Source organism: Apteryx mantelli, chromosome 1 (genome assembly GCF_036417845.1).
Source record: "Apteryx mantelli isolate bAptMan1 chromosome 1, bAptMan1.hap1, whole genome shotgun sequence".
In the NCBI taxonomy this organism is placed as follows: Eukaryota; Metazoa; Chordata; class Aves; order Apterygiformes; family Apterygidae; genus Apteryx; species Apteryx mantelli.
Window position 1 is genome coordinate 143045790 of NC_089978.1, and position 144179 is coordinate 143189968.

Sequence of the window (144179 nt, forward strand, 5' to 3'; positions counted from 1 at the left end):
GCACCCAGTTGGCTATGTTGTTGCCAAGATCTTCAAGATAACGTGGGGGATAATATTTGCAGGCAAATGCACGTGGAAACAAATGGGGAGGGAATCACCCCCTCTATACTTTGCCCTCAGTTTTACTCAGATAAACAGTTGGAAGTTAGTTTGTATTTACTGGGTAGTTGTGCCACATGGACTCTGACTGGACTATTCATCTTGCAACTACTCTATATCTTAACTTTTGAATATCTCTCCTCAAAATGTCCAAATGGACAAAGTATTTAAGACATTAAGGGTTGAAAGTATGCATGTTCTTTCTGCATTTGGTTACCTGCTCTTTTCCTTTTTTTACACAAGAACTGAAAACTGGTCATATGGCACTACACCAAGGGTCCATCTAGCCCAGTCTCCTGTCTTCAGCAATGATCATAAGTGGTCTCCAAAGGAACAGTAAGAACAAGGAAAGCATATATAATATTTCTCCCATCTATTCTCCCAGCCTCCAGCTACTTTCAGTTGGGACATTTCCTCAGGGGGATGTGGTTTCTGTGCATTTAGTAGCCCCCAGGGAATTTCTATTTCAGGTATTTATCCAGTCTCCCCATGAGATCTTGTAAACCTTCATTATCCACAATATGGCAACAGGTTTCGTGGTTCTACCAGTGACTGTGTGAAGGGCCATTTCCTTTGGTTCCCTTTGAACCTGGCTACATCTGCCTACGTATGAGGACTCCTAATTCTACTGTAGGAAGAGACATCAAAGAACTGACCCCTATCCACACTCTTAATACCATTATCATGTTCTACCAAAGTCATCCTTTTTCCACTGCTGTTTCCTTTTCGAGATTTTTTGTTGCTTTTTTTTTGGGGGGGGGCAGGCGGGGGGTAGAGCCAGTTAGGAAAGGGGAGGAAGGGTGGAGGTTTAATTTTACTCGGGGGTCTTTTTTGCCTCCTTTCACATACACACACACATCTGTCTTTCTGCCTCATCTTTAAATGGCCTCAGTTTCAAGGATCTTGTCAGTTACAGTGGGACCTTGCAGAGTTTCACTAAAACCTCCAAGCTACAGTTTTCACATATCAGACAGCTGCAGGAGGCAACTAGCAAAGATCACACCTTGTCTACAGTTTATACCAGCTTAACTAAACTGGTGCAATCCCCTCTATAGAAACCTTGGATTCAGTTCAATAGTGGCTTATTTCACTTTACTTTAAACCCACTCCTAATTGATTAAAGGTGAATAGAAAGAAGTGCACCAGTTTGACTAAATCAGTGTAAAGTCACACATAATAGCTTGTCCACACATGAAGTTACCCTGATTAACACCATGTGTGGACATTCTTATTCCAGAGTAAGAATTCCTTGTCCCCGTTTAGTTTGCCACCACAAGCTGTTTACCAGAAATGAGGCAAATTCAAGTAACAGTTTAAGAAATATTTCTAGAAACCAACATAGCTATGGTCATCTGGAGATTAGATAATAGTTTTTTCCTTTTTATTTTTTGCATAATATTAATATGCTTTTTCAGTATAAATTGGCACTCTCCCCTACAATCAGATTTCAGTGGCCTCGAATCCATGTGATTCTAATTACTGACCCCAAGCTTTGTAGTGAGCTAAGCCATGCACTTAGGGCTCAATTCAAAGCTCATGAAAGTCAATGGAAAGTAGGGGCTTACGAGCAGGAACATTTTTTCTTACATCTGTTTGCAAAGGCCCTGTAATCCTTTGTGTAGCTTTTAAAACAAACAAATTCTTTAATGAGGGTTTTATTTTTATTTCAGAAGAATAAAAATCGTTTGCAGAAGCTCAGATTAATGAGTAATGACAGCGTAACAAATCATTGCACAAGTCATTTCCAAGGGTCTTGTTCAGAGTAGATGCACGCAAGGAGATTGACAAAGAATTTAGAATTACTCTAACAAATCCATTACCATCTATGGCAGCAGGTTCACATTTGTCATTTGACTGCTCAGTTTCATGGAAAAAGGAATTCTTGAAATGGCCTGAATAAGTCTATATAGGGACATTAACCTCTGCCGCAACCAAAGTGGCCCCATAGTCCCAGCTGTTATACCTCCCAGCTTCTCTGTTTTAATGCAGCTCCCAAATCCTGCTTTCTTTTTTTTTCCTGCCACCCATCTGTTCCAGACATTGAGCAAAACAGCAGGAAAGGAAATTGCTGTAAATTCCCTGTTTTCAGGTAGAATGTTGCAAGGACAAAAACAGATTGACCCAGAAATGAATTCTATCCACAGTTACTGAAGGGAAACTCCTTGACCCCTATGGCAAAAAAATGAAGCTATGTATTGGCTGCTGTTAAAGAAATATGTCACACTAAAGATGCATAGAAAGAACTCTTTCTTTTCCCTTCTTAATAAGAAGAATGCTCCACTCACTGCTAGGGACACACAAGAAAGCCCATGCAGATCTTACCATCTCCTACCATAAAAATAAGACCCCAAAGTCTACAGTATGCAAATCCATAGCTTTTGGAGTACAGATGATTCACCCAGCTTAGCTCCAAACCTTAGTATGAACAAACTACAATTGGCCTTCAGCTTTTTTCCTGGAGAAAACACTACTTGAATCCTTTCTACATTTTTTAAAAATGAAGAATTATAATTAAAACCTTATCTTTCCAAAAGCCAGGCAGCAACAATAGTGTCACATAATCATTTTAATATTGGAAATTTTGGACATTTTTAGTATTTAGCATTATAAATAGATTTTTAAGGTTTACAGGCACCATTCTGATTATCTAGCCTGACCTTCTGAATAATATGGGCTCTTCTGATTGAACTAGAGCATGCCTTTTACAAAAAATCCATGCTTAACTTCAGAGTTTTCAGAGATGAAGGATGCAACACAATCCTTAGTCATTATTTCAAATGGCAAATGGCATAACATGACAACGTGCTCCTTTATTTTGAGTTTAAATCAATCTGATTTATTTTTTTACAGATCTCTGGGCTTGTGTTACTGTCACTGTGTAGTCAGTGCTTTATACACCATCAGTGAACATCGAAGTACCTCAGGTTAATGTACCTCATGGACACTTCATGTGCACCTAGCATGTCTTTGTTAGGGATTACCATGCAATAAAATCTCCCCTCAGATAAATCAGTTTGTACCCCAAGCCCTGGTTCATCCTTGTTCTCAAGTCCAAAACTACAGACTGTCCACACCAAATTGATGCCAGCTTGAATCGTGCCAGGGCCAACATTAGTGAGAGAAGGTGGGGGGACTGCAATCCTGCTCTGTTCCTTAGTGTATACCAAACCGTGCCTCTGAGACCACTCAGAAAGGTTGACCTGGTCACCACCTTGGATCCTCTCTAGTTTATGATGGCAGCCTGTAGCTAATGTCAGGCAGAGAGGTTGGCTCAGGACTTTCTAGAAGAACTACAATGTGTCAGATAAAATTTATAACCATCCTAAATTTGGACTGCTGTTTATATAACCATATATATACATATATATGTAATTAATATGTATACATGTACATGTATACATGTATATTAATATATATAATAATGCAGATGCCAACAACCCAAGCCTCCTGTACCATATGAGTAGCAATACAGATGCTTGTACAAATCCAAACCAGGGAATATACTTGGGCTTTATGACTCAGATACCTAAAGACTGCTAGAAGAGGCTCAGCTTACTTTATAGAGCTTTCCTTGCATTTACAAATACCTTCTCTGCTAGACTGATCTTTTCTTCTTTGCATGGATCGGTCTATAAATACTAAAGCAGAATTTAACACTTTTTTGTTGAATATTCCGGATTGGGACCCATAACCGTGAGCCCTTTTCAACATCACTGCTTCTAAGGGATTTCAGTTTTAACCCGTTTTTCAGTTCGTGCCCTTTGTGTAAGTGTTGCCTACATTCTCTTTTCTTTGCTGTCTGATTAAGAAAAAATATATCTATTTTGGAAACTCAAAACAGGCAATGGTTTTCCATTAATATGTATAGAGTCTGCTTCTAAGACAAGGAGGAGTTTATGGGGGATAAAGGAATGCTTTGATGATCCATGTCACTTCCATTGTGGCACTATTTGTAGAATTCAGGGATAACTCAGCCTGACATTCATGGGGTATTTCCTGCCTCTCCTTCTAGAAATGCATCCTAGCAGTCTCTCAGATCTCCCCCTTCCCATAAATTTCCTCTCTCCTTCTAGACTCTCTCATGTCACAGCAGGCAGAGCTAGTTTTATGTGTGAATAGTCAAGGCATTTGCCAGGACCTGAGGCCTTGGAAGGCTGGGCTCCATTTGGGTAGGCTGGATAGCAGGGTGAGTCATGCACATATGGCTTGGAGGGGATGATGGCATATGCCTTACACTCTGCTTGGGGCCCCCACAAATCTAACAACAGCAGGGATCAGTCAGTCTTTTAGTTGCAGTCTCTCTGAGGGTCTCTTAAATTTGTCCATCAGCATCTGTGCCAATGGTTATTTTCACCATTCAAACAAAAATAAAATCTCATTATAAAGGGTGGGGAATCATCAATAAAGTAAATGGCTATTCTGGCAAAAGGCCATTTTCTTTCCTGACATCCCTGATAAATTCAAGCTCCATCCACGTCAAACAAAACTAATATTCAAGTATGTGACCAAATGATCTTTGTGAAAGAGAAAATATACAAGTGAATATAAGACATTTCAGGTTTGCATAAATAAAATTCCAAAGTCTGTTGTATCTAACAGCTCAAAATCAGGAGCACACAGTCTTCTGTAACATTTTCTAATGGTCACTTAAAATCTTCTTCATTCAGTGTTATTTCATTATCATATTATGATTTTGCCATATTATTTACAAATGGTTTTACATAAGTCTAATAAGGAAAGAAGCCATCCTATCCATCTGCAGACAGCCCTAGCTCCACCAGAAAATTCTTACCAGTAGAAAATGAGATTTAAACTCATTATAATGTAAGGAGCTAGTCAGCAGGAAAAAGTATTAACACTGATAAAACTACAGTGAATTCATGTATACTGGATTCCCTCTTTTTTCCTCACTCTTCATAGACAGTTTCTTTAACAGAGGTTCCCAAACATTATTTACTCATAGTACCACCTCTTCTAGACTTTACAGCCCTTGGCTGTAATATCTTCCTCCCAGGAACCCAAATCATTTTTGGTGGCCTGATGCTAAAAACACGTGTTAATAATATTACACACAAGGAGTGGGGCTTGCATTTACACAATGCTTACACAATTCTGAGTGGTGGCTATGGGAGGGCACCTTAATAAGTTTAAGTTTTTGTAGTTTAGCAAACTGTTTGGAAGGAAAAAATATATAAATTTACCATATTTTCTGGCATGCTTCTACACAAACCAGCTGACATCTGGGATATGCAAAGTTACTGGACACTGCCTCTTAATTGGAAGGCTGAACTGATCAGAATTTCTTTGGATGGCTGCAAAAGGAAAATAAATAGATTACCCCTATTAAATGAACCCTAATGGGTTAAACTGTTCCCATGCTACATGCACCCTGTGGCTCCCAGGGCTCAGAACAGACATTTTCATTTGTCACTACATCATTAGCCACAACCGATGTAGATAAGGAGACTGGCTCAGAGTCTTTGGAAGAGAGCTGTAGTATACTTTTAGTTTTACATAAAAATCGAGTTTTCTGTCTGTCAGGGGACTACTCTGAGGCTCCCTTATTAAATCCTGGCAGAGCTCTGGAAGCAGAGCTAGCAATAGGAATTTAGGTTCCATCTAAAAAAGTCCCAACCAACTAGCCCTGTACTACCGATCTTATTCCAACAACCCCTTTTCTCCCATTTTTCTCCTTATTTCTTTTGACTGCGATCTCACAACTGTTGTCAGACCTAGTCACAGAGGTTTGAACTGGCTCAGTGAGATATTCCTGCTGAAAGGGAAGAACAATCCTATCATTAAACCCGATTTACTTTGTATAAAAAGAGAATGTGACATAGAGACAAATAGCAGCAACTTATACTAAAAGGGAGGTAGAACAAAAATCCTCAATCTACTTTCAAAAAATGTACCCCCCTGTAAAGTCCCAACCATTCAGGAATTAATTATCCAGGAGAAATGAGGCCTACTAAACAGCAAGTTTGAGCAGACTTTAACAGAGGTTCTGTTTCCAGCTCTGCGTCTGACTTATGAGATAGCTTTTGGCAAGATATTTTACCTCTCTGTACCTCATTTTCTCTATGTATACAAATAATGTAATTTGTAAAATGTTTTGAGATCCATCAAATAAAACAAACTGCATAAGAGTTAGCGGTTATTAACTAGCAACCCTGAGCCATTAACTTCCCATTAACATGGTACGAAGTAATTCAGGCCAATTTTAGCTTAACTTCTATTTCTCCTATTTAAAAGCAGCATCCTGTATAGTCAACTATGTTAGAATAATGTTAGAGTTCAGAATAGGTCTCATATTCCTTTTTCTAAACTTAGAAATGTACAGACATCCACATTTTCTTCTGAATGCCAGATATGTACATTTGCTTTGATAGTTATTCCACAATTTTTACTTTACTTCTGAAATGTTCTGCAAGCATACAGTCAGTCAGTAAGAGGATCTAACTTGTGCATGTAAGTAATAACTTCAATGCAAGTCACAAAACAGGATTCATGTAAGATTTTAGATTTCCCATTAAAAGGGTTTCTCTCTCTCTCTGTATCCAGGAGTAAAATAAATTGTCTCTTAAATCTTATAAAACAGATACCTAGTAAGAAAAGCACTTTCAGAATTATTAAAATTAATCCAGAAAAAAGAAGGGTTTTTATGTGTAGCTTTGACTTTTTCCCTCAGTTTATGCAATACGCTATTTAATAGCTCTTCTAAAGACGAGTGAAATCTTGGCTCTGTGGAAATCATTGGCAAAATTCCTGCTGACTTCAGTGGGGCCAATACTGCTGTTAACTCTTCCCTACAAAGAAAATCAAGATTGCCTAAGAAACTGACCCACCTCTGTCAAGACTTAGACCGTCTACAAGTTAAAGTGATCTTGTACAAATACTGTTATTCCTGAGAATTTGCCAAATCCTTAAGACAAAACTAGTATCATAAATTATCCCCAAGCTTTTACCCTAGATTAAAACATATCTTCACATTTTATAAATCAAAGCATCTCTAACTATGCAGACTTGTATCTTCAAATGTTTTCTCTGACAGTTCTGCTTTTATACAAATTCTAAAGTTTATTTTCAGTTTTAGGAAAAAAAAAACAAGCTTCTCAATGAACACTCATGAAATATTTTGTCCTTGGGTCTGACTTTTCACTGTAAATGCAGTAAAACATACAAAATTCAGTGACACATTAGTGTATTATTTTGGATCTTCTGAAGTTCTTCAGAATTAAGGATGATTTAAATATGCATTTATAGCATGGCGTTCATTACTGTGCTTGGTAATTTTCAACTTGTTTGTTCCCATCCAAAAATAAAGATGATTTAGTGATCTGAATAGAAAAACCACTTAAAGGACATCCACACTCAGAGTAAGGAGACAGACAGATAACACTTCCACACCTTCCATCAAACACTCAGCAATCTACTTCTCTGAAGTTTCTACACTCATTTAGTCATTTCCCACAATGTGCCTTGCTCCTCAGATCTTTTCCAGCTAGCAGCAGCAATACCAAGAGTCCACACTATTTTGTTTATTTCAATTACTGAAGCCAGGGCATTAAGATGAAGCTTAACTTAGCCTTATACTGCATGTTCTACTACTTAGCTTTACATTGCAATCATGACTGGTTTGGTGGAGTTACTTTCTATGAGGCATCATGTGCAACTTAATTCTGCCCCTTCCCTGATCACTTCACAAGGATTGAAAGTCAGGTGCTGAATTGCCACCCCCGCATTCCACATGTAACAGAAAATTCATCAGCAGCATCAAATATTTCAACAAAACCCCTAAAATTCCATTATGGAGAGTTCTCTATAATGATAAACTGAGGATCTTCCATATTTAAATGGCTTTCTAAACACACTGAATTCAGATACATTCGTGGTCTTTGGATAAATCTCTATGCCCCCTTGATAAGATTCTCTAGCCACTTTCAAGGATTTTTCTTTTGAACTCTGGGAAGCTTTCCAAAAGACATTAAAGTACTGTTGTTCTCCTCCTAGGTCAAAGAAATTTGACTGTTTGCCCTGAACCAGCGAAGCTAAGAATAGTTTTAAGTCTGCAAGTAACTGCCACTGAAGCAAACTGTAATATTCCTGTTCAAGTACTGTAAGACTTGATCCCATGAGACAGCATGTAGTCTGATTCCAATATAGCAAAACACTTCATCATTTTTTTTAATAGTCTTATTAACTTCAGTGGGATTACTCACACACCTTAATTTATATACGCCCTTAAATTCTTTACTGAAATGGGTTATATAAAGTGTCCTCAACAGAAAAGCTCACCCATGCTTTTCATTTTCTAAAGTATATGTTGGGGAACCTTAGTCTTTCACTACTATTTCTCAAGTGCTATTTAAAAGTTAACATTTGCCAGACTCCACCATGGGACTAAAGAATCTTTTTCATATACATGGCACCCATGCCTCCTTCTGTATTTTCTGGCAGCCCACACAATTTGAGGTCCTTTTGACTTCATTTGTTGTTACAGCAATCTATTTCCTTTTATGGAAATGCCATTCTTACTAGAAACATCTATGTATAGCCTTTCCTGTTTTGCTATTCTGTTTCTAGTAAGAAAATTCTTGCTGAAGCTCCTAATGTTTTCACTGCTGCACTTCTATTCAACTCCAATATTGAAGAAGAGGACATAATAATGTCAGCATTGCTGTCTAAAACCGACCATAGATTTTGAAAAGATGTCAACCGACCTGTCTGTTTCCCTGATCTTCTGAGTTTGATTCCACTGTGAAGGAGGCAATCAATGTTTTCCTTTTTAAAGAGTCAGCTAGCTTGTCATTGAGCTTTTCTTCAGAAATGTCTTTGTCTTAGAGGTCAAGGATGTGCTCACTTAGACACAAGAGTATGTGTTTGTATCTCAGGAAAGTATATCCCATATTAACTTTAATCTACGTAGCAGAGCTAACAACAGGAGTGAAGATATAGCAGCATGGAGTTTCATGCTTTCATGTGGGCTACAGAAGCCCACTGGGCATGACAGGCAAATACGCAGGTTGCTAGCTTTTACTTAAGTCCATGCTGTCACATCATCATGACTATTGTTCATTGCATTAGCTAAATTTTAGCATGCTTATGCACAGCAAAATCACTCCCTTATTTGATTACACAGACATTAGTTGTATTTTTGTATACTGCTAGGGTAACGTGCATTGTGGGATCCCATTTGTGAGACAGGCCTCTAGACATTGTCTTGCTATAAATAGTAACTAATAATAATAACGGTATATTTACTTGCAATAAATATTAAGGGAAAAAACATTTTGATGGCAGCCTAAAGAATTCCTTTCATCTCTTCTCTCTCCTTACATTCCATGCTCCTCCTTGTACAATGTGCTTAATATCCACCTTAGGTGCTAGTTAAAATAGTGGAGCTTTAAACTGTCAAAGCAGCTTAAAGCTTCGCATCAGATGATTGGGAGTTTCTGAGATGGAATATTAACTAGAGTTCTTTCTTGTTGGAAGGTGATGACTGCTCTTAAGAGCTCAGCCAGGATGGACATGAGGCTTACTGTGTAAGTGACCGTATATTGTCCTTACTATTCATGCTGGCAGGTTAGCTAGGCCAAAAAAGTACTTATCGGAATGATTCTAGCAACTGTTATACTGCTTTCAGCATGGGCTCTTTTGAGCTTATAGCAAGTATTCACAGTATATTCCAAATGTTCTCCTAAGATCTTAGGTCCTGTATGGCCCTTAGGTCCAGACATTTAATGGCATGAGAATCTCAAAATACTTTTCACTAGTGTAGGTCCCAGAGAAAATTTCTCTCATATCTGTGAACAACCATCTATATAGCTTTCATTTAAGAATACGGCCAAAGAACAAGTCTTTTGTACTTTTGCTCCCTCTCAGGTTGTTGCTGTTTTAAACATTTCTTACCTAGTATTCTTTGTTTTTTTGTTGTTTTTTTCCTTTGCAGCCATGTGGCTGACTTTGGCTGTCACAGGGCCACTGTATTCCATGCTTACTCTCTACTTCTGTGACATGCTCACTGATAAATTAATTTTAAAGTTCCTCTGTTCTGTCCAGAGTAATGTAAAAGGGTTTTGTTTACCATTTCTCTCTGATTAACAGTCACAGCTGACCAACCTATACAGCAGTCTGGAGCAGCAATAAGTTGTACATTATTATTGCAAAGGCCTTACACAGCTTGAGAACCAGAGGACGCATAATTACTTCTGTCTGCCCATCTCTGGCTGTCCCATGTAACACTGTTCCAAATTCATACCTTTTTAGAATATGAGAAAATAAATAGTCAGTATGAGTTTGCCTGGCCCATATTTTCCTCAGTTTGTCCTACTTTGGGTTTTGGCATTGCCATTGACCACCCAGGTTGTGTTTTCTCTGGAGGCATTCTCGTGGTGCTCGTCTCTATCATTTCAGAGGATTCAAATGAAAATAAAATGAATAGTTGTTTTCCATTGTACATGGGACAGTGGATTGATATTTCCTATGCAATGGGGGGTTTGCTGCTGTCACTATAGCATGTATAATTACATCTATACAGCTAATTATTTAAGTGCTGTTAGTTACCACAAGAACAATGTATGTATTTTCTGGACCTCCTCCTCTCCCTCCCCCAAAAAATCATTTACATAAAATTTACTTAAATTACCCCCTTCTCTTTCAACCCTAATACACACAAAAAGCACATGTAATTATTTGTGAAACATCACAAAAATGCTAAGTTTGAGCATATATTTATTTGTGTGTTTGTTTGTTAGCTTGTATATTTATGTGTGTGCATATGTTTATATATATATAATATGTATTTTTATATTGGCCTGGTTTATGATTCAACACATCCACAATTCCAGTTGAAATGCATGGGAGGTTAATGTTCAGTTTTTCTCAAAATGAACAATTCTTGTTTAAAAAAATCATTTGTACATTTCGGTGAGTTTTTGATGTTTTTGCCTTAGGACTTCTGCACTCCAGCCATAATTTCAGGGAAAGTCTGAACAGCTACCTAGTCTAAAAAGCCATCCATGGCATGAAGAAAAACAGAAGTGATATCATAACCAAAATTGCAAAGGCAGTATAAATATATATGTCAAGATTCCCAGCTGTGTAAATCCACATGGCTCCACTGATTTCAGCTAAACTATGCCAATTTACAATAGATGAGGATTTCCAGCTATTGGAAAAAAGGAGGTGTAGTATCCTACATATGTCTATATTTCTATATGTAGGATAGGAAGTTTACTAGTGTTTCTTCAAAGATAGTCCAGTTCATCTCTTTTTGTTTAAAAAAAAAGAAAAGGCTTTTTAGAAATCCTAGCCAAAGTTTTGAAACTTAGACTTGGAAGAATACCAATCACCATAAAATCAGACCTTTAACACATCATGGTATAAAGCACTACACTTAGCTGTAATACTTAAAAATATTCTGACACTGCTTGTAAAATCAAATATAGAACTTGGATTTAAAGTTCTTTCTGTTATTACATTTCCCTTTTTTATGTCTTTTTTTCAGAGTCAAAATTTCTTAAAGCCTCTGCTTTAAATGAAAGAAAATCTGGTCCCAGATGTCATTAATTGGGAACAGATTAGTGGACAGATTTAAACAGAGATGCCTGAAGTTACAATTCATCGTGTGGGATCTGACAACAGCCTATTTCACTAGGCTTTTTCATTTAGTTTGTACAATAATAAGCTTTAAGTAGTACCATGAAAAACACAGAGGATACATTTAAGTAAGAAAATTACATTAATATAGGTCTTTCTAAATACTGTTAGTGTTTGCAATAGACTATATACTGCTTTAACATATCCTTTTTATCCATAGGTTTGGCATATGCACAGACGGAAAATGAAATCCATTAATCAAAGTATTTTGTTTCTCATATCAAACACCCTGTTTCTTAACTCTTGACATTTAAATAATAATTTTAAATTGAAGGAGTTAAACATCTTTCAGTAGATCATTAGCTAAAGAAAATTTCTTAAATGCATTTTCTGTAATAAACAAGATATTTGGAGAGGGAAGGAGGAGCAGAGGGAGTTGTGGTTAGTTATGATGTAGACTTGGTTTTGCTGCTGGAATCAGCAGGAATTTTGCCCTTAATTTCAATGGTAGAAGGATCAAGATAACTACATTACAGCTAAATGAAACAAATCAGCACAAATACTTACTGCCCACAGGGTTAAAAAAGGCCATACACTATTTGAAATCCAGTTTTTCAAAAAAATAAAAACAGGTAATTGCAAATAATCAAGACATTTTTGTACATATATATGCAAGAATCCAAAGTCCACTGACATCAAGTGAAAACTCTCATGGATTTCAGCAAAGTTTGTATCAGGCTTACTGTCTGCTAATTCTGTAATTGAGTAAGATGCTAGCACTGGTGCCCAATTAAAAATGTTAAATTAGTATTTATAAGGCTTCTTTCTACATTACAATGTAGTGATGTAATTGAATATATAATTTCCGGCATACTCCAAATTACTGTATTTTGTAAGCCTTATTAATTGTCCTGCATTTTATGTTAGTCATTAATGCTCGTACTAATTGCAAGTAAGGCAAAATACCGGTGGTTTTTTTTTTTTTTCATTTTCTTTGCCTTGTCTCAAATGACTGTGCAAGTGTCTGGGCAAGAGTTATGTCTAGTGAAGTCTATGGCAAAATTCTCCTTGACTTCACTGGAAATAGGATCCAGTCCAAGTTACATGAAACATTTTATGTTGCAGAGATCAGCAACTCTGTCCTCCAAAGAAAATGAAAATTAGCAGGTATTTGGCATGTACACATATATTAATCAATTGTGTATTTGTTATTCCCAGATACCATTATTAATGTGTAAAAGCTCTTTACTCTTAATTTCATTGTCTTATGAATATTAAAATGTGTATTTGCATACTGCACTTGAGATACACAGGTTCTAAAAGAAAGGTTTTAAATAATGAGATTCAGTTTTCTTCTTCGAGATTGTTTTTTATTGCTAGATCCTTTGCTAATTCTAATTATTTTGATATGCAATACTAGAAAGTCTAACTTTCTTTCCCATGTCTTTCCCCTACAGTCTTTGCTCTTGCTGACATACTCTGATGTATTCTGGGAGTCAGATAGTCATGCTTTAGGACGGTGTAATTCCTTGGGGACCCTCAGCCTCAGAAGAAGGGGAGCTGGAACTTAAAATTGAATTTTGACAAAAATTGAGGTTCCGTTTAAAGCAATGGTGATGGAAAATTTTCACTTAGCTTTATTAGCAACTGGCAGCTGCACCTGAATTCAAACATGGAGTCCCTTCCTGTCATTTTAAAAGGGTTCTTTATTCTTTCTGTTCATTTAATCCCTGGCTTATTTAATGGGTTTTTATAAAGGCTCAGAATAGATGAGCTCAGCAGGTTTAATAATGTAGACGAAGTGGAGAGAAACAGACTGCCTTCTTTTTATCACCATTTTTTGAAAGGGACAAGAAAGGTCACAAGCACATTTTCACCAATTTGTCTCATTGGATATTTCAAAACCTTGAAGGAAGTTTTCAAAGTACCTCGAGCTCAGAATGTCATGTCTTCAGCATTTAGAAAAGGAAGATGATAGGAATTCCCATTTCTACCTTTTATTACATTATGTAACCATACAACCCCCCACACACATCATACTGGGACAGAAGCAGGCACATAGATGTTCTTAGTACATGCTGCAAACTGGCAAGATGACTTGTAGCAGATCTCGTACCCAGGACTCCTCACATTACAAAATACCCAAGTGGCAACATCACTACAAACTCAGGGCAGCATTTTTTTTCCTGATGAACTGGAGCAGACAAGGACCCACATAAAGCTACTCCACTCACATCAGACTGTAGATATATACACGCAATGTGACCAAACACTGGAAATACATGAAGTAGCGCTATTGGAAGGGATACCCAGACATCTCCAGCATAACCAATGGCCAGTGTATTACAGTTAGTAATGCAATACAGTAAGCATTGCTATTCAGTGCAATAAGAGCAACTGATCAAAGCACTTCTCTTGTACTACAACTCATGGGCTTCCCTTCCAGCTCTGTGACTGTTTGTATGACGTCTGTAAGGATCTAACAGGTCCTCACTTGAGGAGCTAGGAGAAGCAGTACACAATTTTATCATGGAATTAAGAGGGGTCAGAATGAAAAATTATAGCTGGAAGCAAAAAGGTACAAATGTTAGTTCTGATTTTATGGTGCCCATCATGTGCTCAAAGCATTTAACAGTAGTTATGATTTGTACATTAAATTTATTGTGGAAATTAAATGCAAACAGTGAAATCATTGTGAGAATGAAAATCCACCACATGGCATTTCTGCAGTTCTCTATTGTTTGGAAGACCTAAGAAGCAAAAGACTATAACATCCCATAGTAATTTAAACGCGATGACTTTGTTTTTGCATACTGGGTCTCCTTTCACACAGCCAGTTTGGCTTTCCAGTGAGGAAGAGGAAAAATAAACCTCCTATGCTGATCAGAAATGTAATTTTCAGACTACATTTGGTTCATAACAAAAGACATCCACACAGATGCAGGTCTCAAATCTGTCCTACAGGGCTAAAGAAAACAAGATAATGCAAATTCTGCTGTAGACTTTAAAATTTGCATTGCTCAAAAACTAGCCATTTGTGACTGCTTTAGAATATGAATTTAAAACAGACTTGCCTATGCTAGGCACTTTGATTTACTAAGAGCAATTTTACAATGATACCAGAAGACAATATATCAGAGCCTTTTAGCTATTTGCCTTGATCCAAACACATATCCTCTGTTAGTAAAATAAATATTGTTTGGTTATGTTGCAAGTGGCGTACATTCCTTTAAGAACTAAATTTCCCAATGGAGCAAGGCATTTAAACATGAGCATATCTTTCAAGTACCTGAATAATACTCTTAATTCAACAAGACAATTCGTGTTTAAAGTGAAAAACTAGATTAAACATCTTTCTGAATAAAAGCCCAAATATATAGAAACTGATGCACTATGTCTTAGGAATTGAGTAATATGTTAAATTTTTTTAAATGCTAAATGCCATCAAGAAAACTAAAAGAATTATTTTTTAGAGCCAGAGAAAGAGAAAAAAATCAAAATAATAAAATAGTGATCTATACTCCTTGTATTGGTAGACTGGACTCTTGAACCCACTGAAGTTAGTAGCAAAATTCTTACTGACTTTCCCTCACTAATTTCTGCTTTCTCAAAATTGTACATATTTCAAAACTTCAGAAATACCCCTCTCTCATTCCAACTCAAAAATTGTGAATTTTTGCACTTTATTATTTACTAGATGTGCAGACCAAGAGACAGGCTGTTGTCTACCACTTGATTTTGTTCGTGGAATCTGACATGCCACCAAACAATAAGATGTGTCACACTTACAGAAGATTATGATCATGGAAGATGAATATACACTGTAAGCAACAAATAATATAAGGAAATACCTTGATATGGTAAACAAATTTCTAATTTTATCAGCAATCTTGTGCTAGTTACATATATATTTATATACTTCTTTTTTCTAATTAGTCAGCAGCAGCCTTCTTCAGGTGAAACTCAGAGTCCTAGTGTGCTAACTAGAAGACGTACTTAACCATGAATTGAGTAGGCATATTAATGATGGATAGCATGGTAGCATCTGGATAGACCATGAATTGGTGCTTTTTTCTTGACTCACTACTCATCCCTTCATTACTACAATTTTATACTAATATAACAATGTTATTTTCAAAGGCCCTAAACTTGCATAAATCTCATGAAGTTGAACAAACAAAGGATTAATTGCTATAACAGCCTAAAGCTGAAGCTCATAAAGTAAAATATACTCTCCTGAAACCCCTGGAATTCATTAAAGAAAATGTTATGCACTGTAGCTGTGGTGGACTGAATGTTAATCTAATGCATATGCTTTTGGGAATGTCCACTCGTACATAAATTCTCAGATGAAATATTTGAAAGCATTAATATAATCTTGGACAGCAATATTCTTTTAGATCTTAAATTGTTTAGTTTGAAGTTTTAAGAAACACATGCATTAGGGAACCATATAAATTTTTGTTGAGTCTTAGCTAAAACAAACAGTTGAGTCTTCAAAAAAGACATTCTAAAGGGTTACACATTCTAAAGTGTTACATGAGCCTCAGTGAATCAGCAAATGCAGAGAGCACTATTCTATTTAAATGAACAACAGAGTACATTTATGGAAAAGTCATGTTTCCTGGAAAATCATGATTAACATCAGCTTGGTTTTGAACTCTTTGCTTTTTCTCCTTTTAGGCTTTGGGGATGAAAATTTAAAGCAGAAACATGAGTTTGTAGTCACCCTGTGTTGAAAGTACATACGATAGCTTAATAGTCTAATTGAATAAAAAAAGAGATGAATCCCTAATTAAAGTGCAAATGTCACCACATTTTTAACTGGAATCATAACTAGGCTTATTATTATTATTATTATTATTATTATTATTATCTTATGCCCCAGTTTTCAAGGACACCAAATACAATGAAGCATCTAAACCTGACTGCCATTCAGTCAGCTCTGGAAGCCAAGCTCCCTTCACGTTTTATAAAAATACCTGCTCTAAATTCTTAGATATCTAAATAGCCTAATAACACAAAATGCAACATTTCTAACAATTCCTAATTAGGTTACTTTGGTCTTGATTGTTTTTTTAATAAGGAAACACATTCTTCAAACTTCTCATATTTCCAGCATGCAATGCTCAGCATTTGGAGCTGAGCAGAAGGAATAAGATTTATGTAAGATCAGAAATGCATTTACAGATTCAAACCAAGGGTCCACTTAACCCAGCACTTTTTTTCCCCCAGTAGCTGTAAGTGGATGCTCAGAAAAGAGCAAGCACAGAGCAAACAGACATGACTTTCCATCTGGTAGTCCCTCAGCCTCCTGAAGGCGGGTCAGGTGCCAGGTCAGGCCATTTCCTGAGCTTAATGCAGTTTTTTTTTTAGTAACCTTCAATGGATTTCTCTTGTAAGTGTTTGTCTACTCTTCCCTAAAATACCCATAAATCTTGAACAGCTACAACATCCTTTGGCAAGCAGTTCTGTTTGTCTACTACCCATTGCATAAAGAACTACCATATTTTATTTGTTTTGAACTTGGCTTAGCCAGCTTCATTTGATGGTCCTTAGTTCTTGTAAAAGAAGAGACAGTGAACAGCAGATGCCTGTCTGCCCTCTCCATGAAACTCAGGATTCTGCAGATCTCTGTCATCAGCCCTTTACATGACCCCTTCTCCAAGCTAAAAGAAACCTAGTCTACCATTCCTTCTGTGAAAACTACTCTATACCTTCATCATCCTTTTTGCCTTCTCTGAACATTTCTTCAGTTTTAACATATTCCTTTCTTCAGATTAAGAGATCAGAACTTGCACAGTATTCAAATCATGGTTAAACAACAGATGCACGTAATGGCATAATGATGTTCTCTGTTTTGTTTAATATTGTTTGTCCAATATTTGATTTGGGTTTTTTTCTGGACTGTCACTGAGCAGTGAATGTTTTCATGAAACTAGAGATCATATCCTCAAGATCTTGCTCTTGAATGGTAACAGCTGGTTCAGAGCCTATAATTTTACATATGATTCTAGAGCTATTTTCACCATGTGTATCACTTCACATCTATCTACACTGAATTTCAACTGCCATTTTACTGTCAAGTCACTCAGTCTTATAAGTTCTTTCTGCATTTTTTCAGTCCTCTCCTTTCTATCTTGAATAACCTAGTATCCTCCATAAACTTCTTCACCTCTCTGTTCATCTCCATTTCCAGGGTATGTTTGAGTATGCTGAATAGAACTGGTCCTAGCACAGACCTCTGCTGAACTCCACCAGTGACCACTGCCCATTGCAAGAATTAACTGTTTACTCTTGCCCTCTTTATGCTGTATTTTAGCCAACCACTTAGCTACGCAAGGACCTTCCCTTTTGTCCTATGGCTGATCAATTTCCTTAAAAGCTTTCCGTGAGGGACTTCATTAAATGCCTTTTTCGATATCTACATAGACTATATCACCTGGATCAACACTGTTCACAAAAGTGTTGATCCTGTGAAAGATCACCCAGAGGTTTGTAAGGCAGCACTTTCCTTTATAGAAGCCCTATTGAGTAGATCATATTAAGCTGGGTTTCCACTATTTTCAATCTTTATAATGAATTTGTAACAGAACTCTGCATGGAACTCAAAGCACATTATAAACATTAATGAAGTAATATTTTCAAACCCCACCAGGTAACGTTTTAAAAAATGTGGGGACAATAAGGCAAAGAAAGAAAGGTAGTGACTTCATGAGAGTCAGACGATGTGCATCCTTGTCATAGCTCTGCTGGCCCAAGTTATAAACGAAGGGATTATTACCTTATTATCCCGCTAAAATGTTGGGGAAAGAATTATCGTTCAGAAAATCGGAAATTTCTTCCTCCTATTTTGGCACTTTGGAGGGATACAAATTGACTTATGGTCTGCACTAGCTGTAAATTGGCACTGTCATGTGCCAACATAGCTGAGCTCTGCTAGTAGCTCACCAAAGCTACACCTAATCCTCCTCATCTATTTTCTGGCTACTTTATCTGGAAGGTGAGAAAATGAGTATGTTACACCTTTTACTTTTGCATGTCAGATCTCAAAGTTGAGACAGAAGTAAAATCGTTTTACTGCCCTTGACATTTTTGCATAGGTGTGCAGTTCAATTGTCATCTTCCATTCAGGTACGAGAAAACATGGAAGAGATCTGCTTATTCAATGAGTGAGCTTCTCAAAGCAGAACCTGCTGTTGTGTGCCTCTGAAACCCACATAAACTGCTAAACAGAAGACAATAAAGTCTTCCAGGGTGGAGAAATGGCTGTACCAATCTCCACTCTGTACTAGGGGTTTTGTTATAGCTTTAGCAATGGACATATTGATGCTATTTATACAGTCTTTAAGCAGCTAAAATATTTGATTCCTTTATTATGCAAAAACGGCAGCTAATGTAACTATTCTGGTTTATATCAATGATAAATTAGTATCCCAGTATGGTACCCTCCCTGTGGGAAGATTGCTCTTTTTTACTTTCATCGGAACGTACCATGCTGTGAGCCAAAATCACAAGTTTTATAAAATTTTTGAAGTCAGATGACTCATTCTGATTTTTTTTTTTTAATTCATGAGAAGGGAAAGAAATAAACAATTAGTTGTGAAAACCCAGAAGCCTGAAAGCTAAAGCTGACTAGGAAGCAAGCTTCTATATTTATTATTTGAACCCCTTAGCCAAAGGAAAGGTTAGTTAAAATCCATAGGAAAATCCTCAAAAAAAAAAATTCAGCATTGAAGTGTAAATCTTCCTTTCTCTGATGGCATTTGATTTAAAAATAACTGTGTTAGCTAAATTTACTTTTTAAAAGTGATGCCCACAACCAGTGCTCCCTCTATACTATCCTCTACCCTCTTTATGCCAGATTGGCTCATAATCACTATAAAACACAATTTAAACAGGAATATTTTCCTTTACCAAAATCTGGAGGAAGACTAACCTCCCAGGCCCATCCATTAAAACTCCCTATATTGTAAAGTTAGAGTTAGACAGAAAAAATTTTGTCCCCCTCATGGCATTCCCAGTGTAGTGGTTGCATTTATAATTGGTATTTATATTAAGGGCTACATTTGTAAAGATATTTGTAAAGGAATTTAATTCTCTCTGAATTCAACAAGAATTAGCACCTAAATATACTTAAAACTCCACCCTGTAGGCCAAAATGGGAAACAGAATTCTATTGTTAGATGCCAAACAACAACCACACATGTGCCAAAAAATTCCTGATCCAAATTTAGGACAAAAATCCATAGTGAGATGAACATGCAAAGGACAAGAACAGGCTAACAGAAAGATGGCTGTATTTGCATAAATTAGTTGTCTTGTTTATCACAATAGCTCAGCTGCTTAGCACCTTTCTAATGAGTATTTTTAGCTTTTTTTCTTTAATCCATAGTAAGTCATTCAACAAAAGTGAATTCAAGAGGTGAACAAAGACAACTAGTGCTAGCAGAGCCACAGATTAGTGTCCTGGGTGTGGGCAGCAGTTTTACATTTACAGAGCAACTGATTTCAGTTTATTCTGTCTTAAGGAAGTCTAGTTCATTACATATCTTTTTCAAAAAATGCACTGCTACAAAAGACAAGGAGTAAAGAATGTGAGCTTCTGAAGATGTGTTGTTCACATCTGTTGGTAATAGCCAGAGTCTGGTCAGAACTGAAGTGTGGTAACCATATGGTACACTTCACAAACACTCTGAAAATACTGCTGTGAAAACTACTTAAGACAGCAGGAAGCATGTTGCAATTACAGCATTCTTACCATATGCTTCATCAGCATGGAAGAAAGAGGTAGCTATGGCAACAAGATGAAAATCAGAGTATTTTAGGGGAAATTCTGAGGGTCTTTGGCAATAGAAGCTGTGCATGTGAGTGAAGAACTTTGTGCTCTTTGTTAGTTGTAGCAGTAATAGCTGCTACAATTAAACACAATTGCATCAAAAAAGTGGGCTTTTTGTAAAACTTACAATATACTGTTACCATTGTGAATAAATTACGGGTTTGATTTGTTTGCAAAGCATCTCAGACAAAAACCACCTTTAGCAGAAATTCTTTTTTTTCTTTTTTTGTCTATAATAGCAGCAAAACTCAGCATCCATTCAACTTCATTCAAAGAATTCAAATAGCAAGGCCAGTGTCTGTTCCCCACCCAATCTGCTGTAAAGCAAGTAGACATGCAGCATCCCTTAGCTTTTCGTATCCACTATAAGTACTGGGTGGTGGGAAAGAAAGGACATCTTATGCTTTTAATGACCCTGCATGAGCACAAAGCCTAAGCTGCAGTTCCGCTCCTATAGTTACACTTATAGCTAGACTAATCTGTCAGTAACGCTTAGCTGTCCTGATAAGGGAGGCTCATCTCCAATGTAAGTTTGAAATATAATTTACTTGCCTCTTCAGTGCGCCATGTAACATGAGACACAAGAATTTTCCAAAACAGACGAATCTTCTCAAAAGTGAAGAATCCCATTGGAAATCCCTCCTTTCTCTAGCCAAACACTGTAACTCCAAGTACAAATAGTGCACCTCAGCATCACTAAAGACTATTCTTTAGACAATAGAAAACTCAGCTATAAAAGCCTAACCCACGTGTAAATGATAGGTGTCTCACTAAATAATGACACACACTTTCCACCTTGAACTGCTGCTTACCTCTGTACACTTAGGTTGTGTTACATCTTACAGAGCGACTGAAAGCAGACAATGTATCAGACTGGTGTATTCAGCCCACTGGCAAATTCGCAAAACAAATTTTACCTCGGCACGTTACAATTTCCTGCTTGCAGCTTATCCTTGCTCCATGTTACTCCAACTGCTCTACTGCAATTTCCTTTTGCATTTAACCTTCCTGCTTGGTATCTAGTTGAGCTGGTAAAATCTTTGTAGAAAAAAGATATTCTAGGGCAAACATGAAAAGCTAAAAATAGAAATGGAGACAAAAAAGGTTAGATTGTCTAAAGTACTGTTTAAAATCTAAATTAAATTGCTCTTTTGTTTTCCTAGTGTGGTCACACTTTTGTCTCTGTACATTCCCCAATTAATTTTGAAGCCTGGCTCAAATTTCACAGAGAAATAAATGTCCAAAAGATTAAACTGTAAATTATAATAAATGTCCAAAAGATTAAATTCCAGTAAGGTTTGTGACAACAGGTGTTTGGACAGAGAAAGACCTTATCTGACCCCAGTTTAGTACTTAATTAGATGTCAGAGAATTCTTACATGAGAGGTAGCAGATGGGAAAGAAAGAGAGAGAGAGAGAGAGAGAGAGAGAAAATACAAATTTCTCACATACAAATTTCTCACCCTTGGGCAAAGCTAAATTGGGAGCTAGAACTTCTTAGACTCCACAGTTGAGACAAATATATGCGAAACTAGCATCATTAGTTCTCTTATTTTGTACATAATTTTACAAAAAATGTTAGTGATCAAGTTAGTAAACAGCACAGCAAGCTGCAAAATGATCATATACAGAGTTGCCACCAAGATTCTCAGAAACAGAAAATGTAATCCAGACATATTGCATCATTTTAGTTTTTTACCAGGCAGACTGAATTTCACCTGGATGTTTAGTTAATTCTGGCAACTCTAGTGATAAAGAGATTTTGCATCATGTTGAAGGAAAACTTATTACTTCCTAAACACTGGGAATGGGTCTATGAACTAGATAGGGACATAAGCAAATACGCTTTATTGTATGTAATAAGACTAACATATTGCTTATTAGTAGAACTACTAAAAATAAGCAACAAGATCTTGGATTCTATCATGAAGTCAGAATAAGCCAGGTCATTTGGAAAGATGGAATTTTCTTTCACAATTAACCATGACATGTCTCGTAGCTTCTATACAACTCCATGGCTGCCTCAAACTGTGACAGTGAAATACTTTCCATATTCTTGCTAAGGAGGGAATCCACTGAGTCTTAGACTTGCTTTTCATATTCCACAAAAAGCCTGCAATGTGTTATCTGAACTGGGAGAGAGCACTGTCTCACAGCAGCAGAGGATGAAGAACCACCTTCCCTGTCTCCCAAACAATGGTACCTCTCCTTCCCTGTTCCCCAGGACTGCTTCACTTCCAGTCTATTGGTACTATTTATGCTGCTGGAAGTGCTTTTTCCTATTTAAATGACAGAAAAGTATTTGTTCTGCTTGCCCTGCCACTACCAAAATTGTACAATTTGTGAGTCTTCAGAAAATTTCCACTTCATATATATATGTTCCTCAGGGTGGATTCATTATGGAGATGGAATGATTAACTCTGTCCACAAAAACACCACTGAATAAATTTTGAAGTTTTGAAACCCTAAGCTCTCTTCCCAGAAGAGATTAAAACTTCCAGGTTTTGCATAGAATTTTAGTCCATCAGTTTTTTGTTCTCACTGGATAGCTGTTATTTTTGTTACAGTATTAATTTTACAGTATTAATATAACCATTTTTTCCCTTTTCTTTTTTCCTTCATTTTGCTCCAGGTTTTTTCTCCTCCTCTTCTCTTCTTTTACCTTTTTTCCTTCATCTTTCTCCTTCCTAGACCTTTTGATACTTTAGTAACATAGAACAAATGAAGGCAATGGCAAACCAACTTATGGAAACTAACATTCTGTCTTTTCTTGCATATTATTTCAGAAATAGCTTATGATGTCTTACTTTTCTTGATAATTATCCAGTCATCCAAATGGTCTGGAGGTCATGCTTTAAACAGTATTGTTTTTAGCTGACATACAGTTGTTCCTTCTTTCTTCCAGTGAATGTCACAATGATATTTAGATGAAAAGATGTTTAGATAATGTAAATTTTCTAACTGAAAAAAATCTATTTCATAGGGAATGATATATGCACCATTTCTTTTGTTTTGAGATTTCTCTTTTATCACAGTCAACTCTTTTCTGCTCCAATCTTCCACTTCCTTTCTTCATTTTCTTCTCATAATTTTTCCTGGGCACTAGGTAAATATTGAGACAAGCCACTCCGCAATATCAAAACTAACACAGTTCCTTATGGGTTTTATCTTGTCATTAATTGAAGCAGATGTTTAAAAAGATACAAACACTAGTTGAAGTGCTTTTTGTGGCTAAAAAAATTAAAGGGAAAGAAATTAAAGAAATTAAATTCTCCCATGTATTTTTTTGGTGATGAATACAGCTGCAGACTTTTCCTCAACTAGACCTCTAGAAGAGTCCCTCTCCATTACCTGTATTCAGACTATGGGAACGTATCACTGAGACCTTTCCCTGTCTGTCAAAAGTGATCGAAACTGGCTAAGGAATATAAACTTACTAGGGAAGCCATCCAGATAAAATGATGGCACAAATTAGTCATATATACTTTTCCCTGCCATAAGGAAATCTATAAATTCCTTTCCTGAATCTTCTTATTCTAACTTGCTGACTCTTTGCATGGCTAGAATATCATATGGTCTATTTGGTTGCACCTGCCACTTAGGGGGAGTAAGGCCTTCCTCTTATTCTTAGCCCTTATGCTCTAATCCCAACTACAGACACACTGAGTACAGTATCTATTTGCCTCCTCTCCCCTGACAAATAATAGGGAGACAGATTGAAGGGTGAAAAATAAAGAGCCATACTAACTTTTCCTCACTGAAAACTTACAAAGTTTTTTTTTACTCTGACATGCTGATATCTTCACAAAGATAGTTCTGAATGCTACTGTAAACAGAATTCTTCAGCTAAGCACCAACACATGTATATAATTTCCTTTTTTTAGAGGCAAGAAAGGAAATCCTCATGCGAATGACTTCCATTCCAAGTACAGAAGGATAGTTCCATGCCAATAATGGTACTATATGATTTTATAATAAATTATTAATGTTTATGTGAAAACATAGAAGCTAAAACTGAAAATTCATGTTGAGGGTCAAACAAAGTGTCACAAGAATACCCTGTTCATTCATAAGAGACAGTATTCTCAACTGAAGAGTTTCATTCCTCATTTGTTCTCTGCAAAATGTTTATGAAGTCTCATTCTGTATATTTACACTCAGTACCATCATCTCTTTTGACAGAATTACAAGCACTTATCAGAAAATAGAGGACACCAAGCACCAACTGAGATCCCACTATTGACTTTAACAAGTGTTGGATCAGGTCACCAACCACTTTGGTCTAAGATTCATGATGTCTGTTCAATGTATCACTACTTTAGGATTCCAAAAGAGAAAGAAAAAAAAAAGAAAGTTTAATTGGTCAATAAACTGATATATTGATACTGCATCATATTATTACACATATTATACATATCTTTTCTCTAGATATTCAGAAAATACAACTCACATTTAGAAACACAACTATATTTTCCATGGAGAGTAAGAATAGAAAAACTTCTGTGATAGGTAGTTTGTTCACAACTTCTTCAGTGTCTGAAACATCATCATTCAAATCTCTTTCTTTTGCACATAGTACTGATTCAGATCACAGTATGATGGTAACATGAAGCAAAAATGATCAGAATTTGATTATTCTCTGCATCAAGGACCTCACATTTTAACATATTAAAACTATTAACATGGCTCCATTCTAAAGATAAATAAGAGTTTCTAGACACAACAACAGCATTTTGTTTGCATAAATGCTTTTTACTGAATCTGAACAGCATTTGAAAACCATATATTCTTTGTTTAATGTTACTTGCCAAGAATGAGAAAACCATTTGGGCTACAAGCTTAGTTACATCATTACTTAAGAATGAAATGATTTTCCCATCTACTTAAAAAAACCTGGATGCTATATAATGTTTGAAAAAGGTAATCTTCATTGTCTGTTTCAGCATGTACATTTTATTTTTAATAACTTACATTTCCTAATGGACACTTTTGGAGAGATCAGACAGATTCATATAGAAGAAAGTGTTCATAATTCTTTTTTTCCTCTGTGCACAGCAGAAGAAAAAAGAAACAAGCTTTCCAAAATTGCTAGTTACAGGAAAAGATAAAAACATATGCACTATATACTGGATCAGACCAGTGGTCCATGTACAGCAAGATCCTGCCTTTGACAGTAACTTATATTATCTGTTTCAGGGGAAAGTATGAGAAAGACATGATAGACACCTTTGAAAGAAGCTGCCCATAGTTGTATTATCTTTCTACCATTGAACTATTAGCTCCTGAGCCAGCAAAGCATTTAAGTGCATACCAGCTTTAAGCATGAATAGTTCCATTGCTTTGAATTAGAACATGCCCGGTTTCATGTGCTTTAGTGATTGCCAGATTGTGGTCTTAATTGGCTTAAACCCTGAAACATGACTGTTTACATAATTTTCACACCATACACAAAGTAGTACCACAGATTCTCTTTAATCATATAAGCAAATTATTTTATCTTATTAAACTGTCTCAATGATTCTTTGTATTTCCTCAGGTTATGTGCTGCTTTAACATATTTCCTTCTGCTATTTTTAAGTGCTTTGCCTTCCAGTTTCATTAATTATCTTTGGTCTTATATTATCTGAGAATAAATAAGGTGGCCCATTCACTTTCTCTATATTCTCAGCTATATTATCTGTGGAAAGTTTGAGTTTACCAGAGGCACCAGAGCTAATCCAAAGCAGGGCTAATTTAGACTGGACTCAGCTGCAATGCTGCATGAATGTGACTACTCTACTTTCAAGCCCAGGTGTATTTCAGAAACAGTAGCTGTTATCACATTGCATAGAGGGCAAGCAAGCAAGATCTTGCAAAGCTTAAGTAGATGTCCACACAGAACTATAGAACTGAAACAACTGAGTAACATGCGACCTGTGATGGCCTGATGTGTGCGTGTGTTTATTTATTAAGATATCCTAGTCATCAGCTGCCTGATACAACTTGAAATGCATTGTACCTATCAATTTATCTCCTGTATTTTTGCATCCTTCTAAGGTGACATAAAATCTTTTATATATTTATCTTGTTCTCTTCAGTTCTTCTGGTTTAGCTGTCTTTATAATTTGATGCAATTATTAATTCTTATGTTTTGACAGTAGTGTTGTGAAATAGTTACTCTTTTCAAATTTCAAGGGAGCACAAAGTAGGAGTAGGCCTGTCTTCATATTTATTTACATTATTCTCTATTATTCTCATTTTGCAAACTTGAAATTAAAGTGGAGAAAGCTTACAGAATGTTCTTGTGGTCTGACAGGAAATCTGTGGCAGACCAAAGATATGTAATCACCATCTCTAGGGTTCTAAACTATTGCACAGACTATTTTTTATAAAAGTTTTTTCTTTTTCCTTTCTCATCTCCAAAATCGCTCTCTATATATTTCTTCAGATTTTTTTTTTTAATAGTGGGTGGTCAGAACCAAGGATTATGTATTGGATCATATATTACTGAGTTATATAATGACATTTTAACTTCCTCGCTCTTTTTAATATGTTAACCTATTGTTTGTTTTGGGGCAGTGTCAAACAATGGGTAGAAACTTTCTCTACTTATATAGGCTCTTTTGTTTGAGTGGCTACAATTTCTAATCAATAGGTTTCATTGTTCCTTATAGGATGCATTGCCTTTCATTAGATTTATCTATTATCATTCTACTTATTGATGCTAGTAATAATGCATTCTATGTAGTTACTATTATATGTAAGCATTTCCTAATGTGTCTTATATTTTCATTATTCAACCTAACCAGCAGAGATCTGGGCTGCAGAAGTATGGCGTTTATGCTATGTTCATAGCTCAATGTGACTTGCTTGGTTTTCTATGGCAATCAGACTTGCACAATCACATTGCCCAGATTGCCCGTCTCACTTCCGTGCTTTCTCTCCCCAATAACACATTGAGTCTTTTGCCAGTTTCAACCAAAATAATGGAGGGCAAAGTTCTTAAATACAAATTCCTCTCCATTTTGCAAGTTTGGCTGGGAGAAGGAAGAAAAAAACAAAAGGTAATGAGCCCAATTAGGGAAAGGATGCAGCAGAAGCTCAACAGTTCTGTTTGATGTGGCCTGCAGCTAGCCAGTCAGCAAACTTTTAGCTCTGGACAAACCGCAGTCAGTGGCCAGGTGACACAGGAGAAAAATGGGAAATTCTATTGCAAAATTGATTTATCTTACGATAAGTTTAAATACCATTATTTCATTTATCAGTGAAGTCTATTCTGTAACCATATCTTAGTATCTGAATAAATTAACTATTTCTAATAAGCTGATCTTTTGTATTGAAACAGAGCAATAAAACCACAGCATTGATGAAAGAGATTAAGGCTTTTTTTCCCCCTCCAAGTCTTTGATATTTTGAGCTATAGACTAGGTTTATTTAGCAGAAATGCAAAATATACTTTCTTTAGCATAAGTCACATTCCTGGAAGAGAAAAATCCGTACTATTTCTTTAATAACCTCTTGAGCCTTACTGATGTCTAATGCAGGCTTTTTTCTCCTCCAGTCTGATGCATTTCCCCATAAGCTGCGTTATTTCACAGTTCTGTAGCACATTTATAGAAAGACCAAATTTAAAACTAATGCTCCCCTCCAGATTTAATATGACAAAAATTTTTGTCCCCAGTGAGGATGTAAAACCCCTTGCTTCCTCAAGGTACACAAATCAAATACATCAAAACTAGACTTTTATCAGCAAGTTTTGGAAAAAAATTGCAAAACAGCAGAATATTGCTGAGAGTTCCTCATTCTTCTATACTAAAATACTTAATTACTTGTTGTGTTCAGCTTATTCTAACATAGAATGCAACTTGAAATACATGCCCATTTGATAGCCTGTGATTCTTCCATCTTGTACACAAGCTGGATTTGGATACAGGCAGGCAGGCAGAAGCCAGATTTATTTACTCTCTCAAAAAAGCGTACAGAGTGTAAGAAATGTCTCCCGGGTATCCTTTTGTGTTAATTAAGCTTGAGCAGAACATGTAATTTCATGTTGGACTGGTGGGTATAAATAACTAAACCAAGAAGAATCAGCGGGTGTGGGACTAAACCATGATGCATTTGCAGAAAACCAGTGCATCAATGCACCTTGTAAACGATTCAGTCAGAATTACAGGGACAGACTTTTTTCAGAATGAAAGAGAAGTTACAGAAATTGTAGCTTTCCATTATCACTCGCAGGCTTGGTACATGCTTTTTCTCATGTTCTGGGAGAATGGTCATCTAGCTGTACATCATCTCACTTTCACATCATGGCTGCAGCCAACTCTGTCCACAATCATTACCCAAACATCAGTGAACTCTGCTCTGTTTTGTTCATATGTTATCTCTTAGGAAGCTCAAAGTGCAAAAATTAGAAGTATTAAACATTGCTTTTTTATCTGATCGTGGGTTTTTTCTCCATCATTTGATCTGGACAATCTAATCAAGAACATTCTACAAATATCTTTTCCCTTTAGTTTATATTAAAAAATTACTTAAAAGCAAAAGGGGACTATTAGTTTTGGAGCCTAACATAAGTATTTTTTTGCTGTGTTAACTGCAATTGTGCAATTTTTACTATGACATCTAGTGACTTGTTTATTTTCTATGGTTTCTTCTACAGACAAGATTTTTGACATTTCTTCTGTGAAGAATTCGGAGTGCTAATAAGCAGCCACAGGAATTAGATTTCTCAAGGTCAAAGTTCACTATAATTCTGCTAAGCAGCACTATTATTGAATTACAGCATCCATGGCAAGAGTAATTCTAGTAATAATGTCCTCCTTTCCTAAGCAGTAAATATCTTAGGCAAATACTTACTCTCTACACATCAGTAAAGTAACTAATGCATGTTTCTAGAACTGGAACAAATATTTATTCACATGGCATTCACTTTTCATGACTAGTCTCTTGTATACATTTTAATCAGTTCCCCTGGCTAGTAGTTAGTCAAGAACCACGGCGTTAAACTGCAGTAAGATTCTTCTGAAGCTGACTACAAAAAAAAACCAGGTAGTACATAAAAATCATTAAGGTTTCTGCCTGTGCAGTGCAGTCCCATCCAATAATTCTTGTAATAAATCTAGAAGAGAAGAGGACAGTGTCTTTGGAGAAATATTTAAAATCAACAAAAAAGTACTGTTAAATCCTAACAAACGATTCAAAGACTCACTTGAAGAACAGCCACAAAACATATGTCTGCAGCAATGGAAGCTTACAGAACAGTAGTGATAATGTAGCTAATATAAACATGGCTAATGAAGTTATTGTAACTAAAATCCAGAAACCTAAAACAGCCTTTAAGTGTTGAATAAATCCAATTTAGATAAAACTCTGCTTCCAAAAAACCAAAGATTGATTTTAAGTATTTCTCCAAAGACACTGTCCTCTTCTCTTCTAGATTTATCACAAAAATTAAGCAACAAGGTAAAGAAAACTTTTTCAATGATGCTTTCATACCTCCAACAGTCAATGTCAGAAGCAGTAGAGAAGAACAAACTCTGGCAAGCTACATGTAAAAATGAACAAAGATTTTTGTAGCAAAAGCATGAAAATTTGTAACAAATTAATTTCTGAATACCTCAGTAGTAGGCAACCTGAAAGAGAAGCCTGTAGGAGATTTATAAGAAATTTATAAGAGTAGTAGTCAGAAGAAATAAGGTGACTGCAAACAAATTTAAATGTTTTTTTGTGTGTGTGTTCACAATGGAAGAGAGTAGGGATGTTTCCACTTTAGAATCCTTTCTTATGTGGGACATACCAGAAGATGTCTTAAACCAATACATTGATTAAAGAGAGTACAGAACAGTGGACAGTAATGCTGTGAAGAAAGAAAGGTCTGCTTTGAAGGGAAAAAACTAATGAAGACCCACATGCACTTGTGGTAGGGCCAATGCTTTTCAACATATTACCATATTTTCAGCATATCACATATTACTTTCCAAAGTATTACTTAGAAGGGAGGTAAATACTGCGATTGTAGACTTCACTGATGATATTTACCTACCTGTGTAATAGAAACAAAGATGGAGAGAAGACTTGCACAAGGACTTTATGATGCAGAGTGAAGGGGAGACAAAAGGGAAGGTGAAGTTTGATACAGAAAAATATGAAGTGAGTTACAGTATAGATAGAGTTCTATGAAAAAGCCATCTCAGTGCTCAACAATGGCCCAGGAAGCAAAACAAATGTTAGGAATTACTAGGGAAAATAGGAGATAAAACAGAAAATATCATTATGACACAATCTACATACTTAAACATACTACATGTACAATCTACATACTTCTGACCCCTTCATCTCAAAAAGGATATCGCAAAATTAGAAAAGGTACAGAAATGGGTAACAAGGGCCAAGAAAGCCATGGGACAGCTTTTTGATGAGGAATAACTAAACCAAGGATTCTTCAGCCTAGAAAAAAGGAAGATGAAACTGTGATATGACATAAGTCTAAAAAACTGAATAATACAGGGAATGGCTATTCATCTTTCTAAATAAATAAATAATGAAAAAATTAACATGCAGCAAATGAAGCTAGAAGATGAGAGATTCAAAAATAAGCCAAAAAATGTTCTGCTTCAAACAATGCATAGCCAAGTTCTGGAGTCTGCCACAAGATATCCTGAATGCTAAATTTATATGGATTCAAGATGTTCAACTTTTCTATGACAATTATTAAATGCAATGACATCACCTACGGCTCAAAGAGTTCCTGAAACACTTTTCTGGAAGATGACAGACGCACTCCTGCTGTCAAGGAGAGACTATTGCCTCTGTTGGATCATTAGTCTCTCCCATTTCTTAGTCTCTCTTCTGGGAAAGGAAATGGAAGAAATGTAAGCACCACACCAACAACTATCATTTCAAAGGCTTTGAAATTATATAATATACCATAGTATCATAATAATATATTATACATGATATTACGCACTTTGAACTATGTCATAAATATCTAGATACACTGATAAACACACTTCATTTATACATTAGCCAGCTCATGTTCCAATGAAACATAGAACTGATTTACACCAATCCAATCTAAAAATATTATTAAAAGGCAAACAGATCATTAAAGAAATGGGTCTTTGTGCAGTGCTTGTACTGCTTTAACTATACTGATTTCAAATCAGCATCATTAAAAGTTTCACGACAGGAGAGCCATAAAGGGACATTAATACTGAGACAGCATAAACTTGTCTTTTTAAACAAATAAACTACAAGGCACTGTTATTATACCGTAATTGTATCTACACTATGGGCTGTTCCAACCAAACTATTCTGGTAAAAAACTGAAATACTTAAATCACCATAACACATTAGACAGTAGACGTTGAAGAGCTAAGAGCAGACCCAAAATTACTGATTGCCAGAAGAATTTTTATACTTTCCTTGGGTCAGATCTCTGCTCCAGATTTAGGATGAAGAACTTCCCCACAGCAGGGAGCAAATTCACTTAACATACATCGATAGCTTCTACAAGGGCCATAGCAATTTTGTTTTTTCTTTTCCTGAAAGTACAACCACCATTATCTTGCTCCACAGCATCATGGACATGAAATGTGCTAATGTGCATGTGTATCCTATCAACAGCACTTTCATTCTTCACTCCTTTACCTGCCCATTTATGTTCATTTATAGATCCAATCTTCTTTTTTGCTACATGAATCTTGTCTACAACAAAACTAAAAGCAAATACAATAATATGAGTGAAATTACTTTAAAAGGTATAGATAGTGACCTGCAGATGGAAGTTAACACCTGCCTTTGCAGCATGGAAATAACTGTTGACATTTAACATATAGTGAGATTTCTGCTGTGCTTATTTAAGTCTAAAATGTGATCACAGGTCTGTTTGATAAAACTATGGTGAGCAGTACACAACATTATTCCATAAACACCAAAAAAAAGTCTTGGCAAATCACACAGAACCAGAGCTATAGGTTAGATTTATAACCTTTGAAAATTGAAAGTAAGTAGATATCATTGAAAGGATATCACAGATGTAACTCAGGAAACATACAACAACATTAGATTAAAGGAGAAAACAAGTAAACAAAGCAGAGAATACTCATTAGCCTTGAGAGTCAGATAACTTCTGCTTTCATTAACATGCCTGCATTTAATACTTTTAGAACCCTCTGTTTTTTTCTGTCTTTATAAAAAGACCAAACTCATGCTTGCTTCCCTTTAAAGGAGAAAATCCAGCTATAACATAATATGGATATTCAAATAAGTAGAAAATTTAATATGAAAATGCCTCTAATATGAAGCTACTTACTCTTCCATGGTCCATGGTCCTTCCAGGAACAAGTGAAAAAACTTTTCATAACATACAACACACACTGTTTTAAATTTATAAAAATATGAGCACAAATAATCTCAAGAAAAAAATAGAATACTGGACTCCAATTCAATCACTTTAACTTCTTTTTTAATATATACATTTTCCAAGATCATTAATCCAAAGTAAGTATCAGTAGTGCAGAAAACTGATACAAGCAAAATTTGAAACATAAACATGATAGGCACTGATTGCCATTTTCCTCCCTTAAATCAGATCCTAGAACCTACACCTTACCCTAATGACTTTGATAGACTCCATGAAGACCATCTAAACATGTGGACAACTTTGTAGTACCAGCACCTAAATAATTAGGTTAGTTGTAAAAACAGTAGTAGGAACTGGCAACACTGAAGAGTGTGAGGAACTTCTTATGCAGTACTCATCATGGAGGCAGAGGGGTGCAGAGGGGGAAAAAAAAATCTTCAAAAAGCATCTCCAATCAGTTAACATTCTTTGAATACATCTCACCTACTTCTTACAATATTCAGCAGTAAAGATTATGAGAATGACATATTTCAAAAGCACTCGAAGGAACTTTAGGTAACAGCTGAAAAGAACAGTCAACATTTTGTTTGTTATACAGCCATACAGGTTTAGTGCAATTAGTCCACCTCACCACCACTTTGCTATTCTACTCAGGTGAGACAGACAACTGACAATATGGCTTTTTTCAGTGCAAAATAAAATAAATTTGCATAAAACATTAGCAGTAATTAAATCAGACCTTTTTTTACTTTGCATTAAGCATGTTTAATACAACTTGATTGTGCTTTATTTTTAACATCTAAAATCATTTTCAGTTTTTGTAACCTGAAACAACAGGTAGAATGCAGTATAGTTCTTGCAAACTGTTCTTGCAAATATGACTGATGACATCAAAATCTTCTGGGGAATTTCATAATGCCTAATCCTTCCCAGCTATGGAACTGTCAAATTCCTCATATTTGAATTTCTATCTAAAGTTTATTCATGTGTAGCTGTTTCCTCTTTGGGTCTTCATATGTATATAAAAGTTGATATGAAATTGAATAACTAAGTACAAAAGGATTTGATCTTATAGCCCTCCCTTGAGGAAGCTCAAATGTCACCTGAGTAGCTCCAGCATATTTTAAACTGTACACCTTTCACAAGTGTCCGCAAACACCTACTCATGAGTTGCATGAATGAAGACAAGGCAATGAAGTTTTCAACACTTTTTCTTTATTTACTTTTCTGTCAGGTAACTAACTTAAGGGGGAAAAAAAGTCAGTCTGACATATCAAATACAGATCAAGAACATAAAATTAAGTTAAACCGCCCTAATAATATCTATCTTGAGAACCATATATATTATTCATTATTTTTACAAAGATCATAATAATTCACTAAAGTTTACCTCAGCCTCAGTTTCTTTAAATGTTTTTCCTAGTTAGCTTTGTGGAGTCATCTTCAACCATGTCAGCAGAATTTGAAGTTATCACTTATCCTGACACCAAGGACAATTAATGGATTCCATGCCAATATCATTATCATGTTTTTACTCCAACTTTACACCCCAGATTCTAGCAAACTACAAGTACTTATTTCTGGATCTACTCTCATGAATGGCCTATCCATTCTTAACTAAGGGTTCACAATCTCTTAGAGGTCTTAGGTATTTATGTGACTGTCTGGTCATCTCTTTCACTTTCTTCTGTTTTAGATCATTAAGTCTTCTATCCCTTTCCCAGTCTTCTGTATGTTCTCTCTTTCCCTCTGGGATTTAATTTTCTGGATATCCCCATCATCCATTTCTCTGCTACAGAGTTAATTTCTTACCTTGCTTCTCCATATTTTACTTTCACATCTGTTTCACTTCCCCATTTCACAAATGCCACTGACTGATGCTTCCATTGGTAAGTCTCTTCTGTAGCCATGATGGAAAGCAAAGCACTTCTGCAAATTACGCTGCATGCACCGAGATCTTCCTCTGTCATCTTGTTTGGCATGTACCTGCTCTTTTCTTTCTTCCATCGTGTCTTAAATTCTCTCTAAACTCTCCTCTAGAAGCATACTGTCCTCAAATTTTCTCCATTATTTCTAATGGATGATGGTATACACACGAATACGTTCCCCCCACGTATGCACTTACTGCAACACACATTCCATTTTTGCATCATGCCTCAATGCTATCATTGCCTCAGTAATTATCCACATCTTCTCTTCTTGTTCCTACTTTTCGGGGAAAAAAAATGAATGCATCCGGCCAGCTTGTCCATTTCCTCCTCTTTGCTTGCTTTTATTGCTGGCTGCTTATTTTTTAACCTTCTGCCTAGGTCATCTTTCTTCCCTCACATAGGTGACAGAACCTTGTGGCTTCTATGACCTATGCCAGGTAGCATTCCCTCTGGCCAAGGTGCATCAAGCAACATTATATTTTAAAATTTAATTTCTTTCCAGAAATTGATTTCTAAAGGCATGTATAATATAAATACTGCACTTAAGCCTGAGACACAATGGCCAAACAACCTACTATCTACCAGTACTTTTTGGTAAAAGCTGTCATGTTTAAAAATGATTCCGACATTTTTGTCTTAGCATAAACATGCTCTAACAGACCATTATCTAGTTTCAGTGCACTGTTTGAACAGGATGGGGAACAAAAAAAAACAAAAAAAAAAAAACAAAAAAAAACCCAACCCCCCCCCACACACTGGGTTGCTAAATTAAGAATTTTAATTTTTCTACATACTTGCATGTATTTCAGAGTGATGTATCTAGAATGTCATCGGCTGGTTGTATTAAATTGTGCATAATACTGGGCTGTTGGAAAATTTGAATATGCTTCTTCTTTAAGATACATGTTCCTAGCAATAAATGAAAAATGCAGTTAGTAAGCATTTTAATTTTTTCATTATAATAAAGTTTACTTGAGAAACCTAAAGAAGATGTAATGCATAAACACTTGTAAACATTCAGAATTGTTAGAACTGGAATGAAATATAATGATATCTCCAAAACGTATGCCATGTCTCAATATAGCATAGTAATTCTTTTTCTCTTCCTAAAATAGCCTTCCCGAATCTCACAAAGAAAAACTGAAGTAGCACAATTCAGAACTTTTGCTTTTAGAATAGGAAAGCATCAGGTATTGGAAATTCTTTTGCAAAATGTAGGGGGATGCATGGGGGGTGAGGGGGGGGGGGGAAAAAAAAAAATCAAAGATTGGATGGCTGGAACACTGAATCACTTGGTTTGATTCCCCTACCCCACCCCACCCTTTAACACTTTATCTTTCCCCTTTCTCATCAGGGCAGACGCAAGACCTATCCACCAAGACCCATCCAGTGGTGAGCTAAAGAACCATCTAGTTTTGTCATACACTATGGAAAAGCTCTGCTTCTGCCATTAGCTTAACCCTGAGCCATTAGATACTAGAAGTTATACTGAGGTCAGTAGATACCCATCCTTTTTTGTTCCATAAAACTAAGATAAAACACACAAACGTGTACTGTTTTACAGCTGGTAATATAGTTTTCTGTGCGTTTAATAGTGTTTATTCTCTATCTACATAAACTTAATTGTCTGTTCTCAATAGAGTATATTTAAGTAGTTTGGCTACTATTCCCTATCTGTAAGTCAAGAAAAATCATAACCTACTCTATGAAGACAGATCTTTTTAATAGTACTGAAACACACACTTAGGCCAAATTGTTGCTTTTTAAAAAAGCTTAAACTTGTAATAAGTTTATTAAAAAATAACAAAGTTATTACAAGTAAGTTCTCTGAAAGTTGAACTACTGTGTCAATGGCCAAGAGTTTCAAAAAGAAGAAAGTTCCCTTTCTGTACTTACTTTGATTTCTGCTCCTGGGATAGCACTGCATTTATGCTATCTAGAGCTCGGCGGCATTCTTGATTCTGTCGTTGCTGATGTCGCTCTAAAAGCAACTGTGCTCTGGCAGCCTGTATATGTTGCCTGTCCCATTCGGCATTTCTTTGGTGTTCTTCCTCTTTTAGTCTCTATAGTAATTAAAGAAATGCTTCATCTTCTCTTTGTTCAAAGACAAAACAGTCAAAAAGTCTTACTGGTAAATTCATCCACACCACCCGCTTACCTTTACTGAACACTAGGGGTAGCATTTGAAATAGGGAGAAAAAGTATACATTTTCAAACCAGTCAGGAGCCCATGCATTAGGCAGAAGCGAGATGCTACAGATTAGGAAGCTATCCTTTACCTGGAAGCAAGACAGACTCCTACCTTTGCACAAAGTAAGAAATTTAGGATCAGCTACCTGGCAGAAGTAAGGTACTGTCAGAGAGTTAATCAAAAGATTACTCTCTCTCTCAGACATAACAGTTCTCACTAATAACCCAGATGGGCAAGATGGATTTTTTTAGAACTTGGTAGCAAGATTTGAAACTTCTGGAGTTCAGAAGTTAGCAGGAGCATTTGTTCCTCACCAGCGTGGCTTACAATATGGCCAAGTCAGTGTAACAACTAAGCCACCAATGTCAGATGAGCGAATGAGATAAGCAGCTTCCTATTTCACAATGCCTAAGCCTGTACACTCATGACAGCACACGAAGAGCAGAGTTCTTCACTTCTACTGCCTGCCTCTAACCACCTTTAGAGCAGCAATTACTGACAATGTTTATTTTTTCCATCCCAAAACATATTTCATAGTTGTGCGGGATGGCAGAAAGGAAATTTCATTGCATTCAGGAACGTTCAAGAGCATGAAATATGCAGTATGAGTAGTATTTTTAGAGACTGCTAAATACTAAGCAACTGAAATCCCTCATCAGCATTAACAACTTGCCCTATCCAAACGGATTTTTGCAAAAAAGGCAAAGGCATATGCCTGACATGAAGCTCACCACTAAATATCATGTTTGCTCTTCAAAACACACTGGTGGTACAAGGAGGAAAAGGAATGAAAAGGAACGGCGACAACTTCTTTGAGAAATACGAACATTGTGAAAGAACAGTCCTTCCACCTCTTCTTAGTCTTGGAGATATCTGAACTGTTATTACTGAAATTTTATGTCAAGGCCTAGAATGCACTCCTTGCTCTCCAGGGGGTTTGGCTGCCTGAGCTCTGGGCCCATTTTAATAGTGCTGCTATCAGGTCTTAAAAAATACATATTCAAGAGCCTCACCTGGAGATTGCTTTCCTTTGTTCTGCGGCTGTTTTTAAGTTGAGCCTCTTGCCCTTGGTCTCTACCTAAGCTATGTCGCAGTCATGCCTATGTTTGACCATGTACCCCATTGATCCAGACCCTGACCCTTGCAGGCTTGACTTCCCGACTTGACCTCAAACCTGCCTCATCATTATGGACTTCTCTGCCCATTCAGACTCTTAGCTGAACCTAGTCAGCATCACTGGACACTGTACTGTAGGTGTGCCCCCTCATCTGTGAGGGCACTGCCCCAGCCTGCCTTGCTGTCACCCTCAGCTCCTGACTCCCCTTACCCTATGGGGCAGCCCACTCCTGTTCCTCTCTCACAGGTAGCTCATGGCATCTCAAGCCAAGCCAAGCACTATGAAACCTGGCCCTTGGGCTGTGCAAGACCCTGCTCCCTGGCTCCCTGGAGCTGAGTGACCACAGGCCATGCCCCAAGACTCCCCTGGGCCCTGGTCCTCTTGGTCCTGGGCTTCAGGGCAACCCCCCTACCAGTCCAACCTCAGGGCTCCTGCTGCTCCCTGACATTTCCCGTCTCTTGTAGACACACTGCTTTAAGTCCAAATGATTAAAGTCTGAGCGAAGTTAAGAACAATGGAAAACAGTTTTAAAATGGAATATGCAGGACAATCTTAAAAATATGTCCTTCTACAAACATGCCTATAATACTATTAAAACCAGGAGTACAAAACATGCACATAAGCTTAAATACCAGTTTCTCCAGAATTTGTTGCTGTTGAGAGTAATGGATTGCCATCAGCTGATCGCGATTCATTCCCTTCCATCGATCTGTCATCACACGATGTCTACCAAAGGAACTCGCTGCTTGTTCTGGGTTTTCAGAGAGTAAGTCTCCTTGAAGGAGGCTGCAAATTTCAGCCATGTCATCTTTCATTGTTTGACACTTTTCTAGCTTTTTTCTCTCAGCTAGTTCAGCAGCCTAAAAGTTGGTGAAAGGAGAGAACTGACAGTGTGTCTAAGAGAAAATAATAACTAAAAAAATGCAAGAAAAGTTAGCACATCATAATACATTTCTTTCCAACTTGCATACAGCTGTCAACAGCATCACATATGATTACTATGGTCATGGTCTTGTGGTTTAAGAAGGTTGAAAAATGTAACAGGATTTATTTCTTTGATGTTGTCATACCATAGAGAGACAGTAATTTGGGGAAATAACTTTATTTTGTAAGAAAAAACAGAGTTACATAAAAATTAATTTCACCTGAACATACAACATTAAATCCATTCCCTCTGCCCATGCATAATGCAACCTTGAATAAAATTGTTATTTCTAATACTACAGATACATTCACATAATATGCATTTCCTATGCAAATCACTGTTCCTAATGCTCACAATAAGATCATAATTCCTTATTCAAAGGAAGTTTTCTTCTTACTAAACTCCAGACTGGAAATATGATTTTACTTTAAAGGAATTACCTTCCATAGAAGAATTGGACTAAGTAAACTAATCCAAGTAGAATGGCAATGTTAAGCATCATCCACTCCTAATCCTGCCCAGTTCTCCTGTAATGCGTAAACAAAACCATACAGAACAATGCACAATGCTGGGTTCCATTTGAATGGTGGTCAGGTAATCTCTTTCTTGCTATGGTGCAGAGAGGTTGCCAGACCTGTCTTTTTACAATTGTATTTCAATTGCAGCAGACTAGTGAATTTCTGCCTCTGCAGCTTCTCCAAGACTGTCTCATACTCTAATTAAAATCATTAGCTTCCAAAGTGAATATTCTCAAGCCAAGTAGAATAGCTCTGTAGTTTTCTTGCTGATTAGTAGTACACTAGTTGGCCTGCACACATTTAAAAGGTGGAGGAGGACAAATAAAATTCGAAGGGTTATGCATAAAGTCATAGAAGGTGAAAGAATCTTCTGTGGCATACAGAGTTAAGTGGAAAATGAATAGGCAGAATAATTAGAAAACATAAGCAACTGTGAGAATGACAGACTATCTAGACAGAAGTACAGGAACTTGTTGCTTTGCAAATGTTATCCAGATGAAAAATCCTACCTCAGCAAGCACAGCAATCACAGAATCACAGAATCGCTGAGGTTGGAAGGGACCTCTGGAGATCATCTAGTCCAACTCCCCTGCTCAAGCAGGGTCACCTAGAGCACGTTGCACAGGATCGCATCCAGGCAGGTTTTGAATATCTCCAGAGAAGGAGACTCCACAACCTCTCTGGGAAACCTGTTCCAGTGCTCTGTCACCCTCACAGTGAAAAAGTATTTCCTCATGTTCAGATGGAAGTGTCTGTGTTTCAGTTTGTGCCCGTTGCCTCGCGTCCTGTCACTGGGCACCACTGAAAAGAGTCTGGTCCCATCCTCTTGACACCCTCCCTTCAGATACTTGTACACGTTGATAAGATCTCCTCTCAGCCTTCTCTTCTCCAGGCTAAACAGGCCAAGCTCTCTCAGCCTTTCCTCATAAGAGAGATGCTCCAGTCCCCTCATCATCTTTGTGGCCCTTCGCTGGACTCACTCCAGTAGTGCCACATCCCTCTTGTACTGGGGAGCCCAGAACTGGACACAGGACTCCAGATGTGGCCTCACCAGGGCTGAGTAGAGGGGGAGGATCACCTGCCTCGACCTGCTGGCAACACTCTTCCTGATGCACCCCAGGAGACCATTGGCCTTCTTGGCCACAAGGGCACATTGCTGCCTCATGCTTAACTTGGTGTCCACCAGCACTCGCAGGTCCTTCTCGGCAGAGCTGCTTTCCAGCAGAAAATCCATATCACCAGAGGAGACTGCACACTTGGGTTCATCTCTAGGTTTGTATTTATGGATTTTGAATTTGAATGATTACAGGCTTGATGCTTGGGAGAACTGCTAACTATCAAAAAGTGACATTTATTTTCTTTGGTCAAACAGGGACAATGACCTATCAGAGGTCTGAGAGAAGAAGAAGAAATAACAAATAATACTAAGTACCATATCCTAGATTAATAAACTCCACAGCTGAAAACAGCTTAGCCATGGTGGTTTCTATCAAAATAACACGAGTGGTTGGAATGCAAACAAACTAATAAAAATAAATATATCAAGAACTCATTTTTTGAGTTTGAGTGATAAACAGCCTGAACTACAGTTAAACTTAGATGATGAAAAAACTCTCCATTTTACAAATACTTATCAGCTGTTTAATAAGACTGTACACTCTACTGTGGAATAAGAAAAGCAATCTCTGCTTTTAGAGAAATTAAAATAAATCAAGCAAATTAAAAGTGGCAAAATATCAACTTCAGATCTAGCAGTTATCAGCCCTGCTATCATCACATGGAATAATCCTTTGAAAACAAAAGGTAACCTTCTAATCTCACTAAAGGCAATGAGTCAGTTTTTACCAGAAATTTAAAGCTTTTTTTTTTGCCCAAAATGCATTTCCCTGAAGCTTTCTTTTTCTCTAGAAAAGTTGATAATAATTTATTAGAGGAACTAAGAGATTACAATGGTGGGGGGGGAGGGAGGGGAAGACAACATGGACACCCAAAACCCCAGAGATTTTCAATCTTGTGATCTTTTCAGACAATGAACCAGAGTATCTGGATGTGTACTTTTAGCTTAGCTATTTATTGAGCAAGTATTTTAGTTCCGGAAATGCCCTAAAGTAAATTATATTTTACAGAAAGTCATTTTGGATGAACCTTAGATTTTATAAATAATTACCAGACTATGAGGAAGAATTATTGAAGCTTAAAATGTGTACTTTTTATTTTAAAGGTCACTTTACAGTGATCTAGCAACAGATCCACAATAGATATTTAGAGTTTGTAGTTCTACTGTTCTCAGTAAGAAGATGAGCCTAAAGTTTTCTGAGCTGTTTAGGAACCTTACTTGAGGAAACCCCCAGCTCTGTGCATAGCCATGTACATAGCCCTCTTAAATAATGATTAGTGACTATACAAAAAGAAAGACATTAAACACAGACTAGATCTGATGCACTTTCCAAACCAAATCCCTAAAAAAAAAAATTAAAAAAAAAAAATTCAGTGTAGCATGGAAAAAGCAGAAGTACAAATACGTTCTCCTGCATTTGTTTTAATCTACATTGATTTTGATCTTCCCTAGCACTAAATGTTTCCTTTTGCTATTGATTCACAAGTCATAAAGCAAAAGAAGAAAGCAGGTAGCAATATTACAAGGCCAGAACTCCACATGCTGACAATAATGCCAAGTTCTGAATGTGCGAGGAACTAACTACTGCCAATACAGAGCTAAAGGAATGCACCACAGCTTCTGAAGGCAGTGTGACTAAGCTACAAGGCTCACAAATGACCAGACTGACCTGCCTAAGCTCATAGAAACTTTTGAAAGAAATGTTATTCATCTGCACAATCAATACAATTCCATGGGCTATATTATGCAGATACTCCAACACACTCAAGCTGAAAACTTTTGGTTAACAAACTCTGTTAAAGACCAGTTTGTGCACTGAATTTCCTCATGCCTGAAATGTGGTAAAAATGTTGAAATACTGATGATTCTAGATGCTGAATATCAGGAATATGATGCAAGTGATGAAAAAGACATTTGCGCAACACACTTTGAAGAACAATAACAATAGACAGTTACCATTCTTCTTCTATATTTAGGTGAAAAAGCACTCCACAGTTAAGACAAATTCATGATTTACTCAAAGGCTGAAAAAAATATTTCTCTGAAGTAGCTAATGATCTGGATGTGTTAACGATGGCATAATGTTAAGGGAGTAACACCATCCTACCCTGCAAATGCCTGCGATAACATTCTCAGGAAAGCTATCAAGCTCCTGTAGTATGTTTGGGAATAAGTTCTGATTATGTGAGGTCTGCAAGATTGTAGGAAGTCTATAAACATGAGCTGATTAAATTAGAAATCCTCAGTAATCACATCCTCTCATTTCCTCAGCATAGTCTCCAAAACGTCTTGGAAAGGATTCACGTCCTGTACTACATAAAGCAAGACGACTCTGTTTTTCTGATTTCAGAAACAAAAATTGGTGTATCTATCACTTTAATGCTAAATTGGAGATTCCCAAGTGTTACTATCCTTAGAAAGGAATCTGTATCTGCAACAGTAAGATTCTGCTACAGAATCACAACTGTATATCAAAAAGAAGTAAAAACTCTAGTCAGCACTCAGGGTACCTTTCATTTCTGTTACCTGGCTTTCCAAATTGAAAACATTACTGCTCATTTAGGAAAGAATGATGTCGGTAGAAATAACTGGTAGTTTAAGCTAGTAGTCAAAATCTTCTGTTATAACAAGGACAAAAGCAATACTTCTCTTCCTGGCTAACACATCCTTGGATGAGAGAATATCTGAGAGGAGACAGCATTAATTTTCCAACCCCCATACACACTTAAAATCCTTCACTACTGGGAAAGACAGCATCAAACATATCAGTTCATTGTCATGCTCATTAATTCCAGAAGAGCAAGGAGAACCATTAGGAATAAGCTTGTCAGCAATAAAATTACTGGCAATGGTATTATTACAACTGGAGGGAGTCAAACCACTGTCACAGGGGGTGGCAACATAAAATCCTCTAATGAAGGCAGGCTGTGCTGAACGGAGATACATTTTCAGTCAGTTGCTAGGATTCACTACTTATGGATATTCAGTACTTTTTTTTTTTTTTTTAAATCCCCTAAAGATATTGGCAAACTTAAGGACCATAGATGATGGCCATGGAGACAATGGCTGATCCAAAGCCAACTTCTAGGGATTTTCTTTCTCTCTCAGGATGCATTCTCATAGTATACTTGATACAAAATTTACTCAAACTGAGTAAACTGAGGTTTGCCTTTGAAAGGATGATTTTGCTTTCTTCCTCCCTTTACTGCCACCTCGGACTGTGCCTTCTCTCCGTTGAGTCAGATCTAGCAGTCGTTCATTCCATAGACCTGAGTAAATTTTTCGTTGGATATGAAAAATAATCAAACGCATCCTAAAGGCTCGTGATCATTAGATTCAATGCAAGAGAGACAGCAGAAACAAATGAAATTAGAGAACAGAAAAAGAACTTCATCTTTTGGCAATCGCCAACAGGTAGATATTAAATGCAACGTGACACTGCACCCTCAAGAGCTTAAGGTGTTCAAAGTGGCTACTAAAAACACTGAAACTGCTGGAGTCTCCTGTTCTAAATACTCAAGGTCAGATACAGAGATTTCTTCTGTGAAGTTCATTTCCAGGCTGAATGCCCTACTTTTGTCCCTTGAGAAAGAGGTCTATGTACAGAAAATCCCTCTGTAACATAGCCTTCTTTTAAACAAAGCATCACAGAGGCCTGGCAGCCTGGAACTCTGGCTTCCATGTGTAATAAAGAAAAGCAACAACCATGCTAGCACGTCATTTCAGAGAAAAAGAGGAGAATTTCTCAAGCATTCAGCAATAAAAGTCAACACTGAAAATGGTATCATGGTCTAACAACTCAGTAAACTAACTACCTGAGAATGAACGAAAAGAAGAGCTGCGAGATGCAACTCCAACCTTTAGAGCATAGCAATGGACAGTAGGGGTTAACTAAAAGGAAATCGGGGCAACAGTCTCCACTATTATGTCCTTATGTCAGGAAAAACAAAGAAAAAAAAGGGTTTTGTGTGTATTTAATATGCACACAACTGAAGTAGAATGTATATGCCCAAGCATTAAACAAAACAAAAAAACTGCCACAAAGTTAGGAACTTTTGCCTGGCATCAACTGGTATAACAATAATTGGGATACTACTGTTTTCCTAAGTGCACCACCCACTTTGGTTACTTTGGTAGATATTCACATAAAACACTGTTCAGTAGCCATGGCTTCAAGCAGTAAAACCCTTTTCAATTAGCTTGGGCTAGCCATAGGCAAAATTACATACCTGATGTGCCTCTAAGGGCTTGAGCAACATTTACATAAAGGCTTGCACCTATATATTTAAACCAAAAGATACCGTATTTTATGTAGGCAATTTAAGTTTGGCTTATTTTGATGTGACTGAATAAACTTAAAGCTAATTCAAGCCATATAGTTTAACCAAACTAAAGGGGTCCACACAGCCCTTGTAACTTCTCCTGTACTCCAGCTGAAGAAGATATTCTTTAACAAGTGTAAGCTTGCATGTTGACAATTCCTTAGAGGCTCTCAACCAGCATAATTCCACTTGAAGAACCTAGTGAGAGCCATTTTAGTTTTCACCTTAGTTACTGAAGAAAAATATTCTGCAAATATAGACCAATGCTAAATAACGAAAGAGTAAGCTGAACCAGAGAGGGAAAATAAAATAAAATAAAATAAAAAGTACCATAGCAGTAAGACAAAGTACTGGAGTCTGTCAGATAACAATACTAAGGCAAATACTAAAACATGACATGAGCCTATTCTTTAAGTTCCGAAGCATGTTCGATAAGCAATGAAAACAAATACCAAGGAAGCAGTCAAAATGCCCAAAATGGTGGTGTTGGGGCATTAAGATAAGCAATAAAGACAAAGTTACTGATAGTAGTATTTCCACACAAGCAAAGAGATAAGCAAGCAGACACAGAGTACTAAGTTCATCAGATGATAGATATAAAACCAGAAAGAAGCTTGGGCGGCTTCTGCTCTACCCGAATTTACAGACCAGAAGTCTTTGAGAGCTTGGGGAGTTCTGACTGCCTTTTAGTTAGCAAGCTAAGGTCTAGGACTGAGAATTCTGGCAGAGGATAACTAGATCCTGGTAGAAAATAAAGAAGTGAATGAATCGTATTTTTTGATTACTGAAACAAGCTTAGAACTCAGCTGCTAAAAAACCTTTCCCACAATATCGTTATTCATTGAACAGTTACTCATTGTTTTTTATTCTTTTTAAAAAGAAAAAAAAACACAGAAGGAAAATAAGATGAACAATGTGAATTTACCTGGGCTCTATTAAAATCTTTAGTAACTGCACAAACAGCACGTCTCATTTCTTCATCTGTTCTTTGTAGTTCCATGGCCTTTCGGTCAAGTTCAATCCTATTCTTGTCATAGAGATCATCTAAATTAGATTAAAATGAAATTTAGTTATTATTCATGGATGTGACATGCTGTATGTACATGCCACTATAAAAAAAAAAAGTTACTGACTGAGAAGCTACAAATATACTAAACTGAATTACATAACTATTCCCATATCCTACCACTGAAGATGAATGAATTTCAGATGACTCAAGAAATCAGTTTATTATGTAACCCATCTTGTTTTAACACTTAGACAAAAGAGAAAAATGTATGTTAAGTATTGTAGAAAAATACTTTTTCATGATAGAAACTTAAAAAAAAAATCAGAATTATTTTGTCTGCTCTAGAATACTAGAAATTGGACAACTTGGCCTACTGAAGTAAACCCTCTAACACGCAAAATATAGATGTTTATTCAAAATGTCCTGACTCTTCATTTGAGCTGTATAACAAAAACGAAGTGCAGGTAATAATACAGTCACCACATGTTATTAAATACAGATAACTTAACTGAGATATTGAATACATTAAAGGCTATAATGTAAAAACCGTTGCAGCATTTCTAAAAGCTGCAATACTGAATATACTAAAATATTCCTATGCCAGAATCTGATGTATTAGACTATACCATAGTTTTGTCAGATACACCAGAATTTCGAAACAGCAGATAAAAAAAAAATCCTTTTGTCTTCTTTTGTTACCTGAAAATTTTTTATCAGCTAATGCATTCTTCCAGTCCCTCTGTTGCTGAAGAGACCATTCTCTTAATTGCTCCTTTTGAAATATCATCCTCTGAGCATAGTTTAAATCTTCACCCATAAACTTCTGCAAGCCAGATACAGCACATCGAGGATCACTGTCTGATAGTCGAGCAGGAGCATCCTTCTTTAGGGCTTGGGGATGGGAAAGGTCAAATTCATGTCTTGTTTCTGGCTTCTGAAAATTCTTCCGAAATTCACCGATAGCCTTATTTATATTTCTGATATCTTTTTTTTGTCGTTCTTCTAACATACACATGACCTTGTCATTTTGCTTCATTTCACTGGCTAGAGAAAAAATTATGGACAGAGTGAAACTACAGGTCTCAGAAGTGCACCTGTATCATGTAAGATGGAAAAAAAAAAATCAAAATTTAAGAGAAGTAAATAGAATATAAATCTTCAAACTTTTAGACTTTAGGAAAATATTTGATCTATAAGAACGAATCTGATAAACACTTTAATGTTAGTTATATTCAACTATAAAATTCTTTCTTTTTTTTTTGGAATCAATTATCTTGTTACAATACAATGAAAGTGAGCATGTGAAACAGAGACAGTGAATACAAATTTCTAGAATTATGAGGTTTCATTAAAAACAACAACAACAAAAAAACAAAAACACCCTGCTGGAACACATGAACACTACGTACTGTATAGTAGTTCTTCACATCTACTCCTGACCTGAAGTCATGACTGAAATGCATTAAGTTGTCTATTAAGAAACAAAAATATAGGGCTCTCAAATGGAAGGGATATAGGTAATTGTTTCATAGTTTCAATCATTTTCTTCCCCTCACTAAAAATAAAAATTAGTTAACACTAACAGTTTTTGAAAGAGCTTAGCTCTTCCCCATTTAATCAAAATGTTGTAATTGATTTAGTAAAGAAAGTATATAATCTAACCATTTAAATATAATTTACAAGAAATTTTGTTTTCTCTGCCAGATTACACATTGCTTCTGGCAGTTTCCTAAGAGTCAGATTCTGGCAGGTATTCTGCCAAGGTATCTGCCAGGAAAATCACAACCAGCAGCAGGAGCTCGACATGGAAGTTGGCAGCTACATTTGAGTCATCTTGAAACCCAGAGAGGTTAGTCTGTGGGCCCTTTACAAATGATTCCACAGAAATGTTCCAACCACAGGGGGCCTCATGGGGTTTCAAGGTCAGGGACGTGGTTGAAATATTTGTATGGGTATGTGCTCTGACTCAGCAACAGCTCCTACTCACAGCCCTGCTGTACATGACTCATGGTTCTAGCAAAAATAATCTATAGAGAAGACCTCACTGAGGAACAGCCAGACAGAACACAGCCTAATTCAGCAAGAAAGCAATTAAACAATTTTGCTACTATTCTGAAGAGAACAGTATTAATTAATTCAGTTTTTTAAAAAACATCCGTATCTTCAGGTCTCTAAAACAAGGCTATTTATCAGCATTTATTAAAAGACAACACCGTGAAAACCTGGCCTTTCTGTTAGGAAACGTCTACCACTTTAATCATGGCAGTATAAATTCAGTGATGTGAGCCCGTACCTCAGACACAGTCAGATGAAAACAGATACTGGCCATCAATGCAAATATGTTAACATAAGTAGGACGAAATATAATAGGATTCAGCTTGTATGTCCCAATTTAGAGAAAAGCCTACAATTGTGCTATTATATTTGGCAAGATTCGAGGAGATAAGCTCCGTTTGGAAATAAATATGGCAGTTTGAAGGATATCAAGGGGTGGGGGGAAGAAAGAAACAGATGGTAAAACTGTTTCTATATAGCTGTAAATAGAAATATAACATTGTTTATGAAAATACCAAGTTTTTCATTTTGTGCTTTTTCAGTTGCTTCTTGAATTTTTCTTTCCTTGATCTGGATATCCAAAGCATCTCTATCAACCTATTAAAATGAAAAAAGAAGCTTTGTAAGAGATACTATGTTTGAAGTATTAAAAACAGGCATTGCCAAATTATATTGATTTATAGTTTTGTGAGATAGATATAAAGCCACTACCAACAGAGTGCATACACATCACTGTTTAATGTAAATAACATATAGGGATAAAAATCCAAAGAGGCAGTATTTTTGTTTGTTTGCCTCAATTTAATTATGACTGGTATATTTTTGTGCAAAATCAGAACAAGATACATTTACATGATATATAGAGCTATAGTATATATATTTTAAGTTGCATTACACAGAATACATTTTCCCCATTATATCTGGCATTTCTGCCTAGTTTCTTGTTTTTCTGCTTCCATTTATCAAGCAGTTTAGGTTTTAGACCATCAAAATTACAGTAAGTTATAATAGTGCACAACTGAAAAAAAAATTAGTTGGTTCACTAAATGTACATGGAAAAAATAAGGCAGTATAGAAGGAAATTTTCCAGCCTTATCTCTGAAAGACAGAGAGAGCTTGATTCAGTTGCCAAAACACAGCGTTGGGTGCCATTTAAGATGCATGCAGATATCTGCAACGAGCTGGCAGATATGGTACAGCATATTCACATCCTTGGAGTGGCAGTTCAGAAAGGCAGAATACCCTAAGGCATATCAAATGATATTATACCCCTACATTTATGCAGAAGACTTGAGCCCTGTGTTTGTTAACAGAAGGAGGCAAACAAACGTGCAGAAATCAGGATTTTATTTTATTTTATTTTTAACTGGCCAAGTCACTTAACCTCTTCAAAAAAAAATTACCCAAAAAAATGATAATTCTTCAACAACTTGATAAAATATTTTGATAGTCCTTGGCTAAAAATGGTTATTCCCTGTTCAGATCAAGAGAGAATGACCTAAACATATCATGCTGTTAATGCTGTAATGGACTACTGACTATACCAATCAGGTCAAGAGGTAAATCTGTAAACTCTAGGCAAGGGTAAAACCATGAAAAATCCTACAGTACACGTTTGTACTGCATAAAGTCCAAAACCAATGCTATAGTAGACATTAAATATCAACTCATTTAGAGGTCTCATTTGAGAAACTAAGCTCTCAATGGAATTATGGGAAATGGTATTAAGAGAAATTTTTTTTAGTCTCCATTAGTATATTCTGGGAATAATACAGGCAAGTAAATACACTGACTAGTGTGTACAAATTCAGAGTTACATTATCAGCTCTCTCCTATTCTCTCCATCCTAGCTTTCAGTAGATGGGAATGCATCCATAAAAGGACCATTTCTAGCCACACAAAGCTACAGATTTAACTTGAGCATTCGACCATACCTTCCCTAAGAATAGCTGAAACATTGGTGATTTTAAGACAGAATGGGAGATGCTAACGACATTAAAATAATGAATTCCTTACTATGAACACTTAAAGCAGCTGACTAATTACTAATCTACTTGCCTTTATGTATAATAATTCATATATAAATGGAGAGTCATTTTTCATTTTCATTTGGACTACCCAGCTGAACTCTTTTGGGAAATTACTGATTTAGTGAGAATAAATTCTTAAATCTGTAAATGAAAAGAGCTAAGTCTTAGATTATTTTTCCATTTCTCAGATGAGGAAACAGATATGGTAGTCAAGGTAAGCAGTTAAGAAAAGAATAAAGCCTCTAGGTTCCCAATCTGCTTTCCAGGCAGTATACTATCTCTGTGTTTTTAAACTACTCAGTCTCTGCTGAAGAATCTGTGGTGCTTTTCTAACACATGATTTTTGAATTGTGTCAGTGACAAGCACTCAGCTAAACTGGAAACAAAAAAATGAAACCAAAAGCAACCTCCCTCCCCCAACAAAAAAAAGAGAAGGCAGACTCTAAAAGCACATCTGAAATACAGATATACTATATCTCTGTATTGATTTGTTGACTCTCCATGCTTTGGACTTGGCTTAATTTCAAAGCACAAGATAGCCCCTTGTGTCAGCAGTCACTGCTCAGCTGAAGAATACAGTATATTTAATGTTTTTAATCAAAACATTTATAAAATTTCTCCAATGGACTCTCCTTCTTTTTAGACGTTTGTCTCATGTGAATGGATCCATCAAAACCTGTCTGATAAGCTACTTCGACAAAAGTATTTGGGAATGATTTGCTGATGGTGTAAATCAGTATTGCTCGATAAAGTACAGAATCTATATTTTACATTTAATTTTTAAGGCTCTAGGAAAGGTATCTTATAGAGAAACTGTGTGTTTCCTGATGATAAAATTGAACTGCCTTACTATATCCATCCCATACTCATTAAAAGAGGTTATTAGCTCCTTCCGTTTAAGTGTACTCTTAGCTATCACATGTGTCAGGATGCTGTATGAGGTAGATAATGTGTCCAGTTCATTAAGCAGGAACTGCTACTTTGCTATGCAACTAAGATGACTGTTGCAAAAGCCACAGTAATAAATCCAAGGCTCTGTTGCACATGAGATAAAGATATCCTTCCACTGACATATTGAGTTTTGTTGCAATACCCACTACCAGATGGATCAAACTGACATCTGCTGCAATCCTACCAGGCCAATGAAGTCAACAGATTGGACTTATTTTCACAAATTCTAAATTTGGTCCTACTTGGTAACTGTTCATGCATACACTAACGCTAATTAATACCACATTTATACATGATGTGTACATCAGCATAGAGCACTCAAAACACTTTACAAACAAAATTTAAACTTACTTCACGTCACAGCCCTCCCCATTCCTAACTTGGGTCTTAGGACACCTTATAGGAAAATTAATTGAACTGTTTTAAATCCTTACACAGACTTTTGCTTTCAGAATTTAAATAGCTGTAATGCAACTTAGCTCCCCAACATTCAGGTTACGAATGCATAGATGACTGAAGACAGTAACCACCGAACTGAAGTTACTGGCCCCACAGACCTTTGCAGACTGAATGACATTCACACTCTCACATCCACTCCAGGCAAAGTCAGACACATTAGTTCTATATTCATAAAAGTGACCTGAATGAATGTCAGATTTTGCCTGATACAAAATTAGAGCAGTTGCAGGACCCCTTCCAGGAACAGGTCTCTCACAGCAGTGATCCTACCTTCTAGTGAGAATCAAACAGCTGAGAGATGTTTCAGCACAGCAGAGTGGTAAAAATCATTTATTGTTTTATTCCTCATTGTGTTTGCTGACTCTGCAGGCTTCTGGCTTACCCCAAAGTAAAATATGCTCCATGAAGTTAACTCCTACACATATGCCGAAACACAGAGCTTGATGTTTTTCTCCTTTTAAGGAGAAATCAAATCTTGCCCTTGAGCCCTACAGCAGTAAGCCAGCCCAAATCCCCCTTACACACACAAAGCCGCACACGCGTGATAACCGCCAAAAAAAATAACTCTTGATGACGCCTAGAGAATATCGACACGCTTTCACCAGCGACCTTTTAAAAGTGCACCACTCCTCTCAAAAGCGCGCCGGGGGGTTTCTTCGCGTCTCCCCCCCTCAGCCTGGCGATACGCCTGCCAGCAGGCACCGAAGCGGCGCCGAGGGGCCGCCTGCCGGCCGCGGGGCCCATCCTCCCCCAGGGGCCGGGCCCAGCCGCCCCGGCCCCCAGGCGCTGCTCAGGGCGGCCCCCGCTTTGGACTGGTCTCCTCGGGGCACGTCGGAGCAGGGCGGCAGCGGCACCACCGCCGCTGCCGCCTCCTCGCTCCACCGCGGCCCAGACGGGGGCTCTGACGGCGCCCTCACCCCAGTGGTCCGGCCGCGGACGTTGAAGATGCGGCTCTGCCGCTGCAGCTCCCGCTGCCGCCGCCGCTCCAGGGCGGCCGCCTCCTGCAGGTCTCGCTGCAGCCCCAGCTTGCGCATGGCGCCGAGAGGGGCCGCGCGGGCAACGGCCGGAGCAGAGCGCGAGCGCTAACAGCAGCCCGAGCACACCACAACACACGGGTCGCCATGGGAACGGCAGCCCCCGCCCCCTTCCTCCGCGCGCGCGCTTCCACTGGCCAATCGCGTGAGGCCGCGTGGCTCCAGGCACGAGGCGGGCGGCTGTTGACGGCGGGCTGTTGGTGGGGTCTTGCGTCGCCTCCAGAAAGGAGAGGCTGTGGTGGCGGGCAGTGGTAGTGCGGCCTACGGCTGTGTTCGCCCCAATTACCCACACGCGCTCCGTGAGATTTTTTCCTTCTTCTGCTCCGCAAGGAAAATCAGTAAAAAATATGCGTTGAGTGTTTAAATCTCGTGCAGGGCGGGAAGTTCAAAGGCTAACGGTTTCGGCTTCCCCTCCCCCACCGCCGCAGGGATGGGTTACCTGAAACTGCTGGAGATGAAGGATTTCAAATCATGGCGGGGGCTGCAGGTTATCGGCCCCTTCATGAGATTCAACTGCATCATTGGGCCCAACGGATCAGGTAGCAGGCTGAGGAGGTGGGTGGGAGGGATCAGTGAGCAGCTGCAGGTGCTGCTTCTCTTCTGTGGCTGCTGGGATTGAAGTTTCTGGTGCCCTGCCACCCCCTGTCTCAGTTTTGGGGTCTGCCAGGTCTTTTCTGTGAAAACCGCTGATCTGACAAGGAGGAAGCACTAGCTGCTCTGACGCAGCCACCCAGGTTCAGACCCGTGAAAGGGGGGAGGGGAGGGCTATCGTGGCTGTTCTGAATGGGCTGAGGATGGAGACAGCTTTTCTGTTGAGTCGCAGAGCTTGACTGAGGGAAGCTAAAGACTCTTATGGGCCTGGTTAAAATCAGTTCATAGACACCTGAGGGGATGACAGCACAAGCAAAGTTTTAGATGCTCCTGATCTGTCATTGCTTCTTTAACTGAAGGTATTGATTTTCTAGCACAGAAGGCTGAAGTGGTGTGGCTGAAGAAATTTCTATTCCTAATTGTTCCCTTTATTTTCCTGCCCTTGTAGAATGAGCAGTTTGAAAACAGCCCACCACTTTTTGGCTACCCCAATTTGTAGCTCAGCTTGTTAAGGTTACATAAAGATGGTTTCACTTTAATATACTTGGCTGTAAACTGTAGCAGTGGAAAGCTGCTTCTTGAGTGAATTTGTAGTCCTTGCCTTAAAAGTAAAAGCCTGTGGAGGTAAGATGAAGCAGCCTTGGAATGATAACTACTTTGGATATTGTAGTTTAGGCCACAAGAGCCTTTACTTGTAGATGTGACTCAGCATTGCCATGCTCTGGGTGCTGGAACTTTTATTAAAAAATGATTCACTTCTGATGAAAGTTTTGTTCAGCAAATGTGATTTTTCTTTTAGTTGCCAGAGAACACTGGGATAGGAGTTGGGGGCTGTCCCAAGGAAGAGCTTCAAGGATGACCTTAGTGTTTGGGCTTAGTTACACAATCTGTTAATGATTTAGATCCTGTTGTTTCTTCACTTCTCTAATCTAATGAGATCCATGAATGGAAGTAGCTAGCTACTGTCAGTTAGCATTATTGTCATACTGTGTATCATCCTTTTTCATCCCCACTGCTCCATATTGGGAAGTCTCAGAATTATGGATATTTCTCCAGGTACTTCTCCAATTAAATTGAATAAATTATATAGATGTGTCAGAAAGAAAATTGTGTGACTATTGTGTAATCTCTGAATTAGGATCTTTTCTGCCCTAGTAGTCTTCCCTTTCTGATACTTTGGAGAATGAGACAAAATATTGCAAAAGTAGCAAGGCTGAACACAAATTAATTAAGCTGTCATCAGAAATGCCAAAGATGAAAAGAGGAAAAAGAATAAAGGGTTCAATAGAGAGAACTTATATATAACAGCATTATTAGAAAACTTTATTTCTGTGGTGTATGGATCTGGGAAAGTACTTGTGTTCTTCAGAACACAAGAATTCTGGTGGAAAAGTTCTAAGGATGTGATGTTTATGCAGCAAATCTCACTCACTACATTACACAAAGGAAACTATCAAGTGAGGATTATGATGTTGTCAGTTCAGTTTATAATCTCTAGAGATGCCTATGTGAAATCCAATCTACCATGCTGAGTTTGAGATTTAATAACAAATCAGTTTTGTGATCATTTTTATTATAGTTAAGCTGGTTATCTGCTTACATTATATTTTAGAAATATATTTCTTTATGGTATGAAATATTTTTTCCTGAATGGCGTATGTAATGTATAAATGGAATTTTAAAGACTCTCCCAGTTACATGTATGTTCTTTTAATTGTTAATCAAATTCCTTGTTTAATTTCTGCCATGACAAAACTCTTTTTTTTTTTTTTTTAGGCAAATCTAACATAATGGATGCTGTTAGTTTTGTGTTGTGTGAAAAGATATCTAACTTGCGAGTTAAAAATGTTCGAGAACTTATTCATGGAGCACATGTTGGAAAACCAGTTTCCTCTACAGCAAGTGTAAAATTAGTGTATTGTGAAGAAAATGGGGAAGAAAAAACATTTTCAAGAGTTATCCGTGGTAGGTAGTAGATTCTGTCGCACATGTTTCTGTGATCTGATGTACAAAAAATGGAGATCAAGAATATTTAACTTTCAGTTTCAAATGCATAATATTTGTTGGTATTAGATGGGTTAAGCCTGTGAGTCTTAAAACAGTTTTTATAGTCCTTAAGCAGTATTATGGTAGCCAAGTGTTATAATTCAAAAATAAAGCATACTACAGGCAAAGTAAAAAGTTAACTAAATGATTAATATGTGTTTTTGCTCTATAGATTTTCACTGTTGAAATGTGTGGATAGTGTAGGCTCTGGAGACTGGAGTGTTCCATTCTGAAACTTTGTTGCAGGCACAAGCACTTAAGTAGCTGTTGATATCTTTTGGAAATATGCAGCTAGAATTTTAATGCAGCAAGATGAAACTACTGAAATGATCAAGGAAATAATAATAATAATAATTTTTTTTTTTGAGGGAGTTGCTTTGTTGGGAGCAGAACTAGTGACTTCTTTCCCATGGATTTTGTGTTATAGCTATGCATTATCTACATGCCCTCTAACACCTTCCCACAGACTACAGGGTCAGACCTGCTTCCTCTCATGTCCTTGTACAGACCATCATCATATGATGTGCATTGTTCTGAATTATGTGTATGCTGCCTGACTAGCCAGCATGCCAAACTAAAAGGATAATTGTGGAGTTTATACTGAAAGCTTACACAGTGGGGACACTAATTGGCATCTCTCTCTACTACCAACTGCATATTTTCACAGAAGTTGCAGAACATAATTATTTTTAGATTTTTTTGTCAAATTTATTAGAAGTACATCAGTTGGGTTCAAAAGTCACTGGAAAAGGAAAGAATGGATGGACCAGCAGTGCAATCTTGTGATCTAAGAAGTATATTTAAAATGCATTTATACAGTCATTTGAAAAACACTTGATTTTTTCTTAAGTAATGTTGATCATTTACTTAGTACATTTTTTCCATTTTATAGTAATTACTTCTTTCCTTCTTTAGGTAGTTGTACAGAATTTATTTTTAATGATAAAACTGTCAGCCGATCTGTCTACATATCTGAGCTTGAAAAAATAGGTGTACTTGTCAAAGCCAGGAATTGTCTTATTTTTCAGGTGAGCATTGAAGGTACTTGGTAAAAAACATTAAAAACTTCTGAGATTATTTCATAGAAATGGACAGTTAGTTATCTACTTGACTGACAAGGGAATACCCTTAGTGAGTTTCAAGCTACCAAGTGAAGTTTTATCCTGACCTTGGCTAAGAACTACAGACTCTGAAATGGAATTAAAAGATTTTGTGTGTGAGCACAAGTGCACTGGTAAGGAAGAAGCTAATCAGAAGAAATTAAATTGTTTCTGTTCTTCAGTTTATAAGATGATGTGGTTCTTTATTTTTAAATGTTTTGTGTATTAATTTCTCTGGGCATTAAAAGTGGAAAAAGATGGTAGTTTCATTTCAAAACGCCCTTATTAGTCAAGATGCATAAAAATTTATCAAAAAAATTGTTAAAGAGCAGAGTTAGCGATTGAAATTTCTATTAGGCTATTATTTCAGAAGTATTTAATGATATAGGTCAAAAATGTCAATTACTTACAATGAAGATATTTCACAGTATCACCTTCTTTATATTCACAGAGCAATAAGCTTAAAATTCCCAAGGAAAAACTACTTTATCCCTTCTATAGTAACCCTATTTATGGATTCTTGTTGGGATAATAGTTTTTATGATGAGGGCATTGGCGACTAGAAAAACAGAGTAGAATCACAAAACTTATTTCCTGCAGTCTATTGAAAACGCTAATTCCTTCAGGTCAGTCAAGGTTTGAGCAGGTAATGCATGGACAAAAATTGTACTCCCATTAACTGTTGTGTTGTGGAATCTTCTAGTCCATTGATTTCAGCAGATTCAGCAGATACACTCTTGAAATACTGATTTTTGTTAGTTTTATTTGCATTGAAAGTGAGTTTTAGTTCCTTTAAAGAGGCTAATAAGATTTAATTTTGTCATTCTGATACTGCTCACTGACCTTTTTAGATAGATTTCTGAGTTTGAAGATGTTCTCTATAGTCAGTATCTGAAATTTTAAATTGACTTAAAATTATTTTAAAGTGATGTCAGATCATTAATTAGATGTAGTGGATAGCTGGTATTCCTTTAGTTGCTGAAATTTTCCTTGGGCTTGAACCTGTTAACTTTCAATTATGTTAACTATAAAAATATCAGGAAATAACTCTGTTGTATGCACTTGAGAAGAAATTCATCATTACACAACACGACAATCTACAGTGTTGCATTTTGGCAATTTTGTTTTAGGGAACGGTAGAGTCAATTGCAATGAAGAAACCAAGGGAAAGAACTCAACTTTTTGAACAAATCAGTAATTCATGGGAATATGCTGAAGAATATGAGAGAAAAAAGAAAAAAACGCAGCAAGCAGAAGAAGATGCACAATTTAATTATAACAAGAAAAAAAGTGTTGCAGCAGAACGCAAGCAAGCAAAGATAGAGAAAGAGGAGGTAATTCCAGAGTTACTACTTTCTTTGTATGTTGAGATCTTGGATTTTGCATCTTTTATGAATTTTTAGATAAGGGGCTTCTAACAAATTGCTTCTGCTTTCTTCATCTAATATTTTTCTATATGGTATAATCTATAACTTTTTAGAAGGATAGAGGAATAAATATAATAAAATGTAAATAAATGACAGCATAGATTTCCAATTAAGTTAATGTAAGGGTTGACCTGCATGTCTGAGTTTTATGATTAGTGTGTGTTACCGGAATTATAGATGCCAGTACATCAGATTATGTCACTTTGGACTTGAAATTAGATTGCTAGTCATTAAAACCCCTTTTTTTAAACTACAAATAAAATTTGAATGTTGGTAGGCAGACCATTACCAGATGCTTCTCAAGGAACTGAATGAAAACAGGATACAGCTGCAACTTTTCCAGCTTTATCACAATGAAAAAAAAATCGACTTTCTGAAAAAAAGTTTGGATGAAAAGAATAGGGAGGCAAGTCTCAAGAAAGACTCCCTATCTAAAGCTGAAGATGCATTCAGAGCCAAGAAGAAAGCACTTGGCATACTAAACAGAGACCAACAACACATAGAAAGAGAAGCGAAGTAAGTTTTCCAATAAGGTTCTCTGATAGCTGAGTTAAAACATAGTCTGCGTTGGGAACTACTTGCTAAGGGTGTATTTCCCGATGAAGCAAGTGGGTGAAATCCCAACACTATGGAAGTAAACTTTTAGCAATTAACATAAGTCATATCTAGACACTGATTTTTCTTTTCCAGAGGTTTCAGTAATTTCATTCTGTAAGTACTTTTTAAACTTCTTTATTATAAGATTTTCCAGTGTTTTCCTTCTATTTTTAGTTATTTAAAAAAATAAATCACCTGTGGGTATGTAACCTTGCAGAAATGTGCTGAATTGACAACTGTTTGTTTGTTTCTTTCTTTTTTTGATTTTTTTTTTTTTTAAGGACTCTAGAAGCATCTCTGATTCAGCAGAAGCCCCTCTATATAAAAGCAAAGGAAAACACTTCCTACCAAATTAAGAAAGTAGAAATGTCTAAAAAATCTTTAAGGGATAAGGAGAAGTACTGTGATAAGGAAAAGCAAAACATAAAAGAACTGGAGATAGAATTGTCCAATATTGAGAAGGCATGGAGAGCATTTGAGAAGAAAACTGAAGAGGAGATGTTGCTGAGAGCAGCAGCTGTTGAGCTGGAAGAAAGTCAGGTGAATCTGGAGGCCAAAAAACAAAGTATTGTTTATTAGTGAAGTCTGTGAAATGTCCACTGATGACAAAGGAACCATTATTTCACTAGTAATCTGTAATATCTAGTGTTTTCTTTACAGTTTAGTTCATACAAAAACAAATTTGTAACTTTTATTTAGAGACTGTTTGTTTAATGGGATGAAGAGAAGTGGTGATGCAGCCTTTGAGGGGGCGGGTTGTCCCCTTTCTAGGAGAGGGAAAAAGTCTTAATCTGCCAGAAGTTCAAAATGTGGAACAGTTCTAGGAAATAAATTTAAGTCACATAGAGATTTGGAAATTTACTATTGTGAGATTGGAAATGTAAGCCATCTCTTTTAGGATGAGAAGTGCATCTTTTTTCTAAGCAATATGAGAAGATGTTTTATTAGAGGAAGCAATGAATTTCTAGTATAAAAGAAGTTAAGAATTTCATGGAAACTTGAAAAGGGACATACATAAAAATTGTGCACGCCACCATATAGGGGCTTTTGGTACTCTGTGGACTAGTGTCACAGCTACATGTAAACATTCGTGATTAGGTTGTTCTTTCTCCTCTTTTTTCTTTTTCATTGGCGTTTAGATGATACGATATAGGAAGTAGGATAGCAAAAATCCAGTAGGGTGTTGGGTGATTTTGGAGGGTTCATTTTTGAGAAGTGGCTTGTGGGCTGAGGTAAAGAAATAAGTCTTCACCTAATTAAAAAAAAAAAAAAAAAAAAGTCAACAAAGGTGCAGACAAGACTTCATTTTGTACATCCCATCTCTTGTGGGTCAAAATTTAAAACTGAGATGGCCCAGTGATATTCTTGATCATTTTACAGTAAGTTCACAACTGAAAAAACTGTCTTTGCTTTGCGCAGAAACAATTATATAACCAAGTGCTAGCATCTTTTTTCCGCTGTTTCCCTTAAAATACTTTTTGATCAATTAATGGAGAACCTGCAGGGCCTTTCTACTTCCTATTGCTCATTTAGTATGACTCTTAATACTCTACACTTCAGAGGCATCGTTAAATTAGCATAAATTTGTAGGATTGTTTAAAATGCTGTTTTATGTGTTCACATTAAAATTTTCTTTGATAATGCAGGGATGCTGTACTAAAATAAGAACACTGTAATTATAAATACCCAAACTTGCACTGTTTTGGAGTTATGCAGGGAGTAAGTGTTAACCTTAATGTTTACTGTAAAATATTGTAAATTGTAAAGCTTCCTCAAAAATAAAAGTCATTAGAAGTGTGAAACAAGACTGCGGACAGGAAGTCTTAAGAATAAGTTTTGAGTTGAATCATCCTTTAATAAGATGTAATGGCTAATAGATTTAGTAGCTAGATAGGTCTTGTGGGTAGTTGGGTGGTTTTCATAATCTTGATTTTTATAAGGAAGGTAGTTACTAGTTGAAGACATAACACCATGAGTCTTCCTATTTTCAGTGGAGTGTGTTGTACAGTTTTTTTTCATACTATTTGTCCAGCTGGAGCGCTACAAAGAGCTAAAGGAATTAGCAAGAAAGAAAGTAGCTACGCTGACCCAGCAGTTAGATAAACTTCGTTGGGAGCAAAAAGCAGATCAAGAAAGGATGACACTTCATCAGAGGAAGAAAAAAGAAATTGAGGTATTTGTATCAAGCTAGAATTATGTTTTAAGGAGAAAAATGTTCTTTTTCTCTATCCTACCTTTGGTATAAATGCCTATATAAATGTATTAAATGCTTTGATGTAAACAAAACACAGGAGTTGCGTTGCAGTGCTTGTGCAAGTGTCATATAGCAACAGGTTTAGCAAAAGGACTTCTAAGTTTGTTCAGAAAATGGTTGTGTGTGCCCACGTTGAGGATTTGTTTATGAAAGCTTGGCATCTAATATTTTGCAGTTACTTGGAATGTATGCCTCTGATCAATTCTGTTTCCATAACTGTAGTTTTTCTGTCCGAAGTTTCCTACCCCTGTGGCATATCTATATGCCTTGTATCCCCCTTTAATGTTCATTTTGGTCATAGCTGCCTTTTTGCTGAGATGTTTTTTAGGTTGATTCTGTGTATGTGTGTGTTGTAGCTTGAATAACTTCTTGGTGTCCTGTCTACTATTGCATGTCAGAGTGAATATATTTTGTTTGTTCTGAATACAGCTCATTGTTATCTTTTTTTTTTTTTTTTTTTTCTGGTTCCTTTTATCATTTCAGATCCAAACTTGTTATGTAACAATAAAATATCTACTTTTTTCACTGTGACTGGGTCACCAAGCCTGGTGTTCTCTCTCAGAAAAAGTGTTTCCCAATTCATTGTTCAACTTTGCATGATGCTTCTGACAAAAGCAGAAAGGAGAAAAAACAGAAAAGCCCAACAGAAGATTTTACTAGCCTTTTTCTAGAAACCTTGATATATTAGAAGTTCATGTATTTTCCAAACTATGCTAATCTTGCATTGTTATCACCTACTAAGAAGTTATAGGGAGATGATATGTGTTTCTTTACCATTTAGAAATGGAGTCAAGGTTTGGAGGAGACTGTATTCAGAAAGTTTAAAAATCATCAGATGAGGTGTTACCAGTTCTAGAGGTGCTAGCAGCTCATTCTTCTAAATATAAAGCTGCTTTTATGGAAAAATCTATTTTTTACTTGATAGCTATGAAGATGCAAAGTGATTCTTGGCATCATATTTAATTTAGTATTTGTACATCCATTTGCTATTGATATGATACTCCTTTTTCTTTTTGGAGGACTAGTTACCAGAAGAATGTATTTAGTATCCAGAAATGAAATATGTTATGTTTCTCTTCCATTACTTGTGTTTCTAAAACTCTGCAAATCCTGTATTAGTGTTGAGAAGGAAAAAAGGGTTGTTGAGAGTTCATAAAACACACATGTTGTCTGACTCCATTATTCATGTAATACTGTTGAGGGAGAAGAGACATCTAGTGATTACTCCTCTCAATTCAGCTTTCATGTGGCCACATCTAGTGTACTCTGGCCAGTTTTGAGCTCCTCAGTACAAAAAAGGTACTGACATACTGGAGTGAGACCACCAGGCTGGGTGGGGCTGGAGCACATGGCTGGTGAAGAGAGGCTGAGAGAGCTGGGTCTGCTCAGCCTGGAGAAGTAAAGACGAAGGGGAAGCCTTATTGCTGTTTGCAACTACCTAATGGGAAGGTACGAAGAAGATAGATCCAGACCCTTTCTGGAGGTGCACAGTGGCAGGATGGGAGACAACAGATGCAATTCGAAATCCAGGAAATTCTGAGCAGATACTAGAAAAGCTTTTTACCTTAAGGGTAATCAGTACATTGAAGCAGGTGCACAAGGAAGTTGGTGACTTTCCATCCCTGGAGCTGTTGAGAACTTGACAGGACAAGGCCATTAACAATCTGATCTAGTTGGCCCTCCTTTGCATGGGCTGGTGGAATAGATGAGCTCTAGAGGTCCTTTATAACCTATATTATTCTGTAATTCAGTAACAGTTTAGAGTTTTAAGTATATGAAATTCCAGTTTCAGTAAAATGGAACTTAGTTAGAAGCACATTCATTCTATGTATTTTTATGTTTTATCTAACAGTCCTCTTACCTCCTTTAAATATAGACATCAAAGCATCATTAGTGTGCATTGCTAGAAAAAGTTACAGATCTTCAAAAGAAAAAAAGGCAGAAAGAGAATAAAAGATTTAAAATTTCCTTTATATAACAAATATTTTGAAATGTAATAGGTCCAAGGATTTCAAAAGTTAAATTAAGGCTTAATAAAATGTGTAAGTAACATATTTTTTCCTTCACCTGTTGTAGTTTATGTATTTTTATTCAGTTTGGGTAATTAAAAATACTTGCTTCATTGCTGGTTTGTGTTTGCTAGTACAATGCTTTTGTGTCAGTTTGTAAACTCCATGCCAACTTTTTCATGTGTCCCTCTACTTAGGAAGATCCTTCAAATAATCTTACAAAGAAAAACACCTTCTTTGTTTTAATACCCATAATTTACTAACACTGTTTGAAGATATCTCAGTTGATGATGTCATGATTCTTTATGCTGAAGAGGCTTTTTCTGAACTGTTGCTGAATATGAAAAATATAGTAGTGTCCTTGGTAAGGCAAAATTATTTTATTCATGGTGCAATTTGTTATCCACTAATGGAAAAGAGATGCTGTTGCTTCAGCATGAGATAGTTACAAAGAAGAAAAGATGCATCTCAGTACCCATTATGAATTAGGAGTTGAAAATTGTAATTTTATAGCTCTGTATACATCTGTTGGTTTTTAATGCATTCTATTTGTGATTGTATAGGAAAGTATAAAGCACATTATGGAACAGATAGAAGAGCATAAGAAACGAGCAGAGAAGTTGGAAGAGTATACCAAAACATGCACGTATGTTTAAAAAATTAAAAGCTAATTGGATTCCTTGTGTATCATATATTTTTAAATTAATGTAGCTGTTTTATAATTCTTTTGCTTTGATTTTAATATTTCGTCTACTTTAGCTGTCAAAATATAAAATGAAGATATATGACGACTCATTCATATGTTTGAAAGTTTTATAATTGCTTCTCATTTGTAGTGTGCAAATATAAGGATTATATCACTACAAACTAGGGGTTTGGGCTATTAATGTACAAATTCTGAGTCAGAGAATACAGTAGTTTTGTAGTTGTGCTGCTCTAGAAGCCAATTAATATCTACATTGTGTATTAGCAGCATAGCTCAATTCTTGCTCCTTGTCTCTTGTCCTCTGCCTGATTTTCACTTGTCGTGAAATAGGCTGCATGAGCCCTTGTTGAGCAACCTGATCTAACTTTGACGTTAGCCCTTTTTTGAGCAGGAAGTTGGAGAAGATGATTTCCAGACATCTCTTTCAACCTGTGTTTTTCTTTGCATCTGTAATATGTGCTTTGGCTTAGCAGTGCTGTCTGTGTGCAGAACAAAGCTGTGCCCTGGACAGGGAGCAGGAGGCCAATTGTGACTGCTCTGATGCAAAATGATTTTAGTTGTTTTTAGTAGAGCATGGGAGAGCCTTAGTGACTTGGAGAAGTGTGTAAAGTAAGGCATATTTTTGCATGAGGATTCTCAATCCTTCTTAGCTTTATGACAGCAGACCTTTTGTTGATGAAGGATAAAGTAGTACTGTTCAGTATTACATGCAGCCCTAAGCTGTTACTTGAACTCAATTTTAAAACTTAAAAAGTAGCGTATGCTAGATAGAATACAACTCAATAAGTAACTTGCTATAGATACAAAAAAGCTTTAATGGCTTTTTCATGATCTGTGACCATTGCATTACTTTAATTTTGTAAACCAAAAACTTGTATAAATAAAATAATCGCTTTCCTATTTTTGCTTTGTTTTGAAGTGAATTGTTAGCAGAGAAAAAACAGCAAGAGGAAATGCTGACTAAGGAAATTGAAGATTCAACAATACGAATGGCTGAAGTGAATGAAGAATTGAACAAAATAGTTGGTGAACTCCAGAATGCCAAAATTGATTACCATGAAGGAAGGCGTCAGCAAATGAAAGCAGAGATCCTGGAAAGTCTCAAAAGACTGTATCCGGATTCTGTGGTAATTGAATAGCCTCACTTATATGCCTTATTTTAAAATTAAAATTTGAGAGTTCTGCTTTAGATTTAGTAAACAGGTAGAGTAAATTGAACAGTCTTGAATGTATTTTAAACTTTAGGCCTGCTTTAGTGTACTCGCGAAAAGGAAATTGAGATGCTGCTTGTGCATTACAGGCATCTCTTCTGACGTGTAAACAAAAATTAATATTAAATTTCAAAAACTAAATTTTTTCATCTTTGCTGTTGATATTCTTTGTAATTGTAAGGGGGATCGGATTTGATTGCAGAGAACTTAGTTTTTGTAAACTATTATATTGATAAATCATACATAGACTCATGATACTTGCATACGTGCACATTGCTGATGAAGGTTTGAGTTCCATTTTTATTTTACGCGAAAGATTTCGGAATGGCCAGTCAGAATTCACAGGGAATCCCTTCTCCCCCCCTAAGAAATGGGTCTTAAGTAAAATGTGACAATTGTAAAGCATATTTTTCATTAGGCTCAGTTTGACTTACGGTGAGATTTCATTCCTGTTTCAGTGGCCTTCCTTATGTGTGTTGTGGAGGAGGGCAGGCCAAATGTTGTTCATGGAGTTTGGCCTCTGACTGAGCAGGCATCTTGCCTTTCCTTCAGCGTGAGTTCATTTACAGAACTCATTGCAGATTTACAAGGAAAAAAATTGTGTGTCAGTGTCTTCAGTTGCAAGGAAAATCATTTTGTATAGCGTCATCACATGAGGAAAAATGCAGATTTCTGGGAAAATACCTTAAAAAATATTGACAGAGACTGGTTAGTTTTTTTGCTTTTCCAGAATACACAGCCTCACTCAAAACAACTATGTGGTTGTCATTCTCCTCCTCCCAAGAGGAAAGTTGACAGATATTAGGTGTCTTTAGGTATCTTAAGTGGGATTTCTTCGTTTGTTTTCTGGCTGTTGGACACTGGACATGTGAATAATATGGAATATCTTAAGAGTTGTGCGATAATACTGGATTAATTTGTTTAATGCCTGTTGTTTATTCTGTCATTTTTTTCTAGGAGAGCATAAGAAGAATAGTAGCATATGCTATCATTATTTTTCAGTTTCCAGAAATAGGCACAGTACTGCTTGCCTCACAAAAATAATTTTGATCTGTTCTGTGCTTTTGTGGAGTTTGATATTTTTGGTTTTGTTTTCTTCTTTCTGTTGTCAAAACATATTCTTGACTTGTATATTTTGAACAAATGAATGGGAAGGTTAGCTGTAAGACCGTTTTCTTCCTGAAAAAATATGTCTTGCAAAGGATGATTTCACTTAAATGCTTGAGATATTTTTATGTTCCTAAATGGTCTGTCTTTGCATACCACTTACCACATTTTACTTAGATTTACTCTTCAGTAATTTCATTAACTTTACTGTGTATTGATTCTGAATTGTCAACAGATGTCAAGATATTCACCAAGATTCATATGTTGATTGTTTTATGAGAGGCATATTTGTACCTTTTTATAGACACTTTAAAATATTTCTTCCAATATTGGAAACCACTCCAAACAAGAACTTCTTAATAAATCTAATCAATGGAATAGTTGGTCTCTGAGTATGTCTGAGTATACATGATCTTTTATGATACATATACTCACTTAAGGTATACAAGCTGGGAATCTTATTTTGAAAAAATGTTTAAAAGGTGACATATCTCTGCTTCCTAGTGCTGCCATAAGAACATGAAAAATAAAATTTGTTCAATTGTCCTTTGCTTCTTTCTCTCTGTTTTGGCAGAATCTCATCAGAAACTAGCAAGTGTCTGATCCTGTTGTTTATCTTGAGAGATTCTGAAATTTGTGTTTTTCAGCTGTGCCTCAGAGTTTTTATATCTGTGTTCACAAGATGTTCCCAAAATCAAAAAGATAATTGGTATATCTCTCTTTGCTCAGCCTGTGTATCATATCCCTCTTTGACAAGAATTGAACCATGCTGGTGATACCTTGCTGGCCCTGGGGAGAGACATTTTTCAGGGTGTTCTGTGTCCTTTTCTTTCAAGAACTGCATGTGCAGGAGTACTCATTGATGGGATGGCTTTTATCACATAAAACATAGATAAGTTGAAATAGATTATTTAAACTATAGAGGTCTTAACATTATCTGCTTGTTACCTTTGTTCCTGCAATAGTTTTCCCAATGTCAGCATGTGAGGCAACAGAGCTGCTCCTTATACTCCGGTTGCTAATCCTGAAATAAAATTGAAATTGAACACAGCCCAAATTAAAAGAAAATATCATTGAAGTGATATGAATCATTTCATCTTCTGGTAGTCCACTAAGTCCTCAGTCAGAATTCGAGCAGGCAAGGAAGTTGTGGTGGCAGTCTTTTGGATTTCCTATGCAAAAAATGGCTTAGTGTGTCTACATGCTTAGTTCTTACATCCATTTTAAAGTTTCTGTTCTGTTGAAAGATTCTTGTAACAGATTCCTAACTATCAGTGAACATTAATACTGGAATAGCCATGCAGTGATGCGAGTCCTGCAGTGTGAGTGACATGCCTGTCTTTTCATGGATTTGTCTGATTAACAGTAAATTTTGCAGCTGATCACAGTTTTTGCAGCTTAATTTTCAAAACTTTATTCTGACATTGTTAGTTTTAATTGGCAAGATAACTCTTGATACAGATTCAGCTGGGCTGCCAATATTTGTATACACCTGAAATTAATTAGGGAATCTCACATAACTCAAACACGTACAGTAAGTCTGCAGGCTTGTTCACAAGTAAGTTGGAATGATTTGACTGAATTTTTTTTCAAACAAAAATGCTTGCTTAAAATTACTTCATTTTTCTTAAATTGCTACAAATCACTAAATACTTAAATAGTGAAGCTTATTATTAAACTGAATTGAGATGCCAGCAATTTGCTGTTCACAGCAATTTAATTAAATCCATTTGAAAATGTTTTTCAATTTTTAACTTGAGTGCTATTTTGTGTGTTGTGAAGTAGTAAGCAGTTATCAATGCAGCAATTAACTTTCAGGGTTTTTTGCAAAACAAAATTTGTCTATGACTGGTGTTAATATATGGTAAAATAGTCTTGATTATTTGTACTATGCTATGCAAAGACAAGCAGTGTTGACTCTTTTCATGCTACTATTATGAGCAGATGCCTGTTTTTTGGTGTGAAACTGGAATTGGCAGCAGTGCCTTTCTTGATGCTGTTTTCCAGTTAACTGTTTCTATTTACTTAAGACCTTATATTTGTTCAAAGACTTTATTTTATTATGTGGTAGATGCTTTCTTTCTCAGCAGAAAAGATACTCAGTCAATCTTAGTATTGTCACTCTGTTGTACTTCTAAAAGTGTATGCAAAGATTGTGGGTAAGAAATTGTTACAAAGCATGCAACTAATTTTAGGGAAAATTTATATCTCTTCAGATTTTGAAAGTGTACTTTGCTACTTGGACTGATCACTGCTCCAGTTTCTATTTTTCTAACCTACAGCCATTGTAAGAGAGTGGAACTGATAGACATGCAACACATTTTACTTCTGCTACTTCAGTATCTTGTTATTATTTGATATCTAAAATAAGATTTTATTATTTCTTTGTATTTTTGTCTTCAGTTTGGAAGACTGCTCGACCTGTGCCATCCTATTCATAAAAAATATCAGCTTGCTGTTACCAAAGTGTTCGGCAAATACATGACTGCTATTGTTGTTGCCACTGAAAAAACAGCAAGAGATTGCATTCGGTTCTTAAAACAAGAAAGAGCTGAACCTGAAACTTTCCTTGCTTTGGATTACCTTGATGTAAGTACACTTTTCTTTTTCCTGTTATCAGCAAGTTAATACAGTTGTAAATCTTGATATTGGCTAATATAAGCTTAATTAAAATAGAAGTGAAGTGTTAAGGCACAATTAGCATGATTTGAGAACCATTGTATAGCTCAAAAGATTTCATACTATTGTTAAAACTCAGATCCTTCTTCTGCCCCTATATGTAGGTGATCAAATTACTTTGTGCCTCTTTATTTGGAAATAGTAGAATAAGTTATACATATTTCAGCACTACAGTGTACACAGAATATGGAAAACAGATCTGTTTCTAGTTTTGTAGCAATTGAGAGAGCCGTTCTGTAGATTCATACATCCTGCTGCCCAGGCTACTCAGAATTGTACATGCTTTGTTGTTATGGCATGGTATTTTACTCAGATGATTTAATTTCTGAAAGAGCTAGAACGCAAAGATCAGTTTTATCTTAAGAGAACATGTGTGATTGCTAAAGTTTATGACCAGAATTTTAGATACCACATTCAGCCTGTTGAAAACTGTATTACAGATTACTATGCAATACTTCTTGGTAGTATAGATAACGCTGGTGTCTTTTTCAGACTTGAAAGACTGTATGTTCTAAGGAATTTGGAATAATCTGATCACATTAGAGAGTACTTACATTAGTTTGTGCTAGAATATTACAGGACAGATTTATGATTTTTGGTGCTACTTAACCAGGTGCTGTTCTGATGTGAAGGAGACTTACCTGTGCATCTTAGGTTACTTGTACGTACTTCTATACAGTACATGATAAGAGAGTGCTATGCCTCTGCGTAGCCCCTTAGAGAGTGGAACACCATTCACCCCCTGTGCTACACTACTGAGTTACTGGAGTCTCATGGTTCCAGCTGATTCTAAACACTGCACATTTGTTTTACAGGTTAAACCAATCAATGAAAAGTTGAGAGAGATAAAAGGAGCAAAAATGATGGTAGATGTTGTACAAACTCCATTTCCTGCACTGAAGAAAGTGATTCAGTTTGTGAGTGGGAATGGTCTGGTCTGTGAAACAGTTAAAGAAGCAAGACAAATAGCATTTGAGGGACCAGTGAGGTTGAAAGTAAGAAGCTGAATTTTGTTGCATATGTTTTTCAGTTTTCCAGTTACATATTTGATGCTATTTAAATAATTCTTCCATGAATATTCTACCAAATAGGGCAGATAAACACAGAATGGTACTGTGCTGTCCAGTCTACTCCCACATAAATAAATCCCTGGATATTTTACATGCTTATGTTTTGCTGTTTATGGTACATTTAAATGATTTCCTGGGAAAAGAAGGTAAATTAGAAAAGATTGTTAAAGTTGCAGTGTCCAAACATGTTCCCTGACATGGCCCTCTACTGATGATAGGAAGGAGGAGGAAAGAGGAATAATTCTGTTTTTAAAACTGCATGGTTTAAAAATACAAATGTTATCTTCCTAGCTTTTCTATGAAGAAACGCTTCCAAAAATTCTTCAAATATCTAAAAGAATCTGGGCAGTTGTAGATGTACTCTGCTTTGAGAACTCTCTTTCTGCAGTTCTTTCTGCTAAGGCTTATCTCTGTTGCTGTCATAGCTCATAATGTCCTTTCATGCACTTACTAAACCTTTTAAAATCTTGATTAAAACAGCTGTAAGTTGAAAATGTTTAAGTTGAAAGTATGTTTTGCTTGGAATCCAGTTAACTCACAAAAATAAACATATTCTTTACTAAAATTTATACTTTCTGTTTACAAATGAGCTGTTCACTTCTCCAGCTCTGTAGTTTTTCTTCACTCCATTAGCACCTTGATTGATTTACTCTACTCAGCCAGCCATAACCTTCTAAATTGCCAATATACACTCAAATGTCTCATAATAATTTTCTAAATACAGGGAAATAGTATAATTTCATTTCCTATTCTGATCTGTTATAATAATGCTAAAAAGTGATTTGCACCAAGAAATGAAGGACTTCCTTGTGGCTTGTTTAGTGTATCTCATGTTAGCAAGTTTGGAAAGGGAAAATAAATGGAGTCCAACTAAAATGTGGTTGTTGTTTGTTTAACTAGCATATCTTGGTGCCCTAGTTCTGGGATATTTTGGATGTCCAATTTCTGCTGCTTTGTGGTGTTTTAGATTTTGTTTGTTTGTTTCAGACAGTGGCCCTTGATGGAACTTTATTTTTGAAATCTGGAGTGATTTCTGGAGGATCAAGTGATTTAAGATTTAAAGCTAGATGTTGGGATGATAAAGAAATGAATAAAATGAAAGAAAGAAGAGATAGATTGATTAATGAGTTAAAGGTAGGTCTGTTAAAAGCACTTAACTACTAAAGGCAAAAAGGAATGAAAATTGCATGTAGGAAGACGGTGAGGAAATATGGTTTTGGTTAAATTCTTTCATTTTTTTATATTTAATTCAGCTGTGGGGAAGATCAGGATGGTTTTCAAAACTTCTAAAAGAAGCAGGGAGGACATAGTAGCTATTTATCCTCTCTTAGTTAATGGTAACACACTGTGGGTCTCTGTCCTTATCTGGTGGGTTGCTTCAGATATCACAGAAGCAGAGAACGACGCCAGCATTGTTAATATAAGTTACATTAAACAAAAAGAGATCCGGTTCTGAATACCTGAAGGCTTTTAGCAAAAAAGATATATTCTGTAAACGTGAAAATATCTGCGCAGACAAAAACCTGTCAGTGTAAAACGATTTGCCACACCTCTAGTTATTTGTGGGGAGGAGTAGAGAAGGAGTTTGCAAGTGTATGCTTTCTTGATTGATAAATCTGTTTAAAACTGTTGTTGAATATGAACAGTGCCATCAACACTTACTCTGATCATAGCTTCTGTCAGTGAGGCTAACCTTATATAGTGCGTGAATCTAAAAAAATGATTAATTTCCAAATAAGTCAACTTCTGTTTAAAATACTTTTTGTCTTTTCCCATTTTAATATTTTCTAGGACTTAATGAAGATCAAACGTAAGGAGACTGATTTGAAGCAGCTGCAAGCTCAATGCCAGGGAATTCAGACACGACTTAAATATTCACAGAATGAATTAGAGCTTATTAGAAAGAAACACCTTGCTAATTTCTACAAGGTATAGTGTTAAGCCTTTATAATTTTCATGCTTAATCATTGTATTTGTTGACCTAAGCTATAATTACAAGTGAAGTAATTATGACTTTCTTATGTGATTTTTAAATTCAGTGTAGGTTTTACATACAGTGGTTATGACTGAAGAATGAATAAAATATAAAAAACAAAATAATAAAATAATTTAAAGTAATGAGGCTTTTTGTATTTTATTCTTTAAATTAACTATAATTTCCAGTAAGCTTGGTCTACCATTTAGTAACCTTCAAAAGTCTGTAAGTAAAAATGTACTTTAAATGATACTTATAATGCAGTTTGCCTTTCCACTCATTAAAATTGTAACTGTTGCATGAAAATCAGCAATAAATGTGGATAAGTGGCATTTGAAAAGAAAAAAATTAACATTTTAAATCAGAAAATACAGATAATCTGGACCAGAACTGTCTAGTAATGCCTAGAAAGTTGTCCATCTTGTTTAGAAAAATGACCTTCTTTTTCCGTTCTTTTCTATCTAGGAAAAATCTAAACTGGAAAGTGAACTGATAAATATTGAATCTCAACATGATATGCTGAAAGAAGGAGTATTACAAAGAAAAGAAAAAATAGAAGAATTTCAGAAAAAAATTAATGAGGTAGTCCTTTCTCTCGTAATCATGACAGCTTATGTTGTTATGTCTTATAGAAACATCTTTCTGTTTCTAGCAGCTTTGAGAGCTTGGATAACTTTTAACTTAGTAAGCTACTTTGTAGACAAGGGTCATAAATTACTCCAGCAATCTTCCCACATTCTGTACCTTTCTCACCATCAAGGTAATGGTGAACAAAAATACACTCACATATATACTAACATCCAAATGTAAAGGTTTGCAAATCAAATTCCTTAAGATCAAAATGTTGTGACTTTTGTGTGCCAAGCATAAACCCAACTAACCAAATGCATTTATTTTTTAAATTTTTAATTTTAGATGAAATTTTGCCTAATGTATATACTATAGTTTCATTTGAAATAGGAGAAAATTTTTGAGTTTGGGGAAGAGGGATTGTTTGCTTCTCTTCCTCCTGCTAATAAAGATGATTGCTAGTATTGAACAGGGATAATCCATGGAAGTTTACAGCTTTAGAGATCCTGGTGCAAACTTTGGCTATGGATCAAATCCCAGAAGAACATTCTCCAGCTCTTTCATGGCATGAGGGTAAAATTTCAAAGTCTCAGCTTATTCTTTCTCAGTCCCTAGTGTCTAAGTTTTCTGTAAGAAACTGTAGTCACAGTGTCTTTTCTCTTTTTGGAAAGATAGTTACACTGTGTGACTAGACCTTCTCCTTTTTTTTTGTCATGAAGTCTTCCTGTCTCAGGTGAGTCTGCAACAGCATGTACATACATGAAGCCCAGTATTAAGCTCTATATATACCTGCAAGATTTGCAAATCTCTCAGTAATCAATGCAGCCTCCAGGCAGACACTGTGTGGTTAACTGTCCTCCTGAAAACCATTCTCTTTGCAGTCACGGCAGGACCCGTTCAATATCTACACTGAAATACTCCATCAGTGACCCCTCCCTCCCCCCCCCACCCAACCAGTTGTGACAGATCCACCACTTCTGGAACCCACAGACCAAATAGGTCAGGCATGCTCACGTACAGAGCTCTGTGTCAGTTTTCTACACCTGAGAACAATGCACAACAATTTTGAAGTGCTTTTGTCCTGAACTCCACAGATGTCATGTCTAGGTGATAACATGTTACACTGCTATATACAATAGAAAAGTAGATAAAGAGCAGCACAGTGTGAAGGCTCAAAACTTTCTCTTTTTGGGACAAAGCTAGTTCCTGTCAGTGATATATTTTGCGTGCACTGTGATTATTGTGGGAGAATGGTTGAGCTATCTCACTTTGCTGAACCGTAAATAGGTGATCACCTCTAGAATGTTATACATCCTTCAGACCTGGGAACATCTCAAGGTCTTTTTTTCTTTTGGCCATCAGGAGGGAATGATGACAGTTGGTCATGTTGCTCATGAGCTGCCTGGTGATTGTCAGCAAATTCCTCATTCCACTGTAAAAAAACAAAGACTGTTGAATGCCTCTATTCTTGTGGATTCTGATTTGTGTAAGACTGAATGAGAGCCTTGATGTATGTTGTGGTATGGCTGATTCATCTTTGCTACCCCTCACTCTGGAGGGGTAGCTAATGTAGAGCTTTGGGACCTTGTGCTATCCAAACCACCTAAATTCATTACCTGTTACGGGTACTAGACAGCTTTTGTAATTAGAGCCTGCTCCTTTCCTGTTTTTTATCATCACCAGGAAAAGTTCTGTAAAATGTTATGTGATCCAATGGGTTAGGTTCCTGGGCTGTTTTTTTCTGTAGACTGTTCTGCCAACTCATGCCTCAGTTCCCTGCTATTCTCTACTCTTCAGGTGGTCACCAGAACAGTTCATATAGATAGCTGATAAATCCAAAGTAATGGTTATCACAAGGTGACTGAAGGCACTTCAGTGAAGTGGATAGTATTAAAGCCTAATCTGATAGCAGAAGGGTGTTCTACTAGAGTTCAGACAACATCACTGGCCTCTCCAAGAAATAAATCTCATTCTCAGCTTCTGCCTGGAAGCCACCTTTATCCCTACTCTTGCCAAACTTTAACAAACCTGGTACAGACCTTGGAAGGGTGGTGCTGCAGTTTGTCTGGAAAATTCAGAGGTCTGCACCTAGATGCTTGTGTAAATGTAGATTCTTAGAGAAAGACAGATTACTTACCACTACCTGGAATGTACAGTATATAAATACGTAATTTAGTTCCTGGCCTCTTTTCCCTTCTCATCAGTCTTTCTGGAGTTTTAAGCTATGACTGGAATTCTGCATGTGAAGAGAAACCAAAACTGCTGCATGTTTTCTGTCTTACCTGCTTGTGGTACAAGCATGAGGAAGTGCAAATGTTTGTCTTCTGCAAATACTGCAGAAGTCATTAGTGTTTGGGCCATAAGAATTCCAGTTACAGTTAACTTTCCTTTTGCTTGTACTGCAAAAAAAGTTGTGGAAGCTAGTCATCAATTTCCTACGTATAGTATAACTCTATTTGATATGCTATTTCATATCTGGTTAAACAAGCCTGCATTAAAAAATATTACAAACAGTACTGATTTTTGGCCCTGTAAAGTTCTCCAAAATTTTGTTTAGTGTGTTGGGTTTTCTTTTAAATGCTGTAGGCTATTGCTGTTTCTTTGTTCAGTCTTTCCATGTACACCGTAGCTATTATTTATTTAGTTAATTTTTTTGTTAGAATTTTAGGACTTAAGTTTTTTGCTGAAACTTTTGTTAGTATATACTATATAATTAGGAAATGGAGGATTCTGTACTGTTTTTGTTTTGATTTGGTGCTGTTATAAATGGGACATCGCAATTATTATTTATGGGTCACATGAAAGGATTAAAATGAGGAACTGAGCTACACTTAAAAACCTGGCAGTGGGCGGGTTAGTCTTGTATGCTATTCAGCCTTCTTTCCCCATGTGAATGGGAGCCACAGATAAAACCAGGGAAGCTGGTTGCACTGTAATGCCTGTAATTGTCTTTGGAATGACCAGGTGCTGTCAAGAAGGGATTAGATGGGAGTTACCTTCTTTTGCAGATCATATGCCTGGAATCTGGTATTTGTACTGGAGGTGTAATTTGAAAATGTCAAGTCCTGATCCTTTCTCAGGAGTTGAATCACAGAATGGCTGAGGTTGGAAGGGGCCTTTGGAGATCATCTAGTCCAACCCCCCTGCTCAAACAGGGTTACCTAGAGCACGTTGCACAGGATTGTGTCCAGATGGCTTTTGAATATCTCCAAGGAAGGAGACTCCACAACCTTTCCGGGCAACCTGTTCCAGTGCTCAGTCACCCTCACGTGAAGAAGTTTTTCCTCATGTTCAGATGGAACTTCCTGTGTTTCAGTTTGTGTCCATTGCCTCTTGAAGTTTGTTGTTTCTCTGAAATAACTTGAACTTCTAGCCTGTAGCATGAAATAATTGTCTAAATGTTTGATTTTGTGAATTGCAAAACAGTATAAACATTTTCGTTTGTCTTCTCTTTACTCCAAGGCTGAAGATGCTGTTTTCCAGGAATTCTGTGAAGAGATTGGTATAGAAAATATTCGTGTGTATGAACAAGAACGTGTGAGGCAACAAGAGGAGATTGATAGGAAAAGGTGGTATTTATAATTTAAAAGTAAAAAAGTGGTATGGATTGTATTAGACTGGGCACACTGGTAAATGAATAACTTTTTCACAGGAAATACCACAAAAACCTAAATGACTATAAAAGGTTATGTTAGCATTGCAAAAATTAGGTTAACAGCTAGCAGTTGCAGTACTGTTGTTTGGATTTATATACAGTCATCACATGTCCACAGTGGCATTTTGCAACAAACTTGATAGGATAAAATGTGTTATTTTTGTAGTACTATTGTAGAAAAATAAAATGGCAAAGAAGAACAGTTTTCTAAAATCTGCACTGAGGAATGGCTCTGTCGCAAATTGAGGATGACATGAATGAAGATGACTCATGGGCATGAGTCTTAAAGGAGAAGTGAATGTAAGATACAGTGATTTGGTATAGGAAGACACTGTTAAAGGAAGTGGAATCTTAGTTTTCTCACAGGTAACCTCCAACTAGTATTCTACTCAGACAGATGTCACAGGACCATGAATTTATATCTTAAAGAACAAGAACATTAAAATGAACTGTCTTGTGTAGTACAGGAGTTTTCAGGCAGATGACAGTTCATGGATTTCCTGGCATTCTTTACAGAAAATACAGTTTTTCTACATGACCAGTATGATTCCTAGCACTGAACTCCATTTTCTTTTCAGCAGTCCCTTCAGCTACAAAGCGACTCCCTGACTGTGTTTCAGAAACTTGGGCAAATGTATGTGCTGGCTAGGGCTGCAATGAAATAGTAGTACAGTGCATTCAGTTGAAGTTTAAGCACATGCTGGCAGAAGTGGTTTGATCATTTATTTATGTTGTCAAGAACTGGAGTTCGGTGAGGTAGAAAAATGAGTAATAAAAGAATGAGAGGAGTAGCATTTTGCACGTGTAGATGCTACGTTGCACATGTGGCCTGGGATTGTGGTTGTTGGCCCTAACTTGCCAACATGACATTAGTCCTGTAAGCCTGTGCTGCGGTGTCTTCTTGCCCAGGTCTAAAGAGCTTGGAGCTGGTGCGGTGCCAGCCATTTTGCGTGGACAACAGCTCAGATGCAGAACTCACTAATGGTAAATCATCCAGGAGCTCCAAGCTGAGAGGCAGAAAGCAGCAGCTGTGAGGAAACCTTTCTGTAAACAGCCCCTGAGTTTTACTTCATTCTATTCTCACAGTAAAGTGTGACGTAGCTTCTGCCATTGTACTGTTCTAAACAAATACAGCTTTCAGGTGAGAGATGGTGAGCAAAGCTGAATGTGGCTAAAAAAGCTCTAGTCTCTTGCTTGTTAATTGCCACCTCCCAGCTGAGATTCCTCACAGTTCTCAGATAAATATATATGTCAGCTGATTAGGAGGCTTACTGAGGCAGCATAGGGGTCCCAGGCATGTAATAAATATACAGCATCAGTGTAGTCTTTTACCAGCTCCTATCTGCATCACTTACAAATACATCCTATATACTGAGAAACTTGAAACTTTTGTGTTCCTTTTCTTACTGGATGTGACTATATTATGTGTTTACATGGTATTTGTTGAATTGATTATCGTTGTATTTTCTTCTAATTTCCAGTATATCTGCAAGGTGCTATGTAGTGGAATCAATGATCCAAATGTATACAAATTCTTGTATTTAAGTAAAAGATATTTTTGTTTATATAAATATATGTATATTTTATATAGTATATATATTTATATACACTAAATAGTAAAAGTGAAAATGTTTCTTTTAATACCTACTAGTACTAGCCTGTAAGTGTTGGTTTGAAATACTGTACTTTGACTAGACTGGAGTTTGAAAGCCAGAAGACACGACTAACCATTCAGCTTGAATATAGTCATGATCATCTACAAAAATTAACAAACGCAGTCAGTACGTTGAGGGAGACCATCCATAAAGATGAAGCTGAGATTGCTAGGCTGCAGAAGGTAACCAGAATACACGTGCGCACACACACACACACACACACACACATGCATATATATATACGTGTGTGTGTGTGTGTATATATATATATATATATATAGTTCTAGTCTTAAATGACTGTTAAAAAATTCAGTTGCATTTTGTTGTTTTAACCTTGAAATAACCTCTACAGTCATACTAAATTTTTTTTAATGAAAAACTGTACAGAAATCAGGAAATTTGAGATTACCGTATATACAGTATTATGTTGCTTTTAGTTTATATCAAAAGGCAGCATATGACTACAGATAAAACTAATAGCATGTGGTTGAGATTTTTTTAGAAGGCTTTATGAGTAATAGTAAACAACTATAGTGCTTTTCATCTTCAAGGTGTTCACAAATATTAATAGGCTTAAAATAATTGACTATGAATGCTAATTTAGATTTTTAATTGAAGTAACACATATGCATTTCTCCTTCATAGTGTGTTTTTTCTTAAATTACTTCCATGAGATCATGTTGACTATATGTAATAAAAATATATATTCATAATTAATTTTGATTATATTAATGTTGCTTGTTAAGTAAACTGTGCTTGTGATGCACTGGAAAGTGAAGGAGAAAAGATGTGTAACAGTGCTTTGAATAAAAAAAATAGAAGTGAAATGTAGAACTGCTCCAAAGCAGGGAAAAAAAACACATGCATCACTTGAACTCTGCTATTGTATGTTAAAAGCATTTAAATAAACAAATATATATTTAATACATAAGAAGATATGTTTTTCTGATACTGAGCAAAAAAAATGGCCCTGATTCACTGATGCATAAAAACATGTGTCTGACTTGATGCATGTGTGTATAATTCTATTGAAATAAGACTTTGAGCAAGATCAGAAATTTTGCCCTGGAGAAGGATTATGTGATTCTAATTCTAAAGGTGCTTCATTCTGATGCTGCAACAGCAATAAGTCCTGATTAGTTTGTTATAATATTTGTTTCTAAGCACCATGTCTTTATGCACATACCAGAGTTACTACTATATTCTAACAACTAATTTCTAGCAATTTAGCAATGGTGTGGAATATATATATGTGTGTGTGTGTGTGTATATATGTGTGTGTGTGTGTGTGTATACACATGTACATAGGTATGTATATGTATGTGCATACATACCTGTATGTATATATAAATATAAAAAATATATATAAATAAATGAAATGTATATATATAAATGAAATATGTATGTGGGAAGACTTTTCTAGAGTATCTGTGCAGTTTATTTGTTCTTTGCAGATTACCTGTAGATTTATTTCTAAGGAACAATAATTTTTAAAGGATTTCACTTTTTAAAGGTGTTCCTAAATATGTTGTAGAAGTACAGCAGATGGGATCCTTCCTGCAGTGCTAAGGGAATAACTGAGGAAAAAGGAGTAGTCTACAGACTGTAATAGTCCTGGTATCCCTGCCTTTAGAATTTAGATGGTACAGTTACAAATCTGGAGCTGGCCATGCTATGTATACAAAACATCTGGATCTTCCTATGTGTATTTTAGATTTTGTGCTGTAACACTTTAATGTACTATAAGAGGTTAAAACTTTAATCCTCTTTTCTGTTTAACAGAGGTTTCATATTAAGCTTTTTGGTAAAAGATTAAAAATGTAAATATTTCTATGCAGGATGAGGAAAAGCTTCTAAAAAGGGTGAATGAAATTGTGGAGGAGCAGCAACATCTTAAGGATAGATTAAATGCTCATAAATCTGAGGTTATAAAAACCCAAAATGAAGTTGAAGAGTTCAGAAGGACATTGTTAACTCTTAATAGGTAATTACTAATTGTATGCATGGGAAAAATGATCAATGTAATAATTTTTAGATTTTTAATGATCACATGCTTGAATTTCTGTTGTTCTGCTTTCCTGTGAAAGGTTCATTAGAGACATAGTAACAGAATTACAATATGCATTAGTTTAAAGGTGTTCCTAGTTCAGTATGTGGTTCTCAAAAGTAAAGAGAAACAGACTATTTCATGAAAGCATCCCATAATAAGGTAGGTTACTCTGTATATAGCTAGTGTTAGCATGCATTGTAATTTCTGATCAATATCTCTTGATTCCTGATAAGTACATATTAGCTTATCTTTTTTTGGGGGGGGGGCTATATTAAAATGACCAAAAGTATACATTAGGTTTGCTGATAGTTTCATATTTTCATTTGAGCTGTATAGCTTATTTCAATTCATAAGAATTCTTTTTTTCTGATTTCAGTGTTCTCATTTTCTCCAGGCCTTTCAAGTGTTGTGTATCTTAAAGCACTTCATGTTAATTTTAGGTCACTATTTTGTCATAAACTCTGCCTTTAAATCAACTGCTGTGGGGATATTTCATACTTCAGTTTTCTAGTGCTTACTGGTATGTTCCTGTGTTGCCTCTTAATCAGAAGTTTTCTTTAAAATTTAACTGTCTTTAAAAAAAATGGTATATTGGCACAGTATGGCTAAGCAAATTTATAGAATTTTATATAAAATCATGAATTGGATACTTTATAACTCATTTTATAGTTCATTTATAGTGCATAATTTTAACAACACAAGAGACTGTTTCATCTCTGCCTTATGCAGCCACTACCAAAGAAATTTGTTGAAAAGAATCAAGTGTATTTCGATTAATGGGAAAAGATAATTGATTACAATTTAAAAAGGATCAAATCTCCATGCATAGAGGCAGACCTGAACAGAACAGAGCTTATCACTGTTGTATTTAGGAGGGTTGGATATTTGAACTTGCAATGTATTGAAATTATGTCCATGCTGCTAACGCTTACCTTGTGGTAAAGTTAAGAGCTTAGAGTAGCAGGCTGTATTTTGCATGCTAGAATAGTAAATGGTTTCCATCTCTCTCTGAGTATTTTGGGGAATGAAGAGGATGGAAGAATTTAAATACCAGTTTCCTTCATTTTTGATAGGGAGTACAGAGGAAAAAGCCCTCCTTGTGCTTTGGTAAATGTTTTTCATACTGTAGGGCTATGGATGCTGTTGGTAGTGATGATGCTATTTTAATAGTTTTCTGCCTTTTGTGTAGGGAAGCTAGCAAATTACAAAAGGAAGCTACAGCAATAGAAACATCCCTGGAAGAGAAAAGATTAAGAAGACATAATTTGCTCCTTGAATGCAAGGTGCAGGACTTGAAAATAAATCTTCTCTTTGGATCACTGGATGACATCAGCGAAGTAGAGGTACTTAAAATGTTTATGGAAGAGAGATATGAAGGAGAAATTATTCAGTCTTGGATTTAAAGATTTTTTCCTTCGAGGGCTGATTGTCATGTAAAATAATGTTAATGTCACTGTTTTGGTGTAATTAGGCCTTATCCATTCAGTCAAAGGATTTTTGTTTAGTAGACAAAAACGTTTGCAGGTGTTTCTGTCACACTTGAAATATATTTCTGCAAAATAAATAAATTTCTGGAAATCTCAAGGAAATTGGTATGGAGTGTTCCAGACAGACACATATAAGAAGACACTCAGCGATCAAGTCAGAACTGTAAATAAGGCATGTATATGGGTTGGAAGAAGATTTGGTTAATCATCCATTCATAACATAAATGCTGTCTAAAGCCATCTTTCTCCCTTTATTAGATGTAGAAATAGATATTCACAGAAATTAGAGATAGGCTAGAATAGAAATATTCCTGCTGGTAGAGGATTAGTTTTTCCTAGTTCTCCCTATTCTTCCAGCATGTCTTTAGTGAAGAGAGATACTTTCTCCACTGTTACAAAACTAAAGAGCTGTTTGATTTTGAAGGGCCTGTGATGGGGCTGCAAATTTGGAATGAATCTTGTTGAACCCATTCCTTAGGAAAATGACCTTCGTTGGAGCATGGGTGTAAATGGGTGGGTCAGAAGGAAAATAAAGGCAGTGAGGTAGGCAGTCTTTGAAGGGAAAGATGAACTGATAATCATCAGAGTATGTTGTTACCTCAGCTATATCATGGTTAATGAATACAGGAGAGATGAAACCAAGGAGGAGGCAGTAGCATTAAAAATTTCATTCCTAATTAATATCACTGAGAAGACAGTAAGATAATGGTTCTGAGAAAGAAACTTGGTAGGAAAGGGGCTGATAATGATATGCATTAGGTGTTTCATTCAAGAGTGAATAGTTGTTTGGAATCCAAGCTTACAATGGCCAGAAGATACTCTGCTTATGAAAAGGAATTGAAGCCAGTCATTTCTTTTGAGGCCAGCTGAGTGGAAGAAATGCCCTGATTTACACGTCGGAGCCTTTCCTTGAATGAATTGTCAGGAGAAAGGGAATTCTTTCCACTCGAGAAAATGGTATATTTACAATATGTTCATTGTTCTAAATGTATTAAAAATAAATTACTGCTGGTTTCATCTTAACTTCAAACTGAAATAGGCAGATGTTTTAATCTTCATATAAAAGGTGCATTTTCTGTTAGAATCACAGAGTGTTAATTAATTAGGAACTCCATTTTGGTGGGGGGGGAGGGGACAATCAATGGGAAAAGTACTGTTTCTCTGCTATCCTGTTACCACTATCTCCTTTTCTTACATCCTCTTAATGTATTGTTTTAAGAGTTAGAAGTTCACTGTTTCATATTTCTACACTGGAATGTCCTTTGTATCTGTAGCTAAGAACTGAAATAGAAGACACTCAGATTACATCAAGTATCTATGAAAGAGAAGAGGCAATTCAGATAGACTACAGCAGCCTACCAGAAGACCTGAAGGTAATTTTTTTTTATTATTAATCTAATTATTGTATTTAATAGGTAACTAATTTTAAATTAACACAGATTGAAATGTTTTATTTTTATTTATTTTATTTATTGAAATTATTTACTTATTTTTCATCCTAGCCTTTAAATAGAACTTACTTAAAAAAACAGTAATCCTAAGAGTGTGTGTGTGTGTTCTGTTTGCCATCATACATAGCACTAATATAATACATGGGATTTTTGGATAGGTCCCATATACGTAATATAAAAATTTATCTCAGCTATAGAAATAAAATGGAGAAACAGTAAATACAATTTGATTTTTCTCTCCTATTTTATCTTCTGCCTTTAAGTTTCAACAAACAGTATGGGTTATGAAACAAAATTCTGGAAATTAGTGATTGGCTGCCAAAGGGTTTGTACCACTTCATTGTTGGAGAATGGCACTTAAAATACTGTCCTCTGTAATGGTCCAGCAGGTCATGTTTTCTCAGAAGTTTTTGTCTCTCTTTTCTTTTTAATCATCATAGGTAAAATAATTGATGAAGGTTAGGTACAGAGCAAGGTAGAAATCTGTCATCATTTGAACTTGGCTTGAAGAACTTTTCAAGAACCTGTCTTGAAAGGTTTTCTCCACAAATCGAGTAATGCAGCCAGCTAATCCTCCTTCTATGGTGTATTTTAACCCAGACTTCTAGGCTCAAGGGAACTCCCTGTCTGTTTTTAAAGGTCTTGTGGAACAATGCTTAAGACTTAGTAAATTGATTCTGAGAACTAAGAGCCCTTGGTGGAGCTTCTTGTTTTGTTGTCTTTCCAAATAAAGCTGATTGAGGAGTGGGGTACTTCCCCCAGAAGCCATGACCATTTGTTGTATATGTTGAAATATCTTGGCCTAAAAGCAAATTGTATGACTTCAGTATTTTTCTTTAGGAGCTAGAGACTGATAAGGAGATTGAGATTCATCTAAACCAGCTTCAGCAGGAAATAAAAGCTAAAGAAAATACTTTAATGAAGACAGCTGCCCCAAACCTAAGAGCAGTAGAGAAATTGCAGATTGTTCGGGACAAGTTCCAAGAATCAATAGATGGTAACACTGAATCTTTCTTACTAATCTTTTTTGTGACTGTGCGAGTTCTCACCCTAATTTAAAATCCTTCTGGGGTTGGCACTGCTATTCTTCCTCCTTTCATGTATTAAGGTATTTTTTGTGCCTAAGTCCTTTTCCTCAGTCATCTTTTAATAACATGCAAACAAGGTTATTAATAAATACTTTGCAATATTTTCTTGAAGTACAATTTCAGCTATAACATAGCTTATCTTTAGCAAAGATGCTTTCTTGATCAAATGACATCATAAAGGGTTTTTACTTATTTTCAAAAAACTACTGCTGACTTTAATTATAAAAATGTTTATTTTTTCTTAATTGAAGAAACATGTACATGTTGTCAATAACTCGGACATAAGCAATTACTGCAGAATTATTGGGTGTCCTCAAGAGCATTTTAGATGTTAACATACTACCAAAAAGAGGGAGTTCTGAAGCTATAGCAACAGATAAATGTTGGTGCTGTTTAAAGACACCCAGCTTATAGAAATGACTAGAAGGAACAATTTTTTTCATTGCGCCAGATTGATGTGGCATTGAGGAGACTGAATACATGCTAACTTCATGCTTTTGGGGCCCCCCAGTTGAAATCTAGAAGGAAACTCATTGGTATGCTGTTTGTATGTGCATTAGAGCCTTTTCCTGTAATAAATATTTTCCTTGATGCTTGTTATGGTACACAATACATATTTGTTCTGTGTATTTGCTTAGAGGCTTATTATGGAGTAATTTCAGTAATTTTTTTCATAGCTTTTGAGACCAGCAGAAAGGAGGCCAGAATATGCAAGCAAGAATTTGAACAGGTGAAAAAAAGGAGATACGAGCTTTTTAGCCAGTGTTTTGAGCATGCCTCCATAGCTATTGATCAGATCTACAAGAAACTTTGCAGAAACAGTAGTGCTCAGGTGTGTCATATTCTCAGGTACTTGGCTTAAAAAGCCTAATCCAAGCTTTGTTATCTAGGATAAGAAAAACTTAGTAATATTTTTAGTTTCCAGAGACTGTTTCAATCCTGAAGAAGAAATTTACACAAATAATAGAGACTAAAGAATTTTAGAAGAGTCAGATGATGAATAGATAATATGCCAGACCATGTTTGACATGAGACAGAGTAATGCCATCTAAAGTATTAACCAAATGGGAGACCTGATAGTTGGTTTAGTTTTGCTTTTCATATTTAGTAGACGTGCAAATTATCATTACAGACGTGTGAAATATATTCAAGTACTTCATTTAAAAACAACAGTGGTTTACAGATCTAGTGATAGCAATAGCAAGTAATAAAAAATACTTAATCGATATAAATAAATCTAAAAATCATAATGAAATTATTATTTCAGTATTTCAGTGCTAGTTTATATGAGGTTTTAAAGGTTCTTATAGCTCTGTTAAATAAATAAAAACAATGACTTAATGTGTCAGTAACTTCATTGTGTCACAATGGTACTAATCTCTGCTAGTCTTTCAGTGTTAATGCCTAAAATAAAAAGAGAACTCCCAAACACTTTGGTCACGTCAAATTCAGTAGATACTGAATTAAAGAGTTCAGGCTTGAACTCTCATCCTTTTAATCTTTAAATTTTGTGTTTTACCTCAGAATCAGATATTCAATGAACACCTTAAATATCTTTAAATGTGTATTTTAGGCTTCTAGGTTGGACTGGATAATAAAGCATTTCTGTCTTCAAAATTACTGGGTACATACCTTCTCCCCTGGACTAAACATTAGGCAGATCTTGACTTTGCATCACTCAAGAAGCTGATCAGTATTTTCCAGATGCATTTCAAAAAATGAGTAGTTTAGTACTTTCTTTCTGAGGTCTGTGATACAATGCCTTGACTTCAGCCATAGTGGTAACCTGGCTGAGAGACTAGCCTGAAATTAGCTGAGAGGATAAAACTAATAGGTACTAATACAGTAACTGAAGGAAACCGGTCTGACTGCATTGGAAGCTAACTGAATGTTCTGTGTGTGGTGAGTGTGTTTGTATTTTGGTCAGCTCAGGAAGGGGTTAGCTTGGGCTAGGTTGTGGCTTGAACAGATAGATACTCTTTAAGTGACTAACACCCCTAACATGAAAATAGGGAAGTTCTCATAGCTTGAGTTAGTTTCATTTCTAGAGATTCTTAATGCAGAGGATGTTTGTGCACTGAATATATTGCTCAGTCAAATTTATTTCATCAGCACATTGTGTGTTAGAAGTACTTTAAAAGAAACTGCTGCCTAAAAATGTTGGACAGACACAGATGCGCTGGTGGATTCTGCACCAGATCTTTTCCATTATTCCTCTGTAGAAAAGAGAAATGTGGTTCCTTTCATATCTTGAAGAGCAAGGAGTGTATGTACCCTAGTAATTTGGAAAATTTTCTAAGTAAGTGATTTGCTAACAGTATCCGTACATCTGAAGACTTCCTCTTACATAGGTATATGCAATGACATAGAACTGGGAGTTGTTGTGCCACATACTTGACATGTTTACAGCTTGAAGAACATTGCAATAGCAATGAAAGGCATTCTTAGCAGAGAAAGAGAATATGCATCCCTCCAACAAAACAAGAATGTTGCAAGCACTACATTTTAGCTCCAGAACAACTTACCACAGAGGCTTCTTTAAATCAAAGTACAAACATCCTTTGTCTCTCACTGTATCTATGACTTGACAGGACCTGTATGAAATGGACAGTCAACTATAGAAATTTTTCTTTTATCTGTAGCAACTTGTGCAGAGGGGATGAGATTGTATTAGACTGTTCTGTTTAATGGGAGAAATAAACCATGTAGCACTTAGTTTATCCATACTACTTTAACAGATTGGTAAATATCCGTATTTCTAAAATAATACTTCCAATATGGGGGAATGGGAACCAGTATACAAAGTATACAGAAAGCCTACATATGTTAAAATCTTTCTCCAGATAGTATGAAATGCAGTAGCAACTTAAAGATAGATTCTGTAAAATTAACCTTCCACAAAAAAAGATAAATTTGTAAATGTATGTACTTACAAAAGTGAAAACTACTTTTTAAATCTAAGGTTTAAAAAATTAAAATAATTACGTAAAAGGTGATAAAATCAGGTTTATTTGTTAATTAAAAGTATGTTACTAACAGGTATGTGAAGCTATTTCTAAAATGATTTTTTGCTAATTAGCCTCCTAGGTCATACTTCATTAGCAAGGACAGATTCACTGGGAATTTTTATAGTGCTACTCTTCAGTATGGATGAACAACTGTTTCCTATAAATGAAGCTAACTTACCAGTTTCAACACTACCTCAGAATTTAAACCTAAAAAAAAACCTTAATGATTTTATAAATGTCACTATTAATAATGAAATGTATGCATTTCCAGGCATTCCTTAGTCCTGAAAATCCTGAGGAGCCTTATCTGGAAGGCATTGGCTTTAACTGTGTTGCTCCTGGAAAACGCTTTATGCCAATGGATAGTTTGTCAGGAGGTGAAAAATCTGTGGCAGCTCTGGCTCTTGTATTTGCTATACACAGGTAAAAGATATTACGGGTTAAAGGAGATGTTACAATGTCATCTAAATGTATTGCTGCATAAGTGGCAGAAAGACAAACTGTGTTGTATTTACAAACATATTGAAAATCCGCTAATACAGTATCCAAACACCGACTAAAAATCCTTTATTCTTTCTCTGTCATTACTTCTTTTCTTAACGGAATTTTATGATAAAGTGAATCTCAAAGTATTTAGAATGTTTATTAGCATTAACATTTTTGCATCTACATGTGAAATAATGCATTTTCTTTCACAGTTTTCGTCCAGCACCTTTTTTTATTTTAGACGAGATAGATGCTGCCCTGGATAACACAAACATTGATAAAGTAAGTTTATCGTTTTTACTTTATTGTTAATCTGCAACGATATAATGGTATCTTTTTCAGAAGGATGGTTACTTTTCATTACACATTGCTGGGATAAAGAGAAAAGAAGAAATTGATTACACTTTTCTAGTCTATTTCAAAATATACTAGATTTGCAACAGAAATAATTATTTTGAGGTATTTGACCAAGGTTAGGTTTAAACTTCTAATTCTAACTATGTATTTTAATCAGTCCCCAAATTGCAAAGGTGAGAAAATGTCAGGAGTGTAAAAGTATGCAGCATGAATGCATGTGCTACAATCTGACATGAGGGTCACCTGTGAATTGCTAATTATGTTTGTTTGGTTTGTTTTCTTTCTTTTTTTTTTTTTTTTTTAAAGCACCCTGAGTTCCTCTAAGAAGTAAAAAAGAATGTGTCTGGATATTGAAAATCAAGTCATTCTATCACTGGAATTATTTATTTGATTTGGCCTACTAAATAATTTTATCTCCATTAACACTAATTAAGGGCTATCACTCACTCCCATTTTTGCTGCATTAATTCTTGCTTGATGAAAAGAACTTTCCCCTCTGCCCCGATTTCTTTTTCCTTCTTTGGTAGTAACTGTTCACTATAATGATAAAATTATGGTAGAATGGAATACAAACAATAAAGATTGGCAATTGTTGATGTGAGTCTCTTAGAGAAGCTTCCAAAGGAGGTCGTATTTAGGAGAGGAATCAGAAAGATCTCCACGTTATCTGGATTCTTTTCTGTGGAAACATTCCTCTCTTCATAAAGTAAGCTATGCTTCCAGCAAATTTAATAGTGAGGTGAGTCTTGATATCTAAAGTCATTAAAACAGTTTTATGAACAAATTTTTTTCTAACAGAGTTCACTGTGTGGAGTACCAAGGTTTGCTTGGAGGTACCTCTACAGCAGAGAGCTGAGGAAGGTGCATTGTTTGTGCCTGCCAGATAGATAGAATTCCTTCTCAGAGATTGCTGACCCCTGGTAGCTTTGTGAGAAGCTTCGGGCTCTAATGCCACATATGACTGAAGAGATGTCCACTTTACACCTAAGAATATACTAAGCAGCATTCCTCCTCAGAATGCTATAAACAAAGAATAGCCTCAAATTTTTTACACAACTTCATTTCTTAAATAAAACCTATCATAAATCTGATTGATTGATTGATTTAATTCAGGTAAAAATCACATTGATACCATACTAAGTGTTTTCAAAAGACACTCATATTAACTCTTGCATCATCGTTAGCTAAATAGTTTCTAGGCTTGTAACTTTCAATTTGTAGTATTTTTACAGTTTGAAAGTATCATATTTCATTTGAAGCATCAGCAACTATAATGTATGTTTGTAAGTTGTATGTTCAAGAGAATACAGAACATTAATGTAGAGAGTATAAATGTTTTAAGTGCTGGTCTAATATGTACTTTAAAAAATACATCCATAAATATTCTTTTATACCAAAGAATTATCAAACTCCAACTATATTACTCATTAGGGTTAACCCTGAAATTGCCTTAGTAGTCTACATTGAGCTTTTAGTTCAATTCTTGCCACCAATTCAATCTGGCATTTCTGTTGAGCTTCTTGCTATGAAGTTGAATCGGGCTTCTGCCTGTTTTGTAACCTTCACTGCTGAAGATGCCTGTATCTATTACATACAGATTAAGCATAATAGGTGCATAGCCACTGCCAAAAATTTTCTATTTGATTTAGTGCCCCTTTCACAGTTCTCTTCCTATCTCCTGCTCCCATAATAAAATATATACAATACTACATATATTTGTTTTATACCTATATATAACTTACAGTAATAATACAAAATATAATAAAATGCTTCCAGTGTAGGATTGGGGCAGGGGAGGGGACTTGATTGCTAAAAGGGCTGCCTTTTTCATATGAGCAACAAGGAGCATGAAACCTGTGATATGGCCTGTTACTTCTAATATAGCTGGAGAATCAGCTTACATGACTCAGTGACAAATCAGTGATTTCCTAGGAAAATCTTTAATTAGCTTGAACATTTATCTAGGTCTTGTTAGGAGCAGAGTCAGACTATTGTTTAAGCATGTATGACAAGTGTCTTAAATTGTAGCATGAGCAAAATCAAAATGGCAGTGCTCTGCAAGAAGAATTAATTAACTAAATAATACTTCACTGCTCTTTCATATCTTTTTCCTTATTTGTAAGATGCCCTATTACTGGAAAGCATCAGAATCTTCAGACAGAGGAAATAAATATTGCAAGTGAGCAAAATGATATACTCAGTGTAGTTTACCATTTGGAAATATTATATGTTGCTAGTACTTACTGGTAGAGAATTTGCTTAGAACTAAATAGTAGTATTCTTTCCATTTTTTCTGTTTAAGGATTTACTAAAGCAGTTTCCAGCAATTTAATTACACCTTCAAATTAACAACTTAAAGGAAAGTTAATTTTGTAACTGGTTAAATCCAGTTACCTTCTATCACACATACCAGATAAAACTGTACAGACAAAAATCTTAACTTAAAAAATACAGTTCTTTCTTTATTCAGCATTTAATTTCCATTGTGGGATATTGTCTTATTTAGCCTTCAATTTATAGCTTAATTTCTGTGCCTTTCACTTTGCAGATCAATGAAAAAAATATTGCTCTGCTTGCAGCAAAATGTATATTTAAAATCTTAGTATACAACCAGTAACAGCCACTTTTTTTTTTCTTACTCAGGAATTTTCACCTACCATCCAAACTATGTTAATTATATTAAGTAAAATATTTTTCATTGGCACTGACATTTTTCTGTAACCTTATTCATTGAAGTGAATGATTGTTTTCATACGCATTTTTAAAAAGGGGCAAATTTGAGGGGCTGTGTTAAGAACATGCAAAGTAGCTGTCTTAGACTGTTTTATTCCTCATTTTATCCTGCTTATTTCATAATAAAATTACTGAATTCTACTGCTAACATAATTCAGTTCCTTCTGCATCATTCCCTAATTATAGTAATTAAAGTGTGGTTTAAGTCTGCCAGAACTAACTTACTGAATTATTTGGCTTCTCTCCAAAGGTATCAAGTTTCATTAGAGACCAGGCACATGAACAGATTCAAATGATAGTTATTTCTTTAAAGGAAGAGTTTTATTCCAAAGCAGATGCATTGATTGGAGTGTGTCCAGAGGTAACAATTAATTACTACTTACTTAGAATTTTGTTAGACAATACAAACTGTTTTTTGTTAAAGTATTGATTTGCACCTTAAGAATTACCACATTTAATCATTATGTACATAACTGGGCCATTGGATTTGAACCACTTTATTTGCCTTCTGAAGTAATCACAGATAACAACTTGGCTAGCAGATCATTTTGGCTGACTCAAGCTTATTATTGTATCTCATGGTCAGTTATGAAATACTTATTTCAAGTAACAAACGTTCTAAATTGTGTGATCCTTCTTCTCAGCGTGATGACTTTATGTTCAGTCAAGTACTGACTTTGGATCTTACTGCATATCCAGACATGGATGACCATGAAAGAAGAGAGAACACACACAGTTCTGGATTGGAATAAAACATGGATGATTTCAGGGTCATGTGAAAATAACAAGAACTGTTTTACAGTTGACTTTGTAACAAGTCTGAGTTTGAATGGGGTATTAAAGGTTGATGGAGAAATGTTTATCTTTCAAACAAAGCAGTTTTGTAAAATTTTGAAAGAACCACCTACTATTCATTGATAGTTTTGTTACAAATGAGAGAGCCAAAGCTTTTTATTGAAGTGCATGTATTCTGATAAGCAAAGTCTTCTCTTTAACTGTTTATTTGCCTTAAGATGAAGGACCACAGGTTCACATAAAACACACTATTAAAAAGAATTAGACTTAATGGATTTTTTTTTAAGAAGGAAAAAAAATAACTTCTTTAGCCATAGTTGCAGTGTGCTGCCAATGCACTTCAAAATTTCTCTTAGGTGGCAGCTGCATATGTTTGCCTTAAGATAGGGTATTTCCTATTCTACAAAACAGGGTATTGTAATCTAGCTGTTGTCTCACATGACTGTGATGCCTAGTGAGATTTTTAGTAGTCCACTGCAACCTTAGGAAAATATTAGTTTTACCAGGGCTCATGCTGCTTTTCCATATGAGTGATATAACCTGGAAGAATTCCACCTTTAAGGTATTGTACCCCACACAAAAGTGGGAAGAGCAAAACAAGTGCAAGTCAGATGCCCTACAGGTAGCAACCTCAGAGAAAAGTATCTTATATTAGTTTGCAGTTGAGATTGTTATACTGCAGCTGTCCCAGTAGAGTGATTTTTTTTTTTTTCTTTTGATATCAGTGCTTCCTCTAAGAAGCAAAGATAATGAAGTTGGTTAAGTGATTCTAGCTCTCTCAAACATCATTCTTACTCTGACCTGTGTTTCACTTTGGTATATGTTAGAGCATTGGGGGGTTTTTTTGCTTATTTCATGTTTGTTTAAACAATTACATTATATGTTCACAAACTATCTTCCTTTAGGGCACCAGACTTCTATGCTTATACCGTGTAATGTGCTCCTCCTATTGTGCTTGTTGTGCACAACTGAATAGCATTGGACATCTGGTGCTACTGCATAAGCAAGGAATGACATACATGAACAGTAGATACCATAGGAACATGTTAACATAAATGTCTCCACTTACTTAACAATAGATGAATGTTTATTAAATACTAATGTTGCTGCCACACTTCCTTAAATAAAATTATTTACTCTCAACATGCATCATGACTTAGCATCAGTCCCTTACCTCAGAGGTGAAAATGTGTATATTAGTGTGAAGGATGAATAGAAGGGCAGCCTCTAGCATTTTCCACAGAGATCTTGACCCATGCCAGCCTGTTTATTGTGAGTATAGTTCTATTTTTGTTTTGTTTTTAAGCCATTTACTAAGAATACCCGCTTGAAATAAATAGAAAAATATTGTAAAGAACAGTCTGTAAAGAAAGGTAAGATGCATGTATTAACTGGTATACAAGAAGGGCCCTCTTGGATTTAAATATTTTATTAAAATAGTGTATCTTATCAGAGATACCCTACCAACTTAATTTCACAGCTTGAGCAAAATATGATAATGGTCAACAGGATTATGTTTTCAGTAAATATCCCATTTAAAAATAATTGTGAATTAAAATCTACAGTAGAACCAGCAAATGTCACTTATTACCTCTAGTATGGTTAATTCTTTCACCTTATTCAGATAACAATTTGAACAGAGCCTTAAACAAGTTACTTCTTAATTTAAGATGAATCAAATGGAACAGCCAAGTTTCAGATTCTGTCCCTTCTGATTATATTTTAATCCCTGAGATAGCTGCAAGGCAATGCTGTTCATAAGATGGCTGAAATGTATGTAGATGATAGCAGTTCCTTCATTGGAGGGTGGGGGGGGACACCAAGGAATTCCTGCATACTCCTTAATGCATGTGTTATGAATTAGAGAAACCTGACTTGGGCAGCCTCCAGGACCTTCAGGTATGAACATGCTCGTATCAGAACAAGAGCCCTGCACATGTTCTCCTGCAGACACTATGGTGAGAAACCACTGATAAGAAGACTTCAGAGGATCTCAGGTGTTGGTGTTAGCAACTGGAGCAGTAAGTCTGTCAGGGTAGTGCTGAGATAACTCAGTGCTAGCTGAAGTAACTACCCTGGAGAAATGCTTAACAGGGTGCCTAACTTTAACCATTTGAGTAGTTCCACTGAAGTCAAACTTACACACTAGAAATCATCTACAGATACATAATGAGATACTAACCTGTTTTAATTCTGCTGCATTAAAGCTATTCCATACCTGCTCTCTGGGATTTTGGCAGCATATTCTACAGTTCAAACACTAGGATATTTCCATACAAATATAGAGCAGATAGGCTGGCAAGTCCCAATGCACATACTTTGTTGGTATTCTTCCATTACATCCTTTTCTCCATGTGATCTCATGTTTAAAAACAAACTGACAGATGAAAATGAATACTCCTGCTACAGCATAAATACAAGCATGTTGTTGTGATGTGGGTTCTATAAACATGAAAAAGCAATTCCTAACAGCTTAAAGTTCTAGATCTGAATCTTGCCAACAGCTTATGCTGACAGACCCCTGAAGATTTCATCTTCCAGTAGCCTAAATGCAGTACAGCAGAGGTTCAGCTGATGAACTAAGAAAAACACACCTATCATTTTCAAAGGCCACTAACAGATAACTTCAGGTATGCCAACAGTCATTTTCAGGCAGATTCAAGCATCTGTGGTGTGACTTCAGAGCACCCTATCCAAACTAAAACCTCGATACAAGCTCAATACTATTTTAACAGTCTCAAGACTTCCAAGGGGCTTGAAGCACAGCCAGATAAAACTTGCATCAGCTTCTAAATGACCCAGCATATACAGCTTTAGTAGTATGGAACTGCCTGGAGAACAAGTACACCTCTCAAACTTGACATGCATTCCCCATTTACATCCCTAGAAAAGCAAGTGCTAAGATACGCAATTTTTAATCCACTTAAAAACATGGAAATAGCTCAAAACTTTCCATGCTCATGTAAAACATCTGCTTTCAAAAAGTTTTTGTTTTTTCATTAAATTTTGGGTATACCATTATCTGACTGCTTGATTCTCTTAGGAGGATCAATGCCATTTTCTCCTAACTTCCTTTTAGCACAGTCCATGCATGAAGTTCCTATGGAGAGAGAGGAAAAAAAAGTTGTGTGTAGCAACATTAAAGTAATAAAAAGTACACAAAACTCATGTGAAAAATACAAGCATCCAATACTAAAACACAATACTGGTACACTGAGGTTCTTGTATTTGGATTCTGAATTATAATACTAACCCCTACTGAAAGTCTGTACCCTCAGTTCAGTGACCTCAAACTTTTCCCAACACTGAGCTCTAGAACTAATATATAAAACTGGAAGTAGTTAATTATACAACTGCCTTTTGAAGAAAACTAGAAGGAAATGATTTTTACTTTTGTGTGATACTGTCTGTCAAGTTCACAAGTGAGACGTTTCTTTAAAAAGTCTCGGTCTTTTATTCAGAAGAACAGAACTCCTGGTATGAACTACTATTGAAATAGAAACAGCAAAGATGGACAGTAAAAATGAATGAAAAGGAAATGCCTTTAAAATCAGGATGTCCATCACCTAAAAAAAATCCAAATTTGGGGGCAGGGGAGTTTTGTGCAAATCTGTGCTAAGGAATCATTCTAATTTTCTTTAGTTTTTACATATTCCAAAATGCAATAGGTGCTTTTAAGGAAGATGTTATTGGATAAGTTAGTAAAGGAGTTGTATGTTAAGTGGAATTGGACCAAGATGTGCTTAAGTTTTTGATTTCTTGTTCTTCACTGATACCCAACTGTACTTTACTGAAAAAGGGATTACAAACTCATCTGAAAGAGAGAGAATCTTAAAATCTAACTGGAAGTACAAAAGTAATTTCTGAATTTACACCTGCCCATAAGTCTCAGCCCTTTCATATTTTTTCATTGTTTAACAAAAAAAAGTATCTCCTGCAATAATGAAAGAAGGTTGTTTTACACAATTTTCTCTGTAATAATATTATTTGTAGCAGCAGCACAAAGATCTTAGCAGTACATTTTTTGAAGTGTTTCTTCTAAGTGAAATTTTGCTACTTTAGCAAGTATCACAAAGACAACTGAGCAATGCTTTACAAAAAATTCATCCTTGGTACTATGTGCTTAAGTTTGGCATTCATTCTTCTACACCTCCTTAAGGAAAAACATTCAAAATAGCCACATATATTTGGAAATGTAAGATAATATAAGTGTCCATGAGTTCTTAGTTTAGATTAATCTGATCAGCATAAATCACTTTTCATACACATTTGCTGGAGCTTTTCCATGTCATTTATTATTTTACTGACAGCTGAAAGTCCCCAGTTATCTGTTAATACACAGAAAGAAATGAGAGAGTAAAAGAATCTGCTAAGCATATTTTCACAGCCAAAACAGGGTTTTGCATAATAATCATTTAATTAATCTATAAATAAAAGACTATTTTTATATCCCTGCTAGAGATTATGAAGCTTTTCTAAGAAAATAAGAATGTGGTTTACCCAACAGTGTCGTGCTGTCCACTCGATCAGCATCTAGAGAGGGTGAGACAGGAACAAAGTTAGCATCCAAAAGTTAGATTATACCTTTTTGCAACTCCCAGAATGGCAAGGTTGCATTTCTTTCAAATAACTCTTTTGACAAACTTCTTCTTGTGCTGTTTTTTGAAAGAGAGTTTTTTCTAATACTAAGCCTAGTAAAGTGAACTACTCTGTGCAAGAAAGCAAGCAAACTAATGCAAAGTGCTATCCAGAAATTCAGTGTTCAGCTTACTTTCAAGAACAGCCAGGCAATATACTCTGGTATTGTATTTAACAGACACGAGGCAGAGTGGCATTGCAGACTAACACCATCTAATGGAATCTGAAAACAAAGTTTTCTGAAGTCTATTGAGAAGGATTGAGACACACAAAGCTTAAATTCAAAATGCTACCTTATACCTCATTAGTTTGTAAATAAGCTCTAGCTTGAAAAAAGAATTACTGAAGAAGTGTTTTTACAGACAGTAAGAAATCACCAAAAGTTTGAGAGTAGGAAGAAAAAAAAAAACCCTAAGGATTAAAAAACGTTCTTCACAGGAAAGTCCAGAAACACTTGCTTTTACAAAACAATAAGGAAACATGAAAAAGTGAAACCTGGCAACTGGGTAACCTAAAGGGCAGCTGTCCAGTTTTGTTGGGCTCTTGACTTTCGAATGAGATCAAGATTTTGAATTCAGAGTAAGGTCCCTCTTCTTGCAAGTATTATGCCAGTGAGTAATCCCACTGAATGAAAAAGGGTGGCTCTCTACATTAGCAGCACTACAGCATGATCTTGCAGTCATTTCCAGTAATAATATCCCTTTTTATTTTGTATTTAGAGGTTAATTCCACACTGTTTTGAGATCAATGGCTGCTCTGCAGTAAAATGGATAATCCAATAGGTTCTAGACAGTGTATCAATCAACAGCAGTATATCAAAGGCCAAACTAGTAGGCTGAGGTTGACTGCATCAATGTCTGGTATTGCACCCCAGCTTATTTTTAGGTGTCTGTTTATGTTGCAGAAAGTTTGTCTGCTGTACACTGCGTTAAGTTCTTCTAGCCTTCATGAATGAAAAACTCTTAATCTGGTCTAAATGTAGTTTTAATCCACTTACAGCAATCATTACATAATTTGGGCACTTGCCTGCAGTCTTCTTTTGTGGGAGGGCAAGGGGAAGGTTCCTTCTATGCACCACTTAGGAAGAATTTTAGTCAAAACAATTCCACTGACGCTGTAGATCAAAAAGTGCTGTGAAATATTATTCTTCTCAAGGTAATTTTATCTTTATTTTCCTCAACTCTCTGGACAGCCCACAGTAGAACTGTCCTTGCTGGGAGAGCATTAAAGAAATCTCCCTCCCTTCTTTCAACACACAGTTGTCATTTTTCCCTGTTTTTTGTATAAAAACTCTTTACTGTTACTCCTAAGAGGTTTTATGAGTTGATTTTCAAGATTTTCAGATTTCATTCTCCCACTCTATGCTTAATCATATTATAAATATTTTGGTTCAGTCAGATGATCCCATGAGTTAACTCCTTCAGTTCTTCCAGCCTCTTACTAACATCTCACATTTCACATAATGTGATACTGGATACAGAATGGATTAGTTCAGACAAAAAAAATACATAAATAAAAGTAAACATAAATAAAAGTAACCAAATACTAACAATAAAAAGAAACTCAGAATTAAAGGTTAAATTTACAAGAATTCAAGACTTTAAAGAAAGAAATCCAGTTGCAGTGTTGTCATGTGTTCCAACTCTGCATGCCATTCATAAGCAGAGATCTTGCACAGGCCTACCACTAGCTACACATGGGGTGAACACCTCAGGCCAGCTGCTGATTGTTCAAATACAGAATCCCACTAGGTACAGAATCAAAATTTTCTAATTAAAGAGAATACATTACCTGGACTTCTCTGCTTGCAGATTTGAGCAGTCAGATCTTGTACATACTCTGGAAATTGTTTAAAGCTGTCCCCATAAGATACTACTTTTATTCCATGCAGAAGCATATCTGCCTGGAGCTTAAAAAAGTGGTCTTCGTTTTCTTTAAGCACCAACATATAATGTTCTAAATCCACTTTATTCTTTACAGTATAAAGAAAGAGAGCTTGGAATATCTGATCACGCAGAGTCTCTCCACTGCCCAAAAACAAAAAAGATTTGGTTCGATACAGATTTTGAAGAACCTCCTGTTAAGAAATTTAAACACACAAGAACATAAACTGTATTTACTTCAGTAAACAAAAGGCAAAAATAGTAACTTTTGAAATATGTCCAGCTTTTTTAAAAAAAATAACAGAGCAACTGTCAATATTAAACTGAATTAGGGATTTGTTAGAATCAGGACAAACTGATGTATCATGAGTAATGATTCCACAAAAACGCATATACTCAAAAATCAAAGTCACAATCCAAAATTAAGTAAGCGTGTAATTTTTTCCAGTAAGGGCATTTTACATGGAAAGAGTAATAATGACAATAGTACGTTCCTGTTAGGCTGATTTGTAAATAAGAAAAATTAATATTCTTTACCAAATGTTTGACTTTTCAAAATACCTAAGACATGATGTTAAGTCCAGGATCCAGAGTCTGTAACAACTTAAGCCTCTGAAAAAAATGCATCCAAGCAATCAGATGGTGAAGAATCCTTGTACTAGCATCAGTTAACTAACAGTGAACTGCTGACAGAATTTAGATACACATTTTTAATCCACACTGAACTTGAAATGCAGTGTTGTGGCCAATATTCTTCAAATACAAAGAATTTCAAAACTATGACATACAACTGGGGATTTTGATTGTGATTTACCAAGAAGCAGTTTACAAGGGCACACACTGCCCCAGCAACATAGCTGGCTTTCTGAATAATACTGCCACTTTATCTGGGTCCCAGTTATTTAATCTGCATGATCTGACAAGACCCTAGCCTAAAGTAATACACATGCAGTGACTAAAAGAAAACAGTTTGGCAAAGCATAGTAAAAATTTTAAAGACCACACAAACCATTACTTCAGGATCTTGAGTAACATCTTTATATCCTGAAGGATCTAGGACCATTCCACAGGGATCTGTATACAAGCCATGAATATGCAGAACTCCATATTTTATATGGCCTCTTGCCCACTGAAGAACCTAAAGAAAATCATGCATATTTCATTATATTATACTGAGATATTGCAAAAATATACAGCTGCCCTAACATATAAAACCACCTAAAGCAGAAGTGACTTCTCTTAAACTTTTCTGCAGCAAGAGATAATTACTACTTGCATAACTTATTTTAAATTATTATTATAAAGAAGTGATTGTTGATATTGAAGATATTTTGGGATTTTTGGTCTAAACAACTGTTCAAGCAAGAAGCAAGTTCTAGCAAAGCTGACAGAAAAGATACGAACAGGCAAATTAAATTACCTGCTAGGTGAAATCATATTTGTGATTGTTACAATTACTTCATCTAAATGGATGAAATTTTTTTTTCAGGGAGGCAGGGGGAGTGTTTAATAAATGTGTTACTGAAATCTTTGATAAACTGTATCAGATAATTCAGAATAAACAGACACTGAGATATCATCCATCTGCTGTTACTTTATAGGCATGCTTTACAAATTAAGAAGTGTTGACAGTTTTCTTTATACTTCATTGGAAGATTTTTCTTTAAGAACTGCCTTCTCTTATGAGAAGTGTGAACATTTTTACTACTCTCATCATACCTTATCCTTATCTTTCAAGTCTAAGGATTCCATAGGTTTACCCTGTTGCTGACCAAATATTTCAAGTAAATTATCATAGTTTGTAGTCAAGACCATTGTGCCTCTCTCCATTAGTCTTAGGATTGACTGCAGAACAACAGGATTCTGAATATGTTGTTCTAAGTTATCAAACACCTCCATTAAACAATCCTGGAAGAAGCTGGGCTTGGTATCACCAGTACGCTGAAGAAAGAAAAAAGAACACTTCATAAGGATCATGTGCACCACTGTAATTGCCTTCAGTGGAACACCCACAGCATTTGCCTATTTAATGCCAAAGCTTTTCTTTTAAAGGGGAATTGTGTAATAGTTGTGGAGAGCTCATGTAGTATATAAAACATAGAAGTCTAAATACACAGAAATACCAACAATAAGTTCAAATTATTCAAGTGCTCTTGCCTCCAATTTATATAGCTCAAAATAATAGTCTAGTTTTCTGAAGAAAGCTTGTAGTACAGGTACAATGAAGCAAATCTCTGCAGTATTTTGTTACACTAAAATCCCCCCTCCACATACCCCATCACTTCTATGCAAACATTAAGGTGCACTTTCCTAAAAACACAGACTGCATTTACCCAGCACATATGCTGAAACAGACAGGAACACATAACAATTCTACAAAATGTACAAGCTTCCTATTCATCAAATTGTTTTACACATACAAGAAATCTGTTTACAAGTCCAATATGGTTACTGGCATAACTACATGGAAACATCACTTTTCTTAATATGCTTCTCTTGTTTTTAGAGTACTTAGCGTGCTAACATTATCACTCCCTAGTTTCAGAGACTGGAATATTACTACTAGAGATTTTTTTTCTTCTTTTGCTCTCTGACAGATAAAAAAGTTTCTTCATCTTTTTATCTGCTGCAAAACCTAACTATACACATGTAGACTCCTCTCAAAAGGAACAGGTTATTATACTTTTTCTGTACAGAAAACTCTTATCATGCATTTCAAAATGCTGAACACATCCTTCAACTTAGCAATATGTATGTCGCTATAATTTTCAACTAGAAGACCTGGCAAAACTATTAATACAGTCTGAAAATCTCTGGAACCTAAAATTCAACAGCTGAGAGACTGAGCATGTATGGACTTCAGTGAAGTATGAGTTGCATCAGTTTGTGTGATCTAAGGCTATCAGCAGGGTCACGGTCTACCACTATTTTCAGGATATCTCTAGTTTTAGCCAGCAGAGCTATAAATTCCTCTTTCAGTTCAGGACAACATTGCTGAGAATCTTTTAACAGTCAAGACTCTTGCTTGCATTAATTATGACAGAAGTGTAATCTTTTCCAACAGTTTTCAGCTAGACTAGAAATCATATATTGAGTAAACAACAATCATCACTTTTACAGCAGTAATACAGAGATAGTACTTCTAGTTTGGCAATATACTAAAAGGTAAAATGTATCTTTTACCTATATTTATATAGGCATATATACCCTTTACCTGTATTTTACCTTGAAGTTGCAAAATTTACCTACAAAGATCATCTCAATCACCCTACATTTTATTCCTGACAAAATTCAGTTAAGAGTCCTGATGTCACTAGTAAACAGTGCCAGACCAGACTGCTAGAGTAACTAAAGTAAAACTTGCTATTTTAAATATTTAATAAAATAACAGTTCTTTTTAAAAGATAATGTACCTTATAAATTAACATCCTGATTTCTCTACCTTCTAAAGGGCCATTCTATCCTACAATAATAAGCATCCCACTGGTGAAAGCACTGACTGTAAGTCACCATTTAAAAAAAATCAACTGTGCTTACTTATATTAAAAACAAGGATTTTTCTGCCTCTCCAAAATGTACAGTACAGTGATTAGATTACCATCCCAGCAAAACTTCCAGTTTTAGAAAGCTGATGAGAATTTTAGTTGATAACAATAAAAACGTGTAATAATTTTAGAAGTTGATATAAGTTACAAGTATACTCACTGGTGACATTTTCCTGATGAGATCATGCGCAACTACAAGCAGGTCTCTATCTTTGATCGCTTTTTTACGAAATTCAGCAACATCTCCTGGATGAAGCACCTCCAGCTGTTCAGCTGCTTCAATGACAGCCTCGATGCAGCTCCTCCAGGAGCACAGCGCTGGGATTCCTGGTGCTACTGCAGCACTTACTCCAGTTCCAATTACCAGAAGAAGGTCTCGAGGCTGCCTTCTTATTAGACTTTTTAAGAATTTTCTTAAAAACAAAACAAAATTTTTTATTTTCTACAGTGCTTCTATCTTGTCTGAAGATCTCATGCCTGATGCAAGAAGTCTGTATGAACTGTTAATGCTTGTTCAAAACTAAAGAGCCAAAGGAATTGGGTCCTCCATTTCTATACAGAAGAATTATGGCATTAGCAGCAGTTCACAACATTCCCCAAACTGAAAAAAAAAACACAAAATAGCATACTTTTAACTTGTCTAAAATGGCCAACAGATTTATGTGCATACAACTAATTTAACTAGCTATAAGATGGCAACAACTTTAAATCATTAATACCTTTAAGGAGAACCAAACTGGCAATCACTAATTATCAGTCCATTCAGTTACCCAACAACCATTTCAACTGAATTTTTTTTTTCTTTTTAAAGCAGTATATCCTTGTACCAAGGACTGCCCAATGATTTACTAAACATGCATGTGCTAGAAAATAAGAAGAACTATTTCACAGGGAAAATCTGTAATATTTCAAAGAAACAAACTTTTGTTTATATAGAAAAAAGTAACTTTTTTTATTCCCATTTATTTTTGCTATAGGATAGGAAGTGAAGAAATACATTCAAGCCATATATAAACAAGGTATTACTATACAGAACCTTAAAATTCACTTGACTTCAAAAATTACCGATTGTTAACTCCTGTTAATCCAACAATATGGAAATTTTAAATCTATTTCACAATATCTTGAAACTAATCAGCAAAAATTGAAATGTTTAACTTGAAATGGCTTCAGACACAACAATTAGGAAACATGTAGATAAGTTTGCTAATACCTACAAAAAAATGTTGCAGATAATCTCCCATGTCCTCCTGCTACACTCAGCACAAGTTGTTTCCTCTAGGCAAGCATATTATTTATTCCTCACAAACAGTTCAACTGAGTATGAAGCACACGGTCATTGGAAAAACTAGTTTCAGAGGACCCTTTCAAGTTTTCAAGCATGATGCTCATATCCAATTTTCAATAATGTATTTCAATTATCTTTTCAAACTTCCATTAACAAACAGTTTTATAAAATAACTTTCACAACACTAGTTACCTGAATTTTTGTTCACTTCTAATTGTTGATCTTTCTGATGAATCCATCTCAGAGCCCTAAGCAAAATAAGGATGGTGAATAATTCTTAATGCATCTACCTTAAAAAAAGGCCAAAATTAAAAACAGATGTATTTACTACTGTCAGCATTTTCAATTTATTCTTACTGAATATTTTAAAAACAAGAATTTGTATCTCATATCTCATATGTTAAGCAACACACTAATAGAAATGAAGCAGACAAATAACGAGCGTGTAAACGAGCACAGCTCCATATAGTTCAGTCAACTGCCATTTTGAAGCTAGTGGAGATATGGCTACTCACACAGCTGAAAAATATCTGTGTCTGAATTCAGGACAAAACTTACCATACTCCCAAAAATGTTAATTCATTTGGGTTAAATGAAGTTGTTTCTTGAAAATTGTTTACAGCAGGTAAGTCTTCCATTATCAAAAAAACATTACATCCCCTAAAGATCAATAATGGAATATTCATGTCTTCATATCAAAAATTCCTACTGAACATTTCTACTCATATTAATTAAGACCACTGAACCCACATAGCTGTATAATAAGTTAGTTCAACCAAGTTTGTGGAAACCTGACTTCTGCAGCCATGAGGCCACAAGAACCCCCTGCCAGCTAGCTAGTTATTTCACCAGCCCATATAAATATAAAAGATGCTTTGTCAGAAAGTATTTTAAATAAAAACTTATTTATCATCTATGTTGTCACTTGAAATGACACCCAGTCCAGTTGAGATCTGTGTCCTAGAATTGTCAGATGACTTTTCTGAGTTTGCATTTTTTTTAAATCTTACTTCCATAACATTTATACATCATTACGATTTGCAAACAGCTAGCCCTGTAAATTTCCAAAATTGAAACAAAAGAATGACATGAATTCATTTATCTTTCTCACAATTTCAGCAGATTCTGACACAGGAAGCAGGAAGCCGCACTTTTTAGACAGTATACACCAAAGAAAGAACAAAAAGTAAAAAGGATTACACATTGAAAAATCACAGAGATCTTTCAAATTTTTGTAGAAGAGTGCTACGGGACCCCGCTATACCAGTAAGTTTGCGTGACTATAGCTGACTCTCTCCTACTTATTCTTAAAGAGGTCAAAAACATTTACACTCTTGAAAAATATGTTCTTCCCCCAAAACAAACTGACATATAAAATGTTATATTTAACATTTCATTAAAGGGAAAAAAAATCCCTCTACAAAACCAATTCTACACATGGTTCTAAACCAAACCAACTTTGGGATATCAGACACTTTTAGAACAGTTCCTACACATACAGATTTTAGAGCATTTTGTGTTCTGAAGAACAACTCTGTTTAGCCTAAAACAACTACTCTGTTTTTACTACAATAAATTATATTGAAGATTCCAAATGCTCTTAACATTATAGACATGACGTGAACAGAAAAAAAACAAACTACTTCTTTCCAAAAGATAAGCTGATATCATTTAGTCTTTATGTAGGAGACTAATTACAACTATAAAGCCAATTAACAGCTCCTACTTCTATAGTACAGCTAGTTTACATGTGCTAAAAATATTAAGACAGAAGGCTAAGATTCTCCCTGCAAAACCCTGTAAGTTATCATCATCTTATCTTGCATGCTTTATCCATGTTAACAGTCCCAGCAGAAACAAATCTTGAATGAGGATCTGAACAATCGTTCTCTTTAATACACAAATTAAAGGAAATTTCATAATTCTATCTCAGGTCATCGAAACCCTAGGTACACCTAGAAGGCAGAACAAATTGAACTATTTACTCACTTAATAAAAAAGCATGGTTAAAATGAAGAAATACTCAGCTACCCACTGTAAACCTAGAAGACTCCCTGGAGTTATTCTAGGTTTTCACTGGTATAATCAATATTACAATTGTGTCTGTTACTTCATCAGGTCCATCAAACCACAGAAACATTTGCCTAGGGCTTCACATTGAGATATATCAAATATATAAAAACAGAAAGATAGTACCTAAATAATCAGAAATCTGACCTCATTCATTTCACAATTTAACAAAATTTACGCAGGTAGTCCTGGATTTTCATCTCACCATCCTGAAATCCATTCTGTACAGATCTTTTATTGGCTTTATTTTGTCTCCGTTCTGTTTCAGTGCTGAATTAGTGAGCTGCTATAAAACTCCTCCTCCTTGCAAGAGGCTCCTTCACTGGGATAAGATCCAAAATACCATCCTGCTATAACAACCTCAAAGTGTAAGAAGCTTTCTTTTAGGTCTGTCTTCCTCCGACAACTTTCTCAAGCCAATTTAATTCTAAAACATTCAAAGTACTGCATCTTATCAACAGAACTTGGCTACAATATCATCAATAAGAAATCCCCAAATTTCATTATATTAATCCTTGGTTTTGTTTTTTTATAAGGATGTATTTTTTGTTTGGCTTTGAAACGCATCTTAAGTTTGTGGTTGTGGAGATTGCAGACTGCAGACCCTAATCCTCCAAATAAGCATTCTGCCAGACCCTGTGGCTCATATGGCTTCTTGCCAGCTCTCAGGTTCACATGCTGAAAGCTAATTTGGAAGCAACAGGCCTAAATTCGGAGAACATTTGACAAAAAAAAGATGCATGTTAGAGGGACATGTCTGAGAAAACACACAAAGATCAGATCTGCAAATGCAACCAAAATGTCTTTTCAAGTGTAAAAAGAAAATCAGTGGTTTTTTTGTAATATTTATTTTGTTCATGCTCCCTTCCTTCTTTGACCGTATCCTACACTATCATCCAAAGAATGTTAGCATATTCAAAATTCAGAACAATAACTTATTTAGAGCAAAACATTCAAAAATCTAGAGAACAAGATTTCTTTACATATAGAAAAAATTGAGAGTTCACAATGCAAAAGCAACATATGAAGTAAGTGTAACCTGTTTACTCTGAAAAATACCGTATTACACCATAACCCCATCCTGTGATATATTTAGGAAACTGTCCTCAAGATAGCTAACCACTTTAGCAATTGTTTAATACATCAGTAACTTGCCAAAATTAATAAAATAAGCATCTCACCACAGGATGCTGTCAGTACCAACATTTGAGACCTTATTACCTCTATAATGCCTGAAGTCGCTTTCCAGGAAGCCAAAGCTTTCAATAAGTCGCAGCAGTTACCACCATACTGTATTAGCTAAATGGATGTGAATGGCAAACTTAAGATTTCTCCATGCCTATAACTGCTTTAGATATTAACTGTAACTAGTCTTGAACATTATCTAATCAGATCTAATAAACATTTCTTTCCATAAGCATACCTACCAAGGCAGAGGACCCAGGCATTAGGACTCAACAGTGCTTTCCTTAAAAAATATATACTGGACTAACATAGTACATTTTAATCAAAGGTTGGCACATTTACTTTTAAACAACCTTCCCTCATGGCAGTCAGGAGATCAGATCCCCCTAAAATCCAGATATGCCTGAAAACACTGAATTGGAAGTTGGTCTGTGTTCCAAACACCGGGAGGGTTCATCATAACACCTTCTAATTTCATACTTTCTTCTTGTTGAAGAAGATAACTTTTATTTAAGCATCAAAGTGCACTTTTCACAGCTTGAAACTTCAGGTCAAAAGTTTGATTGGCACAAGCCAATCAAGAGGTTTTTCCAGCAGTTTAATATATGAAATAAGACTTAACATTTTCAAAAGAAATAAAATCTCTTGAAAAATAGTTTCTTTCCTCTCCTATGCTAGTTTTCTCTGGAATAAAAACAAGAGCACCAGGCTGGGCAGGACACAGATTTCTACTTAGTGACATTTCCTTTCTCTATCCAGTAAGTGGATCTGTGGTTATTCAGCGCAGCAATTAGGCATGGCATTAACCTTCACGGGGACACCAACCTCCACTTCTGCGGCATTCCTCTTCACTCAGCCATGAGCAAAACGGAGCCGCTCTCCCGGGCAAAGCTACCTCCGGCCAGCTCAGGCGCACCGAGACCTCGCTCCCAGCGGCGCAGGGCGCTCGGGGAGGCCCTGCGGCTATCTGCTCTGCTCGGGACGCGCGCAGTTAACGGTAACGCGGCGACGACGGCCGGATCTACGGTCGGAAAGCACAAGTCATTAAGGGGAAGGCTGTGATTAACGACACCTTGAGCGGCGGCTGAGCGTAGCGGCTCCCCCTCCCCTGCCCCCGGGGGCACTCCCGGGCCACCTGCCGGGCTGGGAAGGAAGACGAGCCCCAAGGCAGCACAGGGGAACCCCCATGCTGTGTCCCCCCCCCCCCCCCCACACCACCACCACCACCCCTGTACCCGGCGCCCCGACCTGCCGGGGCCGGCCGCTCTCCAGCGCCATCACCGCCCGGCAGTGGCCTCGCGGCTCCCCCCAGGCGATTGTTGCTGGCGGCGCGTCCCCTGCCCAAAGCCTTCCCGCGCCGGCTGGGAAACAGCCGCCACGAGACCAAGGTTCCGCCGGAGGACGGTTCCGCCCCCGCTTTCCCGCGGCGCCCAGCAGCCTGAGGGAGCCCGGTCGCGGCATGCCGGAGGCACCGGTGGGCGCGCCCAGCCTGGAAGACAGGGAGGGCGGGAGGGTGCGCAGCCATTTTGAAAACGTTTCCCTTCCCCGCACGAAAACGACTTTTTCCTCCGCAAAAGCTTTATTCCGTGTTTCTTTGGGTCCCTCCCCCCACCCGGTTTGTGCGTTAGCACCTGGTAGCGTTTGTTTCCACCGTGGAAAACCTTATTTTGCTCAAGGGATACCTGGACTAACAGCCAGCCCCCTTGAGCGCCCACCCTGGCACAGCAAAAAGGGTGGGAAACCCCCAAAGTGGTTTGCGAGGGCAGGTGGGCACAGCCTGAGCCTAGCCTGCTTCCCACAGTGACTTAATACGCCTCTATCATCCTTTCCTTCACAGATCAACAAGGAGCTATTTCAGCAGTGTTGTGCAGTGCATTATTAGCACTGTTAAACTCCCAGATAGCTACAGCAGGACCAAACCCTCCAGCAAGATGTGGCCCTGTGCTCAGGCAGAGCACAAAACCAGCCTTCCCACCCTTTGGTAAAGGGCTCTCATGCTAACATTGCTACGGAGGCTTCGGCAAGGTCCTCAGGGACAATGTGAAAGCGTATGGCCAAGTTCACCAGGCAATATTTGCCTTGAAGTAAATTAAAATTTATGTGAAGTAAAGTAAAATTTACTTGAAATACACACAGGTAAATACTGGAAGTATTACTGGAAGAAAGAGAAGTTACACACTTCTAAAGGAAGCAGAACTAGAAAGTACAGAGCAGATGTGCACTCTTCAATTCTTAATTTTCAAGATAAAACTTACTATGATTCTACAAATCACTTGATTAGATTTCTGAAAGTCACTTGAGAGGCTAAAGAAGAAATTCTCATGCTGCTCTGTAATCATTCCTGTAAAATCTGGAGATAAACCACTGTTTCACAAAAGTACAAGGTTGTTTCCTGTGAATGAGTTGGATCAGTATTAGAATTTGTTCAAGGAGGAACACTTTTCTTCACTAAATTTTATCAGTCTTTTTCTCCTCCCCATTACTGTATTGTACCTTAGGTATTGCCAAAGCAAGAGAACAGTTTTTCAGTTAAACAAGCATGCTAACCATTTTGGTCAAACAGGTCCAATGATTGAAAGGCAACTGAGTTTAGCAGATCTGTATTCTGTGTAAGCTGGGTGATGTAGGCAAAATGTTAAACATACCTATGCCTTGATTTATAAAATGGAGATGGGTAATATTTGCACACCTCTAAAAATACTTGAAATTCTCTACAAGCAAAAGTGTAAATTAGCAGTCAACAAGATTGTATGAAAAAGAAGAGAAGATCAATTAATCATCAGTTAAGGAAGAAAAGAATTGGTAAACTTGAAAATTAATGGTGTTAATATTATGAAAAGTATTAGGGTGATAAAGGAAAAGAGCAATAAAACTAACAGCAAAAGGACATTGTAGAATTACCTTCAATTAATCCATTTAAGGATAGGCTTGATTGTCTGTGGTGACTTAGGCATAATTAAATAATCCTGTGAAGTGTTAACATCAGGTGGCATATGTTATGTGCAACGATAGCAAAAACAACTCGATGTGATTCAGCTGATCAGTTGGCAGGTTGCTTTATTTAAAGTCACATTTGAAAGGCAATAGCCAAAGTTCTCTTCAGGTTCTTTTTTAGTTTTAAATCTCTTAAAGCTGCAGCCTAAAAACTCAAAGTTCCTTCACCATGGCATATTCTGGCACAATTAACAATATGTAGCTCAGTTCCATTGTATTTTCTAACAGCAGTGCCCAGCTTTATTTGCAGCTCTGTGGATTTAATTAGATCACCTTGTGGAAAGACCCAGCTGTGCATGAAAATCGGGTAGTCAGGTGTGTAATGACTGCAAATTGTGCCTAGAGGTAGTTACCAGTGCAGAACTGTGCCCACAAATTCCAGTAGCTAAATCGTACAAAAAAAATGTCATTTTCCATTTTAACTGGAGTTTTCAAAATTACTCATGGTATCAGTTTACAGACTCTTGGAGGCTGGAAGTACTTATTGACACTTCCCAATTATAGGACTTAAAAGATCTTACTTTTTCCTATAGACAGTCACTCTTCTGGTGTTTTGGGGTACGATCAGAATTCAGAGGTCTTTTTATGCATATATGATACTATTTGAATATTCTCCTTTGTTTGTAACAAATCGATGTAATCAATGTCAGAGTTGCATTGACATTCTGGGATAGTTTTAGAAAGATTTTTGTTAAGGATGGCCAGTTTTACTGATGAAACATAAACCCACTGTTTTTATTCCATATCCTGAGATACTTTAGGGAAGAATAGTTGTTTAGCCCACTAACTTTACTAACTTTTGATTTGTATAAGGACATTGTGTCCTGGTGAACTGTGCATGTAATATTTCCTAGACATCACTTCTCACTTTGTCATCTTTTAAATTACTGTATTACTGTGTCCCTAGAAAGACCCTTCAGTCAACTGGAGTATGATATTCATAGTGCTAAGGAAGACTGAGGATAGAATCAGAGAGAACAGGAAGGGAGAAGAAAAAACATAACTGTAAGTCTCACCTGAAAATTGATGTTTGGTTCAGAGAGGTTCTGCAATGCCTTTAGCTGTTTTGCCTTTCACCATTCACTACTGTCAGTCAGTCAGGAAGGTATTTTAACACGCTAATATTACAGGATTCAGTAAACTAGATCAAGAGTCTGTGTTTTATTGTATAGAACCAGGTGATATTCTGCTCTGAAACCTCACCAATTCCATGTGAAATCCAGCAACCCTCTGCTTGAAATGTCATTTGACACTGCATTGTAATAAAGTTGGAATGTATTACTAAATAACTTGCTGAATATCTTAGATATTTTGTCAGCTGTAGATAAGAGTCACTTGACTTGCTAAATATTTGCCTGAGCTTGAGACTTAAGGTCAGACCCATTCTATAGATTTACAATACCTACTATTCTTCTTTGTTTCACATTAATTTAAGAAGTAACATGAGAGAAAGTATTTGTGAAGGAAGGCCCTTGAAAGCTTTTCCATTTTTAAATCTGTATCAATTCATCTGATAAATGTTATTACCTCTACCCATAAATCTTGCCCCTTTATATCCTTAGACTACCATTACTGTATTCTTTAAAAACAATAATAGTAATAACAACAATAATAAATTACAAAAGCTCTGGATTCCCATGTAAAAGGGTTAGAAAAGTCACTAAAGACAATCAAATGTGTCCCAAAATAGCCATATAAAATATTATCTAAAGGAGTCTTTTAGTTTACCGAATCTAAAGCAAGAGCCTGTATTATTTTTCATTATATTTCCTTAGTATTTATTCAACTTTGTATATTGCAGAAACAACTACAACAGTGTTACAAGAAAATTGGTATAAGGTTCAGTAGCAAAGGTCACAATGAGAAGAAAATGAAGTGTGTTGAAATGTGTAATCTTTGAAATACAAAAAAGTTTCTTTCAAGAAGCAACAAAGAAAGGTGATTACTGCTGCTACAACTCAGGAACTCAGTGAGAAGTAGAATATGTATTTTAAATTAAATAACTACAGAAGTTTACCACTTGATTCAACCTCGGATTTGTCACTCATTTTATAGTAAATTCATATGTTTATCTAAGTGTACTAAACAAGATCTCAATTTGATTGCTTATTTGGGGATTTCTTGCTGACTTTGGAAATATTGCCCAGAGTGATGTAATCAGGATAAGCAATGCAGCTGGTTATTTTTGGCTGGAGGAGACCATGGGTCTGATTATTCAGCTGTATTTTTGTGCACTGAGATGTAATGTTGATTTACTTTTGTCATCTTGCTGTTTAATAAGTAATAACAAAGTGAATCCTAGTTTACGTTATGCCAGAACCTATTGGTTTGAAAGAACACAAGTAAAAATCTTAATGAAAATTTATTGAGCTTGCTGAAAATTATCTTTAAGACACCAACTAACTTGCATTTTAAGTTCTTTCATAACAGGAAGCCAGTTTGCCCTTGTTGCTTGAGATAAAATTCCTTCTACATGCACAGTGGAGCTGTTGGTTATTCCCCGACTGTTGATTTCTTTTTCTACGTTGGAGCTAACTAGATCTTAATAGTGTGTCATCTTTGTAAACAGAACAGTTTATAAAATGCTTTGAAGAACTAAGATATTATCAGAAATTCGAAGTATGTTTTCAAAAGTCAGTGTCAGTTCACTTACAGTTTAACTGTGATTGAATATAGAGATAAATTTTCAAAAACACCCTTTGCATTTTTACTTCAAGGACTGTATGCATATAAGCATAATGACATGATTTGTAAAATAATTCAGTGTGTAACTGCTGGTGCGCATTAGAGTTTATTTCTAAAGTTGCCTAGTGATAAGCACATCTTCAGTGGCAGATACAACATCTCTCTACAGTCAACTTTTACTTAACAAAGCATAACTACATGCAAGTTCTGCATTACCTTGCACCTACCTTTCTCAAACTGTCTGAATCACAGTCAGTAGTCTTTAATGTGCACAGTTTGCTGCTGCTGTCCTATACTTTCCATGAGATGAGGAGAGATGATAGGCTACAGCTTCTTGGGAAAGTTTTTGGAGGCTTGTCTCCAGTAGCTGTACAAGCTGTAACAGTAATAAGCTTTAAAAACAGATACACCTTTTCACTGAACACAGGACAAAATGCCAGAATATAATTGCATAACTATGCTCCCTTTTAGCTTCAAGAACAACTTATTCTCTTCCATTTACCTTGGGTTTTTTTCCCCCAATAATCAATTAATAGAGAGAATCTATTTTCAGTAGCATTAACATCACTGAGCATGTAATCATTTCAGTATAGTCATATGTGGAAATATTTATATATAAAAGTGTAAACTATGGGGGAAATTAGAGTCAAATATGACTTTAGCTCTGTTAGCTGCAGTCTGTTTGACCTTGAATTTATTTGGAACTGTTTATAACAGAGGCTGTATATATGAGCTTGCTTTGAAAAATTAAGGAGTGCAATTGACTGGAATGTCCTTTGATTAAACAGAAGGTCTTTTGCACCTTTCTGACAAAAAACAAAGGACTCTATCACAAGGCCTTTATCTGTTCTGAATAGCATCAACGTGTGAAACAGGGTGAAAGGAAGAAAAGCTATTTCTAAGGGGAGGCAGAGGCAAAAAGGTAAGGGGGAAAAATTAAGGAAAGCAAACCAACAAAGAAGTCTGAAAGCACTAGAAGAGAGAGAAGAGAAAAAAGGTAGTAGGAAATAAAAAATGAGTGAGACTGGAAAGAATGGATTTAAATCAAGCTTGTTACTATGAAGAGTGATCAGGGAGAAAGCTAGACAGGAAGTTGCAGATACTCAGATTATGCTCAAATAACAAGCTGCTGCTTGGTGCAAAAGAGAATTAGCCCTAGGTCAGAGAAATGAACCTTAGGAATATTATTTTATGCTGGTCAAACTGGCATAAAGGTCTTTCTTGTCTGTCAGATATCTGATACTGAAAATGTTTGTGAAAATATTTGCAGAAATAAGATATATATAAAATGGGAAAGAGGTAGAGGTGTTACTTTCATCTGTTAGAACATAACAGATGGAGTATTAAATAATGAGCTTTTCTTTTGCTTGCCTTGGGTTTTGTAATTTGATGGCTGCTTCTGATTACCTAGGCATATATTTAACAAGCTTAAAAACACAATTAATAGATCATCAAGCAGAGAGCTAAAGGGGACCAGCACAAGTGTCCAGTATGCAGAGTAAGTAAAGAAGCATGGGTTAAGATCTTGAATTTGCTTGAGCTGCAGCAAAAAGGAGCCCTGAGGACAGGAACCCTATGACCCTGCTCACCGGTGGCCAGACTGGCTGGCTGATCCAGAGTACTGATTAAATGGGGAATTATTTGAATAATAATAGTGTTGATTGTGCAGACCTCATATATATACTAGTAAATAAACCTTTGCTTTGAGATGGTTGGTAATGTGGTCTCTCCCAAAACTTAAATAGTTGTGCCTAGTTATAGCTGAGGTTTTCCATATCCATAATTCCTCTGGAGTCAGGACTGAGTCTACAGGGGGAAAACACCAGTGTAGCACTTAAGTCCAGGCATGCAAGCCAAATGAAATCTCACTTAAAAAGCAAGGTTCTTTGTATCCAGCCAGTTGCCACACCTTGTACTATGCTTGAAGAGAAATGAGATGTTACACTACTCTTATGTTACGCTTACGTGGATTACCATCACTAACAGATGCGAACCATGCTGTGTGTCGTATATGACTGTTACTTGGATGTAAGATATTTCAGTTACAAATCTCATTTAAGCCCATGTTGTAACAAAGTGCTTTGCTATAATGTATGATATCATTCAAATAAAAATTACGGATCCAGGCCTAGATTTTACAGATATTTGGACACTTATCTCCCATTCTTGTATTTGAAAGTCTGGGCCTTAACGCAGAAACTGATAGATACTATATCACACAAACAAGACATTCAGGCAGGATTACCCTAGCAATGTCTTCAGGCCTCAGTTTTAACCTCTCTAACAATATTGGTTAATAAATCCTCAAAAGTTATAATGTGAAGGTCCTGCATTCTGCGGAAGAAAACTGTTTTTAAGCTACTTTTAACATCTTATTTGAATACTACAGTACAAAATTTCTGCCTAGGCTCAGTCTATTCTTTCAGTAACTGGCTCTAAGTCTCTTTAACTAAATGAGGCATAAAAGGCTCCATAATCTACATTTTTGCTAGCAAAAATCATGGTATTATCAACTCAATCTTTTAATAAGAAACAATACAAGTAGGATTAGGTTTATTGTATTAATGGAATCTTGATTATAAAAAATGCTAGTTAGTTTGTAGGTATTTCTTTTACAGAGCCAGCTTTCTAATAAATGGTTACCTTTTCCTGCTACGTCCCTTACAGGGTCTGTTAGCAGTATAGATGAAAAAAAATATAAAAGAATATCAAAAACAATTTATCCATACAATGTGTCCCAGGCTGAAAAGGCTTCCTTATGAGAAAATGCAGATGTCTCCAGGTAGGATTTTTTTTTTCTTTCCAGAAAGATCAGAGAGTTAAAAGGTTAGGGTAACAAGAATTTCCCAAGATTTAAATCTTATTCAGGCTCATTGTTGATTTTCACTCTGTATCTCCTCACCTCCTAGATAGAACAAATAACTTGCACTGCATGCCCAGAGATGCCAGAGCAAGAAGAAATCCTGTGCAATGGCATTCTATTACTCCTACATAAAAGGCTAAGATTTGACTTGGTGTCTTGAAGTGAATCATCATGGTAATAAAAAGCTTTTCATGAGTTTCAGTACACAAACCCATTGCTCTTTATATTTCACTCTTTAACTTCTTAGAAAACTACAAAGCCAGTCTTTTCATTTGTCTACAACAAAAGAAAATCTTCACTATCACTACACTAGACAGCATAAGGATATACATACCACAAATATTTGTCTGGTTAACATTTATAAAGAATATTTCTGAAGACAGGCATCCCAGATGTATTTCCTGGAAAGGCATCAGAGTATGCTGTAGAAGGGCAAAGCTGTTAACAATCACAGAAAGATCAAATTCAGTAAGCAGATGTCCTGTTGTGAGCTGTGTTCTCGTCACACTGCACAAGCTACAGAAATTGGTATTTGGGCAGGGGACTGCAAAGGAGCAGTTAGTATACATAGGATTTGGTGTTCATAATTAAGTAGGTAAGATCCTTTCTTTTGCCTGTACAGAATTAAATTCCAGGAAGGCAACAAAAAACTGTGCTATTCTTCTCATTAAATTTAACTGACAAATTTTGTAAGTGTTAATGCTTGAGGTTTGACTAAGTCACAAGCTGAATAGTTAACTTCTGTTTAACTTTCTCTAGTAGTTTTAATCAGATACCTCCTCTGTGTGCTTAAACTGTTTCCTGATTTTATTCAGGAGTATAGTGAATAGATTTGGAAAGGGTCCCTTTAAACCCTTTAGAATGGGTTTACAAGTCCAGTTTTGTATTTTACCTGTGTTATTAAACAGTAGTTATATTCCATACTACAGGAAGCTGAGTTTCACTAGTGGGGATAGCAATTGTTATCTAAAATTTGGAATTAAATGCTTTGGAATGAAAGCATTATGTAAATATACTAATGATTATTATAAACAGGATAATTTCTTTTAAGTGACTGAAAGTAAGCAGAATAAGAGATTTAACTAGAAGCTGAACAAAATTGCAGAATAACTTAGAGAAACCTACTGCAAGGTTTCTATGTTAATATATGCAAATTTAAATAACTGTCATGCAAAGCTATTAAAAGAACATTACAGTAAAAGAACATTACACTCAAAAGTCAGGAAATGCAAAAGTAAATGTTGCCTGTACATCCCTGATTTGCTTCACTGTGGGTTCACATTATCATGCTACATTATAGGAATGCATACTTCTTTCCCCCCACCCCATCTCTACAGTTTTTAGTACATAGGATGGATGGTGCTTCCTACAGTTTTTTTTTCTCTTGGTTGTCAAATGTCCATCCTTTGTGCTTAGAGTGCAGAATGCTGCACATTCTCTGAGCTGTCTCTGAAGATGAGGCTATTTCTTTCTTTGCAATTAAATGTTCTCTTTAGTACAATGCCTTGTAATTTATTTCTAAACATCCCGTGAGTTGAAGAGGAGGTATTATCCCTCTTTGACTGATGGGGGAAAAAACTCGATACGTGTCAAGATTAAAGTAAAACAATATTTATTAATTTGGGTGCCTAGTTTGTGATGTCTAGAATCTGTTATCTCCTACTGTTTTGCATTTAACAGTACCTAAATATTCAAAGCACAGTTCTCACTGACTTCAGTGATAGCTAGGAGTGTTAAGCATTTCTCCAAATCAGATCTGGATCCTCAGACTTTGTATCCAGATAATGTACTATTATCACACTGAAAGATTTTGTCAAAGGAGGTTGTTCAGATTATCATGGGAACTCTGTTACAGTGGAAGAGACTGAATCTACCTCTTGAGTAGGGCTGGACTGCCTTAAATTTGAGATTGTCATTTTCTTTTAATCCTTTGTTTGATGCAAAGCAGCAGTGTTATCTAGCATACAGTCCTGCTTCATCCACACAGACAAGAAGCCCATGGAAAAAAGAGCCTCTAGTTGTGTAACTCAAGACTGTACCATAACACCTATACACAGGTGATTGAATTAATATTACAAAAGTATCTATGATACCGATTTCCACTCTTTCAACTAATTTAACTTTGCAGCCATAAAAACGTCCTTTTAACGCTGTTAGAAGCATAAGTTTAGTGAAAGACAAATGAGCAAAATGCCACTGTGTGACTTTACACAGACACCCATGGAGGTATCAGCAGGACTTGAGACTTTAGAAGCAATTCACAGACCTTTGTCACTCGAATGAACAAAGCAGCTGATAATAGGAGGAAAGTTAACATGCTCTAAACACACAGATACTTGAGATGGGTAGAACTCTTTTCCTGTGAGTTTTGCAGAGACCAGGGGACAGCAGAGAAACAGGGAGATCCAGGGGTCCTGGGCTTCCGCCAGGGTTTGTGGGGAAGCGTGTTATAGTCTGTACTGCCCAGCTCATCCCCATGACAACTCTGTGTTTCTGTTCCTGCCCATCTGTTCGAGCCCCATCTCTATCTCGAGTTGATCCTTTGTCCCCAGTTCCTTCTTCATCCCTCATTCTTCTTATTCCAGTCTTAATTTCTTTACCTAGCTGACCCTGCTGTTTCATTTTGAGAAACTCCAAGTCATTGATTCTGTCTCTTCTCCTCCCATTCAATGTATTTTCTTTGCCAAGTCATTTTTAGTTTCCTCCTTCCTAATCTCTTGGCACTTAATCCGCTTTCTTCCTTCCTTTGCACAGTGAGTGCTAGTCCTGGTTTGTCCATTTTGGGGCTCCCTGTGACAAACAAATTCCTTTTCTTTGAGCATCTCAACTCCCTGTCAGATCTGTCTTTCCTTCTCCAGGTTCATTTCCTGCCAGGGACACCTATTTCCCTCAGCCACAGTGCCTCTCCTTCTGTTGTATATACTGGCAAATAGATGTAGCTATCTCCCCTTCTTTTTTGTCTCCCTTCACCCCAGTTCATGTTGCTCCCCATGTTAGCAACCCTGCACAACACAAATCTAGTCTGCTTGCTCAGTAAATCCCACTCACAATTGCTCTCTGCCCTTAGCCCTTCAGCATATACTACAATCCCAGGTTTACCAGACTATTTGCCCTTATCTCTTCCTTCCTCTTCTATTATGCCTTTTTCCCTCAAGACATTTAAGCCAAGTGACTGCAGAGGGAGGAAACTAATTAGCTCCTGAGAAAGACAAGATCACTGCTTACAAACCTCATCAAGCATAACCTCAGCCCTTGAGCAACCATGACAGGGAAAAGCAGCCTCCAGGTCATAATCCTGAGCAGAGGTGTGCTCAGTGACCCCGGGAGAGCGGCTCTCTCACAGCACACTCAGCACAGCAAACAGGGCAAAGCCCAAGGACACCCAGCGAAGGTGGGAGCTGACCTTTCACAGATGTTAAACACCTTCCTCACTGTGCGTGCTGTAGCTGAGGAGACCAAAGCCCTGCTGCCTCAGCTAGCAGGTCATGTAGCCACTTTTGGAAACATTTCATGAGCCTCACTCGCCCACCTGACATGCACCTGAAGCTCTCCAGCAGGGAGACCTCCACCCGGCACAAGCCATCTCAATCCCATGCATAGCACAGAGAGGGACTGCAGATGAAAGCAGCTACCATCTCTGCCTCCCTTGGGTCACAGGCTTTGTGCAGGCAACAAGTTGCCATGATTCTGTGGGGAGCTGATGACGCACCCTGAAGTCCAATAAAATACTCGGGAAAGCTTTTTAAACTCACAGAATGAAAACATGATAAATATGTCCTTAAATATTTGCAATAAATTCCATCTCAATTAGCAGAGCCGTTGAAATCTGATCTCCTATGGATTAGCATCTTTCCAGTGATTAGCTGTATAGCTGGTTTAAAGCCAGATTCATGTTGCCCCGCCAGTCCCTTGCTTCCAAAGGGAAGGCAAAAGTTTCTGCCTGCCTTCCCAATAGCAGGGTGCTTACCAGGGGAGAGGGAGTCTCTCTGCCCAGCTGCTGGTGTTGCCAGTAATTAAGTGGGAACATAATTATTTTTGAGCTCTTCATGCTTCACTCAAATTTGGCTGGAAGAGCCCAAGAAGTTCAAGAGCTGTTGGGGAAGATGGCATGATTGCATCCGCCTTGTTTCCTCAGCTGACCCTGCTGAAAAATGAAGGCTAGACCAAGCTAAAAAATAAAGGTGTGCCTGAGCTCCCAGCCCAGATATTACCACAGACCATTCATCCCAGTGGGGATGGGTTATTTTTCAGAGTGTTTTAACTCTCAGTGCCAGGCCTGGAGAAGGCTGATGCTGCTGGCCGCTGGGGGTGGTCGCGGAGCTGGGCCCTGGGGGACCCCCACGTCCCATGCCTGCCCAAGCTGCCTCATGGCTGCCAGGAACTGCATCCTGGGGGCTGGGGCCCATTTTCGGGATTCCCGATTTTGGGAAAAATAGTTGCTCATTTCTCCCGTGATGCTGCTTGGACAGGAGGGCAGAAGGGAGTTTGGCCACCTCTGCAAGCTAGAGAGTAGTAAGTAGTTGGGACTGCTTTTTCTCAGTAGAGATAACCATATTTATGGGATTAGTCCTCTCTTTATTCCTGTATTGGTCTTCCGGGGAACCGGTGCCCACCTCTGGGCTCTTGCTGGGGCAGTGGTGACCCGGAGGAGCCATTTTCTGCTGCACGCTGCGGCCACACCATGTTGCCGCTGCAACTCCCTCCTCCCCAGAAACATGGGATCCCTGTGGCCTCACTGACCTCCTCCAGGGCCCCTGGGGTCTATTTCACCCCCACTTCTCCAAGAGGTATCTATATATTTGGTCTTATTTTATCCCAAACACCGGAAGAAGACACCTCCTATCCCACCCCTGCTGCGAGTGGCCATTTTGCGAAGCAGTGTCCGATCTCTGCGCGTGTTGGAGAGTGGGCGTTGGGAAGGTGAGAGCAAGGGCAGGAGGCAGGAGCGGGGATTGCTAGGGTGTACTGCGGCGTTGAGGACTTGCTTAGCCTGCCACACATGGGAATTTAAATATATTTTATTTTGTTATGGTGTGCTTTTATGAGGAGAAGGTGAGGCCTCAGGCAGTTTCCATGCTGCGCATGTGCTACATCTTTTCCCCTCCTCCTCTTTCATGCGAAATTTCAGCCTCCTGACAGAAAATGCTGGAGTGCTAGAGGTATTCGAAGAATTTTTTTTTTTTCCAAAGGCAAAGCAAACTATTTTCCTTAGCCCTCTCTTAGAAAGTGCTGAGTTGTTGAAGCCTCTTTTCTGGGGTATTTTTATCCTATTGCAAAGTGTCAGCCAGTGTGGTTAGATTCTGTCAAAAACATAAAGCAGCTAAAAACTGGATTCTCTAATGGAAAGTGATGGAAAAACTGAACTATGTATGTTGTTATTGGTGCTATTATAAAAAGATAGCCCACAGAACAGACACATGATAGAAATTCCAGAAATTTGTGAAGAATGTTCTGCCAGAAAGAAACAGTGAGATAGAGATTTTACCTGATGTATATTTTCAGATGAACTGTTATACAGTATGTACTGAAAATACACATTTCTGCTCTACATGAGAAAGCTCAGGACAGGTAATGCATGAAGCTGATACAGGATATAGCTTACCAAATTGAACTAGATTATCACTAGCAAGCAGATGTAAGTTTTAAAACTCCCGGAGTTTTCTTTTGTTCAGCTAAATGTATTTTAACACTTTTTATTTAAACTGATGCTGGCTGTCTATTGCCCAACAGTTCAAAAGTGGTTTTAAAATTCTCCTAGAATCCACCGCTTCCAGGAATGAATCCAGGACGTGTGGGATGTTTGCCCAGGCAACATTGTAACTGAAACAATACGCTCTGGTTCAGTTACAGATGATTCATTTTGACCATAGATAAGCCTTTGGAAATAATGACTTGAATATTTCACTTTGGGAATGGTGCATAAATCTGGGAGCATGCCAGGCATACGCAATGCCCCAGATTTCCAAAAAAGTGGAGGAATTAAAAAGGACCATATGGGCTTCAGGAAACAAAGGTATGATACAAATGTTTACCTTCAAGTAAATATTTTTTCATCCTGAGGTGAAGTATCCTGAATATGTTTTTCTCATGCACCAATTCAGTACTAATAACCTGAGGTATAAAAGTACAGCAGTTTGCCCAAATCACATTCATCTCCAGGCATGGAATTTGAAGGTTTTCAGTCATGGGGAACAGTTTTTCTGCTACCCAATGAAGCAGCATTAGACCATTCTACACTCCAGGCCAGGCTTGCCCTCTGTTTGTAGAAGACAGAGCACAATGAGGTTTTGTACAAGACAGGATCTCCTAGATGTTGCACAGTGCAAATAAGAGCAAAGGTGTATGCACAAGTAGTTCAGCTCTCAATGCCCTGCGTATCTTAAAAGTTCCAAGGACTCGTAACTGCGTAATCAGGCAGAAAAAACTCTCTTCAGTGATGAACTCTATGCAAAGTGCTTTGTAAATTTAAGCACTGCTTGGCAAAATGCCCTGCAACTGAGGCTTGTCAGATGGTCTTCAGAGAATAGTAACATGCCATGTGTTGTGATGACAATCATTTGGATATCCTTTGCTTTACAGTTTATGTGTGACAACTCTACTGTATTATTAGCTTGTGTACTCTCTGTTTGTACCATATTTAGTTTTAGCTATATAATTGTGCACTCATAAACAGAAGTTTATTTCTGTATTACAAAAAAAAAAAGTACTTGGTTCCTGATGTATATAAATGAGCATTTAAAAAAAGAAAATAGAATAGTTTAGGTTGGAAGGGACCTCTGGAGGTCATCTAGTCCAAAACCCCTTCAAAGCAGGACCAGCTACGTGGGGTTGCTCATGGGCTTGTCCCAGTGAAGTCTGGAATATTTCCAAGGATGGAGAGTCCACAGCTTCTCTGGGCACCTGTGCCAGTGTTTGACCCACCTCACAGAGAAAAAGCTTTTCCTTATTTTGAGTCAGAATTTCCTGTGTTCCAACTTGTGTCTGTTGCTTCTTGTCCTATCACTATGCACCTCCAAGAAGAGTTTGACTCTGCCTTTGCAATACTCTCCCATTAGGTAGCTGAAGACAGTGATAGGATTTCCACTCAGCCTTCTTGTCTTGAGGCTGAAAAAAACTCAGTTCTCTGAGTATGCCTTGTACATCACGCGCTGCAGCCCCTGATCATCTTGGTGGGCCTCTGCTGGACTTGCTTCTGTACCTTCCCATACTGGGGAGTCCAAAACCAGACATAGGACTCCAGACATGTTCCCACAGATGCCAAACATAGAGAGAGAAACGCTTCACTCGACCTGCTGGCTGCATCCTGCTAATACAGCCCAGGATGGGATTGGCCGCCTTTGTCGCAAAGGCACCCTACTGAATCTTGTTCAATATGTTGTCCGCAGGCAGTCCTTTTTTTGCCAAATTGCTGTCTAGTCAGTTGGTGTCAGGCTGTACGGTAGCATAGGATTATTCCATCTCAGGCACAAGACTTGGCATTGGCCTTTGCTGAACTTTATGAGGTTCCTGTCAGCTATTTTTTCCAGTCTATGGAGATCCTGCTGAATAGCAGCCCTACCCTCCCAGAATGTCAGTTGCACATCCCAATTTGGTATTGTCCACAAACTTGCTGAAAGTGCATTGCATCCCATCATCCAGGTTATTAATAAATGTTTAGGGTTTGATGCTCTCTCATGAAATTTATTAGCAGTTTACTCTGCTAATGCTCCTGAAATAAGCCCTGGATTGAGATACTCAGCAATAGGAAGGATAGCTGCTCCTCTCTCACCTTGTATAGTAGATAAACTTTCTAATCATTAACAAAGATAAAATTTCCCATGACTTTTCACAAACAGAAAAAAAAGTTTGGAGGAAAAGAAGGATGAAATCTTAATTCTATGGGAGCTAGTGGACATTTTTGCCACTACTTATACACATAAGATTTTATACCTTTAAAAATATCAGGTGGCTCTTATTAAAATTACCTGTGTGAAATTCAAATAATTATCTGTCTTGTAGTAGGGTTTTCTTTGTACTGCAGATTCTTCTACGCAGTTCAGTCCTGTTGAATTTAACCTTGAATGGATCTACTCAGGTATCTGCAAATTTTCTTATTGAGAACCTTCTACACTTCTCTGAAGAAATTACTATCCAGGATCAGATCCTAATTAACAGTATACATATCAACTTGATGTATGATTTATTTTAAAATGCTTTGAGCAAGTAATTAACATCTAAAAATGCTAAAGGATCAAGCTAACAAGACTGCAGGTATAAAGTTCCAGAGCGCTATTTGGAAGTATCAGTTTGTTGAAGCCTAGTAATTGCTGCAGTGCCTTCTTTCTCTCACCTTCCCTGGATCTAAAATCAGTTCGCCTGCTTGAAATAAAATATATGAGCTTCTGTTATCCTGTAGGGAATGTAGAGATTTACACTAGCAGGCTGTTAGGATATGTCTACATGAAAAAGCGTAGTCAGATTTTTCTGTGCAAACATACTCTAAGCTGGTCTGCTACCAGCCAGATCCAGTTCTGAAGCTGTGAATTAGCTGGGAAATAGGACATATTATTACAAGTTCAGAAATGTGCTAACTAATATGACTGAATTCCTGTGCAATCAGTTTCCAGTGCAGGAGATCTGTACATATGCATGGGAATGTATTTTTGACCCACAATGATTAGGTAACAGTTTCTGTTCACTTTGAGCACGTGGCATATCATACAAAGTGGGGGGGTGCAGGGAGGAGTGACATAGAACTATACTAGAATGACATTGACTATATTAAAAAGTTAGATTGCTTTAATCCTCCCATAAAGTCATAGAGTACAATTTAGATTATTTTAATGCTTCTATAAAGTTACAGAATGTAACTTTCCTCACATTAGGGCTCAGAAAACTTTTAAAGGTGCTTATAAAGTTACAATTAACTGCATGCAAGGGAAAAGTTAAGCTTATCAGTAAAATACATGGCTTATTCCTTCGAGTGATGGTCCTGTTTAGTCACGCTCTGGGTCTCCTGACTATTCAAAAGATTCTTCTCTGAAATTCTAATGGCACCAAAGAAGGGGTGGGAGTGCTCCTCACTTCCCCTTGATATCGAATTCACCTTCACCACCTCAGTCATTCTTACCCATTGTCTTGTTAAAGAGCTTTCTTTTACGTCTCAGTAATGTTATCACACGCACATTCCTTATCTATAATAATTGTGTTGGTTTATCTTAGATTATTTTTGTTTTGCTGTACCCCTATTTTTATTTAGCTTCTGTGGGAAAGCCTCTTTTCATGATTTTTACAGTTTTCTCAGCTAAACACGTTCTAGTTGTGATAATTTCTAAGTGCCTAAGAACAGCCCTTGCCTTTGGTGGTGGACAGTGGAGCTCCAGTGCAGGTTTTAAGCAGAGGAAAAAACACAGAGACGGCTCCTGCCCTGCTGTATTTAGCACTGGTACTGTAAAGTCTCTGCTTTGTAGCAGCAGTCCCAGCCCCCACGGTAGGTGTGCAGGCTTCGGCACACAAAGTGGGTCTTACGGCAGGCAGTATGCTGGCTCCACCTGTCGGCATGGGCACCGTGGTCCTTACGTGGCTCTGTCTGCCCAAATCACAGTTCCAGCATCTCCCAAACTTCAGTGCTGGATGATCTTGGAATTAGAAAATTCAGGTTCCTCCCCACGGACTCTGCACTTACACTCCTGAGTGGACCGTTGCAATTAACTGCATGCAAGGGAAAAGTTTAGTTTGTATCAGTAAAATTTGAATTTACTGAATCAGTAAAATGTGACATGCAACTAAGTCTTTGCTGTCCATAAGTACCACTATTGTTCTGATTCTAGATCAGCACTATGGATGTCAGCTGTACCTTTATCTTTGGATGGGACTCCTTGCCTCCTGCTACCAAGGACATAAGTTTTCTGGGTGCTTCAGGGTTAACCTGAAGTTGGTTTTTATTGGATTGGAGACAGTATCAAGAATTGTCAAAGGTGGATGAAACTGACCCATTACTTGAGTTTAGACTGATTGTTAGGATAGTTCAGGTGATCTCTATACTGTGTTTTAAGAATGTTTCTAAGATTTGTAAGATAGCTAACCTCAGCTTTACCCATGCCTTTGCCAAGGTTTATGCTATGGCAGATGCCACCAGCCAGGGTACAGTGAGTGTCAAGGCCTCCTTTCAATCACTATTATCCTAAATACTCTCAGACTCTCTTAAGCATAACAAGTATACTTCATAGGTAGTAACTGGAGTCAACCACAGCGTGACTGTGCAGTTATGTCCAAACAAAGGCTTGTGCTTGTAAATACACTTTCATAGGATTTAAAAAGTCATTGCCCAGTCTGATGTAGGTGGACATGTGTAACCTTCAAGTACTGAGCAGGTCTCGGCCTCAGAATACGACAGATGTATTTGGAAAGCATCTAGAAAGTACTAAAAATGTTTTGTAAAATGTTTTATGATGTAGTCCTGGCTTCTTTAACAATTCACCCTTCCAAGGAGATAATTTGTATCTCATTTTTTTAAAAATAATCTTCCTTTCGAGTAAGATTCAGGGTTATTGCAATTTGAATCAGGACATATTTGTGGTTATCGTTAGTTTATTTACATCATTCATTTTTATTTGACACTCAAAGTAGCGGTCAGAATAGAGGAAAAAAAAACCCTAAACTCTATTATGTGATAGAGGTAGGAAAGAATTCACATTTGCTGAGATTCCAAACATAATAATTTATCAGGACCATAACATATAGGTTATTATGCATGTTTTTCAGCTAAAAATGTGAATCTGAAAATGTCAGAGTAGGAAATTTTAAATTATTATGTCAATAGATACAAAACACCATTGCTAACAGATCATTGTTAATATCATATTTCATGTGTATAACCTGTGTTTTTTTTTTCATTTGCGCAACAGCATAAGTTAAATTTGTATTGTATTTATTGCATTTAAATCAGTCAGCACATTCCATGGAATGAAGCAGAGCTCATTTTCTGCTGGCATAGGCTTGAAAAGCATCCTTTTCCTCAGTATGAGTTATCTGAGAACTGCAGCTAAATTTCTGTTATTATCATTCATTTTTATTATTCATTGTGGGTTGTCATGCACTTTGCTTTGATATACCATTGTCATTTTATGAAAGTAATCACCAATTACTACCTCTAGTTTATTCTTAGGTATTGGAAAAGTTCATCTGCTCAATGATAAAAAATAGAAAGAGATTAATTTTAAGTCCATTGCATGCATATGGAATGTTCTCTATGAATTCAGTGAGCTTTCATCAAGTCCAAAGAAGTAAAGTCCATTTGTGCTTAAACATGTGAATTTCCATTGAATTCAATGGAGTTTTCTTGTGCTGGATTCAGAGTAGAACTCAGTTGTGAGTGATCAAGCGAGATTGGGAGTGATTTCTATAATTTTCTGCTTAATTATAAACAATACATTATATGAAAGTTATTGCATAGTTTTGTAGAGGTTTGCCGTGTTACTACAGCTCACTAAGTATAGCTTACCCTTCAGTCAGGCATCAGCTTCTTCACATTTGTCAACATTGTTCTCTTTTGCAAAGATGATGTAGAATCTGTCCTTTTTGAGAGCACAGCAGAATGTTTTTAGATGCAAGTGCAACTGTTATAAGTTCAAAATAAATTCTGACCACTGAGATCAGATCTGTAAGCAGCAAAAGCTATTCCAGGTGAAAGCTAATAGGTTATAAGAGAAGTCTAAGTAGCCCCAGCCGAAATATTTCAAGTGGTAATGGGCACAGAATGCTTAGGAATTTTAAATGATCATGTAATTTGACATATGAAACATAAAACTCCTGAGGTTATCTACAGCATAACTCTAAGTCTTGATACTTACAACATGAAATATTTTCTAAAGGAAAAACCCTGGAGATCAGCTTGCTTTTTGGAAAGTCAATCCTTTTTGTGTGTGCTAGAGAAAGAAAAAAACACCCTTGTTTTCCTATCACCAGCAGCAGCATAAAAGTTTTTAAGAGGTTAACGCTTCTAAACAAGTTAAACTGAGCAACACTTTTAATTTCATTTGGCTAATACGCTACCTTTAAGATTATGATGATTAAGGACTTGATTGTGAAAGAGTCCTTTTGTGTTTTCACAGATTTCTGTTCCCGCCTGATAGTTAACACCCATCAACTTGTAGTTCCCATCACTAACACTGATTTTAAAAAGATCTCAAGCTACTATGCACAAGACAGTCTTGAATTCTCCCAAAAAGTAGATTTGTATATTAGAGAAATTGCGTGGAGATTCATGTCCATCACATGCAAAAAACCTGTTAATTATGCAACTCGAAGAGCACAACAAAACATTTATACTATATTATAAAGGTGTTATCTAAGGGTGGAACATAAATTTTTGTAAAGTAAGGCAGGAAACAGCTGAACTTCATGGCAATTGGGAAGGCAGTGTTGGGGACCTTTTGGAGAGAAGAATCTTGCAAAGCCAACAATGCCCATGTAGCCATCTCAGTAATATCACATAAGGCCAAGATTACCTAGAAAACAGTATCAGAAATAACATATTTGGGGATGGATGTAGCAAAACTGAGACTACTAGGGAAAAAAATAATTAGAGGCTGGTTGTTTATTTAGGAGGGGACTGAGGTAGAGAAAGGGATGGTTGAGAAACACAAAAAGGTTCGGTAAGATATGCAAATACTGTAACTGGGACTGTCTGGGTGCAACTCACAGAGCGCAATGTGCTTGGAGAAGGGCAATAAACTAAACCTGCTTTTCTGATCATATCACACCTCAAGCCTGCTTCTACAGTTAGGAGAGCTATGGTGACTACCTTCCTGGCAAGGAAATACCCAGGACGGATGCATCAAGCATGCTAGTTATCACTGTGTAGGTGCCCCTTCTGGACCCGATAACATCGGCACTATCCTAACAGTTGCAGGTCAGATTATGTTTTTCCCTGTGTCAGAAGGGATTCACTGTCTTCAGCTGGCTTTCCTCCTTGTGCCAACACTCAGCCCAGCCGCTGTTTGTGTCTTGGAGGAAAAATAGTATCCTAAGGGATGCTGCTTCTCCTCATGCTTTGAGGCTCACAATGTCTATACAATGGATCTCTTTTCCTGCCTCAGAAGGTAGGTCAGGTCAAAACGAGCATTCACCAGTGAATGATGGACCTTAACATTGTGTAGACGTTACTACACTGGCTGGTGTAGTGACACAGGTGTGGAGAAAGCAGTAGAAGCAGGAAAACAAATGCAAAGAGCAGTTTGAGCCGTGAAGACAATGCAGCGACCAAATAGGTTGGCAGAGCTATAGCTAGCATGCTTCCTTCTGTTGCGTAATTCCTATATTGATAATCCCACTTAAAAAAAATAATAATAATAATTTGTTTCCAGATTTGAGACTTTTCTGAAAAAGTGCCCTACACGATTTTTTTCAGAGAGATGCTTACATTTCACTGATAAGACCATAAAGAAATAAGAGCTCCTGTGTGCTCAGTCTGCTTGAAAAATCAGGCCACTGACTTTTGAATGTATAATTTCCAGAGGAAGCTTTCCTCCTACAGGCAAACTACTGTGTTGTCTGATTGTTTTTCTTTTCCCTGAACAAGTCTGTAAACTCCTTCTGGCAGGATATGTGAAGGCATTTTGTTCATTAGTAAAGCATACAGTACTTCACTGATGCTCAGTACCACTGGGCATTGATCAGCCTCCTCTTTTGCAATTTGGTCCTGATTTTGGGATAGGTTTCTTGAGCACAGACAAGGAGGCATGTCACAAATACTGGTTAAAAAAAAAAAAAAAATTGCCCCAACTGCTTCGCAGCATGGCTCTCATGTACTCTCTCCCAGAACAGCACCTGTTATAATCAAACAAGCTGTTTCCTCCTTTATCTAAGAAGGAATAAAGGAAAAAAAAAAAAAAAAAAAGGAAAAAAGTCTCTAACATTCCTGATAACTGTCAGTTAAAAATATGCAAAATTTATTGCTGAATAAAAAATAAGTAGATCTGAAGACAATGACCTCTTCCCTCACCCTGCCCATATATTAATTCTGATTAGTTATACATTTGCCTGGTGGGAGTAAAGCAGAACAGACTTCTTGTTTGAAGATGCAGAGGACATTGTCTTCACAGGCACATCAAGTTTAAGGAATGCAACATACCATCTCTCTGCTTATTCATGTTTTTAGCCACCTTTGGTTCATTTATCTCCCATTAAAAAGTTTTTTTTATTTGGTATCCTTCCAGGATTACCTGTACTATAGTTTAATAATAGGCTTATAAATGTATCATAACAGTCATTACAGTTGGCACAGTCAGGAGTCTTTTACTCAACCCAAGACTCACATGATTCCCTGTTGTTATAGCCACATTCAAGCGGCTGACAGCCCCAGGACAAACCAAACCACACAGTCATTGCCTGTCACAGGAGTGCTTGAAACCACGTAAATCTCATCTAGCTCTTACCCTTTCCCACTTTCCTCCCACACCCCAATTCAGCCAGTTCCACAGACAAGTTGGGTCATGTAGCTGCTAGTAGATAACTTCAGCTTTTCTCTTTTCTTCTTTTTTTTCAGTGCAGTCAGTCCACCAGCTGAACTGCTAATGCAGCATTGCAACCAGCACCTGAACCAAGAACATGCTGGAGCGAGTGATGCAAAGGGAGTTTAATGCACTTGTCTCAGTCCTGGAGGCTGGCATTTGAATCTCAACCTAAGGTACAATAACCTCATCCTAGCACTAATTTTTGCCAAGCACAGTTTGTAGGATTCAGTACTTTCTGCCTGTCAGTATTTCTCTATAGAGAAATGCCAGGATGCAAATAAAAGAGATGTTGAAGATCAAAAAAGGAGTACATAACGATACTCTGGGAAACTTAATTCCATAAAGGTCTCATTCACCTGTGTGCAGACTAGCAGACATCAAAGTCTTCCTAGAGCTTCTCATGAAATAGGATCTCAAGTTCAACTTTTATATGACCATTGTGTAATATATAGGTAAAACCTGAGCACAATCCAGAAGTGTTCATGTAAGCAAAACTTCAGTGGTGCTTCCTGGACTCTCTGTCTTTATTTTTTTTCCACCACATAGTAACATTTGCAATCAACATTTTCAATCCATTTTGCAGGGTCACTGAGGAGATAAAAACTATCATTCAGTGCCCAAAACAACTGCTAGGAATAGATGTACAACACCTAAAAACACCTAGTGTATATCACAGTTCAGTTTTGTCTTGTTTCTGTTGATGCTTTTAATGCAAATCCGTAAGGGTCAAGAACTATCCTTTTGTTTTGTCCATACATATTCCTTCCTTCGGTCCGGCAGACTGGCTGTGAAAGGCACATCTGCACAAAAATATGGACAAGTCTGGGCAAGAACTCCTGAAAAAGCTTGATGTAGTCTTTTTGCACCCTTATTCCTTCAAAAAAAACCAATCTCCTCCAACATTTTTGTTTAAGTCTGTGTATTAAAGAAACACAGTTATCTTTTATATCTTATATTTCTTCTAGGTAACCAGGGTAAGAGTCAGGACATACCTTTTATAGGCTCTGAACGGGAATTTCTATACCTTTTCTTTAGTAAGGAGTCAGAAGCAGAGCAGAAAGAAGTGAGTATTTAAATCAATGGAAATAAACAAAGAGGCAAAAGTAGCTGTGACCCTGTTCTGGGATTTATCACGACTGTTGCTTTGTCTGGACACAGTCCTGAAATACAGTTCACAGTATAACATATGGGTACTGACATGCAAGATTTTGCAAGAAGCACTGATATCTTACAGCTAGAGCTGCTCGAAGCTCTTTTCCCTGTCCAAAAGGAGGAATGCATGGAAAAACAGTTTTAAAATTATTTTCAACAAAATATTTCAACATGAAATATTAAAAAGGTCATTTTCAATATGTTAGCATTTCTCTTCCTTCTTGTTTTCTTTGATGAGGAAGAAATGTCCCAAGATCTGAATCTCAGGAAAGGCATAATTCTTTTGCCACACTGTTCGAATACCAACAAGTTTTGTAAAAACAAAAACAAGCAAAAGCTTGTATGCATGGCAATATAGGAGAGACTGAGACAGAGTTAATTCTACTTAATTCCGTGAAAAAAAACAACTAAAAACAATCCATTTTGAAATTTTCTGTAAAGAAATAAAGCAAGGTGAAGATCTTTCAAATGAAACATATAAGAAAAAGTAAAAGAACAAATGCAAACTATTCAAGCAGGACCATTAGCAGGATTAAACTGACTAAAAGCCAGTCTGTTGGATAAGAGACTAGCTGCTTGGTGTGAATGTCTGTAAATAGATGCTGGCAGAATGGAAGGGGGGCGGGGGGAGGAAAGGATTATTCTAGTGCTATATTTTAAATGATAACTGTAAGCCCTGAGATACAGTCTCTCAAGCCACCCCTCTAAACAGAAGAAGAAACTTATTCCAATAATAGAATGAACTGATATGGTATCCAGTATAATGTATTTACTGTGTGCAGTCGAAAGGAAACTCATTTGTCTTTATTAATTTTACTAAGCCTACTGTTAGATGGCCTGTTCTTCCAGTTGTCCTGGAGCAAGGAGTTACAGCCCTCTGTAACACTGAAGTACTATTTTGGTTTTATAAAGGAGTCAAGAAGTACAAGGATCTCTTGTACTGCAATGTTAGCACTGTTATACCTACAGTTATTGTTATACCTACAGTTATCTCTATTGCTAGAAATTGCTTCCACATTTTTTTCCAGTACATGAAATAGGAAAGCAAGGCACTTCAGAACGATGTTTTGAGCAGCCTGTATACCAGGCAAGGAAGTGCACCAATGGCAAAAAACAAAGGAAAAGTATCATTTCAGGCACATCAGCATCCATTTCTAGTCAGAATGCACAGCACAGCTCTCCCTTAAAGTGCTCCCCCCCCCCCAACACCCTACACACACACACTCTTCACATAGCAGAGACCAAGAAGGTGAGCATGCAAGCTTTAACATGCTGCAGTTTAGTTACCCATGTCAGACAGGTACCTCCTGTGCAAGTCCCTTAGGCCTAAACCCCGAAGTTTAAAACCCACAAGTTTTGCAGTCACCAAGCTACAGTCTCAGGTATAGGTACTCCATCCTGCCAATGTTTGACTTAACAAAATTTTTTTGTTTAGTAATCCTGAAGAGAATAAGTCCCACTCCCTAAAATAAGTATCAGTGCAAGATTGCCCAGGCCTGCCAGTGACAGTAAATCACCTGTACCAAAAGAGAATCCTTACTCAATCTGAAACAGTTTAACTAATTTAATGATAGTCTAGGAGAACAACAATAGTAATCAGTGACAGCTTGTGCTTATCACAAGTAAATACTTGTTACGATAGTGTTGCCCGTAAAGAAACACAACTACGAAAGCAGTTATATGCGGTGCTTTATTAAGGACCCGGGGTCTCAGGGACTCATGTCCAAAGCTGAGAATCCCAAATCCCCGTTTAACTTGGTTAATATTTATAGTGTTTGGTTATATAATACTATTTCAATACAATCAACATAGTTGCTAAGTTAGATATTTGATTTATAGTGTTTGGTTATATAACATAATCAACAGAATTGCTAAGTTACATGATTGTTTCCCATTTACGGTTTCTTCAGTTACTGTTGCCAAGATTTGCTTAACATTTACCTAGTTCATCAGACCGTACAGTTACCCAACACCTGTGATTATATTTCTCAACACATAAAATTTCTCACATAATGTAACAATAGGATAGTTGCTTTTACACACTCAAGAGGTAGGGCTTTGAAATTCAATCTTCCTCATAAACTTTTTGGGCAGACAAATCAGTGTAGGTGAAAGTCTACATCAATGGAAAAAATGCAGTACATAATTCATACACAGGACAAAGATTTATTTCTAACCATCAACTGAGATCCTGAAATGAAGAAAGAAAATTAGCTCAGAAAGACCCCACAGCCCAGATACTAAGATGTGAAGAGTGCTGGTTTGCAGCCGCCTAGAACAATGATCAGGAATGTGGCCAAGCCTGAAAGCAGTGAATATACTCATGTTTTCCCCACTAAAGTGCTATCTCCCCCTTCTTATACAGAGTTCTGAAAGAACATGCCTTCTTTGAAGCACTTTTGTTAGCTATCATCCCCACAAAGCTATTTGAGGGTATTTAAGTATTTGAGAACAGAATTGTTGTGCTACAGAGCAATTGGAACTTGTTTTGTTTCTTTTAGGGGAGGGGAGGAAAAAAGGGAGTTTTATGATGCAAATAGTCAATAAAATCCTGATGCAACTGCAACTCCCTGTTGCCCACCTTTTAGTCCCTAGCTTTCTCCAAGAACATCTTTTTCTAAAGCAGCCTGTTTTTCTTTAATTCCTCATCCGTTTCTATAGAGAAAGATTGAGGCACAAATGGCTACATCATGTTCATTTGATCATGAGAAACAGATCAGAGGCCTGCACCAAAGCCTAAGCCAGATGACAGTATGTATTAGACAACCTCTGATCACACCAGTGAAGTTTAAAGGTCTCATGAAGGTTTTCTTTAGTCCAGGCATTTCATACGTACCATACAAGGCAATTAACAAAATGAAGTTTCATTAGGTTAAGACAGGATATCATGTACTGCAAACTTCAGAAAAAGCTGTTCTGTATGTTATCTGTGCCTTTTGAGTCCAATTGCCCATACTGTAGTTTGTTTTGAACCAATGTTGAGTAGAAGAGACGATTCTTTAGGTCTAGCACATGTAGCAATTCAGTTGCATTTCCAACCTTGACTTGAACCAGGCTGCTTGTTCACTCGGAGCTCACCTGCAGTCTAGGTTCACTTTGTTGAATAGTCTGAGACATGTGTCTTGTTGCTTCAGAAGAATCTTCTAATCCCCTAGTTGGGCAGTGAAAGGCTTTATTTAGTTCCAGTAGAGAGTGAGTGGAGCCTACTTTCACAAGGTTCTGCAAAGACCAATTGCTACTTGAATCATTTAGTATCGGAGAATATCACAGATTTTTAAATAATCATTTGCTGTGCAGTTTTTACTTTCCACATCTTTAATCCAGCACCCTGGCAGAGCTGAGTAAACAGAGAGTACTTGCATCGTTTTCAAGCAAAAGAATTAGGTTTCTGCAGCCCTGATACCCACTATTTCTGAAGTTTAGTTCATTCTCACTGGAGGTTCATCTTCAGAATCAGTGAGGCCTCATTGATTTTCTGGGGCAGCTGTCACAGAAGACTAGAGACAGTGTGTAGGCTAGTTCAGTTACACAGCACCAGCAAGACCTCATTTACTTATTTAAATAAGTAAGTAACTTATTTTTCCAGGGGAGGTAGCAAATCCATTATACTCAAACAGTCATTAATTAGTACAGTATGTGATCTCTGTGAATGTCTGCACTACTTAAGACAGTTTCCTCTCTCTTGAACTAGATGGATGGCTGCTATATATATGGAAGAACAGACTTTAAGCATGTGCAACTCTGTTGTTTTTTCCAGTGGTACTTGCTGGAATCTGACAGCTGGTAGGTTTAAGATTGTGCAATAATTACAAGAGGTGTTGATCTTGGCCTTGGTAAGGAAGATCATGACAAAAAACATCTTTCCCTCTGTTGCCAAGTTCAAAATTAGGAGGACATCTGGTCTGTCATCTCAAACAACATTAGCAACAGTGGCTTGAAACAGTTGGGGAGACAGCTGGTGACGAAGGGGTTAGGGGACCCTCTGTTACTAGAAGTTAAAAGATGTAGTAGTACTTACTTGACAGCAGAGGACACACAAGCAAGAAAGCCAGAAAGCAGAAGGAACACAAAAGCACTCAGGATTGATGTAATGACTATCATGCTTCCACTCCTTCGACCAGGCCAGGTATCAATTTTCGTGGGAAGTTTAACTAGAAAAGCATGAAAAGAACGTTCCTATTGTCTATTTTTGACTAGTACACCCTCACCAAAAGGGGGAAGGCTAGTGATTTAGGAGAGGCAAAATGATTCTGTCTCTACCTGAAGTCTTAGGTGAGCTACAGGAAACAGGTTTAATGCTCAGTGTCAGCTGTTAGAGGGGATAAGACTGTCTCAGCAGGCTAGTCAGTATGACTAGTATCTGTATTAGACAGAAGTTTCAGAAGAGCCTGATACATTTTTACTTGAGACTTGATGCATGCCATGGTACAAACCTCATCTTTACTAAAAGAATTATTTTGTTCTGAAGGTCACAGAAGAAGCAGAACATTATTCCACATTTAAGTCTGCTATTCCCATACTGAAAGGCTGACAAAATTGTTTAAACTGTGGGAAAGGACTAGGCACTGCTCCTTAGGAGAGTAATAGGTATTCTAAAGCCAGTGCAGCTTCTCAGAATACCTGAACAAAGCCACTGACTTACCTCGTCTGGTTTTGATTGGATCAGACCAGAGAGTTTGGTCTTTCATGATACTGTCAGCGTTATCTACCAACATGTATTTAAATCTGTGAGGGGAAAAAATTAAATTAGTTATTTCAAATCTGAGCTTCCTTACTAGGATTTTGTAAGCTATTGCGTTAGCTAGTTGGTCTTCTTTTTTTGTTGAAAGATTAGATAGAGATAGTCAAAGGTAACTGGCTATTTCCAAAGACCTTATAAAGAACAGAATGTAATTAATCATAGAAAAAACTTTCTGTATGATGTCATGCACTTCATTCTTGAGCCTGGGCAGATGATAGCTTTCCAACAATAGTTTTTCCCAGCTTGCTATTCCCTGTTGTGAAGAACTTCATTATTTAGGACGGCAAGTGGTTTTGATTTCCGTATGGAAGTCAAAGATTTTGTCCAACAATAAAGATCTTTGGCACTTTCCCTGCTAGAGGAAGGCATCAAGGAGATAGACCAACATCAGATTTGGCAAAGAAAGTAAGTTTCCATTCTATAATAGTCTGACTTTTCAGAAATGTCCTGAAGAGACAGAGAAGCCAAGACAGTTTTTGCAAAATTAAGCTGATAGTATTCTGTTTCAGAAGCATATTAGGTCTCCCCAACAGACATAGCTCAATGTGATTGCCATTTTTACTATGGCTTTTAAATGGAGGATATCAGCGTAACAAGAGTTTCAGGTAACAGCAGGCAGGGTCCCCAGCTTCCCCAGACAACAGGGCTCAGACAAGTTGGCAAGCCACCTGGTCCTCACTGTCAAGCCTCCAGCCATATTAGGGGCTCCCTGGAGCTGGGGACCACAGAGGACTTTGGCCCCCCAGCATCCCACCAAAGTAAAGCAAGTAGTGTCAGAGCTGTGCCTGCATTTTGTCAGAATCACTTAACCCAAAATACACAATGAATAACCTCAGCATCATTTCCTAAGCAAACTCTTTTTCCTTCATCAGTTTCTGTTCAGATGCTATCACTGGATCACCTACTGCAACAGAAATAATAGATTCAGCAGTTCACGCACGAATTTTCCTAATGATCTGTGAATTTAACCTGACGGAGCTCACCATTGCAAGACAAGCCCTACAGAGTGCTAGACCAAAGCCAAGCCACCTTCGTTATTACCTTTGCAGTGGAACACTTCAATTCTGGACTGGTGATTTGAATCATACTATTACAGGGGAACATTACAGACTGAACATTGCTTCCTACTGCATTTTAAGAGGAATAATCACCTTGGGAGAAATAAGAATTGTACCTGTACATTGAATCTGGAGCAAGAGGTGGGTTACAGACACCTAGGAAGTTTGGGTCATACAAACGAGTCCCATCATCCCCAACTCTGAAGAGGTATTGTTTCAGGACATCAGAAACTTTGTTAATGTCTCCTACATCAGCAAGGTTTGGCGGTGATGCGCAGTTGGGTACATTGAACAAGGCCGCCCTGTAAGGTCCAAGCTGTCCCCCATTTGTTTGCTGGAATGTGCTGTTGAGTGGTTTGCTTCTGTTGTCAGTCACCAATGAGCTTATTGCAATTGCTGCAGGAGAGACACTTTTAAACAAGGCTGTTAGAACTAGTTCATTCCTTTTCGTTCACCCAGTATTTACTTGGTGACTTTCTCTTTTGCCCCAAAACACCCAAGTGAGAAACCAAAAATCTGCTACCAGTTTGGCTGTGTAGGGATCCCACCACCCCTCCCCATTTGCTGATGAAGCCTAACACTTGTCCCTTAAACTGTGAAGGCTCCACAGCATATCTCAAAGCAGTGCTTTTCAGTAGCCACCCTCCCAAAATTCCTCTTTTCCAAGAAGAATCTGATAGAGTGGGGAGGGGGGGTGGCAAAAAGTATGAATGAGCTCGTAAAGGCACAAGGCAGAAAGAAATGAACACAGCTTTTACCATTCTACCTAGAGTGGATTAAAAAATAATAATAATAATAGAAAGCTTGATGAAGAAGCCAGCTTCTTTCCTCAAATTCTGTATGGGGTTGAGGAGTCTGCTGCTCAGAGAGCAGTTGGCTCAGAGTGAGATATTGTTCCCATGTCAGAAGAAGCAGATAAGCTTCCATTTTGGCTGCTTATCTGATAGCACAAAATATTGAACCAGTTCTGGTAAGACTGCTGCGCTTCTAGAAAGGCCACAGAAATGATTTTCCACCCATTTGCAGTCCCTTGCCAGAAGGCCAGTATGAAAGATTAGGCTGTTTACGTCACTGGCCATGCACAGACATCTGCCTTGCCCTCTGCAGCTGAGGAGGGGGTGAACATGGACAGGGAAGACCTGTCAGATTCTTTGCAGTGAAGTGGCCCTCCCAGTCAGGTGTTCTTGTATATGGCCCAGCCACATACAGTGTGCTTCCCCCATAACATACATGACTCCAATAAGCTTTCAGTATGTTCTGCCATTTCAGATGAGACACTATACCAAGGCAGAGCTCATACAGGACCACAACTGTCCTATCTCCTGGAGCAGAAACCTTATGATTTCTGCCCATACAACAGCCATACCTCCCAGAACAGTGGGGTACACAACCCGACATGCGGAGGCTTCATGGACAGGTGCAGTATCTACATTTCTGAATGTGGATCAGAAAAGTAGCCATGGCAGCACTTCCAGACAGCGTGCCACAGAACAAAGTCTGAAAGTCTTCACTGCTTCAGGCAAACCATGGATCTGTGCCCAGCCCTGGAGTGTAGGGTGTGGAAGCTCAGTTTCAACTCTCAAAGCTTTCTTGCTGCAAAGCCAAGGCACAAGTCCCGAGAGATGCTCTCAAGTTCTGTGGCTGTAGTTTAGTTTATTTTGAGAGCCCCCTCCAGCTGTTCGATACTGTTAACAGTGGAGGAACACCAGTTTTTCCAAAGCTGCGGTATGTAGGGAACTACTTCAGTTTGGAAGGATTTTGTTGTGCTCCCAGAGCAGAGTTCCTACAATTGCTTGGTCATGAGAAACTTTTAGTTATGATCCGATGCAAACTGAAAACTCTTTTGAAAGAAAAAGGTTTCTTGCACAGGTTAGAAACCCAACTTCAGAATCAATGCTTGTTAGTTGAGCCCTTCCACTCAAAAGGAGCCAACAACACGAAAATGAATACTAGCTAAGATCTATTTTAATCATAGACTTGTTACCCCAAATTATACTCTTTCTCACCTAAGTCTGTTCCCTCTCCCAGTCTCCACTTCAGTAACTCTAGCTATGAGAGAGTTAGCCTGTCTGTGGTGAGCAAGCAAGTGCTAGTGTCTAAGCAAGGGTGTTCTTAAAAACAAAACAAACAAACAAACAAAAAACATTGAGCAGATTGAATCTGACAGGGGTACTAACAAGAATAGACCTAAAGGTTCTATTACTCTTTCAGACATTTGTTAGACTCTCAGCTTGATAGTACGCTGAGGCATTTTCAGCAGAACTGAACACAACGTGTTAAGAAAATTAAGTTCTCTTAAGCTTCTCCTCTCCCTGCTCCAAGAGGCATCCAAGGCAGAGCCAGTATGCTGCTTTCCAGACCAGAGACAAATCCAAACAAAATTCCTCCCAGTTTGCCAAGTAACAAGTTTGCATCTGCTTGCTTAAAAGTAGCAGCGTAGATTTCTCCACATATAACCCCCTTTAGAAGAGATTCATCCATCAGTGTAAGAAGCTTTCATCACAGAAAATGGAGTGGTTGATGTAGTTTCTAACATAGAACATCAAACAACAGAGATGCATATTTGCAGTTAGAACTAGATATCAGGTCAGCGTAGCCTTTTAAGTAGTTACAATGCTCTTGCTATAGCCTCTTTCAGATGTACAAAGGTGCATACGTTGCTTGTGGAAAGTGTCTCGGAAGGCAGTACATTCACAGTTGTTTGTGTTAGCTGTATCTAACAGCATATCTGGTTACAGTTTCTACCGTTATGATCAAGCAGCATCTTCCTTCCACCTTTTCCAAAAGGGCAACAACAACAGTGGTGGAAGTTTTAGATGCTTTCTGTACTATTAATTTATTGTTGTTGGCCAACTCTTCCCTCCTGCTGTGAATTCCCTTGTCTATACCTCTCAGAAAAGGAGGCTGCATATCATAACTTCTTCCCTGAAGGTGGTATGTTGTTTATATTTGTCAGGTTAAGGAGTAGCTCTAGCTGGCATTCAAAACCTGCCGGAACAGGAGGGAACAGAGAAGGCAGCTCTTGGTCACTGCCAACAATATTTCATTGCTCAGCAATTATGAAATTCATTTTATGAATGAATCCATGGGCCAAGCATCTTTGACCACAAGTCTAGCATGACTTCTCTTTGTCTACAAAGAGTTCTGTCCTTGCAAGTGTTGGCTACCCTTGAAGTCTGCACACCCAACTATGAAGCAGATAGCAGTAGGTACCCGGCTTCTCTTACCAGCTTTACTTACAGGTATTCAGACTTCTATGCAAGGCATTCATGTTCAGATAAAGATAAGGTATCAGGCTGTGGACCACTTGGCTTCATTAGCAAGATTTTGCTAGGCTGTTTATAGCTAATGGTGTTGCTCCACATCTACAGGGAGTCAGCTAACACAGCTCTTGTGCTTGTTCTTATTAGTCAGCCCCACTGAAATACTATGGTTATTTTATAATAAGAGTTTAGAGAAAGTTGAGACCAGAAGCTCAGCTTGCATGCAGTTTGCAGCTACATATTTTCTCCTCTCCCCCATTCAGATACAGTTCCATCAGATTTTGAAGAATTACATTAGAAGCCACATAATGTAGTTATGCTCCAGAGAGAAAGTAATGCTGGATACTTACCCGATTCCATCATTGCATACAAGTAGATGGTGTAAGATTTATTTGGACTTAGTGAGCTATCAAACATACAGAAAGGTTTCTCTAGAGCAACTGTAGTAAGGCTGGGATTGTTTGTAGCAAGCTGAGAGGCTGCAATCTGAGGTTTCAGGCTCTGATCTAGAAGAGAATGTTACCAAAAAAGTGTGTGAAAGTCTTTCACCTCTCCCTCTGCAAGCTCTGACTCAAAAGGGAGGGTAGGCATTGCTAGCAAACAACATTAAAGCATAAGAATGAGATATGAAATGCGGCTGCCCAGGAAGCAACATACCTGTCCTGTGAAAGTTTGAGAGTTGGTGGGGTTGTTGTAATGCAAATTGGGGAACTCAAGAATTTGGAGAGGGAGGCAGGAGACATTGCTGCTCCTCAGGAAGGTAACAAGCACATCAGTCACATTACCAGAGGTGGACAAAGGCAAAGCCTTATTAGCTGAGAGACTTGAACCTCTGTCATTAGAGTCCCATATATGCAACCACCCCCTAAACTGCCCAACAGCAGCACCAGAAGCAGTGCAATTATTTTTCAAATCCTTAAGCTACAAGAAATCTTAGTAAGGTTTTGAAGACATACAGGGCAGGAATAACAGATCTAGCAGAGCCTTACAGAAAGGAAAACTGCCTGGGAGAGGCACTGGAGAGAGAAATCAGTACTGGAAGAGGGTTTTGTGTCAGACATTTCTCCATTCCCTCACCCCATCTCCAGTCTCCTGGGAAAGTTTAACTAACAACTAAATGAGAAAGAGATTAAGTAGTTCCTCCTCCTTCCCAACCTAGATGCAGCAGAGACACTTTAACAAGCTTCCAACAAGATACAGTACGTTTGCAGCCCTAAACCCCCTTCTCAGCACAGAGCTGACACCCCAAAAGAAACAGAAATACAAGGAGAACAACAACAAAAAAAGAGGAGAAAACAACCACAGATAGATACCACTTACCTGCATATAGCTGCCCTAGGGAGCAAAAGGCTAATACAACCCAATTGCCCCTCATGCTTGAGCCCAACCAAAACCTACCACAGAAAAAAGAAAAAACAGTGGTGGGAGGCAGCCCCTGCTAAAGAGCTCCCACATGCACTCCTGCCCTGAAGTCAAGCACACCTGCACCTTTCCACAAGCTCCCTATGCTTAGGAGCTACCCACCCCCTCAGCACCTCCCTGTATGCTTATCCTCCCTCCTGCTCAGGTAGCACCAGCCCCCAATCTTTATCAGCTCCCAGGTGGTGGAGGAGGGTGTTGGAGCTTTCATTTCCACTCAATATTGGACACCAGTCTAGCTCTCAGCAATGCTATGGGTGTAAAGAGGATTTTTCTTCCACAAGTGTAACTGATAGGTGGCTTTGTTTTGTCTCCTTGTGTACCTTCTTCTGTCTAAAAACACTTTTGAAATCTTATGTGTAGGGAAAATTTAGGACTGAATATCTAAATCCTGCAACCAGCCTACCTCAGGGAAGGATCTGATTATGATCTGCTTCAGAGCTCTAAATTTGGGCAACCTTAAATCAGAGGTCACAGTTGCCTCTGAGTTGTGTTTCTTGGGTTACACCTTGTTAAACAGAAGCCTTCTGATTCTGCTTCTGGTACACTGGTCTGAAAAGGGCAACTACATGGATGGCAAACCACTGGGAGAGCTAAATCACACCTGTTGTACTGAATTGTTCATCTGAGAATACTCTTGATGTGTATTGCTGTTACAGATGGTTTATTACATATGAGCTCAGATTACAGAACTACTAATCACCTGCTTAAAATAGGTTGAGGGGAAATAAAAAGTATCAGAAAGATTTTACAGAATTAATGGGGCAAACTTGATGCCACTGCCACAACTCCAGATTTAGACTAATATCACTACAGTTACATTACCAAATACATCTCCTTTGTGGGTATGCCATGGACCCCTGAAATCTGTTTGAAATATGTAATCAAATGACTATAATGTAATTTCCTCCCCATATATATCTCATTTTGTTTCAACTTCTGCACGTCAGCTTCAGGGTGTTTGGTTTGACTTTTTTCTCACACTACTTTTGAGGGAGAATAACTCTATTGAATGCAGGAGTTATCCCGGATATTATCCCGGATTTGCACTGGTATAGAATAAGGATGAGTTTTATTATCTCTTCTCACTCTACAATGCACTGTGAGCCTGTGCTGGTATAAATACTTGCATATATCAGGTTAAGACAGAAAAGAACTTACCCCTCTGTCATTTATTTCTAGAAATACGATTTTTAACAATTGCAGTAGGGGGGTTATTTGTACAAACTTGGTACTGATCCACTCAAGAATATTTTTTTCCTTTAAAGCAATACAGATGATGCACAAAATCTTGAAGGTTTCTGACTTCTCAGTAAAAGCACAGCTTAAGAACAGCAGGATCCCTCTTCCCATGAATCAAATCAATACTTTCTCCATACAGCGATTCCTGTAAAATCAGATCCTGAATTCTTTAGACAGGTAACTCTTCCAGAGCAATCAACAGGAGTTCCCCCCTGCCCTTTAAACAGAAAATAGACACATATTTTGCCTAATTTTTGAAAAAAGACACTATGGCATCTTGGATATCAGAGAAAAAGAAATATTCTATTTCAAGGCATGCAAGCCATTTGCATGAGTTACAGAATACTCTTCCAAGTTTTGCAAAGCATCACATAGCAACAGAAAAGAATACCAGTTCAACAAATTAAAACCCAGACTCATCATATAAATTGCAACTTACTTAAAGATAGCAATTCTTTGTTTTAGATTCATAACCATCAAGTAATAAATTCAGTAGTTATTACTCAGGCAAAACTCCGCGTGACCTTCTTGGAGTTTTGCCTGGATGAACACTGTGGTAAACTGCTCCTTGGGCTGCAGTCATGCAAACTGTTACTCGTGATTCATTTTACTGCTGTGAGAAGCATGTCAATGGAGTTGCTCATCACAGGAAGGTTAATCACTTTTTTAAGGGGTTACAGGACAGCAATTTTAGCCATTATTTTTCATGGGGCTATTTTTTTTTAGCCAGCGTGATTTAGTTGGGTGCAAGGCCATCTTGTGCTCTAGTGGAATTCACCAGCCACAAATGAGGGATAAAATGTTGCCTGTGTTGTGAGATTTTAAAATGGTTGGGTTTGTTCCACGTTCAAAAGAATCTCTAACAAAGGTAGAAAAATAACATGACAATAGGCGCTCTCAGCTCCATCTGGGCTGAGAGATGTGTCCTAAATTTGGACCAGATTTACACTTGCTTATACTAGTGTAAATCCATATTAACCCCACGGAAGTCAGGAGAGCTGGTCTGGATTTACAGGATGTTACTATGAACAAACTTAACCTCTGCTCAGCATAGTCACAGCATTCCCAAAAGCAAGTGCAGGAGAAGAAATTAATGTAAAGTCCTAGGAGAACCCATGTGTCTGTTTAGGCAATAATGCCAATTTTCTTGCTCTGTGTTACACTGGGGGCAATTCTGGAGTAATTCATAGAAGCCTCCAGCATCAGTTTGGACTGATGGCTCTGTGAGAGCAAAATTTGCCTGTAGCCCTGGCATGCCACTGTGCTAAACCCTTAAGGGTTTAGGGTGAATAGGGCCTCAAGTCCCCAAAGGCTGTGAAGAACAGGGAGTCCTCTAGGATCTGAAGTCCAAACCGTTATATGCTCAGCTGTGTGTAGCATGGAGATAATCCTCTGTGCTTTGCTGTGCTCCATCTCTCCAGTCAGTTGCGCTGGTTAAAATTTATAAGCAACTTGCAAGCACAGCTCCGTGTAGAGAACGTTACAGTTTTCAGTAAAGAGATTAAAAAACACAGATAATGGTGGTGACACGTACCAGCCAAGTCAGCCTCTAATCCAAAGGGTGAAAGAGACTAATAAAACACAGAATCCATTTTAAAATACTTTGACAATGCTCTCTAGTTTTCTACATAGCTATTATTAGCTCGCAATTTCCTGCAGACATCCTGGTAGCTGTAGACCTTGAGGAAAAAGCTGAAAAAGGAGAGGAGTAGTGGCTTTGTGAATCAATTTAAAAAAAACACATTCCATGAATACGGGTGATCTGGAAGAGATCTGCAGAGATGGTTAAAAAAAGTTAAAGCAGGTGATCAAGGCATGGGGTAGTGGTAGACAGCTGACACTGATACAAAATGGAGAAGTACAGAGATGCATCATTGTGAAAAATCTTGAAAGTGAGAAGTTGGAATGTGAAACAATAGAAAAGTTTTTCCCTTCCGCCCAGTCGCTGTGCTTCAGACATGATCTGGCAGGGTCATGCCACCTCTGCTGCTCAGTCTTCAGCATCTGGTCTGCAGAGGTTACTCACAAGGAGGGCAGCTGTAGTAATGCTGTTACTATAAGGGTATTTATCCATTTGAGAGTCATCCTGAAACCAAAAAATCGATGCAAAGAGATTACTGGTCAGATACTACAGACTTCAGAAGTGGTTGTTGTGAGGGCTAGTATTAGTTACAAATTATTACAAACAGTGGAAGATCCAAGCTAGTCTGGCAAGGGCAACTTCTGTCTAATGTTAAATAAATTTCAGTCACTGCTGCACTGTATTTGTATCATAAGGCTATAGATAAAATGGAAAATTTTCCCTTTTACCCAGGGAGAAAATTTCTTACTGAAGCAGGAGGTGAAATACCCTTTTATGACATTTCCTTTTCAAAATCTTTGCAGATTACTTTAAGAGAATAGGAGATTCACCTCTTACAAGCTCTGTTGCACCAAAGGCCACATGGATGCCTGGAACCTGAGTCATTCTGGAATTTCTTGCAAGTGTCTTTGGCTTCCTAGAGCAGCATTTCTGTCCTTTGTTGCCTCCTTAGGGGGTCATTCACTTCTGATCTGAAAAGCTGCCTATTAACACAGCCTCAGGGTTCATTTTCTGGGCCTCTCTTCCTTTTTTCTGGGTCTCTCTTCCTTTTTTCCTAATCATTTTCTGGGGCTCTCTTCCTTTTCTCCTAAAAAATAAAATTCCTTAGCCTGTACAGATTATGAATCTCGGAAAGAACTCTGCAAACCACTTTGTCGAAAAGGGACTGGCGCGATGAAGATAAGCCCGATCCTCCATTCTTTCAGCACAAGAACAGACTTATGGGCTGAGCAGGGGTCCCATCTGTGCACAGATCTGAGCAGCATGACTCACTGAACCATTGATAGCCTTAAATTAGAAATCTTTCATGTGTCCGTAAGGAAATATGAAGGCTCAGTTATTAAGATGGGATCTTGGAATTTATTTTATCATCTGGTGACAATTAATTTTGTGCAAACCTGAAAGCTCAAGCAATGGCAATGTCAGGAA

General features: G+C 37.2%; 4 protein-coding genes and 1 long non-coding RNA gene across 6 annotated transcripts; 2 read left to right on the forward strand and 3 right to left on the reverse strand.

Moving 5' to 3' along the window:
- The first annotated feature begins 3537 nt into the window (after positions 1 to 3537).
- LOC106488555 (uncharacterized) lies at positions 3538 to 29347 on the forward strand. Its single transcript, XR_001293224.2, has 3 exons — positions 3538 to 3864; positions 9592 to 9641; positions 29178 to 29347. It is a non-coding gene; the product is annotated as an uncharacterized lncRNA (long non-coding RNA).
- Positions 29348 to 34075: 4728 nt separating this feature from the next.
- RIBC2 (RIB43A domain with coiled-coils 2) lies at positions 34076 to 52541 on the reverse strand. The gene is made up of 7 exons (XM_067294554.1): positions 52425 to 52541; positions 48583 to 48664; positions 46712 to 47056; positions 45929 to 46047; positions 38754 to 38981; positions 36710 to 36876; positions 34076 to 35722 (listed from the first exon to the last, which is right to left on the reverse strand). The coding sequence occupies exons 1-7, from the start codon at positions 52539 to 52541 to the stop codon at positions 35641 to 35643; spliced, it is 1140 nt and encodes a 379-aa protein (XP_067150655.1). The 3' UTR covers positions 34076 to 35640.
- A 430-nt stretch (positions 52542 to 52971) lies between these two features.
- Positions 52972 to 91977, forward strand: SMC1B (structural maintenance of chromosomes 1B). Its single transcript, XM_067294629.1, has 25 exons — positions 52972 to 53080; positions 54909 to 55097; positions 56094 to 56206; positions 57409 to 57612; positions 57983 to 58221; positions 58584 to 58842; positions 60335 to 60475; positions 63129 to 63211; positions 64191 to 64398; positions 67993 to 68178; positions 69084 to 69263; positions 70326 to 70472; positions 71130 to 71267; positions 71779 to 71895; positions 75346 to 75452; positions 77234 to 77375; positions 79032 to 79177; positions 80433 to 80586; positions 82005 to 82103; positions 83022 to 83178; positions 83947 to 84101; positions 86549 to 86700; positions 86976 to 87045; positions 90104 to 90214; positions 90498 to 91977. The coding sequence occupies exons 1-25, from the start codon at positions 52972 to 52974 to the stop codon at positions 90603 to 90605; spliced, it is 3714 nt and encodes a 1237-aa protein (XP_067150730.1). The 3' UTR covers positions 90606 to 91977.
- Positions 91978 to 92061: 84 nt separating this feature from the next.
- Positions 92062 to 104303, reverse strand: FAM118A (family with sequence similarity 118 member A). Of its 2 annotated transcripts, none has more exons than XM_013947432.2 (8): positions 104220 to 104303; positions 102195 to 102250; positions 100875 to 101127; positions 98889 to 99110; positions 98179 to 98307; positions 97078 to 97363; positions 95149 to 95181; positions 92062 to 93748 (listed from the first exon to the last, which is right to left on the reverse strand). In XM_013947432.2, the coding sequence occupies exons 1-8, from the start codon at positions 104226 to 104228 to the stop codon at positions 93648 to 93650; spliced, it is 1089 nt and encodes a 362-aa protein (XP_013802886.2). In that variant the 5' UTR covers positions 104229 to 104303; the 3' UTR covers positions 92062 to 93647. The 2 variants fall into 2 exon arrangements, with proteins under 2 accessions (XP_013802886.2, XP_013802887.1); XM_013947433.1 differs by having other exon boundaries at positions 93648 to 93748; positions 95154 to 95181.
- A 26815-nt stretch (positions 104304 to 131118) lies between these two features.
- UPK3A (uroplakin 3A) lies at positions 131119 to 140018 on the reverse strand. The gene is made up of 6 exons (XM_013947303.2): positions 139829 to 140018; positions 138859 to 139014; positions 135362 to 135641; positions 134089 to 134171; positions 133465 to 133597; positions 131119 to 132597 (listed from the first exon to the last, which is right to left on the reverse strand). Exons 1-6 carry the CDS (start codon positions 139881 to 139883, stop codon positions 132510 to 132512), a joined length of 795 nt encoding a protein of 264 aa, XP_013802757.1. The 5' UTR covers positions 139884 to 140018; the 3' UTR covers positions 131119 to 132509.
- Positions 140019 to 144179: the final 4161 nt, after the last annotated feature.

Excerpts from the sequence above, each read along its gene's own strand:
- FAM118A (XM_013947432.2), bottom strand. Across the intron at positions 98,308-98,888 it reads ACTTGAAAGATAAGGATAAG|GTTCTTCAGTGGGCAAGAGG; the intron begins GTATGATGAGAG and ends GATTTTCTTTAG. Across the intron at positions 97,364-98,178 it reads CTCAAGATCCTGAAGTAATG|GAGGTTCTTCAAAATCTGTA; the intron begins GTTTGTGTGGTC and ends ATTTCTTAACAG.
- SMC1B (XM_067294629.1), top strand. The coding sequence starts at position 52,972 with ATGGGTTACCTGAAACTGCTGGAGATGAAGGATTTCAAATCATGGCGG. Across the intron at positions 64,399-67,992 it reads GACTGTATCCGGATTCTGTG|TTTGGAAGACTGCTCGACCT; the intron begins GTAATTGAATAG and ends TTTTGTCTTCAG. Across the intron at positions 75,453-77,233 it reads GAGGAGATTGATAGGAAAAG|ACTGGAGTTTGAAAGCCAGA; the intron begins GTGGTATTTATA and ends TACTTTGACTAG.
- RIBC2 (XM_067294554.1), bottom strand. The coding sequence starts at position 52,541 with ATGCGCAAGCTGGGGCTGCAGCGAGACCTGCAGGAGGCGGCCGCCCTG. Across the intron at positions 46,048-46,711 it reads AGCTGATAAAAAATTTTCAG|ATGATCTCTATGACAAGAAT; the intron begins GTAACAAAAGAA and ends AATCTAATTTAG. Across the intron at positions 38,982-45,928 it reads AAGATTTTAATAGAGCCCAG|GCTGCTGAACTAGCTGAGAG; the intron begins GTAAATTCACAT and ends ACCAACTTTTAG.
- UPK3A (XM_013947303.2), bottom strand. The coding sequence starts at position 139,883 with ATGAGGGGCAATTGGGTTGTATTAGCCTTTTGCTCCCTAGGGCAGCTA. Across the intron at positions 135,642-138,858 it reads GTATGCAATGATGGAATCGG|CAATTGCAATAAGCTCATTG; the intron begins GTAAGTATCCAG and ends TCTCTCCTGCAG. Across the intron at positions 132,598-133,464 it reads TGTGTGTCCTCTGCTGTCAA|GGGATTAGAAGATTCTTCTG; the intron begins GTAAGTACTACT and ends CTGCCCAACTAG.